Source organism: Myripristis murdjan, chromosome 4 (genome assembly GCF_902150065.1).
Source record: "Myripristis murdjan chromosome 4, fMyrMur1.1, whole genome shotgun sequence".
Lineage (NCBI taxonomy): Eukaryota > Metazoa > Chordata > Actinopteri > Holocentriformes > Holocentridae > Myripristis > Myripristis murdjan.
In genome coordinates this window covers 14,693,413-14,834,218 of record NC_043983.1, presented here as the reverse complement: position 1 = coordinate 14,834,218, position 140,806 = coordinate 14,693,413, and the positions used below count along the sequence as shown (strand labels likewise).

Genomic DNA, 140,806 nt, shown 5'->3' with positions numbered 1-140,806 from the left:
CAATCAACACAATTATAACTAAACTACACTTTTTTAAAAAAAACATCATGAAGAACATTTTTTTCTTCCCTTGACCATAGTATATTTGAAAACATAATCATGTAAACTGAATAAAATATGGGACTTTTTACTACCATAAACAAAACAAAAGCCGTGCATGTATTACCGGTGTGGTTAAACATCCCTGCATTAAACAGACCACAGGATATTCAGCTTGATTTGTGACATAAAGGGTTCCTTCCATGTATTTTTATGTTTGTGTGTTGTTTTGTCTCACTCTGGGGTAAGGCAGGCCACTGCTGGTGTTGAAGGCAGGTAGCAGGCGGAGGCCCAGGTCTTTGGCCATATGCAGGAGCTCATCCTGGTACCACAGCATGTGCTGCCCCCCATCCTTCAGCATCATAGCCATGGAGTGCCCTCCCAGCAGACCTCTGGACACACATACATTCAACACCCACACATTAAGATCAACGTATAGCAGAGTCCTCTCACTTCTTCTCACTACTGCCTTATTTTTAATTTGGTTAAAATCCAAACGAATTAACAGGATTAACTATTTGCACACTGTCAGAGAACAGAGTCGCCATAAGATTTGTAGGATTACTGCTGTGTTTTGTTTTTGTTTTTAAATCATTGTGATAATCCAGTCCAATGTCAAATCTCACCCCAGGACACGAATGTTTGTTTCAAAGACAGACACCACGATGTCATTGTCCAGCCTCACGTCCGACAGGACTCTTCTCACCGCAGCCTCAAACTCTGTTGTCTTGTTCAACAGCTACGAGTAAAGAATAGCAAAAATAGCATAAAAATTTGACTGAATTAACAAGATCTTTACAGAATTTAAATGAGGAATAAAACATACTGCATACCGTTGAGAAAAAGGCTCTAAGAAATTCTTAAATAATGCTATCAAGAATATTGAACTCATAACTCTGACACTTCTTTCTACATTCTAATGAGGGTCCACAGAGTCTAAATGTCAATGTTATGCATAAATGTTTCCTGGGGCGCTTTTCCTAAACAGTGTGCATGCAACACTGCTTCAAGTTTATCAACTTATGCCGTGCATTCATATCAAGTTTTTACTGCATATGTATACAGCTGAAATAAAAAAGTGAAGCAACCACAAAGATTATGGCAATTAAAAAAATATATATAAATACTTACCACAAGAGTATCCAGAGTGTCTATTAGGGTCAGAGAGAACCTAACACATAGAGAGACAATAAATCATTGTTTATCAAGCCTCTCATTTCCCATTGAGGAAAATGTCAAAATGTTATACAACATTATCTTGGCTAATCATCATGTGTAAGTGAATCTTTGCCCCGAGTTCCACCTCCCAAGCATACAAGGAAAGAGCTAGGCATGGCGTGACATTAATCCATGTCATCACTGTCCTGTAAATATAGGCTGTGCTCAGTTTGGTGCCCAGTTTGATGTAGGCGGGTGTGAGAATGGCAAACCACCAAATTAGAGTATAAACTGTCAGCCAGTTTATAAACCACATCATAGCGAGTGCCACATGAAAACAACAATGGCATAGTCACATAAACTATATTTTTACCCACTATACTCTAAATCACTTGCTATGTTTACCTGGAATATTCCAATTATAATCGGTTTAAAAGCCCAAACAGAATAAAAATCAGAATAAACAGGCCCAAGCCAACTGAAATTTCAATGAGTTACAGAGGGGCGGTTTAAAACTTTGCATGAACCAATCAAAGGAAAAACTGTATCATGCAAATGATTTAACTTTCTGATAACTAACTGATTACTTTCTGGCTGTATACTTTCTGCACACGATGCCCTCCGTCCAGACATAAGTGTGTGGTGGCATATGTTCCTCCACCTCTAAAAACAAACAAAAAAACAAAACAAACAAACAAACAAAAAAACAACAGGGGCTTCCAAGATACATTGGATGTCTGCAGAGATTTTGTTTTTAATACAAGCACTAAAAGAACAAAACAATTTTGAAGACCGAAATGTAAGAAAAAAAAAAATAAATAACTAAATAAAGATTTAGACAAGTCAACATAAAATGAGCAATGCTGGGATAGGCCAAAGCGTTGAACAAATTACATTCAAATATTGCTGAATGGACTGATGAGTCAGCGCATGTCGAACCAGACCATATTTAATCACATCCCATGTAAACAGTTGACCTGAAATCTTCAATCAGAATGAAAAAAGTGTGCATGCAACTGCAGCTTGTGTGTGTTTTCTCAACTTTTCTGACTGAAATTCAAAGTTGGAGAGGTAAAATGCATTTCATGTATTGTTTTCAATTAATCTCTTGTCCCTTGTTGCTGCCAGCCTTGTGCATTGAGGGCGTTTTTTTATGATCTTTGTGTGATGTATATGTCAGTCTCACCGCCTTGTCCTAGCAGGGTAAATGGTACATGATCCAAGGGATATCTGGTGTTTAAGTAGAGCACTAAGCCTGCCTATTATGCATGCCACCAATGCATTTGGCATACAAATAATGCAGCAATAGTGATCTCAGGAGAAGAAGGTAGTGGGCTACTCACTTGCCCAATGCGTCGTCCACATCACCTCGGCTGGGTTCAAGCCCACGTACTCTTCCTCTGCATGTCAGAGGCATCAGCTCATCTGCTGGGTACGCATGGTCCTGGATAATAAAACACACACGCAACAAAGTTTTTACACTATGTAGCTGTGACCTCCAGTTTCCTCTCTGCCCAAAGAGGACAGCTCCGTCTGTTAAGACTCCACTCATCCCAAGGACACAAGACATCAGTTAATCCACATGGAAAGAAGCAGCACAATGCCACTTGGGCATTTGTAAAAGCAAGCAGCTCTCATTGGCATGTTTTTTGCTGAATTGAACACTAGCATTGAAAACATGCCAGAGATACAAAGCATCACAAAAAAAGAATGTTAATGTTTGGAAACCCGTTTTATCAATGTAAAGCAACAAAAATAGCTCAGCTTCAGGACGATATTCTCAATTTTCTACAAGCAATTTGCGCTGGGAGGAAAAAAGGCATTTCAAAGATAGGCCTCGCAACCTAATAAGCTGCTCAATGTTCCTGAAACTTATTCAGTTATCAAGACGGCGGCACAGAGGCTGATTTATTAAATCCATTCAACTATAAATCCCCATTTCTATGAAAGGAGCTGGCGGGGGAACAGGACTTACCATGTAATTCTGATAAGCATGGTCAAACATCTCAACCACTTGGTTCCTTTGGGAGGGGTGGAACACAAACAAGTCAGTGTGTTAAGAAAAGCTTTTACAGCAAAGAGATTGTCTCACATTATGCTTCAAGGATGTTGAGCAACTGCCTCAACTCACCTCAATCTGTGCCTCTCCTCCCGGGACATGGCCTGTCCTAGACTGCATAATGCTCCAAGCAGCAGCGACAAAAACAAAACAGGCGGCATTGTGGCAGGTGGGCAAGATCACAGCGACACACATACAACTAAAGTTTAGCTCTCAGTCAGCCCACTGGCATACATTCAGTCTTTCCACTACACTCAACAAACACCGGCGAAACACAAGCCCACACTGCAGGTGTTGTGTTTATACCTCTGAGATCATGTTAAAACACCTTTATGGCTTCAGTGAGGAGTACTGGCTATTCTTGACTGGTTACAAATAACACCACGAAACGATCCTGTCACTTAGTTGGCCACAATAATAAAACCACAAAGTACATCTCGGTCAAAATTCCCATTCAGTAGTTTGCAGGAATGTTATTTCAAGTAAAGCCGGATGTCTAAGCATAACGGATAAAGGCGTACCCAGGGTTATGAGCCGTGCAGCACGCATACGTGCCCGTGCAAAGCTAGTGCAGGTGCCGGCCTGTCACACCTGTTTACTTAACAAACTGTCACCCGGACCGAACATAATGTAACCGAGACATGTGACACGTTGGCACACGGAGACGACAAAGGACTCCCTCAAAACCAGAACACACATTGAAGAGAGTCCAGTGGTCTAATAATAAAGCTTACAATATTATTTCCCACATGTTTTCACACAAAGTCCTCACTTAACAGCAGCAACCACACTAGTCATACTCTTATCGAGTTACTCCTGGTCCCTTGAGGGTACAAGAAACACCGGCGGAGGAAAAACAGCCGGGAAACCAAAGCCAGCAGCGCCGACTGGACCAAGTCTGCCCCGGCTCACCTGTAAATATCTACCCAGGCGGTGTAGCCCCACTCCTCAAACTGTCTCCCTTTTCCACATGACCAACAAATTCACTTAAAACCAGCAGCCCCGCCAAGCCAGCCGTTCCTGGTATCACTTAGATACTTTTTTTTAACGATATAATCATTTCCTCCTTTGACAGTTCTCTTTTCGTCAGCAGTCTGTCAGACAAGCACTTGTCAAGGTTTAGCCAGTTAGCCCGCCGTGCTAGCCAGCTGAACCGGTGAAAACATAAAGAACTGGAAAACAAGAGAAAAACCAGCACTTAGTTCGTCCATCGTAAAGCACCGCACCGCAGCCAGACTGTCTTGTGTTTCAGACGGTGAGGCGGATAATTTCGGCCCCCATGTTGTCTGACTTCATCAGGGTCTTCAAGATATATTGCTACTTCAGCTAGCTAGCCCGAAGCGGATGCTGTTGCGAATAAAACGTCAACAACATCCGCTTCCGGAACACCTGGTAAGCCCCGCCCCTTACGCTGCCCATCTGTTGTGCTGCCTTCAAGTGCTGCTCGTAAGTGGTAGTGCTGCATTCAAGTGCCTTTGTCTGGAAATCTATAGTTTAGTTTAGTTTAGTTTAGTTTAGCTATAATATATTTAATAGGTACAGCGCTTTTCTTAGTACTCAGCGACAATTTAGATTTAAAAGAGATTTAAAAAATTCACATTTAAAAATCATACAATGAAAATAAAGTAGGTAAATTAAAAAAGTAGAGTGGCAATCAGAGGCACAGAGGCAGTCAGGTGTTGTAAGATATTAGTGGGATTTTAGTTTAGTTAAGAAGCCTTTTAAGAGCGAAAGACAAAACAGCGCAAAATTAAAAAAAAAAAAAAAAAAAAAAAAAAAAAAAAAAAAAATTCACCCAATAATCCAAATGGGTTCCCTTTAATTTCGATGTAGATAACTGTTTTCTATTTTAAGATGTTTCATTTTCAGATTCTCTAATCTGGGTTATACCTGCATAAACCAGCTGAACAGGAAATATCCTGAGTTGCAGCTGAATAAGGCACAGTTAGTATAGATAATCCACCTGTCAGTTCAGTTTTTGCACACAGTGCCGGAGAAGAGTAATTCAGAGCTATGAATGCACATAATAGTTATTCTGAATGAGGTCAGAGTCTAAAATTGCGAGATTGTGGAGCCCCGCCGTGCACATGTGACCAGATGATGGCGCGATGAACTTCCCAGGATATTGACAAGTAGAGGTGGGAATCTTAAAAATAATTAGTGTCTGGTGTTTGGGAATTTTTCAGGTTCATACATGTTACATGAGCAATTTGTGTTGATGGTACACTTTTAAATACCAAAGCGCGCTCGTTGCTGTAAAGTTGCTGTATAGTTTGACTAACTTCAAAAAGAGGCAGAGGGAAGAGCAAAATAACCGAGTGGACCCTGTAACCAAAGCAGTTTTCATTGGATCGAATGATAAAGCAAAATATAACGCCTCAGAAAGCTATTTGCACGATGTCTAATTCCCGCTGTCCAAGTGTATTTGATAACATTCAGCTTCAGGACTTGTTTGTATGCGCTCCTGCATAGTTTGGATATTACAAGTGCATTTGAAGGCATCTGCAAGCTTATTATTGTTTGCAATCTGAAAGTGTAAAAGTCCCGAATATTTCATAATTCATAACCTTTCAAAACTCCCTTGTATCGTCCTATATCTTTTTTGTTATTATTTTCACTACATTTCCCATGAATCTTTGCTTCGTCAGCTGACTCTCGTGTGGGCTCACATGACTGCCCACAAAACAAATCCGTGATTGTCCCTGTGCAACACGAATTTCAGGGATCAGTGAGCTAATGTGCGCTTAGACAGGAGACGAGGTCTGCCAGGTACAGCTGCATTTCATTTGATTTCACCTTTTACACCGGAATACTGTGTGTGGATCTACGCTCTGTGTTGCCTTTTATATACAAATAAGCCTTGATGTAGTCTCCAGTATTTTTTTTTTAAATATGCAGAGCAGCACTCATTAGGTTCTAAATTTGTTTCCAATGCATATTTGTAATAGATACGGTAGGCCTATATTTCAATAGATAAGTCATTTTTATTTAATTGTATGACATTAAAGAATGCCTTTTTTCATTGAATTTAGAATGCTCTCTCTCTCTCTCTCTCTCTCTCTCTCTCTCTCTCTCTCTCTCTCTCTCAGTCATGGATCCTGCTGTTGATAGAAAGGTGTCAGGTATTGTTGCAGCTACCTTTACCCCATTCAACCCAGATGGGTAAGTAGCAGAGGATCCAGTTCCTGTTTCCCTCTGTTTGTTCAGCATTTCTCCAGAACTAAATGAAGTTTTTGAAGCTTGTGTGCTTGTGCCTACATTGTAAAAATCAGGTGCCCATGGTGCACATGTCAGGTGTACATGTGCAGGAATGATTTTTCAGATGCACCTCTTACTCAGCGTAGCATGTTTTTTAGCTGTGTTGTATTCTTGGTTGTTGAGTTTGCTGTCAGTGAGGAAACCGGCAGCTCTTCCTTTTCAAGATGATTTTCTTTCTGCATAATCGTTGAATGTTTATGCAGAAAAAACAGTGGACCTTGAAAAAAGAAGCTGCTCTTTGATTATGATGGACTGACCGCAGAAAGTGGAGTTTTTGACTGATGTTGTAGAGAGCTGAAAACTGTCCTGCTCTCAAACTCACCTGGAGCTGCACCGGAAATACCCTGACCTTGTGTCTTATTATTCATGTTTGGCCCGGAAATAGTAACAGTGTGTAAGGCTTGATATAGGGTGGATTTTTCGTTTAACAAAGCTGAACAGCACTTTGACTCCTCTAAACTCCAAAATCCCAAAGTGTAATTTAAATCCGTTCAGCTCAAATAATCCAATAGTATTTAACCCTCCTGTTATGTTAAAATTTACTAACATCTTTTATGTTTGGGGTCAGTTTGACCCCAGCAGTTTAAACCTCCACAAAATTATTATAACTAAAATTGTTATCAAAGTTTATGTGTCAAGTACTTTATGTTTCTTTGTTGACTACCTAAATAGCCCTTTAAATAAAACATAACCTCCTCACCCCCACTTATACATCCAGTATTCTACTATTACATGACTATGGAAAAATATGCAAATCATCATAAAATCTCACTGATTGACCTAAAATTGGAAATTGGAAAGAAATATTTTTGGTGTTTTAATGGCATTATATTATTTCTAAGTACAGATTTTTGTTATTTATAACCGATGCGTTATAAAGTGTGTACAGGACATTGAAAACATATCATCATGTGAGTTTCATGTTTACCCGGTAGTGCCCATTAAATTAGGAAAGCTCATTAAATATGAAGCAAAAAAAAAATGATTTTAATCATTTATTTAGAGACGTTAAATATTGAGTGGGACCTAATTGACCCCAAACATAATAGGAGGGTTGTTATACTTTTTTTTTTTTTTTTTTTTTTTTTTTTAAGCAATGTTGGCGTAGCAAAATAACCGATCAGCATCAAATAACTTTCATTAGAGCTGTATCTATTGTACCTACTGTACCTAAACACTTTCACCATCGCTGTATCTTTTCACATTTTCTCTAAACAGTCACATCAACCCAGCCGTTATTGGACCTTATGTTGACTATTTGACCAAGAAACAAGGCGTTACTAATGTATTTGGTAAGTACACCAGTTGATTCTTGTGATATTTGTCACAGTCTGTGTTCCCCATGCTATAGCACATTTACTTTCCATTGTTTTGTTTTGAAAGACATTTTGTACTTGTAGTTTATGTGTTACTGACTTGCTAGTTTAAAAAAAAAAAAAAAAAAACAGTTTGGTGGGAAAAAAGGTGGTTGTCTGGCTGCAGTTGGAAACTTTTCATAAAAAAAATCCCCAGAACAGAGAGACAGTTACAATAGACATTTGTAAACTTTGTCTTTCCTCTTGTTGCTGATCTTAAAAAAGCTGACTCATTTTTTTCTGCTCCAGATGTCACAATCCACAGTGTCACAAGCTGAAAAATGCGCCTGATCACTTCCCTTAAATTCTCTTCACTAAATATCTATATATTATCCCACTTTATGGTCTGCTGTCGCCTGTTTAGTCTGTAACTCAGTGTCCTCTGCTGTCTCTCCTCTCAACAGTGAATGGCACCACTGGAGAGAGCGTGTCTCTCAGCATGGAGGAGAGGAAGGTGCTGGCAGAGGTGTGGTGTCGAGAAGGCAAGGGCAAGTAAGTCATCTGACAGGGTCTTTTCATGGAAATGTGTGTGTATGGTCAGCCGGTGGTAATCAGTGGTTGTTTTCTTGCATGTGTCCACAGACTGGACCAGTTGATTGTGCATGTTGGCTGCATGAGTCTGAAAGATACTCAAGAGCTGGTGAGTTATCGCGTCGACTTCTTCTTTATGATTGTTGCATTCATTGTTGCATGTAATCTTGCAGAGGTTCCACTCAGCCTACTTAGCTAGCACCACAGCATTTGATTTTGCTCATGAGATTTGTTATCTCCATTGTTTTCCTCAATAATGTGCTCGTATCGTCACGTATTGAGCAAAAACGTGACTCACTACGTTATCTTAACTGCAGCTTATTCAACTGCAGCTTAAATAAATCTCAAACCACTTTTCAGTCTTTCAGTAAATATGAAAGCTCTTGTTATTTTGTGTGTTTGTTGCGATCGCTTTTATTGTCATGTCATTAGGAGGACAGTCTAATTTGCATTTCCATGGGAATGCACTGGCTCCTGCTTTAATAGAAAATGCCGCCCTCTTTCGTCTCCATTTAGTCATTTACATTTCTTTGAATCACTTTCGACAACTTCCAGAAAATGGGCAGAAACTCAACACCCCTGCATAAAACTCAATACATGTAGGTGGGGTGAGAAATGATGAGACTGCTGCTAACTGGATTGCACAACTGAAAAGCGAGGATTTCCTGTTGAGAAAAAAGCCAAATTCAGACCTCTTATTCAGAATGCAACTTGTCTTGTAGCTTTATTGTATTCTGATCTATCGAAACTACTGTCAGTGAAGAAACTGGCGGCTTTTTCTTTTCTGAGATGAATCTCTCTCTGCATAATTGCTGAATGTTGGGAGAAAATGGTGCACCTCAATAGAAGCCGTTGATATTTGATTGTGACCGCTGATGTGGTCGATAGCTGAAAACTGCTCTGCTCTCAAACTCAGTCAGAGCCTTCCTGGAAATATCCTGACGTCATGTCACGTTTTGTTATCCAGGGGAATAAGAGAATAAATAAACTACTAAATCAACTACCTTTCATTTACACAAGTGAAACTGATCATTCGTACACAATACCACGCATGACTCATAAAAACTCCAAAATCCAAAACTTAATTTAAACCCTTTCCAGTCAAGCGATTCAATATGATACTAAAAGTTTCACGAGACAGTGGTGCTGTAGCAAATTAACCCCTCGGTGTCAGATGTGTTTCAGTATACCTATCCCGCTTTAAGCTGACTGGCGGTCGCTGCTCATTTCCTAATAAATCTGTGTTCTTCCTTTATCATGTACGCTTCTCCACCCCTAAGGCTCGCCATGCAGAAGAAATAGGGGCTGATGGGATAGCAGTCATTTCCCCATCCTTCTTCAAACCCAGCACTGCAGGTATGCTTTGTTATCCTCAGTTTGTTTTGTACGTTAAGGAGAAGAAAGAAAAACACTACCATTTCTAATGTTCTCTGTATTTTGTCTTATTTGCAAAGTAACTTTTTTTATTATGAGATTTGGGATAAGAACATGAAATCAACCAATGTTCTTTCAAATATTCATCAGAGTATCTCGGATGAAAGACTGGGCGGGTCTGAAACTTTTGCTTTTCAACACATTTTGTTCACTCTGTCAGCACTGTTTAATGTGGACAAGGCCAAGAAAAAAAAAAAAAACAACACCCAAACATTTTGCTTTCTCATTTCTGTCCTTTCTCCCAAACTCAGATGCTTTGAGGGAGTACCTTAAGCAAGTGGCTAAAGTTGCTCCAACTTTGCCCTTCTACTATTATCACATTCCAGCCATGACCGGCATTAATGGTTAGTGCCATTGATTTGATACATTTCATTATTGTAAGTATTTTGCATGCTTTGATCATTTCCATTTTAAGATCTTCTGAATCTCTCCATGGTGGCATTTTGTTTTTTATCGATCAGTTCTAACCCAGGTGAGTGGCATTGTCCAGTTACTGAATTTCAGATGGTATTTCTTTCTCTCCAGTGAATGCCAGAGATGTGGTGGAAGGTATTGAGCAGCTCATCCCTTCCTTCAGGGGTCTGAAGTTCTCTGGGACTGACTTGATGGACTTTGGACAATGTGTCCGGCTCAGTCAGCCCAACTGGTCGCTCCTCTACGGCGTTGACGAGGTCGGCTTTTTGCCCTTGCTCTCCATCTGTTATCATTTCATTTCTTTCTCTTTTCACTCGATAAACCGTGTATCCCGAAAGTTATCCTAAAATATTTGCTCTCATCTTGCCATAGCAATTGCTTGCAGGTCTGGCTATGGGAGCCGAAGGAGCAGTCGGCAGGTCAGTGTTTCTCTGTACACTGCATTTTCACCTTCCACTCTCTCGGGCAAATTTCCAGCTTAGTATTAAAATTCTCATTATTCATTTCTCTGCCCTCAGCACATTCAACTACATGGGATGCCACACCAAGCAGCTTATAACAGCATTTAAGGCAGGGGACCTTTCCCAAGCCAGGGCCATTGAGGTACTGCACATTTCCCTCTGCTGTAACTTGTATTTTATTGACATTTTACATCCATGTTGTGTATTGACATCTTTATCTAATTTCCATGAACAGTTCAAGGTGCAAGAGCTTCTCTGTTTTGCCATTAAGAAAGGTGAGTGATTGTTTCATGATGTGTTCCACCAAACTAGATCTGACTTAGTAGTTGTCTCTAGTGATCACCCAGCTGAAATGGAGGTATAGTATCAGAGATTTTACATACAAGTCTGGTAGGATCTGATACCCAAAGCCCTGAGTAACATGTCAGAATGTTTTTTGCACACAGTAGACTGTATTTGTTAAATGGTTCAGTGACTCCACACTGATGGCTCAGGCCTACACTGTCCAGTTAAAGTAATATAGTATATCAGGCTGGTGTTCAGTAACCATATCAGCACTGAAAAAATGGTATTGGTGTACCCGTAGTTGTATTCCTCCAGCTTACCAGCTCTTTGGATGTGGCAGACTGTGGTGATTTTGAAGTGTCGGTCTACTGTAATTTGTTGTGTTTTGCTTTTATTCACAGGGTTCAATCTGGGAGTAAACAAGCAGCTGATGATTGAAGTGTCAGGACTGAGTCTGGGCCCCCCTCGACTCCCTCTGCTGCAGTGCCCTGCTGATAACAGTCAAGCCATTGCTAAGAAATACCACAGCCTTTTCCCTGACCCTTGATACCATATTTACTCTAGATTACTGACCTCTGCCTGTTCTTTTATAGCCTATCAATCTCTTTGTTGTTCATGCTTCAGATTCACTGTAACTACAGGATGGGTCCAGTTTTGTTCAATAAAGTGAAAGCCTTACGTTGGTTTGTTGTGTGGGAAGACAAAGAAAACGCACAAATTAAGCAGTTTTGCACCAGCCATTTACCTTTTACGCAAAATTTTACCATTAGAAAAGAAGGGAACTAAACACACTAAGTGTCTTTTTTTAAACTGAATGACCAGTCTTGTGCAAACTGTTCCAGACACTTCACTTTTAAACATGCATTTCTGTTTTTGTTATGGTCAACTAGTTCAGCACAATTTAAAGTAAAACACACACATTACTGTATAGAATACATTTACTGAAATTTCTCACCTACGTGCCATTTCAGTCTGGTGGGACACTCTGGTATGAGCCACATTGAGGCCTGCATGTAGCACGGGGCAAAATGCAATTACTTGAGTCAGTACAGTTCTTATTTCAGTGGGCTTTCTCCACCGACGAGATTATTTCCAGACTACAGATTTAATCTCCCACTATTATTTGCTAACTAACATTTTGAGCTGATAATGTTACTATATTTTCATAAAATGCACAGAATCACTAACTTCTGTATTGCCCAGGGACATATTTGTATTTTTTGTTGCAAAGGGTCTCTTAAGATCAACAGTGTTCTCTTGATGTCATTTTGTACTGTATGGTTTGTGTAAGAATCCTTAAATTGTTATGTAGAGTATACTTTTCTAATCACAGAAATACAGAGAATGCATTATGAACTATCTTTGTACTAGTAACAACAAATTTGTGATTGGTTTTGAATAAATGATATGCTGATCTATTTACTGATTAATTTGTGAAATGATGTCTCTCTTTCACACGCTCTGGTTCTGAAGTGCTCGCAAAAATCACAAGTCCAAATGATGAATGATGAATCAAATATGTTGTGTTGTGTGTGTATGTGTGTCACTCATTTGGCTCCTCAGTATTTGCCTTACCTCTTCTTCACCTCCTCTCTTCTGCTCTATACCTACTATCCTTCCTTTAATGCACATTCATCAATAGTTTATTCCTCATTTTGGGACGTTCATTTTCCAGGTTAGTGAGACTACACCACTGTATATTACAGTTAGTTGCCAAACATATATAATGTTTTGGTTTTGCCCATAACATTAAGCTTTTATGAATGTACACAGTTAAATGGTTTCTAACTATAATATAATGATATGGAAATTATTATTTATATAATGTAAGTATATAAATAGAACTTGAATTGAGATAAATTGTGAATTCACAGTATCTGGAAAGCATCTGTGATGTACTTATATGTGCTTACTACTACTATACTGTTTTAGAGAGCATTTCTGTTACAAAACCAGTTTTTCTGGCCAAGGAATACACATAGAGAAGAGCAGTGATGGGCTGGAGTGGCACAAACCTGTATGTTTGTTTTTTAGACAGAATAATGAGACAGATAATTCTTAAGCTGTGTGACAAAAGAAAAATCTGCTGGTCTCATTTGCAGTAATTGTGTTTGTGAATTGATGCTCAGCTCCTTCACATCATGTTCCCACATGAGCAGGTGTATATTTCTCTGTTAGTTAACGCTGCAGTGTGAGGGTGTCTTACATCAGCCCTGCCTCAGGCTGTGTCCCTTGTTCTGAGCTGCAGTGACCCAGGGCAGGAGTCCGATGTGACTCCCGGGGGACTCCTGATGGAGCTGGGAGGCTGTAGTGACTCTGTCCACTGAGGGCACGAGGAAAGTCAGTAGCTGAATGTTCACTTGCAATTTGCTGCTCCCTCAGTCAAAATCTCAAGTTGGAGGTGGATGTGCACTTTAAGCAGAATAGACTTGATTGGATGAATCAACTGTAGGCAGTTACATGACAACAAATACAAATATGCAGTCTGGATCTAATTTAAGCAATTTTTCAAATGCATTTGGCCCATTTAGCAATTACATTCACTTTTAGCACTACAGTTGTTGATACTTGGGAAACTGTAAGATAGATACATAAGATCACCCTGAGTTATAGCCTGTTGTGCCTTCAACTGAAGAAACACACCAGTGCAGACAAAACATACTTTATCCTGTCTGTATAGAACTAGATTACTTTTATATATATACAGTACAGGCCAAAAGTTTGGTCACACCCTCTCATTCAGTGCGTTTTCTTTATTTTCATGACTATTTACATTATAGATTCTAACTGAAGGAATCAAAACTATGAATGAAAATGTGGAGTTATGTACTTAACAAAAAAAGGTGAAATAACTGAAAACATGTTTTATATTCTAGTTTCTTCAAAATAGCCACCCTTTGCTCTGATTACTGCTTTGCACACTCTTGGCATTCTCTCGATGAGCTTCAAGAGGTAGTCACCTGAAATGGTTTTCCAACAGTCTTGAAGGAGTTCCCAGAGGTGTTTAGCACTTGTTGGCCCCTTTGCCTTCACTCTGCGGTCCAGCTCACCCCAAACCATCTCGATTGGGTTCAGGTCCGGTGACTGTGGAGGCCAGGTCATCTGCCGCAGCACTCCATCACTCTCCTTCTTGGTCAAATAGCCCTTACACATCCTGGAGGTGTGTTTGGGGTCATTGTCCTGTTGAAAAATAAATGATCGTCCAACTAAACGCAAACCGGATGGGATGGCATGTCGCTGCAGGATGCTGTGGTAACCATGCTGGTTCAGTGTGCCTTCAATTTTGAATAAATCCCCAACAGTGTCACCAGCAAAACACCCCCACACCATCACACCTCCTCCTCCATGCTTCACAGTGGGAACCAGGCATGTGGAATCCATCTGTTCACCTTTTCTGCGTCTCACAAAGACACGGTGGTTGGAACCAAAGATCTCAATTTTGGACTCATCAGACCAAAGCACAGATTTCCACTGGTCTAATGTCCATTCCTTGTGTTTCTTGGCCCAAACAAATCTCTTCTGCCTGTTGCCTCTCCTTAGCAGTGGTTTCCTAGCAGCTATTTGACCATGAAGGCCTGATTGGCGCAGTCTCCTCTTAACAGTTGTTCTAGAGATGGGTCTGCTGCTAGAACTCTGTGTGGCATTTATCTGGTCTCTGATCTGAGCTGCTGTTAACTTGCGATTTCTGAGGCTGGTGACTCAGATGAACTTGTCCTCAGAAGCAGAGGTGACTCTTGGTCTTCCTTTCCTGGGTCGGTCCTCATGTGTGCCAGTTTCGTTGTAGCGCTTGATGGTTTTTGCGACTCCACTTGGGGACACATTTAAAGTTTTTGCAATTTTCCAGACTGACTGACCTTCATTTCTTAAAGTAATGATGGCCACTGGTTTTTCTTTAGTTAGCTGATTGGTTCTTGCCATAATATGAATTTTAACAGTTGTCCAATAGGGCTGTCGGCTGTGTAGTAACCTGACTTCTGCACAACACAACTGATGGTCCCAACCCCATTGATAAAGCAAGAAATTCCACTAATTAACCCTGATAAGGCACACCTGTGAAGTGAAAACCATTTCAGGTGACTACCTCTTGAAGCTCATCGAGAGAATGCCAAGAGTGTGCAAAGCAGTAATCAGAGCAAAGGGTGGCTATTTTGGAGAAACTAGAATATAAAACATGTTTTCAGTTATTTCACCTTTTTTTGTTAAGTACATAACTCCACATGTGTTCATTCATAGTTTTGATTCCTTCAGTGAGAATCTACAATGTAAATAGTCATGAAAATAAAGAAAACGCATTGAATGAGAAGGTGTGTCCAAACTTTTGGCCTGTACTGTATACAGCTCTATACAGACACATATATATACATATAGGGGAGGAAATAGACATGCAGCAAATGGCCCTAAGTCAGATTCAAACCCAGGACTCTGTAATCAGGACTCAGCCTAGACAAGTGGTACACGCTCCACCATGTGTTCATGCCACAGAAGAGTGGCATGAACCCCAGGGCGTGTGCAAGTGGCAAAGTAGCAGTAGCTCAGCACTTTGTCACATCAGTATCATTGTTAGTGTTGATGTTAATACAAGTATCAGAATCAACTTTTATTTGTATCAGTATTAGCATCAGTACCAGCATTGGCATTGCTATCAGTATTAGTAGTAGTAGTAGTGGTTGTTGTATTAGTATTGTAGCATTTTCAGTATACTATGCCAGTATTAGAGTTGTACTAGTATTAGTGTCATGTTTGGGTCTTCTCTGTATAAATGAATGTGTTGGATTTGACCTCCCTCAGTTGAGTTTCAGTGGGTCTACTATAACAGAACCGGACATGACATATGCTGATGACTCCACGGTATATTTAGCAGAAGCACCAATTAGTGATTTAAATACCAATCTAAGTTGTGAGATTGGATCAATAGTACTAAATTTATCTTAAATGCGTCTAAAACAACCAGTGCAGTAATTGGAACAAATCATTCTTGATGTTCAAAATGACAATGAAAATAGATCTCTTTTAATGTCTTGCAGAATTTTAAAAAATGGTTTACATTACATTTTTTCTTGCATTTTCTGTGTGTACGTAAGTAGGTGTGTAAATATGTACATAATAATACAATTACATACACTTGATTGCACATATACAGGCTATTGTACAAACTATTTACATTACAAATTTCTTTTTGCTTTCCTTGAGTAGATTTATGCAAGCATACCAGGCTATGAGTATACCCGGACAACAAACACATAATTTGTTTCTTGTTTGATCTTATACAGAATTTTGTTTGCTTATTGTGCTGCAGAAATAAATCAGAAAAATGTTTAAATAAATCCCAGAATGCTCTGAGAACAGGCATGAGCTTGTCACTTTAAAACAAAGGTCAGTGCGCGGGCACAGACACAGCACTAAACTGAGTAGTTAACCAGCTCCTTTGTGGATAACGGTACTGATGATGGTGGCCACTGGTGCATTCTGGTCAACTGAGGCTGCTGCTGGAGAAACTGGTTACACAAAAACCTGACGTCTGATGTTTCAGACTGTAAAAACATCCTCTGCTACCTCACTTTCACATCATCTGCATTTGACCAGTTATCCACAAGAATAAGAACAAACAGTACAGTAAAGTGCATCACCAATTTTTTTTTTTTTTTAACAGAGTAGATTTTACCTTTAAATTTTATGCTACATTCCCACCTATCAGCTTAATCCAAACTCTGAATGAAAGTGCATTGACAAAAAAAGGCAAAGCAGCCAACATTTGATCATTATTTTGAATTTTAGAATCAAAATATCTCACCATTTTTTTGTAATTAAAATGTCACACCTCAAGTGTTCCCTGATGTCTTGTCCCTGTTAATGTAACTAATATGCATACATTTTAAAGATCAGACAAAAAACTATTCTCTTCAACTGACTGCCTGTTGGTTTTGTATGACCTCTGAAAACCAGTAGCATTTTCAGTGTTATGGAACTGAGACAAATATAGCAAAAACTAGACATATGTATGCAATAATATAAAACTTCCTTGTATCCTTGTATCCTTGTATCCTTGTAATTTTGTATCTCAAATAGCTAATTTGCATATGTTCCATAGGTGAGACATAACATTCTAGTTTACACTAAACCAAAAAAAATATGGTTTCTAAGTGTCATTTGAATATAATCCAGTCTTTCAGTCTAAAATGTAAAAAGGCTCTTTTTTTTCTGGGATCAAACACGTGTTTCTATCGTCGAAGGGCCGTAGAAACACTGGTCTGTTTCGTCCCTTGAAGCAACAGACTCCTCCCACTGGGTTTGCAACTCACCAAAAGGGTGAGGTTGTCCACCAAAAAGCAACGCCAGAATCACGATCTTTGGTTCAAGAGGGACCTCATTCTCCAGCAAACTGGTGGCCTGCTGTCTCACCTGTGGATCAATACTTGGAGGAGGACGGGGTTTTTGCTCGTCTACAAGCAAGAAATAAAACAGAGTAAAACATAAAACATACGTAAAAATGATCAAAATTCGAATATTTCACTTTACAACAGTTTGGGAAAATACTGAGCACAAGATCATACTCTGGAAATACAAGATGAATATTTCCCAAATACAAAATGTATCTCTCTCCTTTATACCTCATGCGGTTAGGCAGCACAATGAGCACTTTAAACATGCATTTGTAGAACTTTTTTAGCTATATGTGTGTATTTAATGTGAACTTATTATCTTTGTAGTGTGAATTTGATGTTAATTCATTATCTTTGTAGCATGAATTTGATGTTAATTTATTATCTTTGCCTGTAACTATAGGCTTGCATGTATTATTTACTCTTAATTGAGGTCTTTTGTGGGCATGACGGTGGGTACAAGCACTGTAATTTCCATTTTTATGGATGAAATATACTTGACTTGACTTGAAATGTAAAGAAATATCATCTTTACTGAAATACCCATTGACCTTGAAAGAATTTCACAGGTCAGCGTTTAAATATAGTGTGCTATGGTGTTTGGTGGTGCTGATGGTGCTGATAAGTTTTTAAAAATCTGTACTAGAAAATGTGTACTTTGCTGATCCATCTTAAAAACATGAGGGGAAAAAGAATAAATAAAATAATAATAAATTAAAGATTTCAGAAGGTCTTACCCCACATCACAGTGATGTTGTGAATGCTTGTTTGTATTCTGCATCCATATTTGTTCCAGTCTGTCCCCGGGGAGATCTCAGCTGCCAGCCTCATCACTAAACCTCCGTCTCCAGAGGGCAGCTGTCCAGTGACCGTGACCCTGGAGGCGGCACCTCCAATTAGATGCACTGTGCTCACTGACTCCTCATTGCTTGTTACATGGCACCTTAGTGACACCTTGTCCAAACCAGAAACTGCCTTGGCAAAAATGTGCAACTCTGGAGGGAAGGGAAAATAATATCTGCATCAAGACCATGATAAAGTAAATTTCAGCAGTGTCCATCCTGCAGCTGAAAGTATCCCAATTCCACTGTTTAATGTGGTGCAACATGCAGTGCAACAATGTGCCAGTGTAAGCATGAATGACAGTGACGCACAACAATGAACAGAAAACGACATAACCTGGCATTTGGGGAAGTACTTCAGCTCAGTCTTAAAAGTTGATGGTGTGTACTGTAACTACTCAAAGATTGGTGGGACGGCTTTGTTTGCCATGCATTTTCTTCTTCATCACCAGTGTGATAACTACATACTGGAACATATGTGCACCATCACAGGAAAAATCAACAAGTCCATATTTAGAGTGTTGTGCTACTTGGCATGAACAGGCATGACCTGCAGCATGAATGAGTAGGATTTTCCTAAAAAATATATATAGATTCATACAACATGAAACCCTCTCTGTCATCACTTATGACCCACTATAGGTGTGTATCTGCCTGGATTGTCTTGTTTTGCTGAGCTTGGGACTTTTCTGGGCGTCAGCCTTTGGGCAGTGGGTGTGTAGCTCCAAGCAAATAACAGAGCAGCCAAAATATTTCAGGCTACTCCTAGAAACGTCACACACCAGAAAGACTGAGTCTCTGCCACTTCCTCTGTGTATTGTTATGTTTGTTAAGATCTTCAGAGTGTAACAGAGATGGTTCGTATAATTACTGGAATCCTGACAGTCATACCACTACTACTGTCTTGTTCTACCATTCAAAAACTAAAAAAGTGGAACTAGAAACTGAAAATTTCAAAACTGGGAGAACTGGAAAATGTGAGAAACCAAGATTTACTGATTAACTGGCTCTCCTGTCACAACCATCACATGCCCACTTCTCAGAAACAATGAAAGGTTTGATTTGTGAAAACACATATAGTGTCCATCTGAGGTATATCAAATGACATACAGTGAATCCCTTGAACTCAGATTTTCTTGTAAATTTCCCCTTAAGTAACTTAAAAACACTTTATATAGCTATACACACATACATATATTGTTTAGCAAAGTCATATACATATACTGTGTCTGCTGGTTGCAACACTTCATTCAAGCTTATATTGAGTTGCATATTCAAACCCAAGATGCAATTATGTTATATCTGCCCCATTACATTAAACAGATACAATCTTACTGTCTAGTGCATCATTTTATACACAATTCCTTGTAATTAACACAACATATTTGGTTTCTTCAGAAACCTTAGGATCTCCACCAGAATTTAGAAGTTTAGTATTTGTGTGTGTGTCCGCGTGCGTGTGCATGAATACGTGTATGATTTGGTTATTTGGATTCTACCAGTGAGTCTCACCTGTCTTAGGTGTTTGGCTTGGTGTTTTCAGTTTTAATCTCTTGATCAAGAGGGGGCATTCTGTCCTGATGAAGTAACTAAACACAAGATTTGTTCTTTTGTTGTTGTTCCAACTAAGTCTTACTGATGCTGCATCTTGAGACTGGGATATCCATTCCAGGGAGTGAGGGTCAAAGGTCAAGAAGTCCATCCCATTCACTGCCCAGGCTTCAAAAGCAGAGACATTCCCATCACCTGACAAGCTGCAGCCCCTCCTTCTTTGGATGACATCTAGAAAACACAAGCTGTTTAGCAAGACGGCATTCTGTTTCACTTTTACTTACATGCAGAATCCAAGCCCAACTGAGTTGTTGTTTTTGGTGCATATTAATACAAAATCCTTGTCAAGACTTCATCAGCAGGGCAGCCAAAAACAAATGAGAACACTCACAGTAATAAAATTCACATAAATTCATTCACATAAATTTCAGCTGTCAAATATTTGTTACGTAGCACTGTACAGAAAGAAAGTTTTTCATGAAAGAAGAGAAACAGGCTACATAATATTCACAACTTACACAGTGTGCTGTTAATAAATGCTGGAATCACCGAGAGAGCCTCTAAGATGTCATCATGTGCAGCTCCACAGCTTCCAGATAAAATGTTTTTTGACACCAGGATTTGTTTGGGCTCTTCCTTTTTAGTGAAGCTGTCACAATAAGAGACTGGGATTCGATCAAATACAGTTTGCTGCGTAACCCGTGATTGACCTCCAGGCTGTGCAAGACCGACAGACAAGAACTCAAGAGTGTGGGAATCTGAAAGGAAGAGTTGTGTATGTTGTTATAGTTACATTGATTTAGCAGATACTGAAACACATAAAAAGTACAATGTATTGATCATATGCCCCAAAATCTACAGTTGAAGCAATAAAATGTGCTTACCGCATTCACCTGCTGGCACTAGAAAATTTGCAATGAAAAGTATGATCCACTGTATAAGCATTCTCCTAATCCTGTTCTGAATTTTCAAAAAGGATCAAAAAATGCTTCAGAGGTAGCATGAGAGCATTTTCAGAGCAGTGTTCACTCCGAGTCTGTTGATTCACTGAATAAGACATGAGGCAGAACAGGACATACCACATTATCTGGCTGTGTTCTACGGGGACGTCATCAATCAGATATCAGATAATACAAATATGTGGCTACCTGTTTATCTGTGATGCAGCTCCCTGTAATTATTTTGCCTTGCCCTGTTTTTTCTTCTTATTTCATGCACCTTAATTTTTTGCCAGTGCAAAAGTTTATCTGCACTGTACAAATAGCATATTTCAGGCAAATAATTACAGAAAATTACAGATGTTGATGCTTTTTTTCAATGTGGGAAAATGTGTGTGGAGGCAGTGTGTGAAAACCGTATTCACCTTCTCACCAACCAACAACCAAAGAAATGCCTTTGAGCAAGGCACTGAAAGTCCAGTTCCTGCACTGAAGCTGCTCACCGATTCATATTTGTCATGAGCAGTTTAACTTGCATGTGTGGTGTGATCAAACAGGCTATCGGGCTCATGTGGTGTCAAATAACAGCTTTCGGTTTCCCTAAAGGTGCACTTTGGATGTGAATTTAATAGCAAAGGCAACAACTGAAGACTTAAATTGAAACCTAATGTTACCTTATATGCCCTTATATGAACCTTACCTTACATGAATCTGTTCAAATATCAAGGCAATTTACTAAGTAGATTTAGTGATATCTAATGTGCAAAACTGATATTTTAGCCAGATGACAGCGTGAGAGGAAAAGTCACTAGGTCACCAAAATTGGCAAGGTTCATCCTGCAAAGACCATGAATCTACTCACCAAATTTCATGGCAATCTGCCCAACGGATTTTGAGATATGATATGATAGATTAAACAGACAGAATGGTGGACAGGCAAAAACAAAATCATACGATAACAAAGCACAATATTAAAATCACACACTTGACAAAACAGATACAGTGCTCAGCATAGATGAGTACAACCCCTTTGAAAATTATATTTTTATCCATTTCTCAGTGAATATGAGGACAATTTGCTTTTAATTTGCATTTATTTTATTAATATAAGTGTTGTCACCTAACATCATTGTGATAAGAAAATATATTATATTCAAATGAGGTGTTGCAAAAATGATTACACACTACAACAAATTCAACTAAATCTAATATTTTGCATGGACTCCTTGACTTTTAAGAACAGCACCAACTCTTGCAGACATTAAATGGACAATTTGGTGAGTAACTGTTACATCTGTCTTTCTCAATTCCTGGAGGATAAACTCTTTCAGATCCTGGATGCTGGATGGAGACTGACGCTCAGCTTGTCTTTTCATAACTCCCCACACATCTTATGTCGGGTTGAGGTCTGGTGACTCGCTGTTCACCTTGTTTTGGGATGTTGACAGAGTGCCTGGCAACTTCGCCTTCGCCTTTGTCAACATGGGCCATTGGCTTCAGCATGGCTTCCTCTGTGGACAACACCCATACACACCACTCCTCTGCAGTGTATGTCGTGTTATGTCACGGGAAACACTCATTGTGGTGAACTTGCATGCCAATTTTCTTCAACTCTTGTCATCACAAAGCGCTCATGTCAAGGTGATAACCTCTGTGGACGACTGGATGTCTCAGTGAGCTTCCCACAAGTTCACCCTTTTGTGAATTTTTGCATCATTTTTACTACTGTATTTTGACTTATTAGCAATGCTTTACAAAATTTCTTGTAAGTTTGATACTTTTTATGTAAAGAAATTATTTTCTCTCTCAAGTCTTGTGACATTTCTCTTTGTCAGCATTGAAGGGCAGTGGATTCTCTCTCTTAAATACCTCCCCACTCCCTTTCAATTAGAATTTTTTCAGGTTTTACTCCTGAGGCATTCATATGGGTGCACACGTTATTGCACTATGATAATAAATCATTCTGTCAGAAAATTTCCAGTTTTGTTTTTGGTACTTACTAATCTTATTCAAAACCAATAAACCAGATTTGCTGGAATATTTTATTGTATAGGATCCCATAGAGAAAATTTATTCTAACGGGAGCTGACTGTTTTTTTTTTTTTTTTTTTTTTTTTTTTTTGTTTGTTTGTTTGTTTGTTTTTGTTTTGTTTTGTTTTGTTTTTTGTTTGTTTGTTTTTTAAGTTTGCTTAAATAAAAGTAAAATGGAGCAGAATAGAAAGAGAGATAAGATACTGTACATAGTCACAGTGCTTGATTTATCTGCCTTAATTAATTAAACAAATAAATAAGTCAGTGGTCCCTACACCCATCTTGGCCAGTGCTGCCCTCTGCTGTCTACTGCATAGAGCTGCAGGAATAAAAACCACAATAAACTGAAAGAGAAACTATCCCAGGTCTGTTGGTCAAAGGACAAAAGTGGCTTTAATTTGTCCAAACAGCTTTATATTCACAATAATAGCATCATATATATGCTTTAAGCTCTGTTCTTTCTTCCCGAATCATTTTGGTTGAAAAGTCTTGACATTAATCACATTTATTGTGTACAGTGTGTTTAAGGAGTGGATAAAAGTCCTCGCTGTGCTTACTTGTTCGCATTTGTAAATTACACAGTCTATATAAGCGAATGGAGAAACTATTTGCCAAAACAGAAAACCAAAACACACTGAATTTTGGATGATTGAAAAATACAAACTGTCAGTATTATAAATGCATTCTTCAGCAGAAGGTACTAGATGTGTCGGCACTGTTTTGCACAATAACATACTGCTGTGCATTAGCCCATAACTTGAGAAACTAACATACGGTAAACAACAATATAGGCATCCTAATTGAAATTTCTATATAATAAGGACACAGGATATTGTAGAAATATTAGAGGGGATGAAACACGTGCCTGAAAGTGTGATAAGGTCATAGGTAAGGTAATAAAATGTCTGGTGAGCGACACACACACACGCTGAAATATCAACATTGTCGCTGAGGGGAAACCGAGGCGGAACTGTAGCCGTGGCCGTTTGTTTCCCCGAAGAAATGCGCACCATTTAGCCGGGACACGCAAAGCACTAGCGTTTCCGGCCAGCTCAGCGCGTCAGCACTGTGGTGTTGTCAATTTACAGCCCGTCATTTACTCCTCGTTATTACCTGTGGCTCTTCTCCCCTGTGGCAGCGGGTTAACGCAGAGCACGGCTCAGACATGGTGCTGCTGACGATGATCGCCCGGCTGGCAGACGGACTGCCGCTGGCCGCCTCCATGCAAGAGGACGAGCAGGTTATTATGATTATTCCAGCTCATTTTTTTCTTGTCTGATCTTGCACCTTTCCTGTGTTTGCGGTCGGATGTGTTGACTCAGTGACGGCAACACCTTGATAGTGACAGACGTGCTACGTGGCCGCCGTGTGCGCTGCTCCCAGTGCAGGCCTGCCCTCCGTAGCCTCTTATTTATGTGTGGAGATCCTGATGCTAGCTGACCTAGCTGTTAGCTGGCCAGCTGTGACTCCCAAAGTCCCCGAGATGGCTTGCCTCCAGATGTGGCCATCCACTTCATACAACTAGATCACACTTTATTAAGGCTATATTGGATTATAGGTGCATGCATCAACTCTGATCGCCCCTGGCATTAATGCAGCACTTTGAAATGTCTCTTGAATTCAATATTTAGATATCACATGCCCACAAAAGCATAAAAAATGAGTGAACGTCCCTTATATTTGGGGTTATAATGGAGGAAAAGCAGTTGCCAGGAATTGATTGTCATCCATCATGTATTCCCAAAGTGGTCATTTAAGTCATTTTTTTCCTAAATCTGATGGCACTTGGTCCCCCCTGGTGTTGAACATGTGAAGCTGTTGTTGTCATGCTTGAGCCCGAGCTGCCTGACAGGACTCTAACATGTTTCCCTCGCTCTCTTGCTTGCTCTCACGAAGGGAAGCGAAAAGGTTTGTTGATGTTGTGTCTGCACTGCACCCTGCTTTCCGCTTAAACGCCATGCATATGTTTCTGTGATGTACCGCTGATGCTCCATTGTTGCTTTCAAAAGTAGCGCTCAGTCATGTGATAATCTTGAATGATCAGGGCTCAGAAATGCCCAATAGATTTATGCCATCCGCTTGTTAATTGCTAATAGTTAAAAAAAAAAAAAAAAAAAGTGCTTAGGGTAGCCACTCTAATAATTTGTGATGGTATCAACTTGTGTTCAGTGAGTTTTGCTGTCTGTCTGAGATGTGGCATCACATTGCTGAGTCTGTCCTCAGTCATTTATCACACCGAGCATTCCCCCACTACACACTGTGCAGGGCAAGAAATTCACACCATCAAGGCAGTTGCTGTGGGTGCTATATCTGTCTGCCTCTTCGGTCACTGAAGCCGATCACCAAATTTAAATTCTACCATTTATTTCTATTCTGCTCGTGTGGCTCGTGAAGTCTGAGGTCAACATGTCACTGGCAGATGCATGAAGCAACTTTCAGTTTCTTGCCCTGATACGACAATGTGGCCGTACGATTGTGTGAGGTGTGGGTGAGCTGTGTGGTAACCTGTGTCGGTTTTTGTATGTGTGTGTATGTGTGTGTGTGTGTGTGTGTGTGTGTGTGTGTGTGTGTCTGTAGCTGGGCCGGGACCTTCAGCAGTACCAGAGTCAAGCTAAGCAGCTCTTCAGAAAACTCAACGAGCAGAGTCCCACACGCTGCACTTTAGAGGCCGGCTCCATGGCCTTTCAGTGAGTACTTACTCAAAAGACAAAGCGTCTCATTTTGAATTTGGATTGTCCCAAGAAAGAAGTGGTTTAAAAAAAAAATCAGAAATAGTCTGAATTAAGTCGTTTGAGGAATGTTTTCTTGACAATTTTGGTGCATCAATGAAGCCCAGACATTAAAAACAATATAATCTAAAAGTATGCTCAGGGTGCTTAAATCATGTTAACCATAAACTGCCATAGCCACTGTTTTATGTGACACTTCTGTTTTTCTCTCCAGCTATGTTATAGAGAAAGGAGTATGCTACCTTGTGCTGTGTGAAGCAGGCTTTCCTAAGAAGCTGGCCTTCGCTTATCTAGAAGACCTGCAGGCAGAGTTTCACGAGCAGCATGGAAAGAAGGTTCCCACAGTATCCCGGCCTTATTCCTTCATTGAATTTGGTAAGAGAGAAAAATCGCAAGGGAGGGATGTCAAGGGGTTGGAAGCAGAGATGTGGAAGACTAGATCATAGGTTTAAGGAGAGCAACTGTTGTCGCTTTAATTAAATAACTTACAAAAAGAAACACCAAGAAAAATAACTTAAATGTTGGGAAAATGCACTAGCTATGAAAAAAAAAAAAAAAAAAAAAGTGGTCCCAATTTAGGGTTTCATTTGCTTTGTTTTTGCATTTCTCAGATTATACGTGCATGCAGACCATAAGCAGCTCTTTCCAATAGACTATCAAGTCACACATTAAAACCAGCAGGGGTGGAAAATGGTAAAATATGCAGATATAATGCAGCCTAGAGGGACTGTAGAACAAGCATTCCCGCAACTAATTTTACAGGCAAATATTTTAAAAGCGGCACAGATTGCCTTTATCTGCGTATGAGTCTCCTCCTCACCTCTCTCCCTCACCAGACACATACATCCAGAAGACCAAGAAGTCGTACATTGACAGCCGAGCCAGAAGGAACCTGGGCAGCATCAACACGGAGCTGCAGGACGTGCAGAGGATCATGGTGGCAAACATAGAGGAGGTGCTGCAGAGAGGGGAGGCTCTCTCCGGTAAGTTGACGCCGGCTCTGACCCGTTGAGGCGGGGTTCCTGTTCTGCAATGAATAATGCAAGCTGGAGACGCTCCGCTGCACATTGTGACGCTTTCTCTGAGTGCAAAGAGGAGTACATGCCTCACTCACCTAACAAGTTAAACACACACATGCAGTATTTGTCCACGTCTGAAAGATGAATTGACCTTTACTGACAAAAAATACGAAACATTTGCTGGTTGCAAATTAACAATGCTACTAAATAAAGACTCTCTAGTAATGTTTTGATTAATTGGTATTTGTCTCATTTGTCTTTATTTTATAGACTAGTGATTGAAAAAAAAATCCCTACCATATAAATTAATGTGTAGCGTGCCCACTAATAATAATCAGCAATTGGGTTATTTGTTTTCTTCCTATGTATTTATGTGGAAATATAAAGCTTAGAAATGCATAATTCAGTAACCTTAAGTGCCAGTCCAACCACCAAGTAATAACTTTTTTTTTTAGGGAAAACTACATTATTTTTGTCCTTAATTTGCCTCTCTACCTCCTCGTTTAATGAACTTTTCTCTCTCCTTTGGTCCCTGTTTTTCTCACAGCGCTGGACTCCAAGGCCAGCAACTTGTCCAGCCTGTCAAAGAAGTACAGGAACGATGCCAAGTACCTGAACACCCGCTCCACCTATGCCAAGCTGGCAGCTGGTGGTGTGTTTTTCATCATGCTCATTGTCTACGTACGCTTCTGGTGGCTCTGAGGACAGAGAGGGAGAGGGGGGAAAAAAAGGAAGGAGAAATTGAAGTAGAAAACGAGCTGTACAGAGTCTGCAGACACCAAGAAAAGCCGTCACCTTTGACTAAAAACAGGATCCCTGCTCCTAATAAGACTCTTGAATTTAGACACACCACCCATTCTGTTCCCATCTGTCCATGGATATGTGATCTGATGATGATAAATGATGTAACGATAATGAGTTTTATTATTAGCAATTGCACAGTAGTGCCCTTGTAGTTCCCTGGAGTTATGGTGAGATGAAGTGTGTGTGTGTGTGTGTGTGTTTGTGGGTGTGTTTGTGTGTGAGAGAGAGGGAGAGGGAGAGAGAGAGTGTGTGGTGGCTGCTTTGTTTTTGAATGTCTGGTTAGTGCAAGTGTGGGAAAAAAAATGAAGAGAGAAAGAGCTTTCCTGTTTTGTGTGTTATGAGCATTGTATGATAACAGCCCTGCACTTGCTGATTTAATCATACATAATGTCTACCAATACACAGAAGAATAATTTTGTTCACCCTAAAGACATAAAAGGGTTTTGCCTTCATTAACATTACTGTATAATCATGTTGTGGTGGCTTTGCAGACATGGACAAAATATGTAATACGGTTACAAATATTTGAGAAACATGGAAGTGCGCTAGACATTAATTCTTAGGCAGTTAAATTGGCTCAACCACAACATAAGCAAACTAATTTAAGTAGACCCGTTGTTTTTAATATATGGAAACCTTGCAAACAGTCTTGCCTACGTCTGATTTGGTGTGATTTATAAGGTGTTATGGGATGTCTATGACCCTATAATATGACCTCAATAGAGTATATGCTTTATATATACTCTATACGTCTGTCTCCTGCACCGTGACTGTGTGGACCAGCAGCTTTCTGCAGGTATAAACGAGAGTTGATGTCCCGATGTTGATGATGGGATTGTTTTATTTTGTATAAAGTTAACGCAATCGTAGACTCTGTTTAAAAGATTAAGGCTGAAAGTGAGATTCAGAGGTGGCAAAGGTAACCAGCCTCGGATAACTTCTGGAAAGGAGAGTTCTCTTTTTCTGTTATCTCTGCTATCTGTGAATAAAATGATTTGCACAAAAATGTTTCCTTTTGTCAGAGGCTGTTGATTTCAACTGAATCCTGTTCCTTAACTTGCAAGGCATGGTGCTCAGTGTCAGAAAGTTGCGGGCTCAGTTCCCACTGTATGTACTATGTAGACTGCATACACAGTACTGCAAACAGCTTTTTTAGTCTCTTAGGCTACGCTTATTTCAACACAGAAATCGGCCTCTGGCCTTTGCAAGTTTATAAAACAGGTTTAGCCATATTAGTCTTCCTGTTTATTAATGCATATGCAGCTATGTCCATAGGTATTTGGACAGTGACACAATATTTATAATTTTGCCTTTGCACACCACCACAGTGGATTTGAAATGGAGTAATCAAGACGCTACTGAAGTGCAGACTTTCAGCTTTAATTTAAGTTGTTGAACAAAGCCACCATCATTCTGGTGCACATTAATCTTCGTTTCATCTGTCCAAAGAACCTTGTTCCAGAATTGGGTAGGCTTTTTTAGATGGGTTTTTTTTTGTTGTTGTTTTTTTTTTTTTTTTTTTTTTTTTTTTTTTTTTGTAAAGTCTAATCTGGCCTTCCTGTTCTTGAGTGACACCAGTGGTTTGCACCTTGCTGTGAACCCTCTGTAGTTATTTTCTCACAAACATCTCTCAACTGTAGATTTGGACAATGATACGCCTGCCTCCTCCAGAGTGTTTTTGACTTCGATAGACGCTGTGAACGGGTTTTTCTTCATCAGGGAAAGAATTCCTTGGTCATCCACTTTAGATGTCTTCTGTGGTCGTCCAGGCCTTTTGGTGTTGCTGAGCTTACCAGCGCATTCCTTCTTTCTCACAACATACCAAACCGTTAATTTGGCTGCTCCTAAAGTTGTTGCTATCTGTCTGACAGTTTTGCTTTGCTTTTTGAGCTTAATGATGGCCTTCTTCACATGAATAGACACATGGATTCCATGTTAAGGGTTCTGATAAACAGCTACCAAATGCAAATACAAACACTTAGACTTTTTATTTTCTTAATTTAACCCTAACCCTAACCTATTACAAGGGGGAAAAACACACCTGGCCAAGAAACTGCTTTTTAGTCAAGTGTCCAATTACTTTTGAGCTTCTGAAAATGGTGTGAAAAGGTATAAAACTGGCTGTAATTCCTAAACGGTTAGTGCCATATTTTTGTTCAACCCGTTAAACTAAGGCTGAAAGTCTGCTCTCAAATAATGTCTTGATTAATCCATTTCAAATTCACTGTGGCGGTGTACAAGGGCAAAATTATGAATATTGTGTCACTGTCCAAATACTTATGGACCTAACTGTGTGCAAAGGATTTCCAGGAAAGTCCCAGGCTCACTAGGCGACAAAATTTGATGTATATCTTAGCAATTTTCTCAGAACAACAAAAGATTTCTAGGAAATAAGTTATTGTGACTCTACAGGAAACAGGCTGTTGATCTCCCCTCTAATTCTCTACCTTTTATTCAATTGAAATCTCTACAATGTAATACTCAAACATCAACTTGCTTCTCAAACACAACTGACTTAACTGTAATATTAGCTGACGTGTTAAAATATGCCTATACACCTCTTGACCAGCAGGTAGAGTGCTTTACTTAATAATAACACAAGACTGCCTTTGGAAAGTGAGCCTCACAAAACCTCCTGACATGAACGACTGCTGCTGACTGTGGCCTCCTGTTTGCTGAGCTCCAAATCATAGGTTCGTTTTAAAAGATGGAAAAATATAGGCTACAGCCTGTATGGGGTGAAAAAAAAACAGGCCCAGATGTAGGCTGCTGGCACATAACAATGAATGCAGTTGCTGCTAATATAAGCTGACAGAGTGGCAGCCTGATTGTGAGAGCTGAGGTAGAACAGGAAATGGCAGAGCAAAAAATGAGAAGCAGCAGAGGGTAGCGTGCCAAAAACAAACCACAGGGCACAGGCTAACCTTTTCACCTCTCAAGGGAAGTGGGCTTTTTCTGCGTTTGGCCTAAATAGTGATGAACACTGACTTTCTCCGGAACTGTACTGGACTAACCCGACTTTCTTTTGTTGTCTGATCAGGCCGTTATTTCTCTCAGATGTCACGGCAGTATCTGCTGTCTTGTCTGTTCAAAGAGCCACATCGGCAGCGGCACACGTGTAACCAGAACAGTGTCATCTTTCAATCAAGATCCCGCAAGTCTGTCACCTCTCAATGACTCATAATCTGCACCACAGAAAATCAGCTTTACACTTTAACCCACTGGCACCTTAGCAAATTTTTCATTTTCAACTTTGTTAGAAACTGGCACTTGCACTATCTCTTTCACATGGAAAATGTTTCAGGATCATGTAGCAAAGCTAAAACACTGAAAACACGTTGTAATGTTTATTTGCATACGATTGTTTTACTCAGTCTGTTAAAAGCTGACTTTTTGGGAGATACAATGTGTTTGTAGGACACTGGGGCTCTGTATCACTTGAGAGTACTGAAATAGGGAAGTCCTGAATTTCCAGCTGTATGCATTTAATATATACTCATCACTTTTGACTAAAAAATGTCTTATTTCCCCATCTGTTTTCCCACTTCTGTTAGTGTCCTAAGTTAGTCTTTTACTCTGAACCCCAGTTAACAATCACAGTCACTTTTTACACAGCTCACTGTCCTCCTCTGTCTCAGCCTCTTAAGTTAAGTCTGTCAGAGGGCATAAGAGTCGAGTTTCCTCAAAACCAGGTTTTGTATCTTAGTAATATCTCTACCACAGACACATATCTCATACTGTATATGTCTTCGGCTAAAGAAAAGAGGGTGGAGACAGTATAATGCTTAATGTGTAGCTTCTGTGTGTGTGCGTGTGTGAATATCAGCACGACAACAAAAAAAGAGAAACACAAACAAAAAGAAAGACAACATACTATGATCTTACTCTTGTCCCTCTTTCTTTTTCCTCGGCAGGTTGCCATGGCAGCAGGGAGTGCGTGACAGTCATGTGAAAACGTAGCTGATTGGATTAAAATACTTTGTGTGATCAGGGGTCAGGAATACTGCACACGCGCTAAACACACCCTAAACTGATTTAAGCACACACAGAGGGAAGTAGAAAGGATGATGTGCCGTCTCCACATTTTTCTTCCTTTTGAATTAGTATGCTGTATGCATTAACTCATATAAGCCTATGTTGATTAAATTTCCTGTCAAAGACTCAAATGTGCGCAACCGCAAGACCATCCACCCACACTCAATTCCTCCTAAGCCTTGTGCAACCTTAAAGAAACAGGACATTGAGACGACATGACCTTGACCCAGCCTCTGAGTCACACTCGCTGCTTTTGAGGGAAAACCCACTGAAATGTCAAGTCCTTTTTTCCAGTCTTGATGCCAAATCAAACCACTATCGAGCAGCTATAGAGGAATTCTTTGTGGTCAGAAGGAGGTTTTTTAGTCGTCTTTCTGGCAGACCAACATCATAATGACAGCCATCTCTGAAGCAAGCGTGTAGACATGGCATGCTCTGTTGCAAATTTTTCAGTTTCTCCTTCGTCACAGGTATGATATCATTAATGTGAGGCCACATGGCGTTTGCGACAGTTCTGCACCCCTGCACACCCTGACACCTTCTGCCTCCACCCCGCAGGATTCAGTCTTTCATGAAAATGTCACTGTCTATACAGGATGTAATGCAAAAAAACCCAGAAACAATTTCAACAAAGGCTTAAAAAAATCCTTTACTCAAACTGTAAATCTAAACCACACCGCTTGAATTTAGAGGAGGATTGTTCTCAAGCTAACATTGTTTTTACTCATTTTTCCCCTTGACAGCTTTGAAAGAGCAGGACTTTTAAAGAGCTTGTTTTCACTGTTTGACTTATCAGGGGGAGGTTACAGTAATCTGTGTGCCACAACAAGGGAAGTTTATCACCATCTCCTTTTGTCTGCTTTGATAAAAATCTGCCATCCCTAAAAGCCGACCAGCTTCCCTCCTCATCCCAGCTGTCCTCTCGCCGCTTCCCTGTCTCTTCCCGTTTCTGCTCATCTTTCGCACTCCTGTCTGAACCAATCAGAGGGAGGGAAGCTGAGGAGACAGCAGCTGTATGGCAGAAGAGAGGGTCATAAAATGCAGAAGGCCGAAAGAGGAAGTCAGAGGACCAAGTGAGTTATTACCCCCCAACGTACACACCGGGTCCTGGGAACTGAGAACTTCTCACAGGGGGGGTCAGTGTGGAGCGTGGAGCACGGCTTCTCCCTGGGCCTGGACCTGCTCCACATTCTCTGTATTTTTTATCACCTTGTCACAGACCTACGTGGTGATCACTGATGACCACCCGTACCTCGCCGTCATAATGATGCATGAGTCTGCTCAGGAAAAAAAAGCAGACCTTTCACTCTGTAATAAAACCAATGTAATAAATGATCTTTTTCCCAGCACCCCATATTTACCCACATCCTGTGCTAGGTGCTAGAATTTCCCGCAAGGTGTGTGGGGTTTAATATGTCATAAACAACAACAGGAGATAAATGGGGAGAGAGAGAGAGCGAAAGAGAGAGAGAGAGAGAGAGAACAAAAACACTCACATCCGCACACAAATCACAGTCACAGTCAGACTGGCATTATTTTATTTGTCATATGTGCAAGTTAAGTTACATGGACGTTCAAAAGCTTGTGTCAAAGCTCCATAATTAGCTTCAAAAGATAAAAAAAAAAAAAAGTAAAATAGAATAAATATAAAAACCAAATGCTTGATATAAATCTAGACAAAAAATAAAGAGTAGAGAGTAAGGGAAGGGCTAGATAGAGAGTCATCAAAATTTATAATGTGGCTTTATGTGTCAGTGAGGGATGGGACCAAGTGTATGAACTCTAAAAGAACTGAAACCATAGGCTATGAGGAGACATAATTCTCTATGATTAGAAAAAAAAATTATCTACAATCTACAATCAGATGGTGGTGTTGGTTTATTAATAGTGTCCTATCTATCTCACATGCACATACACACAATGGTGTGAGAAAATAGGCGGCGAGATGTGAATGCCAGCCGTTCCTGTCCTCAAGCAACTTGTGAATTTATGATACAATTAACCCCACAATGGAGACATGCCAGGCACACTCACTTTACACTCTCTCGAACTCTCAGCGCTGAAGTTAAACAGACACACATGGACACAAAAGATGGTCCAAACAAACACCATGCATCAAGCAAGTGTGTGTGAGTGCTTGCGTGATGAGTTACATGAGCTGGAAATACCTGATAAATACTTAGACAAGCTGTGGATATTGTGCCAAATGCTTTTTGTACACAAGACAACTTCGACCCAGATATTTTATGCCCCCTTTCACGGTTGTTTCCCCTCTGGTCCCTCTGTCTGGGGTTCTCACCCAGCCTGTATGTTAAACATCATAGACTATGGCAGATTAGTTTGACCTGGTGCACCCTGGGGCCTCAGGGACCAGGGTATGACAGGAAGAATGGCTCTGATGTGCGTGTCAGCGTCTCTGTGTGTATATGTGCATATGTTTTTGAGCCTGTGTGTGCACAAGTGTGCTCATGGATGCATATATCTGTGCTTGAATGCGTGTGTGTGTGTGCGTGAGAGAGAAATTCTGAAGACCCAGGGTGGGTGTTGGCAGTGCCAATTTTATCTTCTCCAAGAAAGACCTTTCACAAACCCACACAATCTCTCTCTCTCTTTCTCTCTCTGCCTATATGTCTATATTTATCCATGGATGTATGTATGTGTGTATATATATGTATGTATGTATGTGTGTGTGTGTGTGTGTGTGTGTGTGTGTGTATAGATAGGTCATAAGGAAAAAATCTGAAAAGTAACACACGGCACCCCCAATCTTTTTCTTTTCTTTTTCACAGCATAGATAATTATGTTGAAGGAGTCAAGTATGGTGTTATGAGGTGTGTGTTTTCAGCCCGGTTGACTTGCACTGGAGAGAGCAAGGGTGTGTGCAGGGCAATACAACCACAGGATCTCAGGCCAGTCGTTGACCAGACTTACATGAACCAGTGTGTCTGGTTACATGACCAATGTCTGGTTGATCTGACCCAGCAGCATGGCCACAGTGACCATAACATGGTCAGTATTTCCCAGTCTTGATGATTCCTGTCTTTTCTGACTTCTTCATTCAATGGGAATTGTGGAAATCTAGCAGCTATGGTGAGAAGTATATTGCCATGCTGACGTACTATCAGTTCAGTTCAGTTCGGTTCGGTTCGGTTCAGTTCAATTCAGTTCAATTCAATTCAATTCAATTCAATTCAATTCAATTCAAAAGCTTTATTGGCCACCAATGTTGCCAAAGCACCAACGTACAATTTGTGCAAATATTTGCACAGTACACAGCACATTAAACATAAAAGAATATTAACACACACAAACACACACATAGATAGATAGATAGATAGACATAGTATATCCTGTGTGTGTGTGTGTGTGTGTGTGTGTGTGTGTGTGTGTGTGTGTGTGTGTAGGGCATTCACTGCCCGTCAGGTTAAGTCATGATGATACATATTGGGCAGAAAGATATGCCCTGTCTCCTTCTCCTTGTATTATTTTAATTTTGAGATGTCACTAAGCTCTCAGAAATCTGAAATTACAGACTTGAACTTGTCCTAGTCATAGTCAATGGAGCAGCTGTCAAGGGGTAACCCCCGATCATATCACAGATTAGTCTTGCCTTGTGTTTGTAGCTTACAAACATATTACAGTACACAAATCTAAATCAAATTGTCCATTATCAGACAAATAACAATACTGCAATAGCTTAACTCTGCTTTTCTGTGGCTTTGGGATAAGTGAGAACATCATTATTGTAATACTTATGCCACTATACAAGGCTACATATGTCTTTAAGTTGCTGGTGACTAAGGGAGTTGGGAAGGGTCGTGGTGTGTGTGTGTGTGTGTGTGTGTGTGTTACAGGGAGGGGTGGGCGGGTGTATAAACCTTACAGGACCCAGATGACACTGCTGGGGCCGTTATTTTCCCACAGTGCAGTATAAATAGCCTGCTAGTGTGGGGTGACGGTAGGCAGGCAGGCGCTCGAGGGAGGATCCCATCCACACACAACAGCACATTCCTGTCCACCTGGCCCTGACAGGACCTTTGGTCACCTTACAGGATATGCATACACACATGCATGTGCATAATTGTGCATACACACACGCAAACACCTCCTCTCCTCAAGAAACCTCACACCCTCCCATCATCACCTGTTGCCTCACCTCTCGGCCAGCTCTCTTTATTTTCCTCCTCAGGGACCCTTTGGCAAAGGCATCTACCCACCTCATGTCCAGTCCAATTGGCTCCTCCAGCTCGCCCACTTTCCACCTTCGACCACTGCGGAGCGCCATGATGCACGCATGCATATATACACTCACGGACAAAATCTCACTCTTTCACACACAGACACAAGTTTAATTCTGGAGCCTATGAGCAACCTGGGAGACCTATTGCATGGTGTCTGCAACATGACACCCCTCGCTAAGTGATGGGGTTTTATGGAGTGATTCATCAGCGTGACCATATTTCAAAAAATTATAACTTCAGAGCTCATGCAGCCTCACCTTAAACTTTGTTTATTGTATAGCCACAGTAAATCAGTTTTGAGCGATTATGTACAATGATTAGACGGCAAAATGACTCTTTATCTGTAACTATCTTTATGAACCACTGTGTAAACAAAAGCTGTTCCACACTGAGATGTCATATAACTCTGCTAAACCAAGGCAGTCTGCTGAGAAATTGTCAAATCCAGTAACCTCACAGGTACACTATGAACTTGCCATAAATTATGCCTTTTATCTTAATATCTTCATGCAGAACTAAGGACAGTGAACAAAATCTTTTTTAGGTATATTGGCACTAACATCTGAAATGATCCCATGTCCAGCCAAGTCTATGCACCCACTAAGTTAAAGTTAATCTCTGAGGTCTTTCTTAATGATGTGTGTATTATATTCCCATTGACATTTGGTGCATGTGACCTTAAGTTCACAGTGGAAAATGATTTACAGTGATCAGAGATTTGGGAACCTTTTGATCAACCACTGTATGACCCTATTACCTTTCATCTTCATGGCCCTGCACTTTTGGATGACTGTTTCCTGCAGATCCTTGATCCAAGAAGTGGGGCATCTTTAGCTTTATCAGAAACTTAAGTTAGTCTTATATCCTGTATGCTATTCACCATCATGGTCACGGCTTGCGTACACCATCTTCCCCAAATTCCCAAAGTGTAAGTCCCCCTGATTTAAGGCAAAACTTTTCTTAACATCTCAGCAGCATATCCAGCAGTCTTCAACCCCATTATGAAGGTGGTATGCATGGCACACATACAAAGCTGGCTATGGTTGCATTTTGTACGGAAGTCTAAACAGGTCAGCGCGACAGGAGGAGGAGATAATCAAGCCTAAATATACCCCCCTCCAGCTTCCTGTCCCCCATATCTACTTACACAGTGGAGAAGGCATTAAATGGGTGATGCTTCCGAAGGGGCGTATGCTAGACTCTCAATCGGGGCACAGGGGGCACCAAAAAGTCACACAAGTGTTCATCTCATGGAAGTCGGCATGAAAATCCTGCAAGTTGACTCTTCTGTTTATTGCATGTGGTCTCAATGTAGCTGTCACGGAAGAGTAATGAAAAGTGAATCACTCTTAGGCACTGCTAATTATAGACAGGCATCGTATATACACTTCATACTGCCTCTGCTGTTTGCCACCCTCGAACGCAAAGACCGGGTAACGTTCTTCTTGAATAACAGGCACTGATTTGGTTTCCCATGGTTATAGCATAAGGGGGAGGATGGTGTGCACATGGTTAGTAGGTGCATGTGCACACACACTCCAAGGTAATCTGTCTGCCCCCTGACCGCCAGTATAAATCTACCGGCTGACAGCTGGAGTCACCCTGACTGATGAGAGCCAAATTAGTGTGAAGAGCCCAAACACTGATGAAAGCAGCTCTCTCACCAGCCTGGCTGACGCCAGCGGCATTGATCCAAGTAGCGGTTTACTTCTACTTTGTGGTATATTCAATGTAAAATAGATAAACACACATAAGTGGATTTTAAATGTCAGTGTTGTCAGGAACATAAGCTGCAGTTTTGATAACACACCTTGTTTTTGTACAATAAACTCCCTCCAAATTTGTGGTTCCTTTTCTTAGTACCAACAACACTGTAAGTACCTAATCTACCTTTTTTGTTTCACCAACCTCTGATAAAGCTGAGCAGTTTTTGTTATCCTCAGATAAGACTCTTGAAGTTGGAGCTGCTGACACACACATAAAGTGGCTCAAAGGTGTGTGTACCATCAGTGAGATTTTCCAGCTGCCCACTGTTGTTTTCAAATCTTTTCTTTTCTTTTTTAACTGTGGCAGGCTTCTGTGGTAGACATCTTTCATCAGTGGAACAGCAGAGGAGGAACTAATCAGAGTTTTCTGCTCATGAGCCAGGCCCACACCCTTTCTCACCCCGTCTCACCCAAACTATAGACGCAAGCTACATCTGGAGTGACATCATTAGGAAAACAGTGCAGTGCAGACAAAGTGACCCTCTGAGGTGATTTATTTCACATTAACATGAGCTCACATGACCGCTGACATCAAGTAAGAAATTCATCAATATTCAAGTGTGGAAAGCAGGAGAGATGAACGGTTTGTCAGCCACTGAATTGTGTTTTTTAACAAAACATAACTGAATTGAATTGAATTGAATTGAATTGAATTAAACTGAATTGAACTGAACTGAACTGAACTGAAATGAACAGAATAGAATTGAATTGAACTAGCACCCTGTGCAAGGGGCTTCCCTCTGTGCGATGCATGCTGGGACAGGGTCTAGACCCCTGCCACCCTGACTAGGAATAAGCATATGTGAGAAATGGATGGAAGCATGGATTGAACTTAACTTTACTGACTTGAGCTGAATTGTGCATCTCCATCTATGACAATGAATTTAAGTATTCTATGTTGCACTGAGAGATAAGAAGAATAAGCAAATAAAAGGACCTTGTTTATCAACAAAAGGCGCATCTGACCAAATGCCTGAATGCCGGCTGTTGTGCCAGCACCTGACACCCAACCTGCATGGAGAGCTAGAGCTTGACATTGGCCACAGCAACAAAAGCATTGTAAGCATGGACCCCTGAGGAGATCAATTTGCTCCCCCTGTTCCGAGGCCTTTCAGCAGGGTTGAATAGAGGACAGAAGGCTGGTCCCAACAGCAGGAGGCTCGGCAGTGTTTCTCTAACAGGGTGTAAAGACAAACAAATCACTGGGATGAGACGTGGCTTTATAACTGTGACGAGCCAGTGATTTACACCTGGATCATTCAGACTGATAAGGGATAATTACTGTGGGCTTACTGTGGTCACTAACATTTTAAAAAGCCAGTGTGTGTGTGTGTGTGAGAGAGAGAGTGTGTGTGTTTGTGTTGGGGGTGTAAGTAAAGGGAAGTGTTGGGATTGATTAATGTGTAATTGATCTATTGTGTCTTAAAGCGCTGACCTTGTTCTTGAACAAACAATCTTTGTATGATGATGTGATTAAAAAGATTATAACAACAAAAACTTTTGCAACATATTCTTGTGCTGTACCGCTTTCTACTCAAACCAACATCAAACCTAACTTTTATGATTTTTTTTTCTTTTTTTAGAATTCTACACACACAGAAACACTATGTCTCAATAGAGAAGTTATGGGAATCATATGAGATTAACACAATATGCAGTAAGGCCAGTGTAAACTCACTGCACTTCACAATTTTACACTGTCTAAGCATACAGTAACGAGGACAGTGGTACCCATACACTTTTCTCCTCTTTGTGTGTGTCAGTCCTTTTAACTATGGCCTAATCTGTGGTCACAAGCTCCCAGTTTGTCCACAGGGATCAGTATGGTCATACTAGGCCTACTGCTACCACTGTGCAGGACAGATAAACTCTCTTTAGGAATATCAAAGTGATTTTGGCTTACAGGATGGTGAACACCTAGCACTGTTAATTTGTAAATTATATAATTTCATAAAAGTACTGTTTTTATTATAAACATTTTTTGTAAACCCCATCCATCATTTCCCCCAGGACAGTCTTAACACATGCCTTAACTCTCAGCTTGTTGACTAGATGAAAACAACTCTTTGCACTTGAGAAATAGGCTGCAAAACTGATCAGGGCTATGGTTTAGTGGATGCGCAACTCAGATATATTATGGATTACCCAATTACTTTGAAATTTTACCCACATTTCAGTCTGTAATAAATCTTAAATTCATAGTACACGTCAGATTAAGTGATATCAAACTAATTTGTTGCTTGGGAAATCACCTAGACTCAAGAAGCGTGTAAAGCGTTTCTTTAAAAAAAAAAAAAAAAAAAAAAAAAAGTAATCATCATCACCATTATCATCGTCATCATCACATGTGTAATCACAGATACAGACAAAATGCTGGACTTCTCTTTTGATGATTACCATGTGGGGACGGATCATATGGTTTCACTACCTTCTTATGTTCCGCCATATCAGTCCCTCTCAAAAATCTGCGCTGAAACAGGTCTGTAACATTACCTGAACACTGAACTTGGTGACGAGGAAAACAACCCTCGACAGACACTGTAGGTCTGATAACAGGTACACAGCCTGGCAATAAACGATGATGGTAATGGGTACAGTAAGAAAAGAGTAGGTGTTAAAAGGCCATAACGGAAAAACATACATTAGGTCTCCAGGGGAGGGAGAGAAAAGTTACATTGAACGGGTTAATTTTTTGAGTCATCCGAGGCTCTGAGAAGTAGAAAAATGAGTGAAAATTCCTCCGCCGCAGCGACGCAGAGAAAGAAAACTTAATCTTCAAATGTGTTTGTGACTGTGTACAACACTGAGTTCACGGATGTCTCGTCTTATAAAAGTTTTTTACTCCAGCGAAAAACCACCATAACATCTCTTTAATCATCGAATAAGCCCGTACCATCTTCGCAGCTGTAAGATAGATCCGCTCTGGCTGACTTATGCGGAAGGATATCCGTATTGCTTTTTCACTCTGAATGACTTCAGTGAACTGCTGAGCGTAGAGGGGCGAAAAATCTTACGGCGCCGTATTTTATAAGAAGAAACAACGTATATCTATTTTTAAGGGGCTTTAACTTAACAGCCAATGGGCCACATTTAAGTTTAGGTGAAATGTTCTAGCTCGGCACCACAAGTCGGTCATTTTTTTTTTCTTAATTGTGTGGGCCACTTCTGAGTACTTTTTGAGAAGAACCAAATATCCCGGAGACAGCTCAGCTTCGGGCTGGCGACCTTATGTGGATTATACAGAAAATATGGGCCAAATACCCGGTTCCTCAACGGGCAAATCTCTGGTTATCGTCTTTTGCTTCATCCAGCTGTCTTTGGGTAAGTTTTGCAACATGTTGAAGCCGCACTGGAAGCTTTTTAAAAAACCTATGTTATGACATTATCACGTTTCGTTGCATCTGCATCTGCGGGCATGGGGCACGAATAGCATCTCTGCACACGCTTCTTGAGGCTAGGTGATTTGGTTTAACTGTGAAGCAGCAAAACGTATAAATAACTAGTAGCCTAACTATAGATAGATAGCTCTGACATTATCTCTGAACTGATGGTGGTTGTTTCGGTTTGTTTTCTGGCGTTTGGAAAGGTTCTATATAACATATACCCAAAACTAAAAGTCACACAAAAGTTACAGTAATAATCCTGAATATCCCTATATACCGTGTCTATCTTACTCGGTATTAAATTAATAGTGATCTTATTTTGGAGTGATTTTTTGTTCGCATACGGTGTTGCTATCACGATCAGTCTTTTACGTTTCCTATAGCCTTTTACGTAAGGGACGACTCAAGGTAAAGAGTTATGACAAGCCACTGCGATGGTGTAGTGTAAAAGTCTGTCATTTTTCAGTTCCAGAGGCTGGTTGAAAACAAAACTAACGTCGGCCTGTATCTTAATCATATGATTAGGGTGTGATTAATACGGACATCAAGATCTGCTACACACTGTTTATTCTGAGTGGAGTCGCACCGCTGCCCAGATGTTGAGCAGCGAGAGCAGCTTCTCCATTTCAAGAGAAAGAATTCAAAATGGACACTAAGCCACATTTAGCCTACCTTAAGTCTTATGCGCTGACAGCTTGTTAGAATGAGTTGTCAATAGTGATGAAATAGTGAATAGAAAGGTCGGTAAATTATGATGTTATGTCGTTGCCCAGTGCGAGTCAAAGGCAGATATTCACCGGTATATACATGGGCACTGAATTTTTCAGGAAAACATTAATTTATATTTTCACCAGCAACACACTATCCTCATGTTACTTAAGCTACGTCAGTTTGACCTTGTAAACTACAATTAATTACATAATACTCTAAGTTAATATAATCATGTAATCAGTCTGAAGGGATGATTAATCTCTTTCCCGCAAATACAAAGCGGGGTACAGAGTTTAAGTGGGTTTACCCTCCGCTGCTTCGAGCTACGCTTGGTAAAATTCTGCCGTATTTTGACTTAATGACTTGAACGTATTTCTTTAACCTGTTTCTTGATTTAGATTTGTGTACTTCTTACATCCTCGCCTCTGTCTGCCATCTTTATTATCTTTATTAATTTGTAAACTATCGTAAAAACTGTCGTGAGAGTTTGCTTCATTTATTTTACAGATCTTTGAGAGTTTTAGGCAAGTATCACTGCTACTTATATGTCCTTTTGCTTCTTGCTGTAGATATTATTTCCAATGTGTAGGTCTGCAGGATCATGAAAAAGCTGTGTCAGTGGCTACTCTAAGAAATGATGGACAATAACAAATATTAGGCCTTAAGGCCTCCCAAGCCTTGTTGCTTTGCCAAAGGGTGCCAAGGGATGAAACTGACATCATTTCACATCCTTTTTTTTTTTTTTTTTTTTAAACTCAGACGATACATGTGGTCAGGCTACCCTGTCTCGTGTTTCTACATGGACTAGGTGACTTGTGAACAGAGAAGCCACACAAAAGAAGAGAAGTCCATGTAAAAATGCTGCAGGCAGTGCAAGGAGAAGCGGGTGGAATGTTGCTGTTGGTGTTTCACATTCCTCCCTCCCTTTCTCTTCATGCTCTCTCTCCCCCTCTGTCTCTCTTTCTATAACACACACACTCTCTCACTCGGTGCCATGCTTTCTTTTCTCCATCCATCTCATGCTTTCTCTCCATTCTCATTACCTCGCCTCTCCCTCTATCACACTCCCTGTGCTACACTCAGCTATAGGTTCACTATTGTTGCTAACAGATACTGTCCCTTTATCAAATATTAGTTAGGTCTGACTGCAAATTGTGGCTGGTCTAAAGCTATTCCTGCCTAACAACATGCCAGGTGGTGCCTTATCCCAACCATGCACCATTTATGCAATAAATGCCCAGGGTGTTTGCTTAGTCAATTGAGCTAACATTAGTATTAATTATAGTATTGTATGACTGTTGCCAAACAAAATAAATGCATAGCTCCTAAGCAGTTAAACCGCTGTTTTCCATACTATTTCTAAAGGAATGTGTAGTCCTGCTAGGTTGACTTAGTTTTTTAACAGTAAAGGTTATTTTCCCCCTGAGGAGGTATAGCTGCCATTCCTGTGGCACACGACATAGTGTTGCCCCCAGAGTGTGGACATGTGGATGGTTGCATATATTTGCCCAGTGCAAACAGCAGACAGCTGACGTGTGTGTGTGTGTGTGTGTGTGTATGTGTGTGTGTGTGTGTGTGTGTGTGTATATTACATTGTGGGTTCAAGCTGACAAGGCCAGCGATTGTGCCGCCCATGGTTTCCTTGCGTCTGCCCCAAACTGGAGCCTGGTGTGAAATGTGATTTATCTGCTCCATCCTTCGCCCTGTGCTCTGAACACAAAGCTGTTTATTGAGCTACCCACAACACTGCATTATTTACTGACCACCAGCTCTACCCACTGCCTTGTGGCAGAGTTATTAATGTGGCGCACTCAGCGCATCCTCTCTACTGTGACACTCTCCCAGTGTCCCCTTGGGTCTCTCTCTTCTCTCTTCCGTGCTGCTCCCTGCTGTCTTGTTTAGATCATTTCTGCGATTGCCTCAGCATGCTCATGTTTCAAGTTATATTCAGTTCTGCCTTCTCCACCCTTTTTGATTAGTAGCACAGTATAAATGCCAGGCCACCACATGTGTTTCAGTCCTGTGCTTGTTGGTTGAAGTGGGAGACAGTAGTAAATAATGTCAAGTAAAGCTAGAGTAGCAACGTGTGGGTAAGTGGATCAGTGGGTAAAGAGCAGTGGGGCTGGGTTCCAGATGTGTGTGTGTGTGTGTGTGTGTGTGTGTGTGTGTGTGTGTGTGTGTGTGTGTGTGTGTGTGCAGGCTTGGTTGCTTAGAATAGGTGTAAACAAAACTACTGTAACAAACAAAACTACTGTAGTGGAGGTCTTGAAGCTGAAATGCTCAGTGGCCTGGTGAGAATTCATTTTGCCACTGCACAGCAACTGCCCATGCCCACTTGACCATTTCACTCTGTCTCTCTCTCTCTCTCTGTCCGTCTGGCTTTAATCCTGATACATTAAGTAAATACCGTCAAAGTGTTAATGAAGCTGGGTACGTGCATTACGTGCACTTCATGGACTGTTACTGCAAGGGGAGTTAGTGGCTGTGAAGGTCGGGGGGATTACAAAGCGTTGTATCTGCACTGTTGAACAGGTTAGCAAATTAACAGGGAATTACCGTGGCCTGCATTCCTTGCCCAACACAGCTCTGTAATCCTGGAGACAGGCAGGCAGGCAGGCAGGGCACATGGTGGGGCAGTGAACCAAACAGGGCACATCAGGTAGGAGCAGGAGGAGAAAGACTACAGAGTTGCCCTCAAAAGTTCTTTGTTAGACTGGACGGTCACAGAAATGTCATTCTGCTCTCATAATCAGCTGTAATATCTGTTGCGGTGTAAAAGGGCTCTGATTTGAATACTTAAGTATGTGGATTAACTAGTTTGTGATCGCTCTGTTCTCAATTATGGTGAGCAAAAGGGATGCATAATCAGTTTTAATAACACTTGTGGGGATTTTAATCAGCATTAGGTCACATCTGCTGAATGAATTTATGGCTAACACAGAATGGGCAGAGGTAGAATTCATGGCTAGACAGTCAAGATGGAGCCAGTGAGACGTTGACTTGTGCCAGTTAATCAGTCAGTGGTCCAGTTAGGCCAGTGCACAAAGAAGTTTCTGCTTTTGCTGTTTGTCACCCAGTTACAAACCTGTTAATGTCGCCTTCTGCATGGCCATTGGCACTCACTGTCGTCTCTGTTGTGCTTTTTCTGACCAGTCAGAGAGCGATGTGGAGCAGAAATGGCATCTGGCAATTCAAATTACAAAGCAAAAGAAAATGTCTGTTTCTTTCATCATGGAAGCAGCTGTTTCCTCAGCTGGAAATTATGTATTTGTGAGCTGACTTTTTTTTTTTTTTTATCACAAACACATATTCACTGACAGTGACAAGCATCAGCCACACCCAACCTGCAAGTTTGCAAAACTAGAAGCTGAGAACTCGTTATCAGGTCTTGTTAATGTGTCATGGCAAGATGCATCATTAATATGTTGGCAAAACAGGTGAATTAAAATTAAGTAAAGTTCTCCTTTAGGCTAATTTATGTAAGATTAAATTACCATCTCAGTTTGTTGGCTATGAAGGCTCCTCTGTGAATACAGTTGCAACATAGGCCAGTAAATATGTTGGAGGCCCTAAAAAAAAATCATGCATTTAGATTTTTTTCCTGATCAAATCAGTTTTTTTTCCCACTCATTTCCTGCTATATATTGTCATACATACAAATCGTCTTCCTACATGTAGTCTACATATAGGAGGAGGTTGTTACTTATGATTTTGCCTGCTGGTTAATGAAAATACACTAGATCTCGGACCTACTCGCCAAATTTGGCAAGTGGAACAAATTCTTAATGTTGATCCCTGAAGTAGGACTATGGGATGGGCAGCAAGGCACACAAACATGGCATAAGATATGGAGGCACAGCGAAACAAGTGACATATTAGACCCTTGGTGGCACATTCAAAGGTACACCTCCCACTCTGAAACGGATGCACAGAAAAAACTGCAAAGGCCCATTTGACAAAACCTCTGGTTATTGTATAGCTTTGACTCAATGTGACAGTGTGTAGGTGCCCCTCTTTCTGTTGCTGTAAATGTAAGTTTGTAAAAAAAATCTCTGTTTGCATCACACTTTACCCACTACCAGAGTTTATATTTGTTAATGAGACACAACTGGAAAAAATTTGCAAGGCAATTCTGAAATGTCTGACTAAGTGTTACTCAGGACAAAGCATGCTAGACAATTCATAGGGGCAGATACTAGCTCGGGATACTGGCTTAAATGTGGGCATGGCTGAGCAGACAGACAGATTATTATTCATAAATACTATAGGTCAAAGTACCTGTAGTTGAACTTTGGCTAGTCTGCATAATAGGCCAAAAATCTTTTGTTTTGGTCACAAGAAAACTGATTTTGAAAGAGAAAAATTTTTGAATACCAGTGGTCTAGGGAAAGGGAAAGTCCCTGAATTAGTCTAGTCTGCTCTCTCTCTCTCTCTCTCTCTCTCTCTCTCTCTCTCTCTCACACACACACACACACACACACACACTCACACACTCACACACTCACACACTCACACACTCACACACACACACACACACACACACACAGCCAGCAGTGCATCCTGCTGTACCAACACAGCACAGCCCTCCTCTGTGTACTCAGCTTTAGATGAAGCCTGTTAACTCCTCCAAGTGATTATAACAGCCGGGCCACCATCTTAGCTTGTTGAAAAGCCAGCTTGGTTATCACCCTTCCTTACGGTTTCTGTGGGCACTGGCCTGTTTCTTACATTAAAACTCCTCCCTCACTCTCAGCTTGACCCCAGAGAATAAGACCCTAAAGCCAAGCTTGGTATATGTCTTCTACTTTGTGCGTCTGCAGTTTGTGTGGGCCAGTAAAGGTACCCTCGGGGTAATGTTGTTTAGTTTGAGCTTCGTTTCTCTCCCTCCACGCTGAGCTAAGGGTATTTTATTGCAAGTTACCATGACGACAGGTTGGCTGCTGGATAGGGGCTTGTACAGCAGTTCCAGGAAATGGGGTTACTTCCTCACTTGGTGCGAACAACTTCCTGCCCTCTCCTGTATGGATGTGTGCCAGGGCCCAGGGACGCCCATTCGTGTGCAGTCTTTGTCAGTAGTTTTGTAATTACTTCCCCATTTCAATCCTCAGCTATTAGCTCAAAGCCCGTCTGTCTCTCTCTCTCTTTCTCTCTCTCTCTCTCTCTCTCTCAGTCTCTCTCTTGTCCTCTCTCCCCCTCCCTTTTTTTCTCCGCTCTCTCAGTCTCTCTCAGTCTCTGTCATTCTCTCTCTCTCACTCCTTTTTTTTCTCCTCATGACATAGCCAGGTCTCCCCAGGGGCTGGCTGTGGTTTCAGTGACAAAGCAGTGGCGAGTGCTGAGGGAGGAACCAGCGTATGCCAGCTGAATGCAGGCAGCCAGACTCCCCCTCCCAATCTCTTCCTTGACAGTCAAGTTCTGTGATTGCTCTCTTCCTTTTTATTAAGGCCTGATTCATATTGTATGAAACTCACATATTGGCACCTATTTTTTTTGCAGAATCCAAAATTAAAAGGTCTATATTGACACAAGGATAAGTTGTTTTTGTCTCTTTGCTGCCACTTATTACTAGCAAAATTGTGTGGAAAGTGATACCCAAATGGGACTTCTGCTATTTGCAGTATTTGTCTGAATAACAGAATCAACTAAATGTCTAAAATGTAATCCTGCTCGTAAGTAACACCACATCTTGCACATTATTTATTTTAAGAAAGAAGCCTTGTCACCACTGGCCCCTGATAGAGTTTATTTTGGAGATATTTCTGGGTGAAATAACCTGCCTGAATGTATTTCACAGACCAATCTGCTACAGGCTCTTAGCTCCACAGTGAAAGACCAACGAAATGGAAACTTCCAGACATATGGTAATAAAAGAAACCTAAGTTAGCACTGTTCTCGGTGGAAACATATAGCATAAACAGATGGTGTCTTAGTTACCAAAATATAATGCAGGAATAATTCTGCCTTTGAGGAGGTGTGTGCATGACAGAGAGAGTGTGTGTGTGTGTGTGAGTGTGTGTGTGTGTGTGTGTGTGAGAGAGAGAGAGAGAGAGAGAGAGAGAGAGAGAGCATCTGTTTGTTTCAGTAGACTTAAATGACCACTTTGCCAATTTCCAACCTTATCGCTATCTGAAAAAAAAAAAAAAAAAAATCCAGTGTACTTTTTGTCGCTGGAGATAAGCTGCAAATTTTGCTTTATTTCTGGCGCCAGCTGCATCATTTGACACCAGTGGTGTAGTTTTACTAAATTGACTACATTTTCCATCAACATTAACTGGACAATCTCAATTTTTTTTCTTTAAGAAAGGCAGCCAGACTCCTTTCTCTGCTTCACATTAGCGTCTTCACACTTTCACGCTCCCATCAGCAGAGATCACAGGTTGCTTTCATCCCAGTTGCGCCACGCCATAGACACTGTAAATCTCCTGCATTTCGTTATGCTTTCTTTCTCCTCATGCACTCCTCTTCTTCAGCCCTTTTGCATCCCCCCAACATGCACACACACACACACACACACACCACCCCCCCACCCATCCACAGTGCAGCTGGAAGATGAAGTGAGGGTGAGAGAGGGAGTGAGGACTTTGGATCAGGGAGGAGAATAATGCCATAATCATTAGGTCAGTTACCTTCAGTGTCGGCCTATTTCTCTTCGGCTCACACCAGCCAGCCGAAGTTTCACTGTTGACATTGTCGATCAGGTCTTATCAAGGCTCCGGTCTCAGGGAATTCCTCATGACCATGGTTCATTGATAGGAAGTGTGAGAACAGCTATTAGGTAGAGAGGATGGAATGCTGGTGCATTGATAGGAGCCTGGATTACAATACACTGGTCAGTCTTTTCCAGGTGTGTGTGTGTGTGTGTGTGTGTGTGTGTGAGTGTGTGTTCGTGTTCGTTTTGTTTGTTTTATGTGTGAGTGAGCAGTCACTTAAGCTCCTTCCACTCATTCAGCCAGTGGATTGTTGGAGTAAAATAAATAAATGGAGTAATAAGAGGCTGGCTGTCCCAGATACTGAAAGATCATCATGTCTGGCATTACGACAGCATGTATGGGAAGCTTGTCAAACCAGTCAGGGGAATGAGAGCAGTTTTTCGCCCTCTGCTTTTGCACTCTCACTCTTTCTTGCTTCCATTCTTTGCTCGTTTAGTCTGTCCTGTTATGCCCTGTATTGTGTCCCCCAGATGCAGAAAAACATGTTTATGTCCCAAATCTCTTTAAAATCACCAAAATCAGATTCACTGCAGTTTTGTATTCAATAGTGGCAATGCAAAAATTGCCAAGGGGCAACTGATCCTTCAGACTCAACTTACTAAAACATGGAGTAAGCATGAAAATCGATGATTGAGTCTGCATGGTTCTCATTGTCAGCCCCACTCACTGATAAATTTTGTGCTTATTCTGCAGTTTTAATTGAGTTTAAACAGTCCTCACTCATGTTGACGTTTCACAGTTTTGCGTAGTGTACCTTTAAAGAGGTTTTCATTGTCGCCCCGACCCATAAATAAATTCTGCTCTCATTACACATTTTTGTCATTTCAGTCCGTTTTGCATCGTGTACCGTTAACAGGACAAAAAACGAAAGTACCACCTGTTCAGCTGCTAACTTGTCTCACAGTCTCTGCTGTGTTACTGTGTACTGTGTGTGCGATTATGTATGTTTTTCCTGTCTCACTGTTAGCAAGTGCATATACCATATGTGTGCTCGGAGGAGAAATAGTCCCAAAATAGCTTTGAATTTTCTGTAGTCAGATACTGTATACGGCAAGACAGCTCACAGTTCTGTGCAGTGGATGTGTGTGTGTGTACATGTGTGCATATTAGTGTGTGTGTGTGTGTGTGTGTGTGTGTGTGTGTGTGTGTGTGTGCGTGTCTTGGGATTATGGATTTCACGCTGGTTTATGTGTGGGTATCTCCATGTCGAATGGCCTCTGCCTGTTGGCCTGAGTCAAGCACTTAGTTTGCCTTCACGCTCTGACTGTCCCTATGTGAATGGACAGGGCTTGAACATGAACAGCTTGTGGACAAATGGATCTTTATTCACTCCAAAAATCTTTTGCGTAAGCCTAATATAGCTGATCTGTTATCTGTGTTGGCGGATCGTCTTCATGAGGACGACTGAACTTAAATGACTTTGTGATTAATCTAGGCGCAGGAAGCAGCATTACTGCCGCGCACACTTCCTGTAGAGCAATGACTATCTTGTGAAGCCAGAGCTGTTTCGAAATCAGCTGACCTGTGCTCACTTTTTGTAGAAAAAGCTCTGTGTGCTACAGAATGGTAGTATATCATGGAACCACAGCTCGGAAACCACAGGTTGAAGATGCAAGAGTAAAAGTGATACAAAAAGTTCATATGCTGGTGTATCCTAAACTGACTAGAATGATTTTGTTCAGTTTAGTTCACCCATACTCAACAGTGGCTCACTTGATTTAGCTACCATATCACACTTATAAATGAAGACTGAGAACACCATGCTTCTGTTTGGCATGTTGTGCCAGCATGGTGTGCGTGAAGACCACTTGAGCCTTGTGTCTCTGCAGGCTTCAAGGCCACACAATGAAGGATGTGTCTGGCCATGAGTATCTCACTGGTGGGGAGATAGACGGGCTTTGTTGTCTCTGTCAAGGCTCACTTCTGTCTGCCTGCCCGTCCGATTGCCCCGTAGCCACTGGCTGACTTCGGGGTGGCTCTGCACACTTATATAGATAGGTGCTTAACTCTGTGGATTGTTGCCCTGCGGAGATGAAGGGAGAGAGGCTATAGTTTTTGAGAGCAAAGCCAAATTTGAAATTCAGGAGCATAGAAAAATACTACAAGCAACACTAAGCCACTCAGTTGTGAATAGGCTTTTTCTCTGATGATACTTCTAAATAGCTGATTTATTTTTATCTTTATATTCATAGTACACATTTCAGGACATGTGATCATAGTGGGGTCTGTTTATAACTCTGTCTGTAGACACATTGTTGTGAACATAGTAACTCAAGTACACTATATGATTTAAACTTCATGTTTACACTGCAGGTATCTCCTATAGAAGTGGTGATCTCATTAGATTTTGGAGCAGCTGCATACATCTATACATTAATGAGGAAAAACATTTTTGTTGAAACTCAGTGAAACTGCTCCTTTATGCTTTGAGAGTCAACGTTTGCATTAATATTGCCAATGCATATGAAATAATTACTATTGAAAGTATAAATTATATGAAATATTTCATTTTTTGCCTTTGCTTTGGGATTTTTTTCTTAAGTAAGATAAAACATTAATGATTGGGACAAAGAGAGGACACCATGTGACAAAAGTCAACAACGTAAAAACTGTCATGTGTTCTTGAGTTTATGTTGTAAGTAATTTGTGTTCCTGGCTATAGTGTGTGACTGCTGTTGTTTTACTGTTGTTGTATTTATTGTTGTAACATTGTTTATGCTGCCCTTGTGGCCAGGTCGCTCTTGAAAAAGAGATTTTAATCTCAATGAGTCTTTTTACCTGGTTAAGTAAAGGATATTGATTGATTGAACATGTCATAGAGTCCTGAGCCACCAGGATCGCCCACAGTTCCCATATTCTAACCTGTCTCTTGTCTCTTGCAGCTCTACAGTGTGTGGATAATGTGACACCATGTGTTAACAATGCTACGTGTCTGAACTTCAGCAATGGCACTGGATACTGCAGGTGAGTGTGTGACCAGATTGGTACACAAAACACAGGTTTTCTGAACTGAACCAACACAGTCATAGAGCAGATTAACACCATGAAAATAAAACTGCAGAAGGGGGTTGTTTCATCCAAAGCCAGTGCAGCAAGAGGGGTTTAGATCAATCTCAGCTTGTCCACGGGACCACTAGGTTCTGCTCAGGCACGGAAGGGGGAATAAAAGACTCCACTGTTTGACAAAGTACACCAGCACTGGGAACAATACCAATACACACATTTCCACCTCCAAGATGTTTTCTTGGGACATCTCAAGGGTTTTGTTACTTATTCTCTTGTTGCTGTAGAGGCATTGCCAACATTTTTTACTGTCTACTGCCTGCTGTGTTGTTGGTATTTTTACAGTATATTTTTTATGTGAGAAAATAACTTATTCAATATAATAATTTAAAAAGCATAATCAGCTGAAACTTGATTGGCTGAATCAAAACCATACAGTCAGTATGGCCAGTGATTGTTACCATATGTACTACTGTAGCCTTTGTTCCCTGGCAAAAGCCAGTTTAGTACTGACTGCCAACTTGAAGTGACCTGCAAGGTAAGTCTCTCCATCTACATCCAGCTGGAGAATCAGACCGTTACGGAAAAGTGTAAGGGACTGCACTGACCTCTGTGATCTATGCCTTCCACTTTCTGACAGCTCAGCCTAGTTAGTAATTAGGTCTGAGCTATCTTTGTAATTGCATTGCCACTCCCAAGCGAAATCCCCAATGAAAACACACCATAGCCAGTTCATGAACCTATCATATTTCATTAAATGTGATGTGAATCACACTATGTGTCTGTTCCCAGAGCTTTTGGAATTTCAACACTCGCTACTTCTGTAATAAGGGAAGGCAAAGTAACATTCCTTAATCAGTGTTTGACATTCCCTCTGTCTAATTGAAGGTCAGATAGACCACTGTTCTGCAGGTGCAAGGACGCTCATTTTGTGTGTGTGTGTGTGTGTGTGTGTGTGTGTGTGTGTGTGCGTGTGCGTGTCTATTAGCAGGTTTCTGTCATGAATTCTAATGCACTGCCAACACTTGATTCAGAGATATTCAGGCAGAGACTAAGAGGGGGTCAAAGACATAATCCCAAGTCAAATTTGCTCAAACCCTCGCTCATTCAAACACTCTCTGATATGTAAAAATGCCAACATTGTTTCCACACTAACAGAGTTTCTTCATTGTTGAAGATATTCACATTGCTAAATCAGGCTTTTTTAATTGATATCAGTATTTCTTTAGTTAGAAAATCATCCACGGGTGATCACAGAGTAATTTAGTATTTTATAGTTTCACAGTTTCGCTAATTTGTTTTGAAAAAGATAGTTGTGTAAGTAAATCTGAACATACTTAATTTTCACAGATGGAAGGGAATGTAACAGCCCGCTCATGATGCGAAGAGTTTTCAAAACCAAACCCAAATACTTGAGTAGGACAAGAAGTGTTTTCATATTGTGAATGTGTGTAGATACCAGCCAGCGGCCAGTGGAAAGGAGTCATTTATTACTGTTGTTTTCTCCCCCGGTCTTGCAATGCTGTCCTCCATTCTTGAAAGCAGTCAGTATTTTTTCTCTGAAATGAAAGATGATATTTTTGATAGCAAGGAAAACAGTAGACAGCCCTCTAGCCCTGAAGACACAGAGAGTGGAGTCTCTTAGTCTTGCAGTTTCGAAAAGTCAGCTGACAGAGCGCAGGCTTACTGTTACGTTGATTAACTTGTCCATTTATTTTGTGCCATCCACATGCAAACACACACACACACACACACACACACACACATACAAATGTGTACTCATGCCTCCGGCCTGTCTGCTCTTGTCTGCACATGCCACTGGTCAAAAGGCTCATTGTGTGAAAATCCAATTATGTGTTTATTAGTCTTCCCAGCATATTAAAGACGGCTGGTTGTAAGTAAACAGTTACTGTGGCCTCTTGGCTGAGACTGGCCTAATTATGTCCCTTGGATCACTCCATGGGTCAAACTGGGAGTGACATTATAATGACAACTGTTGTGATGACTGGCTATTATCAGTTAGGGATGACACCAGTCACCACTGGTGAACTACTGCATTCATTTTTTCAACACATTTAAGAAAATTAATAGTTGATAATTACACAGCATATTTCATGCTGTAAGACTAGGAGGCAAGGATAAGTGTATAAATGATTTATAATGTGGACAGGGTCTGAATCTAGCACCCGACAACCTGCCAAAGGCAGGTAGATTATGTCACACCGATTAGCTAAAGACTTGGCTTTTCATAAAAACGCAGGTAACGTTCAAACAGATAAAGGAAGCACTTATTAACTTTTCACACTGATTAGCCAAAGGAGTGTGTGGTGGTAGATGTGTTTAACTTTTGGTGAATATCCAACATATGGTACTCCTTTTCTTGACAGTTGCATAGTGCTGGTGGAGGTGCGAGCTCTAATAAATGCTTTTTAGTTTTATTGATTATTATTTAAACTTTGTAATGTATTTGCTGCAGGCGAGGGCAACATTGACTACAAACTCTGATGTCAGCAGTGAAGCTCTGAAACAGCTTCACAATGGTGATATGACTTTGCTGAATTGAAGTGAATGATGAGAATAAATTTGCCCTTACAATGTGTTCATGGCATTGTTCTTCAGTTTCACCTCGCTGCTAGTCCCTTTTTTGGCATTGCAAAACTCCACTGTGTGATTATGGGACATAAGAAATGTATTTTAGAACGAGTGTATGGGAGAGGTCGACTAGGTGCCTTGCAGGGCAGGGTGCAGAGAAGCTGTCTAACCGGCCAGACTGCAAGCCATCATCATGAGGTGTGAGAAAGGTGTGTGTCACCTGTGAGCGAGCATGTGCGATTTTGTGTCCGCCACTCTTTTTGCTCAGTGGTGTGGTTGCTTGGAGCCACAGACATAATAGCATATGTCAACACCAGGAGGGTATGTGAATATTTTGTGATGGAGGATGTTTTCTTGTTCTTGTCTTGTTTGTCTACCAAGGTGATTTTCTGTTACTAAGACAGTCTGACTCATTGAGTTTGTACCTGAGCAGTCACAGCCAGGCGGAGACTACACACATGCTGTCGTCCAAATCCTGTTTTCTTCCTGAACAAGATCTCTTTGTCTGCTGTTGGGCCATGGTGCAAACTGATTAACTCACTCTCTCTTTCTTTCTCTCTCCCTTTCTGGCTATGATCCTGACTTTGCCTACCTGTCTCTTTATTTCTCTCTCTTGAAGTCACCCTTTGTCTTTGTATAAAAAACAAAAAACTTTTTTCCAAAGAGAGAGGAGGGGAGAGTTACAGAGAGTTGTGTAGGCCTGCTACCTGTTTGATCTGACAAGTAGAATTTGCCTACAGGGCAGACCGAGGAAGAGAAAGGAATAAAGAAAGGAGGATGCCTCCTCTCAGGTAATCTGAGGAGGAGTATCTTGCAGCACAACTCCTTACTAATGATGAGAGAGGAGCGAAGTGGGGGGAAGGGAGACAAGGCAGAAGAAGCCAAGCGGACAGGAGTGTAATTTCCCTGTCACTACCCCCCCTTCATCAAACTGTCACTCATCCATCCCTCCCTCCCTCCCTCTGCTGCAAGGACTTAGATGCCTGTGGACACAGCTCACCTGGCCTCTTAATCCCTCTCCCACTCCCACTGACTTACTCCACTTTTCACTATCATCTCCATTATCTCTTAACATTTCTTTGTAACCTCTAGTACCTTTGCCTATGGTTTCATTGTCTTACAGTTAGCTTCCTTTTTCTTCACTCTTTTGTCTTTATCATCGCCGTGCCTGCTTAACTGCCTGCCTGTCTGTCTGTCTGTGTCTCTTCCTGTCACAGATTTTATGTCTGTATATCTGTTTTTAAGTAGAGCAGGGGAAAAATATGTATTTTCTTATTAATCTTCATTGGAACAATATGATATTGATCCCTAAATCTTTTAATCTCTCCCTTTCTTCAGTGGATGTGTGAAGATTTGTGCCAAATGTTATTTGCGGTGAGCTTTTCAATGGATGTGTGAAGATTTGTGGTAAAAGCTATACATAGTGAGCCTCCCATCCTCAAGATGCTGTGTGCTGAACTGCCAGCTTACCGAAACTCAGTCGACCAAATTACGTGTTTTGAACAAAGGAATAAATAATGGTGGCAGCACTACTGCTGAAGTTAGCATCATCAAGCATAAAGGCAGATGTCTTAATGCATTTTGGATTTAAAAATCATGATGATAAGGAACAGCGAGACAAAAGGAGAGCATTATGCCAGTTGCAAATATAACAAATGTATTATAACAAATATCCCTAACTGAACTGATGTGGAATCAAATTGAAATCAGTATTGAACTGAATTGGTCCTTCCTGTGAATCATCAAATCAAGAAATCAGTACTAATAGCCAGAGTCTTTCTCTTTTTTCTCCCAGCCGCCTGTTCTCTTTGGCCTTTTCTCTGTTTTGTTCAGCAGTCTGTGTTCAGTCTCCTTATTACCTTGCACTAACCCATGGTGTGATTTCCCGTCCACATCTCCTGTCCAAGTCTCATGTACCCAGGTTGAAAGAAAGGTGAAGCAGAGAGAGAGAGGCAGCAGTAGAGAGTCAGGAAGAGGGAGGAGGGAGCACACTAAGAGTAAAGGGAGGGAAAAACACGAGGGAGGAGAGCTGAGCCGCACTTTAGGCCAGTCACTTTTTCTCTCTGCTCCACACCTCTCCTCCTCCACAGCACCCACACTCAGGCACACATTGTTTTCAAGCATGCCCTCTCCCTCTCTTTCTCACCCTCTCTCTCTCTCTCTCTCTCTCTCTCTCTCACACACACACACACACACACAAACACACACACACACGGTCACATAGATAATAACTGGGCAAAGCACATGACCAAAACCAAAATCAACAGACTCTAGAGTTGGAGACTGGAACGTAAGGCAGTGATTTCTCTTTCCTGCCCTCTAGAAGAGTTATCAGCCTCCCACAACCCAGCTAGATGTGGCTGAGACTATGGAACCACAGTGATAAGAGGCTCTGTGTGAGTGTGTGTGTGTGTGTGTGTGTGTGTGTGTGTGTGTGTGTATGTGTGTGTATGTGTGTGTGTGTGTGTTTAGTCAGGCAAGGGTCACCTTGAGCCCTGAACAAGTTCCCAGGCTGGCATAGAGAGAGCTAAATTGCAGCTAGCCTAGATAGATGAAGTGTGTGTGTGTGTGTGTGTGTGTGTGTGTGTGTGTGTGTGTGTGTGTGTGTGTTTGCGTGCATGTATTTATGTATTTGTGTGTATGTATGTGTGTGTGTGTGTGTGGGTATAAGAGATGAAATGACCAAATTGTTCATCACTGCCACCTCACCAAATAGGGACAGCATGGTCTACTGTTGGTGGCCAATAGGTACTTATTGTTTCTTTTAGGCTGGGCATAATAGACAGAGAGACACAAACAAACAAACAAACAAACAAACAAACAAACACACACCAACATGCAGATGCATACCAGGGTTTGGACACATAGTGGATTCAGTCTCACCATCAGAAGGAGGAAGACTTACAGAGCGGTGGGGAATGTAGCGACCAGACCTTAAACCCACAGGACAGAGAAGTGAAGTGACAAGTGACTCCCACTCACACACACTCACACACACACACACACACACACACACACACACACACACACACACACACACACACACACACACACACACACATACCAAGCTGTGCTTTTTACACTCTGGGGCCTAAAATGATCCAGTGTTGTAACAGTCAAATTATCTCTTGTTAGATGCACCACAAATTTGTTTTCAGTATTGTTCTGTGTCAAAACTTGAATCAACCACACATCAAACTTTTTTTTTCTGTTTTCTGCCAGTTTTTTGTTCCATTTTTGTTCCAAGTTCCATTTCCAGTGATGATGATTTGCCTCTTTTGAGTTTATTACGTCAAATCACTTTGAGTGCAATTTGGAGTCCGAGTCCCGGTCTCAAACTCTTTAGTGCTGCTTCGACTGTAGCCGTCCACCGTCATCCACATATTTGACGATCAACTCAGCGTCCCAGGGGGCTGGAGCCTATCCCAGCCTGTAATAGACAGAAGGCAAGGAGCCCCTGGAGAAGTTACCAGTCAATCACAGGGCTCACACATTGCTATTTGTCAAAATAATTAAAATAGGATTTATTTTACATATTGTTCAGCAGTAACTTAGCTTCTTCAGATCTTGGAAGCATCTACCCAGCACTTCAATGTAGTTTATTGCTTCAGCTATCATCAAGTGATTCTTGTGTAGCCCAGATACTACAGGGCGACCTGTTTTGAGTTTTTTAATCAGTCCAAACAGCCCTCTATGCATGACCTAGACCTAGATGTGGATATTTTATTGGCCTGCAGGCTTATTGTTGATTATTCTGCTTCAAAGGACCACAGACAGAGGATAATGAAAGAACATAGAGAGACAAGCAAAGGGAGCTTTCGGAGACAAAATAGGTTCTGTGTTGTGTACCACAGCCTTTCCGACGGGTCTTTTTGAACATGTTCCTAAACACAGTCTGAGATTTTACCACATGGCCCTACTTTGGACTCCACCCTCCTCCGCACTCCTTTATTCTCTCCATGCTGCCGCTTTTCATTCCCTCAGCTGCGCTCCCTCTCCCTGTACGTCTGTTCTCTCTCTGTCTCTCCCCTCTTTCTCTCACTTCTCTCATTACCTCTCTGGCTTCTACCTCCCCCTCAATCTCTGCCCTCTCTTCGTCCACAGTCCACCCTTTTTTCTCTCTATTAATTTCACATCAGCCCTCTCCTCCTCCCCCTGCTCCCTCTCATCTCTCATGTTATTTTGGCTGCCTCTTTTCCCATATGAAATCGAGCAAAAACTGAGCACTCAGAAGAGAGCGAGCATGCCAAAAATACAGTTCTGACACAATAATCATATAAACTTATAGTCCCATGGGCTGCTTGCCATTACCATATGTGCTGCTCCTTAAACAGAGCTGCATAATTATTTCTTAACTAAATCCTTACCTAGGCAAAAGTTTTGATTTTATTTTAGAAAAACAAAAACACGTCCATACAAATAAGGTTATGAAACACAATGGGGGACAAAAAAAGAAATTACTATTTTAACCCAGCCATAAAGAATTAGAAATCTGAACATAACTTTTCTTTTCATAAAGTGCACAACCTGGTAGGTGGTGCAGGAGACTTGGCTGTACTCTGCACTCGACTTGTGACATCTGTGCATGCGTACACAGCACCAAAGTACCTTGAGTAGACCTATGCTGTAGCCAAGCTAGGAATGGATTCAGGGTTTGAAATGTGAGCCTGCGTATGCTTTCTCCCTCTGTACGTGTCTGTGTGTGTGCGTGCGTGCGTGTGTGTGTGTGTGATGGCCTCAGGGAGAGAGAGCATGATGGAGTTATTAAGCATCGCTGAGACTAGAATGGTGGATGGAGGTGGTGGTGGGGGAAGCGAAGTGTGGAGAGGTAGGAGGAGGAGGAGGTTAAGAGTAGCAAAGAATGAAGAATTGCAAAGGGGAGGAGAGAAAGAGGGGAGGGGAGACAGAGGAGGTGGAGGAGGTGGAAGACATTACATGAGTGAGTGAAAAGTAACTCACCCCCCTCTGCCCACTCCCGCCCCCGTGGCCAGCCAGGACAGGCAGAGGTCAGCATGAGGTAGAGCAGGAGGAGGGGGGGAGCAGGACAGAGGGATAGGGAAGGGGTGCAGAAGAGAGAGGGAGAGGGGTGCATGAGACGGGGGCGCTAATGTGAACCAGCTGTAGAAACCTGACACCTCGGCAGAGGAGGAGAAAAAAGAGGTAGAAGAGAGAAAGAAAGGGAGAGAAGGGCTGCAGGAAACTGCACAGAGAGTAATAGAGGGAGGGAGGAAAAAATCCCACATGGAGCAAAACAAAGAATCCTATAGATGAGTTTGGCTGCAGAAACACACTCCGCTGAGTTCTTCCTGAAAGTAGAGCTGGCTGTATGTGTGTGTGTGTGTGTGTGTAGGTGTATTCACATGCTGCAGTGTGTATGAAAAATTGATCGCACTGCTCCCTGTGCTATATTCAGTCATAGTTTAGTGTGTCACAGTGCATTGAATTATTTGTCTTTCTCAGGGAGACGCCACTCCCTGACAATAATGCGAATCATGCACAGCCTTGTCTGTTCGCCTCAGGCTGTTGTGATGCAGCCGGAGGCCAGTAATGAGCAGCCTATCTCACACTGAAACCTGAAGGACAGGGCGGTATCCTCGCCTGATGACATGGCATTTGGCTCTGTCAGCACTGGTTTGATAACACTGATTGAATTTAATAGAGTTTACCTGGCATCTTTTCTGTCAGCACTTTTAAATTTTCACGACATACTCAAAGCAGCAAGTATTATGCCAGTATATTTTTTTTTTCTTAGGAACTCTGATGTTTACCTGAGATGCCATTTGTTGCTCAAGTCTTATTTTATTTGAAATTTTGGAGTGAGGCTGAACATTTCACCAAAGCATGTGTCTCAAATTACCTCTCTCTCACTGAAGTGGCTCTACCTGACTTTGAAAATGTGTCTCATGTTTCCCATAGTTCTTAACAGTGAAAATGTGTGAAATGTTCCCAGTGAAACGTAAACCTTGCATTAACCTGGACACGGTGGTCTTTGTGTGACAGCTTGCTAATGTGATGTATGTCACAGGGCAGAGGACCATGTCGTTACTCTGGGATCGGGGTGGAGAGGCTGTCAGGGTGAAAAAAGAGCAGTCCTAATTCCCAGGACAGCCGTCTTGTTGTGATATCATGACCAAGCTGTGTTTGTGTTCAGAGTGGAAAGTCAGAGTGGGGAGGGAGGGATATCTTGGTGTGTGTGTGTGTGTGTGTGTGTGTGTGTGTGTGTGTGTGTGTGTGTGTGTGTGTGTGTGTGTGTGTGTGGTGGGTTGCAGTGCAGACATGCTGATAGAGGCACGGAGACAGAGGAGATGAGGTGACCCGTGTCTGTACTGTGACTAAGAGGCCTGAAGTTTGTCTCTTCTTTGAAGTCACTGTTTATCTGTTTACCAGCACCCTGAGTACTTGTGAGTGATCGTAGGGGTTGAAATTATATATTTAAATGGATTGTAAACCCATTTGAAAACAGGGATTTTCTTGTGCAGTATTATTCTTAATCATCCACCAAGATTAGAGAATTCCTAAAAGTCAGTAATTATAATAAAATGGAGTTTCAGGGCCTGCATTTTCTACACTAATACATTCTAGCAGGGCTGTTCCCACTGTAGGGTGACAGTACTGTCTGGAAACTGGTAAAACCAATCAACTTTACAGCAAAGTGAAATTATCCCGCTTGGTGGAGCTGAGAGAGCAACGGCTTTTACAAGCACTACCTGGAACAAAATGTTAGGGATTTTTTTTTTTTTTCAGAGCTAACATTGCTGCAGAGCTCATTTGCAAATTAAACGTCCACTTTGGGGCCTTGCAGTAGTACAGTTGATTATGTTAAGTTATCCTTCATTGTTCCCTGTGTGGAAATCGTCTTCTGCATTTAACCCTTCATACCCATTAGGAACAATGGACACTGTGCGGTGCCGGGAACAAACTCCAGTTCTAATTAACCTAACCTACTTGCTCTTGATGGTGGGGAAAAGTAGAGCACCTAGTAAATAGCGGTAAAATGGCTTGTGTGTTTCCAGGAACAGCACAAATTCGGCATGCCAAGTTACTGCTGCTATTAGCTCTAGCATCACAGGAGCAATTAAAGAGTCAATCAAATGGGCAGCAGGAGGAATAAAAGTTCTGACTCACTTATGCCGCTCTCGTGTGTGAATTTAAGTTTTAATTCTTGCAGTTTTGTGATGTTTTCTACACCCAGTGATGACACTTGCACACAAGATTGAAAGACATTCCCTTGTGAGCCCTAAATGTAGGCTTAATTTCCAAGCAGCTTTTAATTCAGCGCCACAAGAGAGAGAGAGACAAGTCATACAGCACTAGAAAGATCCATACTGCAGGTTTAAATTTTGGTATAGAGACATAGCTTATTACCCACACCCAGAATCTCAAGTGAACATAACAGTCTTAACATAAAAACCAAGGAGAATGACCACTAGCTGTTTTGCTGTTTATATATCGAAACGCATTTAAGAAACACATTTTGGTCACATTAACATTCATTTCCTTTTTATGTTAATTTGTTTATTGTCCGATGCGTGGCTTGAACATATGTGCATCAGACTACGGTGTTTGTGTGGGAGTGTTTATGTTCTTTCAAGAAACACTGGGTGACGATGAGAGACAAACACACACACACACACACACATAGATGTGATTGATCTGCAAGACTTCTCCCTGGCATGATTCACGACTCCCCAAGTTTCCCATGCGCTCACAACCTAATATCTTCAAGCTGCTTTCGGGTGGAGTGGCCAATAATAAATATAACTCAGTATGTGTGAGACTGAATTTCAAATGATTCCCATCTCCATTTCACATAGCGCATAACATTGATCTGAGCATCTAATGATTTACTTTTCCCACTGTGTACATGCTCCTGGTCTACTCATTAGTGAAAAAGCATGAATTGTACATTTGGGAACAGTTTGGAAGAGGGTACTTGTTTGTCTGTCTGTCCCTCTCACTCCCTCTCTCTGTGTGTGTAAGTGTGTGTGTGTGTGTGTGTGTGTGTGTGTGTGTGTATGTGTGTGGTGTTTCTTTGCTCTATTATGTTACCTGAGCCCCTCCAGGGAGGTAGGTGTGGAGGCCTGTGTCTCAGAGGCAGCAGCTAGCTCTATAGCCCACGGTCCCTAGACAGTGTGTCTGCCGTGTGCCACACACACACACACACACACACACACACAAAATGTGACAGCCTGTTGAATATAGTAGCTTACAAATATAACATTCACTGACTGATACTCACCTTTCTTCTTGGTAACCAAATAACTTTACAGGACAAATGTGAATGCCGGCCGTAGAGAAGCAGCAAGTGAAAGTGTAAGACTTGTCTGAGAGGCCCAGAAAGAGAGGAATAGAAAGTGATGAAGGGAGCATTGTTCTGATCCCTAGTGGTCGTATTGTGTAATGTTGTAATTTCCTTTCTGCTGCTCGTAATGTGGCTGAATCACTCAACAGAAAAAAAGAACTAGAGAGAGAAATAGAGTGGTGAGCGAGCAGAAACAAAGGAAATGATAGATAGCATGTTTCTTGTCATCCGATGTGCGCTCGCAGAAACACACACCCACAGTCAAATATTTTTTTTTAGATCTGTTGGGTAGAGGTGATAACATAATTGTGGTAGTTAGATACCACACTACAGAAAATCTCCACCAGTCATTTAGTCTAATATTCAGTCCTAAAATCTTGTTTTTCTTCAAACAAAAAAATAAGTCTGTTAGTGGGAGGAGATAATTGTATTTGTTTCCAGTGCTAATAAACCTGTTTCCAAAATTTTCTTGATGCAAGTCGGCTGGTGTGCTGTTTTCTGCCTGTTTTTTTTTTTTTTTTTTTGAAAATAAAACACTCAAGTGACCAGCGGCGCTAGCACTAATGATATGGAAAGCATCTTGACAGGATTGGCTCTTGAATTTGTGACATACCAAATCTCGCTGGCTTGGGTTAGGCTTGAATATCAGATTCTAGGGAAGTGCACAGACGCCTCTCCTTACAGTAATAAAATATGAAAACGCCTCTCCAGTGAAAAACTTTGCACAAATACCAGTCAGTTTTGTCTCAGTCACACATTTTAAGGGGGCTGACACAAGAAAAACACATTTTTTGAATGGAGGGTGTCTTTAACAGTGAATTTTATACAAAGTAACTTGTTCAGAGATTTTCTTTGCAATGCAGTACTAGTGAAATTCCACGAGTCTCAATCCCTGATTTGATACCATGGCAAAAACAGATTTAGCACGGACTCCTTTATTTAAAAAAAAAAAAAAAAAAAAAATGTTTATACAGTAGCACTTAATCAGAAACTTAATGTGATTCGACTATTAAAACATTTAGGCTACATTCGAATAACAAGATCATCAACTAGAAAACAAAGCAGCCCAACAAAATACTGATTTCACATTAGAGGGATTGTATGAGATCTACTGTAACAACAAATATAATGATAAGATTATTTACTCATTTTGATTCATAGCACTGTAAGCATGACTTCAACTTAAAGTATTTTGAGTATTTAAATTATACAGGCTATGCCTACATTAGAATAACTACACTGAATTACAGAGTGAGGGATCAAACTTAAGCACTAAAAACACTACTATGTATGGTATTGATTTGGTACCTAAGTATTGATTCTTGTGACACATACCTGCTGTTTGTTAATTTGTAGAGTTAGTCTGTTTGTTGAGTTTAGGTCGAGTGGTTTTGTTTGTGATCTTATTCAGTCATGCACAATACATCTTTTTGGGCAAGACTAGTGGGCAGCTGCCCAGGGAGTCTCTTGTTAATGATACTAAGTGGTTTGGAGAGATTTGTATCGATTTTGGCCCTGTGTCTTACTTTGTTGCTTGTTGCTGGGACTCCTGCCCATCTTTGCTGCCCCCAAAACGGCCACTCACCACCCTTGAAGTGTTTTCCGCTACTTGGTTTTAGTCTCTGCCAGGCTTCAGTCAACAACTTCCAGATGACTCCACCTCACATCCTTCTGCTTTTGGACTTCTTCTTTGCAGTCAATGCCCCTGGTTTAACCCTTCCACAAAGCTTACCTCAGCTGTCCTCTCTTCTCGAACTAGGGTTAATGGTGTGATGTTCAGACTTGTTGAACAAGTAAATTCCCTTTATACACACAAACACACACATACTCTCTCTCTTAGTATTCCTACATAGGTTTGTGGTTGTGAAAAGACTGTGTTAGACACTACCATTCACCCATGCTAGTTCATTTGGTTCTTTGATGTGCTGTCTGTATACTACAGGACTCCTGTGCTGATGTTGTTTTCAGCAAAAGCTCTCTGATGTGGTAGATTACGTGCTCCTGACTGAAACTGGCTCTGTTGTTCTATTTGTTTGCGTCTCTGTCAGGCACACACATACACATTTGTCTTTGTGCTCATCCTTCTGTCTCTTTTCTATGCTCATGCTTTATCATTGATTTCTGTGTTTTTGTGTGTGTGTGTGTTCAGGTGTGCTCCAGGTTTCCTGGGCGAGTACTGCCACCATAAGGATCCTTGTCATCCCGGCTTCTGCCGCAACGGTGGAAACTGCTCGGTGACGGTCTCAGCTGGTGTGCCAGTACCAGGCAGCCCCACCTGCACCTGCCCGCTTGGTTACACTGGACAGTTTTGTGATGAACCCCAGAACTCCACCTGCTACCCCAACAACCCCTGTGCCAACCAAGGTGTCTGCACCCTCCTGCCCAACGACAAGTACAAGTGCCAGTGTGCCAGAGGATGGACTGGTAAGATATAGGCTGCTCCAAGAGTGGGGCTACAGGTCTAACTCTTTCATGAGGTATTACATACCATCACCAGAAAAAAAATTGTCTATTTTTCATGCTCAGAAAATGGATTTATCTTGAACGAGGCTAAATACAAATTCAGTTTGTTACAGGGCTGGGCAATAAGGACAAAGTCAAATATTATAATATTTTTAGCTGAATACCTCAATGTTGTGGCAGTATTGTTGGGATGACTGTGCCATTACTAATATGTCCAGGTAGGTAAAGGGAAATAGAACAGCTAGAACTGTAAATTTAAGAAATTGCATCCTTTTGTTTTTATGCAGCCTTTCTAAACCAGGAAAAGACAACACCTCTGCCATATCACAATATTACGATATCTGAAATCCCAGATATCTAGTCTCATATCATGATAATGATATGATATCCTGATATAATTATTGCCCAGTCCTAGTGACAGCGTTGTATTTTAAAGACAGCTATACTCTTAAATGTGAACCTAACTGTGTGTGTCTTGTCAGTGTAATCTAAGTGTGCTGTAAATGACGACAGGTCTTAGGATAATTTAATGAAACATAATGGCGCTGTCTTCTAGATAATCTCAATTACGCACTCGCCCTTATGCATTGCCTTTTCCATCTGAGCCAAACTCCGTCATAGGTGCTCACCCTAGTTAATCAGGACAAGGAATAGTTACATCACATCCTGTGCACTGTTAAATGAACTGATGTCCTCCTTCTCTCCCTCCCCAGGTCCACGGTGTGAGCGTGAGGACAGCTGTCTGTCCAGTCCCTGTGCTAATGGAGGTACTTGCAGCTCCCTGCCCGGTGGTCGCTATACTTGTTCCTGCCCCTCTGGCTACACAGGTCAAAACTGCCTCAATGACACAGATGAGTGTGCCACCGCACCCTCTTTGTGCCAGAATGAAGGAGTTTGTGTCAACACCCCCGGCTCGTACAAGTGAGTTTATGCACCCGATTTGAAATATTAAAATGTTAGGAGAACAGAAAGAGCGAAAAATAGTAAAACAATATCAGACGACTTTTTTTTGAAAGGGTTTGAATCAAGGTTTAATCATTATTGAATGTTAACTGCTTGTACCGAATGAAATGACATTATGTGAACTCTTCCATTGCTACAGGTGCAACTGTGCCTCGGGGTATACAGGTCGCCACTGTGAAACCCCCTACGTCCCCTGCTCACCGTCACCATGCCTGAATGGAGGCACTTGTCGCCCAACGTCTGAGACCAGCTACTTGTGCCACTGCCTTCCAGGTATGGAAATTCAAAATCAGAAATGCCTTAATTGTTACCCTCCACAAATCCCTAATCCAAAACCATACATGAATGAGACAAAACAAGCTCACAGCCTATTGTCCAGGACACATCTACTGTCTATCACACAACAGCAGAAGTGTTGAAGTGTTTGCTGAAGAGATAATAAAAAGAATAAAAACTGTGAAAATTTAAGGTGTTAAAGAGAAATGGAAATTGAGGATGAGTGAAATGAATGAATGCAGGGAGAGAAAAAGAGAGTGACAGTGTTAATTATCTATCAGTGTTGCCATATTGTAACATTGAGTTGTTTGAGATGCAAACAGTGCGATCCTGCTGGCTATGTTACATTAGACACACCATATTGTCAGCCTGCCTCAGTCAAAGTAGCGTGTTGCTGTAGACACAGTCAACACACACACACACACACACACACACACACACATAGCTGCTGTGTATACACAACCCAGACATGTAATGTTATGTGTTTACAGTAAAGGCTATTGTACGATCGCTTATATATTTGCTTGTACGTGTCCCTGCTAGACAAAATAATAATAAACAAGAAACAGTGAACGCTTAGTAACTGATGAATTTAATATCGGTGGGTTACATGTCTATTTTGGGAAACATGAGTCATGTCATGATATCCCTGTCCTTCCTGTCTTCCAGGTTTCAATGGAACTAACTGTGAGAACAACATTGATGACTGTCCAGGACATCAGTGTGCCAACGGAGGAACCTGCATGGACGGAGTGAACACCTACAACTGCCAGTGCCCTCCGGAGTGGACTGGTAAGGACGTGTGTGTGTGTGTGTGTGTGTGTGTGTGTGTGTGTGTGTGTGTTTGTGTATGTGAGTGTTTCTTTGAAAGTTTATGTACACAGTATTCATTCACCCTTGTTTGCTGTGGTTTACTACAGACTTAGTTCTTTCAAAGCAAACAAAAGGATATCAAAATCTATATGGCTATTTCAAACCGAATAAGTACAAAGACTTTGCAAGCAAGCATGTAAATATATAATGTATTTCATATCTTTATTTTATATTTTCATTTTGGCTACTTGAGAAAACACCTGGCTACACGTGAATGTGTCCATTTGAGACATGCTGTATCAAGTATATTTTAACTGTTTTTGACCAGAGTTAGTTGTAATAGGCATTTGGCATGCATATTGTGTTTTATGTTGTGTTGAGCAACTTGTGGCTCAGTATTCCTTCGGCTCTCAGTGAGTCAGATATCCAGAATTTTTGTTAATTAGACCCTTTTGTAAAATGTTTGTTTTTATTTTTGCAGTTTCTGTCTGTTCTAGTTCCACTATTATGGGGCTAGAACTGTCTGTGCTTTCATGCCTCTGTGTGTGTGTTTGTGTGTGCATGCATGTGTCTGTGTGTTGTAATGGCACGAACTAAATGTTTTTGCCTGTGAACAGGGATAATAGAGCATTTATTCATACTGTTTATTCTTTTTTTTAAACTGTCTTTGTTCTTTTTTTTAACAACATAATTAAAAGAAAAGACAAGACATACTTTACACAAAAGTAATAACAAAAGTATAAGTAACAGAGACATAGAAAAGACAAGACGACAGATGAGGATGATAATGACTGAAATGAATAAAAACTGAAAACTGAGAAAAGTGAACAAACAAACAATAAATACATAAATACAAAAAAGAAAAAATAATAATAAAATTTAAAAGATAAAATTCGGCAGGCACAACAATATCACAGACAGTACATGTACAGGTGCTTTAAAGTGGCCCACAGATAATCACTGTCAAAGTGCCTTTTGTTCTTTTTATTCATTTTTAAATTTAACTACTTATTATTCATTATTTATTAAAAATGAGACATAGACATACACCATATCTGGTAAAGAGCAAGGGGAAATAAAAGTCAGTGAACATGTTTAGTGCCCCAGAACTGTTAACAAGATCTGTCATGCATTTCCATTGTCATCACTTTGCAACATACCTGACATATTAACATCGCCCAGCAGTAAGCATCCTAGCAATAGCATACCATTTATTCTGATAATATTCATCCTTCTAACAGTCTTTTCATCTCCCTCATCCCTCTGTTACTCTGTCGCTCTGTGTCCCTGTTCCTCACATTGTTTTTTCTCCTCTTTCCCCTCCTACCGTCTTGGCTCTCTGCCTCGCCACAGGTCAGCACTGCACAGAGGATGTGGACGAGTGTCGCCTGCAGCCCAACACCTGCCAGAATGGAGGTACTTGCAGCAACCTGATCGGCAGCTACGTCTGTGTGTGCGTCAACGGCTGGAGTGGACCCGACTGTTCAGAAAATATTGATGACTGCGCCACAGCTGCATGCAGTGCAGGCTCCACCTGCATCGACCGCGTCGCCTCTTTTGTCTGTTTCTGCCCATATGGGAAAACAGGTGAGCCAGGAGGTTGAAATCAAACAGACAGCTCCTAAAATCAACATCCACAACAAATCAAGGGATAATGGGAGCTTTAGGAAGCTACACTACAGACCGTAGTGTAGATCAGGTTCATATTTTTATATAGTTGTCCTCCATTAAGAAACAGCTAGGAAGAAAAAAGCCAAGATATGTACATTCATAGATCTGTATGTCTCTCACTACCACTGCATTTTTCTCTGCTTTCAAATGCTCTTTTGAGAGAGTATTTAATAGTAGCAGTCTGTAATCTGTGGATCAACAACTAACCAGAATTAATGTTTCCCTGATTTCACTATTTTCATTAAAGCTCTGCTTTAGGATAACAATAAGGCAGTGACGTACATATGATTCAAATAGGTTAAGCAATTAAATATGATTATTACATTACATATTGTTAGAAATTTGTACTTCCTATATACTGATACTGACACACATTTTTTATATTCAGATCAAACTTTGCCTGTGAACAAAAATCTCTCCATTGACTTTATTTTTCCCTCAACTAAGCTAAATCTATGTGTTGAGAACAGGAATAAAAAGTCTTTTTACCAGAGGACAAAAAATAGATTTTCTGTCTCAGCACAGAACTATTTTTTTGTTTTAGATTTTGAACCTGGATTTGTGAAAGCATCTTCTACACTGTTCCTTTACAGGGTTGCTATGCCATATAGACGACGCCTGCATCAGTAACCCCTGCAGAGAAGGCTCTCAGTGTGACACCAACCCCATCAATGGCATGTTCAACTGTAACTGCCCCGCTGGCTACGTAGGCAGCACCTGCAACATCGACAGAGACGAATGTAGCATCGGTGAGAATGAGTGCTACCTCTCTTTAGCTCTGCTTTTTGCTGATCTGCACACCTTTTTTTTCAGCTGGTGATTCCATTCTGTTTTGTTCTGCTGTGTTTTCTTATTTTTTCTTCTGTTGTACGTTGCTGTATTTTGAAACCATCTGCCTTTCCTCATCTTTCTCAGGAACCAACCCTTGTGAGCACGGTGGCCAGTGTGTGAACACAGATGGCTCCTTCACCTGTAACTGTGTTAGAGGCTATGCTGGGCCACGCTGTGAACAAGATGTCAACGAGTGTGCCTCTAACCCATGCCAGAACGACGGCACCTGTCTGGATCGCATCGGAGACTACTCCTGCATCTGCATGCCCGGTACACATCAAAAAAATCACAAGAAATTACAGCTTACATTTTTGCCCTTTTGGAGGCATTCCTGTGTATATGATCATATAACAAAGGCAACATTTGAAGTTATCACCATTTGTAATCTTGAGGAGCTGAAATCAAAAAGGCGCTATGGACAACCATAGTCAATACCAAGAACTGTAAAGAACAGAAGTGTCTCTAATAGATAACATCCTGTGTATTTCCATGCCTCCAGGATTTGAAGGGACTCATTGTGAGATCGAAGTAGATGAGTGTCTCAGCTCACCCTGCCTGAACCAGGGTAAATGCGTCGACCAAGTCCACACATTCGTCTGCGAGTGCCCGGCAGGTTGGTACAAATAGTTATGTGTATGTTTGTCTTATATTTTTTTTCTCACTTTTCTCACATTTCAGTGGTTAAATAAAAGTAGTCAGTTGAGACTGTGGTGAAACCGTTTTATGAGTATCTCTTTTGGTTATTGAATCCAGCATACACACTGACAAATCTTTGGTTCTGTGTACTCTTTTCAGGCTTCAGTGGCAAGATGTGCCACATAGACATTGATGAGTGTTCCAGCACACCCTGTTTGAATGGGGCCAAGTGTATCGACCGTCCCAATGGATACGAGTGTGACTGTGCTGAAGGTACCGGGGCTAAATGTTACTCTTCCACATGAATTTAAGATAGCAGTGAGCCAGCACTGCTACAATACAAAACAGGGAAAATTGTAGACCGTGTACTCTAGCATTTTCTAACCCATGACATGTGTGATCCAGAAAATAGAAAATGTGAAACAGATATATTTCAGATTATGCTAAGTAGAGACATAATTGTCATCATCACTATCGCACCTGGTCCTTCTCCCAGGCTTCACTGGACTACTTTGCGAAAAAAACATCGACGACTGCGTGCCAGAGCCTTGCCATCATGGTGTGTGCAAGGATGGCATCGCCACCTTCTCCTGTGAGTGCCATCCAGGATACACAGGCAGCATCTGTAATATCCAGGTCCAGGAGTGCCACAGCAACCCCTGCCAGAACCGAGGACGCTGCATTGACCTGGTCAATGCCTACCAGTGCAACTGTCTGCCAGGAACTGCTGGTTAGTAGCTAATTTCTCCTCTTTAGGCAGAATAAAGAAACTGACCCGAAAATGACCTGTATAGCAAGAGGAGTCACAGAATATGTTGCAAAATATTCAGTGAATCATTCTAGTCCATCTGTTTGCCAGGCACAAGTTGTAGCCAAAGTCCCATTCGCGTGCTCTTGAGAATTTTAGTGTAATGTGTAGCTCTTGAAAGTTTTGCGTTGGAGGGAACATCTTGAATGGAATGGAAAGACCCCCACCCCCACGACTAAGGCTTCCTGTATAGCTGTCAGCTTAATGTGTAGAGCATGCAGCATGCTGTGTGTGTGTGTGTGTGTGTGTGTGTGTGTGTGTGTGTGTGTGTGTGTAGCAGTCATAAGGCTGGGTCGGCTGGTGCTACCCCGCACATTGCTCTGAGGATTAGTACCTCAGTACCTTAGTACTGCCCTGACACTTGGTACTGGAGTCTGGGCGGCAGTGGAGTCAGCTTAGGTCACTCAGTCGGGTCTCACTCTCAGGTCTCGCACAACCACTTCCCCCCCTGAGGTCTCTTGTTCTCTTTCTGTCTCAGTCTGTTTCTCTCTTTGTGTCTGTCTGTCTGTCTGTCTGTCTGTCTGTCCGCCTGTCCCCCTCTCTGTCTCTCTCTCTCTCTCTCTCTCCCCATTCTTTCTGTCTCTCAAATGTCTAATACCTCTGATTTTAAAATTAGCTCCTAAGTTTTCCATCTTGTCTTCCCCATCCTCTTCCTGACTCTGTATCTAGTTATATTCATAGCAGGCGTGTGCTGCAGTTTCAGTTTTCTTTGTATATTTTCTCACTTCTGCTCCTCTTTTGAACTCTCATGGTGTCTTACTCCCCCTGGTGGTATGTAGGGTCAACTTTTTGTAACAGAACTGTGGCCACCTCCTTATTCCTTAGTGTACTCTGTATTTACCCCCTTTACAGTTTTTTTTTCAATCGCTTCTTCCAGTATAATGCAACTGGAATCCACTTTGTCATCATCTTCACCTCCAAACCACAGCAGAAGTTTTCTTTAGCAAATGTGTTCACACCTTTTCATTGTTTCACACATTTTTCACTCTCTTTTACACAACACTTCTCATATGTGTCATTTACATGGCCCTGACTCCACTGACTTCACTATGGTTGTCAAAAGCAAAACATCTGCTCACAGCTGAAAGAAATGACCTGCACCTACAAAAAAGGGGCCTATAAATTGTATTCTGCATTTTTTTTCAACTCCTTTGAGTTTTTCAGTGTAATACTGTATGTGAATTATGGTATTTCAGTTTTTGCCATCAATGCAGTCAAATTTCACCTCAAAGTCTTTCTGAGTTTGGATGCAGTTCTTTACTGTAAGTTCACATTTGAATGTGTAGCTCACAGGAGAACCTTGTTCAAAGTGATAGCTGTATTCTGTATTCTGGCCTATGTATTTACTGTTTTGATACCATGGTTTCTGAGTTGACAGAGGAGTTAAAGCGATTGAAAAAAACTGTAATTCAAACCAAAGGGACATGACGAGTTGCCCTAACATTAAATCAGAGCACAAAAAAAGAGATTTTGTCCCTCCCGACTGGTAGGTACTGTGTGTGAATTTGTTTTTGTGTTTCTCTTCCCAGGTGTGAACTGTGAGATCAATGAGGATGACTGTGCTAGCAACCCCTGTCAGTACGGAGAGTGTCAGGACGGCATCAATGAGTATAAATGTGTATGCGCCCCAGGATACACAGGTATGCTTTGCCGTAGACCTGAGCAGATACAGAATAGAATTCAACCATTTTAAGATATTAGTGATAGAACAGTATATTTTACTTACGGAAATAAATGTGTGTAAGCCCACACCTGTAAAGATTTGGATGCTGTGACTAAAACCCACATAGTAAACTAAACTTGTGTGTTTGATACAATTGTGTGTGTTCACTCTGACCTAGGGGCTAAATGCGATGTGGAAATAGATGAATGCAACTCCAACCCATGCATGAGTGGAGGAACATGTGTGGACAAAGTCAACAGTTTCTTGTGCCACTGCCCCCCAGGCACCCACGGCCCTCTTTGTCACTCTGGGACTGACCACTGTGCTCCACAGCCTTGTGTGCATGGCGAGTGTGTCGAACAGCAAAATGGGTACACTTTCTTCTGCATCATTTCTCTTATGTCTCAAATTCTGACACCAGTTTCTGATACCAGTTTGTCATCCAGCCATTTCATTTGGGCTAACACCCTTTACATAGTTGAAGATAAAGGTTGTTTCTCCCAGCCAGACTTACTAGGAAAATTAAACTTTTCATTTATAGCACAACTGATATATATCATGAAACTCCTCTCTCCTAATAATTGCCATTCTTATCAACACCCTCTAGAGCCGATCCTAGAATTGGCACAGAAACAACTCGACTTTCAGTGGCAAAATTATCTGCTCATTCCACATCACCAAAAAATTCTTCTTGAAATTGTTTCAACAAATTGAATGTATAAATATGTATGATTTTTGTTGAGCTTTTTGTAACCCTTCCTTGCTGTCTCCCTGCACAGGTACACCTGTAAGTGTGACCCAGGTTGGGTTGGGCAGCTCTGTGAACAGGAAAAGGATGAGTGCCAGTCCAGTCCATGCCAAAATGGTGGCAGCTGTGTGGACCGTCACAACGGCTACACCTGCCAGTGCCGTCCTGGATTCACAGGTATTTTAATTTTTAGTACTGAGCATGTCCTTTTTCACAATCCTGTCACAAGCTACTTGACAAACACCTGCTCTGTCCTCAGGTGTGAACTGTGAGAGGAACATCGATGAGTGCGCCTCGGGGCCGTGTCAGAACCAAGCTGCCTGTATTGATGGAGTCAACAGTTACACCTGCCAGTGCAGTCCACCGTTCACAGGCAAGCACATCAGAGCTACACCCACTTACCAGCATGCATCAGCAGTCTCCGTAACATTCACCATATTATTCCAAAGTTGCATTCAGTCGTATTGATTATTGACCATGTTTACGATGTGTACAATGTGTGAGTAGGTAAACACTGTGAGGAGGAGCTGGTTCCCTGTGCCTCTCAGCCATGTGAGAGGGGAGTGTGTCACCCAACTCCAGACTACACATCCTATACCTGTAGATGTCCCAGCGGCTGGCAAGGTGTGTGTTTTTGTGTGTGTGTGTGTGTGTGTGTGTGTGTGTGTGTGTGTGTGTGTGTGTGTCTGTTGGGCATCTGCATCTCTGCATTAGATTTTCTAGAAAGGAGAGGGAGGGAGAGAGAGGGAAAGGGAGGGGGAGAGAGAGAGAGAGAACTTGCTCAATTCCAAGGAAGTGTTTTTCCCTCTGCTCGGGTAAATGTTACGTAATGACTTGTGACTATTCTTGTTTATTCAGCATGTTCATTAGAGAAAATGACCTGGTACATGATATATATATTTTTGTTGTTTGTTTGTTTTGTTTTGTTTTGTTTATAGGTCCACGCTGCAGTGACGATGTGGATGAATGCAGAAAAAACCCTTGCAAAAACAGAGGTCGCTGCACCAACAGCCAGGGCAGCTACATGTGCAAATGCCAGCCTGGATACAGCGGACACAACTGTCAGACAGACATTGACGACTGCTCGCCCAGTGAGTTACACATACAACTGCAGCACTCTTCACGTGTAGTAACATCACAGGTTCACAAGTACGGAAACACTGCAGCTGCTTATTTGGGCTCATCAAGCCCGTCTGTCATTGTCTGGCATTTCATTGGAAAGTGGACACATTTAGAGCAGCACTGATATACAGATACAGAATTATTCAAGGGTGCATGACCATACATGCATACAGATAACAGTTTTTTTCCTTGTTTACTTTGAATTTCAGCCAGTCTGTAGTGCCTTAAATACCTGCCAGTCAAAGACAAATTTTTGTTATATGGTAAAAATACTTTCCACTGACTCTGTACAGTAGCTGTCCCAGATTGAAAACCTTCCCCTTCACTCTCTTCTCTCCCCTCCACAGACCCGTGCCTGAACGGCGGCTCTTGTGTGGACGATGTTGGCGGTTTCTCCTGTGACTGCCGCCCAGGTTTTGAGGGGGAGCGCTGTGAGACCGAGGTGGACGAGTGTGCCAGCCAACCCTGTCGCAACGGGGCCATCTGCCGAGATTACGTCAATAGCTTTGTGTGCGAATGCAAAGCAGGCTTTGATGGAATCCTCTGTGAACACAATATCCCAGAATGCACTGAGAGGTGAGCTGTTAATTTAAGGCACAATCTATTAAACGCACTTTTGCTTAATTGGTCCGTCCTTCAGCAGTAAATCCCTCCTGGTTCTTTTTAGAATCTTGTTCTGACCAATATGAATGCATGACAAGTATACATACATACAGGTATCTTTGCAAAAATGTATACATACATTCATATTGTTGCCTCAGTCTCACATATATACATCTGTTATCTACTCTCAAACACACAAACCCATGGGCAACATGAGCGCATGCAAGGTGTAACAAAAACAGATTTAGTTCATTAGGCATCTAAAATCGTCTGGTTTGGAAAGCTACAAGCCGTGTTTGAGACTGTGTACATCGTGTATCCCATTAGGCCTTTTTTTGTTGTTTGTGTTTTTCTTCTTGTTTTGCCTTTTCACATATATGTGTATCTTAGCAGTTTGAACAGACATTTTTCTTACTAATCCTCACCGTTACTCCTTCTCATTGCCTTTCCAGCACCTGTCTGAATAACGGGACATGTATTGATGACATCAACAACTTCTCGTGCCGGTGTCGTCCCGGTTTTCATGGGAGGTTCTGTGAGTTTGAACAGAATGAGTGTGACTCCAAGCCCTGTAAGAATGGAGGCACCTGTACTGATGGCTTTGGCACCTACCACTGCACATGTCCCATGGGATACAACGGACAGAACTGCCAGGTAGTGTGTCTGTGAGCCTCTGTTTGTGTGTGTGTGTGTGTCTGCAGGTACTGTATATGTGTGTGTTTTGTTCTATGTATTCTCAGCATTTAGAGGTAAAAGGCTGTATATTTGCTACCATTCGCATACCCAGCCTTACCTCTCCCTTTCCTGTTATGTCTGCAGAACTTTGTGAACCTGTGCAGTCAGGTGCGTTGCCTCAATGGGGGCTCCTGCTCTCAGACAGAGACGTCCTGGACCTGCCACTGTCCTGTGGGATGGACAGGGCTCTACTGTGACGTCCCCAACATGTCCTGCCAGGACTTCGCTGCCAGGAATGGTGAGGACCTGCTGCCTGCTGAGTGGCTGCCTCAACAGCCAAGAACATATATTATTGCAAAGCCGGCCAAGGGCAGATGACATCATCGTATTCATCAATAATCAAGATTTGTAACTGAGAGCGAAAGTCAGCCAGTGTTGAAGCTGAACTTGAAGTGTGTCATTCACTGCAGCGTGACATTTGTCACTTTTCTGTGTACAGTGTACAGTGCAAGGATAGACAGTCAGTGTGTGCAATTGATGGTCTTTAATCAATGTGTGTCTCCTTTCCCTAATCAGATGTGGATGTTGACAAGGTGTGCAAGAATGCAGGGAGGTGTGTGAATGTGGGTAATTCCCACCAGTGCCTGTGCCAGCCAGGATACATGGGCAGCTACTGCGAGGAGATGGTCGATGAATGCCAGTCAAATCCCTGCCGCAACGGAGCCTCGTGCGTGGACTATCAGGGCACCTATGAGTGCATAGTAAGTAAACTACCCATTGTGCTTTTAGGGGCCTTTTTTTGTAGGCTTTATTTTAAGTGCCTGTTTTAGTTTTGTGTTTTGTCATGTTTGCTCCCTCCAGTTTTGCAAGTATTTAATATATTTAATACAAAATTGTGCTAAGAGTTGACAGGATTCTAGCAGCAGTGTGCCTGCAGGCTATAGTAAACTAACCTCTGTCCTTCATGTCATCCCTCCAGTGTAAGCCAGGTTACCAGGGGGTGAACTGTGAGTACGATGTTGACGAATGCCACTCCAACCCCTGCCTCTACGGAGGAACCTGTATCAACCTCATTAACCGCTTCACCTGTGCCTGCCCACCTGGGACTCATGGTAAGATTGAATAATTGCATGGACACACAGAACACAAAACATGCTCCCCAGGTCATAATTTAATGGGGGCTTGTGGGAAAAATCCCCTTAAATATTTATAAAATGCCAGTGAACTTACAAATGAAGTGGCAGACAGCTGTTGATAATTAAGAGTACAATTACATACTTTGTGGGAGCCTTTGTCTGGGGGATTCAGAATATTCTGGATGGGAAAATTTAGTGGTTATTGATCAGAAAATAACTGAGCATGCAGTTAAAAATATGGCACCACACAGCCAGCAGTAGGAGAAAACGCTGATCCCACAAAAAACATTGCATCAACAAAAAGTAAAATGAGCAACATGGAGAATAAAAGCTACAAACAAAGGATGTAAGATTTGACAGGTTGGTAGGGGTGGGAGAAATGATCACAGCATTGCTACATAGCAATTAAACATTGATGCTGAATGTTCAGGGTTTTTTTTTTTTCACTTAAAATACTAATTTTCTTTCAACATCGACTGAATGGTTCATTTGTATAAAGATTCTCACTCCTGCTAGTTTGGGACAGTGTGGGGAAATAGTACCATCCTCTTCTATTAGGCCTGTTGTGTGTTTTCCAGCAGTGGGAAAGAAATGAGGGACAGGTGGTTTATAATGATGAATAACAAAAACATGAAGGATATATGTGTATTATGTCTCCCCCAAAAGGACCAGAATGCTTCAGAAAATCAGGTCAAGGGGGCAAAAGTGCCTGTTTACTCTGATGCACAGATACACTCTGATATTCCTCGCCTCTCCTCTCGCAGGGCTCCTGTGTGAGGTGAATGTGGATGACTGTGCCCCCAAGCCTGGCTCCTGGGGCACTCGCTGCCTGAATGGGGGTCAGTGTGTGGACGGGGTGGGCCGCTATACCTGTTCCTGCCCTCCAGGCTTCGCTGGAGAACACTGTGAGGGGGACGTCAACGAGTGTCTGTCTGGGCCCTGCCATGCCCCGGGCAGCCTGGACTGCGTACAGCTGGCCAATGACTACCAGTGCCGCTGTCGCCTAGGATACACCGGTACAGCTGCACCTGTGCCCTTAGGAAAATCACAGCACCTTAGATATACTAAACAGCAGAAAACTCCATGGCTTTAGTGTTTTTGTATACAGGTTCAATGCTAATCATTTCAGTTCTTAATTATTTCTCTTTCTCTGTTGCTCCCTTTCTCCACCTACCTTGTTTCTGGCAGGTCGTCATTGTGAGTCCATGGTGGATCTGTGCCTGTCTAAACCATGCCACAATGGTGGCTCCTGCTCCATGAACATGAGCTCGATACATGGCTACACATGCGCCTGTCCTCTTGTAAGTTTCTTTTATACTGTGTGTTATTTCCTCTCTGCTGTCATAGCTTCCTCTTTCCTTACAGTCTATTGTGCAGTCCTCTTTTTGCCAGCTTGCTGAACTACACTTTATTCTATGAAACATACCACTTCAGAAAAAATGGTTGAGCAGCAGCTGAAGTTACTTCTAAATAACTGCTTGTGTTTGTCTTGCTTTTCTTTTTGCTGTTAAACTAAAAATGGACTGGCACTAGAAAAATATGACCACATCTTGTCATTCTAAGTGCTTATTTTTCACACCACTAACCCCTTTGCTCCTTCTCTTATTCTCATGCTTGCTTCAGAGGGCCACACCATAGCCCAGGTATGGTAGACATGCAGCAGAAATATAGGAGAACCTAGATTTAATCCAGTTTCAGTAGGTGGTTTACTGAAAAGATTAACCTGTCTGTACTATACTGTCTTAGGAGTCTTCTACAAATGTGTAGCTAAGTATGCCCCACTTGTAAAATTCTCTCTATGTGCCTGTTTAACATGAAATGTATCCCTAGGGTTATACTGGCTTCAACTGCGGCGAAATGGAGGGCTACAACTGTGCCAACCTACGTTGTCAGAATGGAGGGCGTTGCATCGAGTCACCGGTTGGCCACCTCCACTGCCAGTGCCTGCTGGGCTTCAGTGGGCCTCGCTGTGAGATTGTGCAAGTCGGATGCAAGAGCCGGCCTTGCCAAAATGCAGGAAAATGCATCAAAGACCCTTCCAGTCCACTCCAGTACAGCTGCCTGTGTCCCACTCATTTCTCTGGGCAACACTGTGAGAAATCTATCATTGCTCCACCGCCTCCAGTCTGCCCTTACCTTGAGTGTGAGCGGCGATCGGGGGATAAAGTGTGTGACCCTCAGTGTAACAACCATGAATGCCAATGGGATGGAGGAGACTGCTCGCTCCACTGGCCGCGGCCTTGGATTAACTGCACTGCCAGCGTACCCTGCTGGGAGCTCTTCAGAAACGGCCGCTGTGACAAGGAGTGTGACAACTCTGGATGCCTCTTTGATAGCTTTGAGTGCCAGGAGACACCACAGGCCAGCTGCAAGTGAGTAAACTTTCCCTCCTAGTTGCTATTGTCATTGTAGCTGCAGTGAATTAGAGTGCAAATACTTTGGAAGCCATGGACCCTTTCTCACACAGTGAAAAACATCTTTCTGTGTGTTCTCAGATATGACAAATACTGTGAAGACCACTACGGTAATGATATCTGTGATCAGAGCTGCTACACCGAGGCCTGTGGCTGGGATGGTCTGGACTGCTCTGGAGACACAGCGCCCAAGGTGGCAGATGGCACTCTGGTGATTGTGGTGCAGCTGCAACCTAGGGAGCTGCTTGGGGACTTAAGAGGTTTCCTGCGTTCCCTAGGAACCCTGCTTCACACCAACCTGAAAGTGAAGCTGGATGAAAATAAGAAATATATGGTGTACCCTTACTATGGGATGGAGGATGAGGAGGGAGTACAGGCACACAAGCGTAGAACCAAGAGAGAACTAGAGAAGGAGATTATTGGGTAAGGACAGTTTGTGATCACATTTCTTACATGTAGTTAAGATGACTATTTTTGTTTTCACAATATTAATAGTGTATAGTTTAAATTATTCAGTTTTCTATTCATAAGAAATGACTCATACTGTTTCTATGTCATCAACCGTCTTTGTCTTGGTCTGTTCCTGTACAGGTCCAAGGTGTATCTGGAGATTGATAACCGTGAATGTGCCCAGAGCTCAGACGACTGTTTCTCCAGCGCAGATCAGGCTGCATCCTTCATTGCAGCAGCTCACCTCAGGGCTGAGCTCCCTTACCCTGTAGTGTCTGTCTCCAGTGAGTAGACCTGTTGCTGATACTATCATATTTTAATTTGTAAATGATATACACATTTACACATTTTGGCGTTCGGTAAAAACCTGAATCAAATGAAGGTAAAATGACCCATTATGACTCTGCTCTTGTTCACTGCCCTACTTATCCTCTGTGCCCCCAAGGTGAACTAGGAGGGCATGTTGGCCCATCGTATTTGATGTACCTGGTCGGTGTGGCAGTGGTGATCATCTTGCTCATCCTGGCACTGGGGATGCTGGCAGCCAAGAGGAAACATAAACACGGCACCCTCTGGCTGCCTGATGGTTTCCTTCCTAAAAAGGATGACAAGAGGAGGGAGCCTGTCGGACAAGATGACTTTGGCATGAAGTGAGTGGATCGAGGGATGAAGGGCTCTTGTTAAGAATCACTAATAAACAATAGTAAAAATGCCCATCAAAGTACAAGCCAGCCTAGAAGGTGGAGAAGCATACTTGTGATCGAAAGGTTGTTAGTTCAAATTCTCAGATTTGCTGGGAAAATGTAGGCGGAAAGTGCATAAGGAACGTGTTACACTGATTTAGCACCTGCTGTCAGTGGCCAACAGTAGAAGACTCTTGTCATACTGGAGTCCAAGTGTGGAACAGCACATTGCATGAAAACAGCAAGCATCCTCCATCAGGATAGATCTTTTTTTTAAAAAAAAAAAAAAAAAGCTCCAAAAGATACAAAAGAATTACCGCACTTTAATATTACTGTACTTGAGCTGCTGTGTTATTTTTTATTTCTCACAACAGGAATTTCAAGACACAGGATGGAGCCATGATTGATGGAAGCCAGGGTCAGAGATGGTTAGAGGATGAGGTACCACCCAAGAAACCAAGGGTAAGAATGTAGAGAAAGAGGAATGACAGTAGATTGTAGTATTTCAGTACGTGTTGATCACGGTACATGTTAAAGGTTTGGGAAGTCGTGAGGAGTAGTGTTGGCTAGCTGTGTGTCGATAGATAGATAGATAGATATACTTTATTGATCCCAACCAGGGAAATTCTGGAAAATACAAAAAACTAAGACGCACACGGGAGCTGCTGCAACAGGCTGCCACCTCGCGCGGCGCCACACTGATACTGCTCAACTGTGTTGAACATTCTGTTGTCTTCTCCCAGACTGAAGATAAGCCCCTGCTGCCCATGGCTGTGGATGGAGGAGTGGACCGGAGGGAGTGGACCGTGCAGCACCACAAGGCTGCTGACATCACCCTCACTCCACCACAGGCTGACCTGGATGCTGATTGCCTGGATGTTAATGTCAAAGGACCAGGTGTGGAGACCATTGCTTTGTTGGTTGTGAATCATGTTTTATATTGGCCAGCATTTTTTTTTTTTTTAGATTCACATCCAGCGGACAGAGCTGCTCCCAGAGCTGCTTTAACTTAAATACATTACAGTGTACATTCGATTACTCTTTATGGCTGGGTACATAAGCCATAGTACTCATGACACAACAAATTATGCTGTGAATGATCTCCTTTGCCAAAATTAACAGTGGCTGAACTGTTTTTCTCTGTCTCTTGTCTCAGATGGCTTCACCCCACTGATGCTGGCATCACTGCGTAATGGAGGAGGATCAGACTGCGGCCTGCACGGAGAGGAGGAGGATGAGAGTGGAGGAGATGAACCAGGGCCTAGTGTTATCTCAGACCTGATTGCCCAGGGTGCTACACTAATGGCCCAGACTGACCGCACAGGAGAAACAGCACTTCATCTGGCTGCTCGCTATGCCAGGGCGGATGCTGCTAAAAGACTGTTGGATGCTGGAGCTGATGCCAATGCACATGACAACATGGGCAGAACTCCGCTGCATGCTGCTGTAGCAGCTGACGCGCAGGGGGTTTTTCAGGTGAGAGAAGTCACTGATCAGAAGCAAATAAGGTGCCCAGCGAAAACAACCCATGTTATAACAAGTTTTATGTCTGCACCCGTTCAGTCATCGTACTAACTGTAACTGTGCCACTGAAGAAAGATAAAGATAAATCCTGCAAACATATTGGTCACTCAGGATTTCCATTATTGTGGCCTTTTATATTATTAAACTGTGACCCTCATTTCACGGGTGCATGTTTTCCATCTCTCTGTGTCTTCTCTCAGATCCTGATCCGAAACCGTGCGACAGAGTTAGATGCAAGAATGAACGATGGAACCACTCCTCTCATCTTGGCAGCCAGGCTCGCTGTGGAGGGCATGGTCGAAGAGCTGGTCCACTGCCATGCCGACATAAATGCCGTAGATGACCATGGTCAGGGAACCACACTCTCATTGCATTTTTCTTTCTTTGTTCTTCTCCACTTATTTGATTGAATATCATATTTATATATTTACTTATATATTATATACAGTGTATTGATCAATCATATTGCCGTTATTTGGTTTACAGTATACACATTGCTAGTGCAGAAACAACAGTAACAGATAATTATAAGGCTTGGTAGTTGGCATTGTTAGGTCGTATGCTTCCCAGCAGGGTAAACATCCAAATCAGCATTGCTCCAGTTAAGTGACTAGGTTTTACGAGGTTTTTATCTGGAGTTTTATTAGGCTCCTTGTTGAGCTTGTTTTTGTCTGAAATGGTAATAACTTTTTATAAGCCAGCCAAGAGTCCTGTGCGATAGCCCTGTGCAGACTAAATGGTTATAGCCATTCCTCACAGCCTTGCCAACGTGCAAAACTTGACTCATCAAATCCAACAGCATGAAATCAATCAGCATGTTTTGTCCCAACTTAATGTCACCACTCTCAAAGTCTCTCAGATTTTAAAGATGTTGTCTGTATTCACGACATTGATAGAAATATAGGTTATGTGTCAAAGTGCTTAAAGATGGCAGTCATGTGAACACTATTGGGCTAGTTTTCACCCCAACATAACACAGACTGCAACTATGAGTGGTCCGTTTGGCTGCTTTGTAATTGGCATGTGCTCCTGTTGATTTCCACTTACAGCGAAGACAACATGAAGCCAGTCCAACAGAAATGAATTTTTTATGACATTTGATTGACAAGTTATATAAAAAAAATGTCTGCCCTCTGATTTCATGTTGAGAATTTTCCCAAAACATGAGGTTGGACAGCCTGATAGTGGAAGACCAAATATAAACACAGTCAGCAAGTTTTTATCCTTGCTTTGAAGTTTGTTAAGTGATAAAAATGTAACACTGCCATCTAGTGTCTACGCTCGGACTCAATAACGCGGCACTATAAGTGCTTGCACTGCCATTGACATCTATTGCAGCATTTCAATGCAGAAACAAACCAGGCTTGGCCATAACTGTAACAGGAAACCTTGTAGTTGAATTGTAATTATACTGCTGTAGCTAACATGGATGTGTTGTTTTGTCTTTCTTCCTTTCATCCTCTTATCCATCCCAACATCTTAGGCAAATCTGCTCTTCACTGGGCAGCCGCAGTGAACAATGTGGAGGCCACTCTGGTGCTTTTGAAGAATGGAGCTAACCGTGACATGCAAGACAATAAGGTTTGTTCTTGTGTTTGTTCATTTTTGCAATACCCACCCCACCCCCATGTTTTTTCAATTGTTTGCTAACCATGAACTATATATGGATGAAGATAATACTTGATATTTGGATTTTATACTTTTTCTGTGTCATGAAAAGTCTCAGAGACAAATTTATCTATCTTTGGTTTTGTTCTCTACAGGAGGAGACCCCACTGTTTCTCGCTGCTAGAGAAGGCAGCTTCGAAGCAGCTCAGGTTCTCCTTGACCACTACTCCAACCGTGACATCACTGATCACCTGGATCGGCTGCCCCGTGACACCGCCCAAGAACGCATGCACCACGATATAGTCCGCCTTCTCGACCAGTACAACCTGGTCCACAGCCCTCACAATGGGCCCAACCACATGAGTGGGAATGGAGGGCACTCCTCCCTTGTGTGTGGGGCCAATGGAGTGGGCTTCATTGGCATGCGCCCTGGACCTCAAGGCAAAAAGAGCCGGAGGGCTGGAGGTGGTGCAAAGGTGGGAGGTGTTGGTGGGGGAGCAAAGGAGCTAAAGGACATGAAGGCCAAGCGGAGGAAGAAGCCTGCTGGAGGAGAGGGGCCAGGTGTGGGAGCTGGTGTGGGAGGAGGAAGCGGAGGAGGTACAGCAGGAGCGAGCACTAATGGCACCAAGGCTGCAGGAGGCCTGACGGAGAGCTCTGTCACCATGTCACCCGTTGACTCCCTGGAGTCTCCACATTCATACACAGGTGACACCTCCGGTGGCGTGTCCACCACAGCCAATTCCCCTCCCCTCCTGGGCAGCCCCAGCTCCAGACCCCTGCTGCCCCCAGTTAGTCACATGCTGGGCCAGCAGCAGGGCTGGGTGGGCATGACCAAGCACAGCTATGGCGGCCATATGTTTGGCCTGGTGCCACACCAGATGGGAGCATCCCACCCTGGCATGGGCCAACACCACAGCCAGGGCCCAATGCTTACACCCATGAATGTTACCATGAGCCGGGAGCAGCTGCCTCCCATTGTCACCTTCCAGATGATGGCCCCGGGGCCGGGAGGGGGACAGGCCATGCTGAAGCAGCCCCAGCCTGGGCCGGTGCAGGTCCAACCGTCCCAGGGGCAGAACCAGAACCAGAATCACTCCCAGCAGGGGCCGGGTCACATCCACTGCACCCAGAGCATGATGTACCAGATGCCTGACCAGATGGGCATGGGGCACGGGCTCTCCCACACCCTCCAGCACCCCCACACTCACACCCTCAGCCACGGAGGCCACGGGATCGCGGAGGGCCAGTCTCGGCAGCTGCCCCCCTATCAGGCGATGCAGAGTCCTGTGGATAAGTATCCCACACCCCCCTCCCAGCACAGCTACACCACTGCTGGCTCAGAGGGCACCACCCCCGGCCACCCTGCCCACCCACCCAGCGAGCACCCATACCTCACTCCCTCACCAGAATCCCCTGATCCTTGGTCGTCCTCTTCACCACACTCCAACTCAGACTGGTCTGATGTCACCACCAGCCCCACCCCCCTGGGCAACCCCCACCACGCACTGCCCTCGTCACGCCACACACACATTCCAGAGCAAGTGCAGCTGCAGCCTCAGTCGCAACAGACGCAGCAGGGCTCCCAGCAGCCTCAGCGTGGAAACATGCAGGTGTTTGCATAGGCCGGTCAGGGGAAAACAGAAAAGGACTGACTTTGGGGTTCTCATATTCTGTAGTTAAAACTACAACACTTAACTCTTACCTTGTTCGTCTTGCTCTGTTTTCATTAATTTCCCTGTTTCTTCTTTGTTATTTTAATCAATCACCTCCCCTTTTGTGTTTTCTTTTTCTCTTTGCACTTAAGAATACTGTTTATAGTTTCTAATCAAAACATCACTGACTGTTGTCAGATAGAAATCAAAAGCTCTGAATACCAAAAGGTGTGATGTCAGTTGTCACAAGCTAAAAGTGTTTTCCTCTGTTGGCCCATTGATCACAGCCAAGAGACCTCCGCTCTGTTGGCTGCATCAGGACTTTTCTTCGGGGTCTTTAGCACCCAAGACAAAACTGCTTATTGAGGAATCAACGAGGAACAGCCTATCAGATGGTTGGTATTACATGAGGAAAATGGACTGTTGAGATGGACGTTGAGACGGGACTTTAGATATTCTGCTGCGCTCATTCTCACGAGCGGCACAGAGCTGAGCCTTACTTTTGGCTATTTGTTTGACATTTTAATATTGTAACATGCTATATGCTATCCTTCAATATTTTTTTTAATGTGATAAGCCTGCCAATACTAACTCTCCGTTTGAAACATAAACTCTACTTTTTTATTTGTTGGGTCACATTCAATCAATGTTAACGCTTTTATTGTCAAAGCAAAACTGCCAAGTTGTTGTCTTATTGTTTTTTCGTTCATGTATTATTTCTGGTTTTTGATAGGGCTCAAGGGGGAATGTCATAAATGGCTTTTGCATGGTTAAAAAAAACATACAAATACACACACAAATGCATCTAGTCACTATGTGGTTCTAAGCTTGTGGTGTAAATAGCTCTTCATCAGTTTCATTACAGTAGATACATAACTAGTGTTCACCCCCAGGCCTTGTCTGTAAGAAGTTAATTTGAAAACCAAATCAAAGTCTGTCTGAATGCAATCTTATGTCTCTCTCATGGTTTCTCAGCACAGAGGGAGTAACTGTCACTTTAGATGACAGTTACTCCTTCATGTGATGGTGAGAAATTAAATGAGGGGGCTTGAGAACCTTTATGCAAAACACACACACACACAAGTGTTGTCACACATTAGTATTGTTACTGTTGTGTTGTGGGGCAAGTATGTTGAAATGTACATAAATTAACAGGAGGTTCTACCCCATATTTACTGAGCTTGATTTGACTATGACATGTATATGTTAAGATGGCTGTTACTGTTCTATACTATACAAATATTGTTCACACCTCTTAAGTGATTCAAATGGTTCCTGAAGGTGTACTTTTTTTTTGCTTTGAAATGGCTGCTTCTGTATGTTTTCTCCTCCAAGATTATGTAATCATTTCTTGCTTAACTACAATCAGTGTATCTTTGCACATTTAATTGTTACACAATTCATAAAACAAGTCTGGAAATGTGTAAGATAGGTTGTACTGTCAAAATAGGAGTCGTTTTTCTCTTGCTGATGCTTCTTCAGAGTCGATGTTGAGCATAGCTTCGTGTGACTGCTCTGTAACCACAGACAATCATTCATCTTTTCAGTTTTGCAACTTTAAAAAGAACATCGGTGTCTCTAGACCAAATTTATTTGTCAGCCAAATATATAAATCATTTCCAAATTTCAATCAGTTGTTGTTTTTGTTTGGATTACTGTTACATTGTGTGATCTATGAAAGACTAAAATTTAAATACAATACAATACAAACAAGTTTATTAATCCCATTAGGGGCAATTTGTTTGGAGCAGCTTGTTGTACACAAAACACAGAAACATACAATCAAATAAAGAATGCAATATACAGCAAAAAAGGAAAAAAATGCCAGGGAAGCTTGATCCGCTGTGCACGTACACACATACACGTGCACACACTCACACACACACACACACACACACACACACACGAATATTCCCAGCATCTGGCACTTAAATAATGTGATGACCTTATGATGTCCCTCCAGGTTTACAAACTATTTGTACATTGGATTGTCAGTCAGCTTATAACTTGTTTTTTTTAGTAAGAGCCTATGGAGCATGCCATTTCCCATACAAATCTGAGGCCATTTCTGTGTGCTGTATATAAAACATTTTTGTATTTTCATTGTACTTTTCTTTCTGTTAACCGTAAATAGCCTATAATATACATGTCATATGAAGTAGTTGCCCTCACGTTTGTATAAGGTAGAAGATACTTCTTATAATAAAGAACAAACGTCTGTTGGAAATAAACCAAATGATCAACCAAATGTGCTTACTGAAATAAAGCTCAGATCTTGTAAGATCACTGACGTTCATTTACTTCTCTTTCTTAAAATCTAGGAAGTTGATCGTGACAAGTTCAGATGTTTTAGATGCTGAATGGATGAGTTGCCAAATAAAGACAACTTGAGACAGAGAGGTAGGTGGAAGTTTAGAGGTTAAGATGTTGAGGAAATTTCACCCAGAGATATTCATTCATTTTCCTTCAACCTTTATTTATACTCAAGAGATCATTAAGTGGTGGCGTCCAATAGCAATTACATCGAGTTGATTACAAAAACATAAAAGAGAAAAAGCATGACCACAATTAGATAAAAACAGACCAAATAATATGGAAAAATTCAAGATAAAAATAGATGGTGTAAAACAAATGCAACTATATGTAAACAGTCTTTATCTATCGTAAATATTGACCGTTCGGCAATATTCCTGCAGGCATGCTGCAGGAATAGCCTATTGAGGGTGTCGTGCCGTGCCAGGCCAGCGGGTGGCGCTAAGTCAAAGAGGAAGTCAGAGAGGGTGTAAGCGAGGAAGAGGTTTGTACACGGAAGTCATTCGAGGTTTTCTCCTTCTCTCTTTCTCGGTAATTTACTCTGTTCGCCTGACAGGTCCCTCAGCCGGAATGGCAGTCCACCCTGCGGTACTTTGTGCGGGAAGATGAGCCGTCAGCGTGCGGTGGTTAGCGGACAGTGAACGTGGCGCCGGTGCGGGTCAATGGACGCGAGAACTTGAGCCGCCGCTGTTTTGACAGCTGGGTTTCGCCTCCAGTACCTGGCTGCTGCGAGCTGGAAGGAAACCACACGCACTGTGCCCAGAGAGGGACCCTCTTGATTGCAAAGTAAACTCTCTACGCCCCTGAAGTTGCTTTTAGAGGGTTTTTCTAAAGCACCAGTCAAAGAAAGGTAAGACTTGTCTCTGTCAGTGACCTTATTTTCTGCTGCAAGTTTCCCTGCAGGTTTATTTAACTTCCTGCACGGCTTTGTAATCACATTCACGGTTGTGTGTATTGTGTAACCCCTGCTTTTTGTTCCGTTGCCGTCACTTCACAGTGTGGTGACCAGCTCCTCTTCCCGGCCGGTGCTCATGGCTTCCTCCCGGCTGAAGTACCTCTCCCTGGGCGTGCTGGTCTTCCAGACCACCTCCCTGGTGCTCACCATGCGCTACTCCCGCACCCTGCAGGGCGACGGGCCGCGCTACCTGGCCTCCTCCGCCGTGGTGGTGGCCGAGGTCCTGAAGATCTTCACCTGCGTGCTGCTGGTCTTCAAGGAGCACAGTGAGTGGGCCTGGCTTTCTGTATTACATCAATATCGCGCTGTTGACTGGCTTTTTGGATATCTTAATGGCAGAGGAGTTGGCTCTTCCTGGTTTCAAATGTGTCACAGTTAAGGGCCTGCAATTTCCTGAACTGTTTTAGCTGTTGGATGATGTGCCTCCATCTGGTTGGTGATCATATCCATATTACTTATCTGTAAATATTATGTGAAAGCAGAATTTCATCATAACATGTCATCACATTATTGATATCAAGGTGTTTAGTCGAAGATCTATGTGAATTTGCCCATATTGCTCAGCCTTACATGGTAATATATAACCTAATTAAAACTCAAATTTGCAAAAAAGCATTCCCTAGTTTGATTTAGCTGTTTTCATTATTAATTTAGATGAGTATCAACTTGATATCCCCGCTTCATCACGTTCTGCTTCTATTTAGAGACGGTGAATGATATTGAATTGTTGCCCGGCCATATTTGAGTCAAACTGGGATGTTGCATGACACTAACTCACTTTAATAGCTGGTCATTAACCTCAGAAAAATGACTCCTAGTCCGTTAAAAGCTCATATAAATTTTATAACTAATGCACGGCTTTACGATAATAAGTTCTGCCAACGCTGATGGGTTTAATCATGATTCTGATTTAATGATACATTTTGTCTTGTAGTCTAACATCCTCCTCCCTGTCCTCAGATTACAGCGTGCGGGCTCTGAACAGTGTCCTTCGCCAGGAAATAGTGCACAAACCCATAGAAACGCTGAAGCTGGCAATTCCCTCGGGGATCTACACGCTGCAGAATAACCTGCTCTACGTGGCGCTGTCCAACCTGGATGCTGCCACCTACCAGGTACAGGGCAGGAGGGTGTCTGCATGACCCCCCCAGTCCCATTGGTATACCGCAGTCACAGAGCTGGTGTGCCTTTGTGGGGCATTTAGGAATCAGCACAGCCCATGTTTGTGTTTACAGTGCTCACTTCATGCTCTCCTCCTGTCTCTGTCAGGTAACATACCAGCTCAAGATTTTGACCACGGCTCTGTTCTCGGTGTCCATGCTGGGTCGCAGGCTGGGCGTCTACCAGTGGCTCTCTCTGCTCATTCTCATGGCCGGAGTGGCTCTAGTACAGGTCTGGTACACCTTCATGTCTTTCTTATGTGCCCTTGTGCTCGCAGAAATAAAAATGAAGCTGATGTTGAATGAAGAGATGAGAGGATGAAATGAAGGGATGTTGAATGTTGAACATTGTGTTTGTTACCCCAACAGTATTTGGAAGTAAAAAAAAAAAAAGAAAGAAAGAAAAAAGCTTCCAATAACAATATATTGGCCAATATTTATATATTTTTAAATAAATAAAAACACACAGCTATAGCAAGAAGGGCTGTGTGATATGACCTAAATCTTATATCTTGATATACTGTGATTTCATATTCCGGTAACAATACATATCATTTTCTATAAGTTACATGAATAAATAGTTTATATAAAATGTCCACATGGGAAGACCTAATCATAAATAAAACATTTTATTAAAATAAATGCATATGTAAAGTATGACTGTGTAAAATAGAGGTGTAATGATAAAAGGAATCTATTTGCGATTTACTCATGCTTCTCGATGTTGGCATAACGCCGTGTCAAAATGCCGCCCCAGCTTCGCCATATGTGTGTGTGGCTCCTGCAGCGGCTTACTGCACCTCTCCAAAAATGTAACCGGACTGCCGAGGGCCGTTACACTCCTTTGTGCTACCTCTGTTTTGTGCCGGTTGGTTGCCACCGAATGAAAACATCGTGACGCTGGTTTTCATGTCTTGTCAATTGACTGGAACCGAGGAAGTTTGCATATCTGTTGTGATGTTGTCTGCTCGACCCCAAATCAAATCAGACACTAATCAAATCGTTGAGCCAGAAATATGTGCTGGTGGCTTGATGTCTTCTAGTTCAACAACTATAACAACTTAACACAATCTACGACCATCAGCTCAGTGGTGATACGCTGCCCTACCAGTAGTGTAAACAATGGAGTCAGCTGGAGAAAGGATTTTGTGATAACACCGGTATCACAAAATAGTTCCTATCAAAAGTGTGTTTTTTGTTGCAATATGTGTTTTATTTGTATTATTTTGCATATCATCCAACATCTATCTGTGATGAGCCACTACCTGCATATAATATCAGCCAGCTCATATGTGGGTCGATGTCTAACTGATATATTATCACCTCCTCCTCCTTGACAAACAAAGACAATCCCAGTTAGTTGCCGTCCTTTATGCCATAATCCAAGGTGAGCATTCACACAGAAGTCAAGGTCCGATGTCAACAACGCATTGGATTAACCCACTAACAGTGACGATACAGGATATGAGGTTATTCTGTCATAAATCTGACAAATCACCAGTCACCTAGCGTAAATGGATATGCTCCCAGTCAGGATGTCAAGATTCTTCACGTACTGTTGGAACTGAATGTTTACACTGCACTATATTCAGTTGTATGGATGAAGTTGTTGTGTGTGAGTTCAACAACAGCCACAGTGTTATTTGACAGTTTGACAAGAAGAGCTCATTTCAATTTTACTCCTCATGTTAAACCTAGTTTACACTCAAGTGTCAATTGAAAGCTTATTCCCATCAGTGTCCACCAAAATGTGCTTTTTTTTTTACCCCTACAAGTATTGCTCCCATTTGACTCTTAAGTATTGATTGTCAGTTATTTCCTATCACTGTTAACCAAAATGTAGTTGTCTGCTTGAAACAGACAGCTCTGCATTTCAGAAACTGAATTATATCAGCAAACAAGTGAAATACCAACAGATGGAAGCAACTTACCTCTGCTACCAAATCTATGCTATCATATGATATATGATTCCATGATATATGATAGATATTTATATGTTTACCAGCAGTGTGATTCACTTGAATTCACACCGTTTGGGGATTCAAGGTAGGAACGATTTTTCATTTTTGGAAAGATTTGATTTGAAGATGTGAAGGTATTTTTTTAACTGAATGATTTGAGAGCGATGTTGCAAAGAGCGATTGCTTCTATTTGTTGTGGAGCCATTCTGCTCTCAGACCCTAATACACACAGTCAGCCAGCACGCTGCAAAGAAAAGTTAGCTGGTGGACCTAACAACATGTCGATATCCCATCAGACATGATGTTGACAAACAGCCACAGCAGCCATGCAATTATCACCCCGGCCTGTTGTTGTGGAGAAATGAGATATTTAACATAATAATGTGCTGCAGTTAAGAGGCACAGACTTGGAGAGTCTAAGTATAATCAATGATGTGCAGAGGAGAGGAGCAGTTTCAGCAGACAAGAGCTGCTGCTGAAAGGTGAGAGAGTGCAGGCAGCTTGTGTGTGTGTGTGCTGACACCTTTAAACTCAGGATAGGATATCTCACATACAAATGTTCTGACGCTGTCACCTCAGTTTTTATTTCCAGAAGATAAAACACAAGACTTCTAATAGAGTCACATAGGAGAGCCACCCTTCTCAGCACAGTCATAGAAGGAAAGCAACGTGCCACACTAACAAAGAGCAGCAGCCGGCCTGTCAAACAGGGGGAACTTGTACTGCAGCAGGCTGTTCATATTACACTTCAAAACAGGAGTAAATGAAGGAGGTAGAAGTGGCAACATTGCAGTTGTTCCCTTTGTTACCCAGCCACTGGTGAGCACATTCTGTGAACTTCATTGTATCTGAATGGCTCTTAAGTTTCACTCTGGTGCAGTTTGTCCTCTTTCCTCACAATGCAACAATGTGTATTGCTGTTGCCAACTTAGACACTTAATAGTTTTTTTCAGTTTTTCGTCATTTCCCTGCTCAACAGGAAATTCAGGTTTGTTTGCCGACAATTATAGCTAATTCAACAAAAGCTTGAATATGCTGAAATTGCATCACCCCTGTGTTCATGGCATGAAAATACACACTAAAGCACATGATATCTAAATGTCACGGGTGTGCTTTGATCCCCCTGGCAGCCGGAACCAGATATGTGACTAGATGCCAAAAGTGCCTTTGAATATTTATGTTTCATCCTGATTTGCATGTCTTTATATTGTTTATTTAAGGCTTCACGGTCGCTGTGCCTGATTTACAGCACATCCTGTGTGTTTGTCAGTGTTTATGTTTGTGGTCATGTTTGTGCGAGAGGAAGGGGGAGTAGGAGTTGAATGCTGCTTTGATAAAAATGTAACGATCCAAAGGTTGCACAAAACAGAAGTGGTTTAAGATTATTAATCGTGTTTAAAGCCAAATCTGAGTTTAACCTCAATTCCAAAGGTGACTGTGCTTTTTACCATTCTGATCCCAAGACTTTGGAACACCCTGCATGAGGAACTTAGACCAGCTTATTCAGTATTTTTTTTTTTTTTTAAATTACCTTTTCAAACACACTTTTATAGTCTTGCTTTTCCATTCTTTTTTTTTTGCCCACTCTTTAATCTTGTACCGTTCCCAGTGGGTGATTTTTGTTAATCAGTTCTTTTTAATGTTTCTCTCAAGTCCACAACTTTCCAGCACTTTGTAGCACGATATTAAAAAAAAAGTTAATTATTATCTATGTTCTCTGTACTTTTGTGTTTCTCTCCAGTGGCCCTCTGAGTCACCTGGAGCTCCAGAGAAAGAGACCCTGTCCGCAGGCTCCCAGTTTGTTGGTGTGATGGCGGTGCTGGTGGCCTGCTGCTCCAGTGGCTTCGCCGGCGTTTACTTTGAGAAGATCCTCAAGGAAAGCAAACAGAGCGTCTGGGTCCGCAACATCCAGCTAGGTCTCTATCAGTCGATCAGTTGAATCAGACTCTTCTGCTAATCTGTACCATCTAGAAAATGTAAATCAGTACACCGAACAGTGACAACAACAATAATAACGGGAAATACAAAATACTCCAAAGCCTTTTGATGACAGGTCCTGCCGTCAACAAGAGGAATTATGTTGTCAAATATTACTGTAGTTGTTGTAGTTGTTCAACACCGATAAGGCAGAGAAGGCACCGCTCCTCTGTTGTTGCAGCAAACTCTTGCAGACAGTACACTCCCCTCTCTATGCACACAGAGCCAGCTGGGCTTTTTACCTCAGATCGGCTTCAGCTAAGATGAATGTTCCTGTCTAGTTTATTTTTACCTCAGAACGTGTGAGGCGTGTGTTAATTCTCTTGCGATTCATTTCCTGGTGTGAGCTAGGAACTTTTTGTTTTCTGTTTTGTTTTTTGTTTTTTTTGTTTTTTGTACCCCTGCAAATGTTTGAGCCAGTGCCTGGATCTGTAGCAGCAACAACAACAACAATAATGCAGTTTATTTAAAGCATATTTTTTTTGTTAAAGCAATTCTCAAAGCGCTATAAGAAAAAAAAAAAAAAAAAGAACACAGTTAAGTAAATCACAACTGGAAGAAAAAAAGTGGTGAAAAATAGCAGAGCAGCTGAGGTAAAAAGCAGTGGTGAGATGTTTAGCGCTTAACAGAGATTTTGCTTCTCGAGTTCAACCTTTTGAATTTCTGTTTTTTTACAGAAGGTATGATGTACTCGCTGTCCAAAAATGGTCAACCAATAAAAAAATAAATAAATAAAAAAAACACTCCACATCTGTAATATTATATGGGATATGAATGCAAGACACTGGAGATGCACCTTACAGTTGGTTCAAGTCAGATCTTTTGATCAGACTTGAGAGTGAAATCTTTGTTTCAGATCTTAGAGTGAGATCTTTTCTGTACTTTGATCTGTGTGTGTGTGTGTGTGTGTGTGTGTCCAGGGCTGTTTGGCTTTGTGTTTGGCCTCATCGGGATGCTGGCGTACGATGGAGAGAGGGTGAAGCAGTCCGGCATGTTCCAGGGATACAACACAATCACCTGGACTGTCGTGGCTCTGCAGGTACCTCTCACTCTCCTGACAGTCTCTGTTCGGATTGGAACAAATATGCATCTTGTCAAACCTCTGGGGTAATAAACGAGTTATTCTGTGGATTAGATTCCCTGTAGGGCCTTTTGGGTCGTGCCTTTGTCCATCTGTGTCTGTGTGTTTGTTGTTTCTCCAGGCGCTGGGTGGTCTGGTCATAGCGGCGGTCATCAAGTATGCAGACAACATTCTCAAGGGCTTTGCCACATCACTCTCCATCATCCTGTCAACTCTTATATCCTACTTCTGGCTCCAGGACTTTGACCCCACCGGGTAGACACTCACACACACACACACACACAGACTCACAAAAAGACACCTGCAGTCACTTATTCACCTCTATTTACAGGATGTACAAATTGCTTCAGGATGTCCAAACTTTTGTGTTTTATGACAGTTCACTCAAAACACAAAAAATATAGATGTTTTTTCTGCCAAGTGCAGTCTGTCCATCCAGGTTGTTTCTGTGTGATTTGATGAGGTTTCCAGTCTCCTACCACCCCGGTGCCATGGAGTCAGACTGGTATTCCTTTGTGGAGCTCAAACCATCAAAAACGTGCATATGAAAAACTCAACAACATCATCTCTTTCCAGAAACAATGACACAGATACCTGACGTCATCCCCAGTTTCAGTGGGAACTATTTTCTGCTAAAGAACACCAGCAAACTGGGTCTCTCTGAGTGAGCTCATACTGCTGTGATGTTGTTGCTGGTTTTCACACGTACATTTTTACACGAGCTCCAGCACAAATTCCTATGATCCATTGTAATGAGGTAAAGGCAGACAGTGGTGATGGTAGCAGACTGGAAACTTCACCGAATCACACAAACTGTCTGGATAGGCAGACTGCACCAGGGGAAAGTGGGAATATACAGTGTTTTTTGTGTGTGTTCTGGGTGAAAGCACACCCAAACACACTACCTCAGTCCCTAAATCTCTCAGTGTCCGTGCATTTCTGTCTCTCTCACCACTTTCCTCTCTGACAGTGCTGTTTCTTGTCATCTGCAGTGTGTTCTTCCTGGGGGCCATCCTGGTCATTGCAGCCACTTTCCTTTATGGCTATGAAGGCAAGCCCTCCCCCAACCCCAGCAGGGCTTAGGACCACTCTCTGCCCCTACGGAGGCACACAGGACGTCCTGTGAGAGGGTCAAGAAGGAAGAGGAGGACAGACAGGAGAGGAGAATCGAGGGTCGGAGGAGACGAGCAGGAGAAAGAGGGGGAAAGGACTTTGTCATAGCGTTGTATTATGATCACAAACAGCAGGAGAGGCTTCAGGGCGGAGAGCAGAGGACTGGGAGAAGAGAGAAGCAGGATGTGGACGGAGAAAAAAACTGCAGAAAGGCCTGAAGAACAGCAGCACGCACAGCGCTGTGATGGATCTCAACACCACAAGTGCCTCAGCTGGGAAGGGTAGCCAAGATGAACTGGAAACTGTGGCTGAGTAAGGAAGGAAGGATTTTTTTTTTCTACATTGTTACCACTGTACAGAAAACCTCCACAGTTGTGGGAGATTTTCTCAGCAGGACTGATTGTATAGGCGAAGAATCTGTTTGACTGCCAGTCACCATTACTGCCACATCAATCTTAACTCTACAGTAAACAAATAAAACATGAGGACAGACAGGCAGGAGTTGCCAGAAGGGCACGTTGATAAATAGTGTGGCTGCTGTGCAAACTGTTGGCTTGTTGACGCAAGAGTCGCTGGATTTAAGACAGTAACAGTGACATTTCACTATGTGGCCCTGGTGTAGCATTGTATAGACTGGTATTAGCATGGTCTCGGGAGTAAATAACAGTATTACAGTCATCTGACTGTATAAAGTACAATGTTACAGGAATACAGAAATCTGGCACTTGAAAAATACTATTAAGACCTGTAACACAGTTTACAGATAGACTACTTATAAAGGTGATTATTTGTTTAGATATTTTTGAAGGGAAAAGGTCGTTTTGAATATGTTGCAAAGATCATTTTATAAAACTAGACACAACGGGTGTAAATAATAGCACCATTTAAATTATAGTCAATGAATTTAAGTAAGTTGTTTAATTTATATTCTGTAGATTTGGGGGCAAAGTAATCAAAATGTGACTGACAGCAGCCCAGCTACTGTAAGTTACTGAGTCAGGAGGGAGTTTATCATGATACTAATTCCATGCGAAATCTATAAGGTTTTGTGTAGAAAGTAACTTTCCAAACCCTGACTGTACGGTTCTGAGTGGGTTTTTATCCCTTTACAACCACTGCATCAGTATGTTTTTTTGTTTGTTTGATTGTTTGTTTTTTGTTTTTTGTTTTTTTTTTTCTTTGGTTAAAGCGGGTACAGTTAATTACTTTACTGTTGTATTTACCAATTCTGATCTCTTATAAAGGAAAATATTTCCTTCAGCCTCACTGTTTTATTGTGTTGGGATCAGTGTTTAGCTCCTTGATCTTTTTCACACATTGACAACACACTCACACTTCGTACTTGGGCTACAATGCTGCACATATGTAGTGGCACAATATTATTTTTAAAAATCCGCTCTTGTTTGGCTGTCATTATTTCCATCTCCAGATTTTCCCCCAGCTTTCTGTGGGTGCAGATAAACTCTAGCACAGTTAGTCGGGAGCTTTTGACGGTAAAGAAATTGCCTTGCAGAACTTTATAGCAGGGATGGCACTACCAATAACACTGTAGACTAAATAAAATCAATAAGTAGACACAGTTAATGTTTGACATTTGTTTTAATGAGTTAAAAACACTGCATGCAAAGGCCAGACAGACTTAGAGAAAGGACTCTAACACTACAATGTTCCAAGTCCTTTCACATATAATATTAGTATGTACTGCACCAGTCCCCCAGTCATTTTAAACCAATCACTGCATCAAACTCCAGTTAATCAGAAGAACAACAAGAATTAAGGAGTCAAGTTTATCATCAAGGACTGCGTAGCGCTCTACCCTCAAGTCCTCAGGCACATCTGTTACTGTAAGAGACACTTGAGGCCCTGACACACACACAGGCAGTGTGTACAAGGTAGACTGTGTGACCTCGTGGCCAAATATGAATGTACTTTCGCAAACACGTCATCCATCGTGAAACGGGCAACATGTCAGAAAAGGGTTTACCCATTTTTCCTCATCATATAAAAGCCTTGACTTTCAAGTTTCCTGTATCAAATCACTGACTTACAAAGATCACCGTCTTTGGCAGTTTCCCCCCCTGGATAAATCTATTCAAGGTGCTGCACTAGATGTTTCCCTTGACTGTCAACACTGGCTGTCAGCTGTGTTTTGCCTCACAAACTGCTCCTGTATCCATGCCACCATGGTGAGGGTGTGTAGCAGGGCTCGCTGTACACAGGCAAACAGTCCTCCCAGTGATCATGGCTCTGGTTTGGTTGTAGATGAGGTGCATGTGTGTGAAGGCTTGTACGGTTTGCACCAAAGTAATGAGCAGCATGGGAGGATAACATGGTTACATCCTCAGTCTCCTCTGGGCCGCTCTGATCCTGGGAATCTTTTAGAAATACAGTGTGCAGACCCTCCTGGAAAATGATACACTCCATTTTATTTTACCTGGATTCAACTCAGCTGTACGATGGTTATAGTCTGTGTAAGCTGCACTCCAGTTTTCATTTGAAAAGTCAGAAAATTTTATAAAAGGCCCTTTTAAAGTAAATATCATAATGGCACAAGTGAGTATTTTTGTCTAAGCCAAAATACTGTACCCATTTGTGGGTCTTTTAGAGTAAATGCAGTTTCACTACAATCTTTGTCCTTCGACTGCACGCACTGACTTGAAAAGATTCGCAGCTCTGTTCATCTCCCTCTCGCAGCCGCTGCGGGCAGACCCATTTTATCTCTCATAAAATGTAACCTTGCCTCCTCACCTACAAATGAGATTAGATGGGGCAACGGGATGGGAGGAATCATGTTTTCTCCTAGAATGCTGTCATCAATTCAAGCATCACTGGCTGTCAAAGGACAGGCAGGAGGAAGGTCTGTGTCTCTGGTCAACTGGTCTTTCATGATTTGAAAAAAAAAATCTGTCAGGCTTCATTAATGAGTGGTTTCAATACACAAACTGTGTGCATGAGACCGTATCCAAGCTGTGACATCTATATTTCATATGATATGTTAAAAGCAAAAACAAACAACAAAAAAAGACATATTTCCACTTACACCAAGGATGTGTGGATGTTAAAGGTCTTAATTTCTTTTCAATCATTATTCTTTACATTGACCAGACAATGGGATCAGGATCGTTTTCACAAATGAGGCTCCTGGTGTCTGTGTGAGGCAGTATGGTGTGACAGAGCAGCAAGCCTGGACCCTCCCCTGGGGCTCCAATACAGGTCCTGATGGGCCTTGAAAACACACATACACACATGCCTGCGCACTCACACTCGTGTCAACTCTGAAAGCATATAATCAAATAACGTTACTGTTAATATTACAGTTGTCTTTGTCCATAATGCATAACCACACAGCAGCGCCAGCCTCCTTGGAACCTGTATCACACATACACACTAATGCCTTTAGTCTTCTGCAGGTGCACGCTCACACAGCACTTTACTGTACAGAGCAGGCCAATATTATATCATCATTAAGGCTGAAGAACCTTTTTAAAGAGGGTCTGTGTTTAGGCTTGATCATTTCCTTCTGGGCCTGAGTAGCTACAGGTTTGCATTACATCCCAGCACTTTTGTTGTCTTTCAAAGACAGAAACCAAAACTTGACTCGGTTGTTGCACTGGGCTGGAACAAAGGCCTGCACACCCAATAGCTCGACAGCACCAGAAGCAGAGACCAGTGTCCTTTCTGGATAGTCAAAGGCAGCGGTGGGGAATTAAGGCAGTTGTCCCCTCAACATTTAACCCCAGCGTCACATGAAAGACTGTACCTCTAATTTCATGCCATCAACAGTTCATGCAAGCCTCATACATCTGCTTGTCTGTGTTTGTCTTTTTAACTATCTACTGCTTGTTTGACTGTCAATATGGGCCACCATGTTTTTAATCTTATAAATGGCCAACCCTACACTGTCCTGTACTGTCAACCCACTACTTGGGCGGTATGACGACAAGTGCAGGGCCTCTCCTAGGCCTCCACATTAGGACCTGGGCATCATTGGCGTTGGGCCTCCCCATGGCGTTAGGAGGGATGGGCTCCATGCGAGTCAACACTCGTGGCTGTTCCTGGTGAACCCGGCCCACCAGTCTGGCTCTGGAGCCCAGAGGCATGGATGGATCCACTGCGATATCCACCCTCATCCTCCACTTGATGGTGTGAAGCAGGATCTTTTCCCTGGACGTGGTGTTGAGCGCCACCAGCCAGGTGGTGAAGCTCTGGTCCCTCTTGATGCTAGTCAGTAAAGGTGTGTTGGATTCGCTCACTGGCACAGCCCAGGTGACACTGGGATAAAAATTGTCGTTCATACTGACGATGAAGCGCGATGGCTTGGAGGTGGGGCCCACTATGGTGACAGTCTCAGTTGTGTTACCGTACCAGGGGTAGCTCACACCATCGGAGTCGCTGATGGCCCTAACCAGGCCTTCTCGTAGCTCCGGAAGCTCCCAGCTCGACCTGGAAGAGTACAGATAAGTAGAGGACTGTTTACCATCTCATCACGATAGCTTTATCATGAGGGGAAACATTACTTTGGTTAAAGTGGTTGGAATGTGACATAGACTTTTAGGAGGATAAAGAAGGAAAAGATGATGATGGGAAGAAACATTTGAAGAATGATATGCTTCTTAATTAAATGAATGAAATGCTTATTCCATGGTTTATGGTAGATCATCTTAACAGTTTATCAGTAGATTATCATCATCCCTTTGTGTGCCAGACAGTTTTGTGTCCTCTAGAGCCCCCCTCCCGTCTGTCCTGGGTGTTTTTGTGGCTGTTCTGACACCTCTCAACCCCATCTGCCCCTCCCCACCCTGAACAGACAAGGATTAAACACCCCCTGACATATGCATTTGCCTCCACAAACTGTGTGTGTGTGTGTGTGTGTGTGCGCGCGCGCGCGCGCGTGCGTGCGTGCGTGCGTGTGTGTGCGTGGAGAAGGGTGGGCATGCCTCCGTGGGAATAATTTGAGTGTTGGAGCAGCAACTGTTGTTTAGCTCCTCTAATAGCAGCCTTTCTATTTAGGTGCCAAAGTCACAGGAACAGAATCTGTCGGTGGGCGTTTGAATGAAGGAGGCTGACAGCATAGTTAACCTGCTGGGTGCACAAATGCTCTGCGATGCAACACACTGTGTCATGCACAAACATGAGCGCACATCGCACATGCATGCATGCGACCTGCACAGACCCATACAAGCGCACAGGCTACAAACTGCTGTTCAGCGTCACGGGGGTGCGCCGGGGCAGAGGTGGTCGGTAGGGGTGTAAACTCACATGCCAGCGTCTCCGTAGGTGTTGTAAAATTCCATCTGTGTGCACGCCTGGATCCAGCCCACCACCCATGTCTCGTTACGCGGAACCGGCGGCATAACAACCCGCGCTGAAGCTTTGAAGTAGGGCGTCTTGTACCGAAGTACTATGGGCGAGTTCTCCTCTATGATTGTCGGGCAGTGGTCTATGGTGGCGGACAGGTCATACACCACAATGTTTTCCCGTTTGATGCGTGACTTACAGGCTATGCTCTGAATGCAGCCCATGGCTGTGCAGGTGAAGGTGATGGTCAGGAGTAGCCAGGTGAGCCTAACAGGCCGGGGGCAGAACACTACTGACTTGGACTTGACTAATATCAACACTGCGAGGCCGTGCATCAGATGGACCTAAGGCAAAGGTGTGTGCTACCACGGGGTAGGCCCCAGCCGCTCACAGTCACCAGAGAAAAATTCAACTAGTCAGTAAGAGTTAGGTTCCAGTCTAGTGGCTGAAGAGACTGGATAATCAGGGTCCAAGACCCCGTGTTGGCAAGCATCCGCCCTGCTGAAGTGTTCAATGAGCAAGACAGTGAATCCCCACCAGCTCCAGGGGCGCTGTTCTATGGCTGACCCGGCGCTCCGACATCTCTGGAGGGGTCCGGGCGAGAAAAGAAATGCCTTACAATGATAAGTAAGGTATCACATTAATTCTTAATCAGGATGGGGTATCCTCTGAACTCAAACAGTGGAGCCTGTCCGTCGCTGAGTGCCACTCTCCTCTTTCCAAGCCCGGGTTGCTAGAGGATCCAGCCCGTCCAGCTGATGGCTCCTGCCCGCGCCTCTGTTTGAATCCACGTGTCTGTGTGTTGCTGGTCCGTAACCTTTGACCCTCTTCTTTCTGCCCCGAGCTGTCATGTCACAAGCCGCAAGAGACCGGCGGACACCGGGGCGCCGAGAGGGAGACCCGGTGGTCGGGTGGTGGTGCTTGTTGATGCGGCACTAAACATGGGATGCACCTGCTTCCTGTACCTGAGCGACGGTATCACAGCATGTGTGCCTTATGTTCATGCCGCTCGACGGGAGATAAACACGGCGAAACACACCAACCTGGGAGTCCGTGCATTTGTGTAGGGGAGAGGGGGGGGAAACAGCTTCCTCTTGCAGAGTTAGACGACACAGGCGGCTTCTTCGCGATCAAAACGAGGCACAGAAGGGTGCTGCAAATAACGCCGACAACATCCCTCTGTAATGTGCCCAGAAACAACAGCGGCACGACCTAAACATCACAGAAAATACTGGCATAGTGACCTAATAGGGTAGCGTACAGTGCGCGGCATCCTCTCTTAATAATAGCTGCACGGCTGTGTGTCGCTGTTCAGTGTCCGTGGTGCTGAAGATGCTGAATGGACCAATGAACGGCAGAGGGAGACGGAGCGCGTAGGAGTGCCAGCGTCGGTACAGTAGCCTGGTTGCTTTGCGACCCATTTCCTCCATGTTATCATAATGCTTTCTTATCGCTTGAAGACTAAAGAGACGAGATAAAAGACGGATAAGCCCCAAGCTCATGGGATACAATTCCCCCTGGTAGGGCTCTAACCTCTGAGATGCAACAGGTAGCCTTCTCTACATCTCAGCAGGGCCCCGTGAGGATATTTATCCCAGATAGTGTGCCTATAAAATACTATCGGCTGCACTCTGTTATTACTACCGTGTAATAATACACCTCCCTGTAATTAAATAGTACTGGATGGAGAGGTCCTAATTATGTGGAGTACCGTTTGATTGGTTAGAGGCGGCGTGAGCAGCAAGAGGCGTCTTTCAAACTAAAAGTGGTATACACTCCAGATGACGTGTTTCTTATACTGTGTGAACTCAAGTAACTCTCCACGCTGAGGACAAGTGGGAGGCCGAGATGCAGCTAGAAATATCGCAGGGGCACGTGGGAGGAAATATGTTTCGAGGCATACCTGGTCACATGTTCCAGCATGGAGGGAGCTCAGTTGACTACATGGTGGACCTGTTAGCCGACTAATGGACGGCAGGTGCTGGAGAAACTGCAGAGCACAAGGTGGAGGAGCAGCTGCGCCCAGGTGGTGCTGGTGGTGTCCGGAGCTGGCAGAGATTTGGGAGCGAGAATACAGAGCTAAACAGGAGGTGTTTCAGTCAGAAACCCACTAGACCATGAAAATAGCTTTAAAAGGAATGATTTGTGAGTGCACAGAGGGAAGAGGTAAAACAAACAAACAAACAAACAAACAACAGTGTGATAGAGCTCTTGATTACAGCGGCCATGAGATGTATCACTGGTAAGAAATAAAAAAAATAAATAAAAAATAATGGAAATTTAAATAATCTAAATTACATTATTATTATTATTATTAGTAGTAGTAGTAGTAGTAGTAGTAGTATTGTTGTTGTTGCAATAATAATTATTTTAGGCTATGTGTCACTTACCAATCACTTCGTCTAGCTGCTGTTATTATTATTATAGGTGGTAGTAGTAGTAGTAGTAGTAGTAGTAGTAGTAGTAGTAGTATTGGTGGTGGTGGTACTACTACTACTATTACAGCTTATTGATTGGAAATTGAAGTCCTTAACTTCTTAAATTCATTATAGGCCCTATAGTCGCTAATTTTTTGAGCCTAGCCACGGAACACTTTCAATGTGAATACGTGCCAAAACTGAAGAATGTATTATGTAACATGTAAGTATGTAGTTGGCCAAATCCATCCTTTTTTGTACTTTTCGTGACAATAAATGTATATATCATTATTGCAGAGTCCTTTTTATTTTGAAAATCCATTACTGGTTCTGATCATTGCGTCATTTCCGGGTGGGAGGAGCTAGACAGGTAGCTGAATCAGGCACAGGAAGAAAACAACAAGCCGTAGCCGGGTCTTGTTGTTAAAATATGCTGCTGTCATAATTTAGCTTCTCTTTCGAAACTTTGCGGCAACAGCTCCCGGGAGACTACCATGGTAAGTGTATGACATTTTAATCTGTAGCTAACTCGAGTCCAAAAAGAGGTGTAATCTGACTAATATCCCACGTGTGCTAAGCTAACGTTAGCTGCTGTAGGTGAAGTTGCATCAGGGTTAGCTAACGTCATGACATGGTAACTAATGTAGTGTAAAATCATCACAAGAGTGTGAGCACGACCCTATGGTATACACTGTACTGTTACTTAAAGTTTATTTACTTTTTATGAATTCAGATTACAAGTTACAACCAGTCAAGTTTAGTACTTTGTACAAATGTTACTCTGGGTAACTGAACAAAAAAGTATTGCTTTGTGTTTTCAGTCAGTTAAAAATACAATCAAAAGACTGAGGCTGATCAGTTTTAGAGAGCTAGTCTGGTCAGCCCCTTCATAACTTAGGCCTGTCAGTGTTTGTATTATTATTATTTTTTATTATTGTTGTTGTCGTTATGTTGGTTTTCTGTAATATAATTTATCTTTCCAGGTGCCTACAGACTTTAAAGCCTTGATCCAGCGCTTTTATGTGCTTCAGTCAGAGCGAGTAGAGACTTACAGGCTCTTTGAGGAGTGAGTATAAAGTTTTAACCTGTAAAACCTCTGTCACAACTCACCAGACACCTGCGGTTCTTCATACCTCCAGGCACATAAACACACCAAACTGATTTGTAGGTCTTCAGATGTCTGTCCTGCTTTTGTTTTCCTCGTTGTGATTGTTTTGTTTTGGTTGCTGCCTTCCCTCCAGAGGACACGAGGCCTACTTGAGGACAGGGCCCCAGTATGACTTTGAGCACTACAGGCAGCTGGTCCATGAGATAACACAGGCCTTCTGCGGCATCTCCAAAGAGGTGCTGGAGATCAAGGAGCGGCTGCACCAGGACTTCGACAGGCCAGACCTCTCTGAGCACATCGAAAAGCTGCAGAGCAAGGAGAAGCAGAAGCTCGAACTGGTAGGAGGCATCCTGTGTATTTTGTTTTTAATTTATATTATATTTACAACACATGCCTAGAGGCTGAGCAACAGACTAATGAATAAGAAAAGTAACATTTACACATTTTTATTACATACTATGCAATATCACCATTTGTTTAATAAGGTCTTTGACTTGTCACGTATACAGCCCATGTTAAAACTGTTTGTTTGGTGTAAATATCACTTTGGCACCTGTTTCACATTCACTGTTAGCAGTGGTTGTCCTAACTATAAATATAAATGTATTCAGGTAATTATGAGACAGCCTAAAGGTAGTTATCTGCTGACATCTTAGATGTTAAACCTCGTAATTGTTGTTGATGCATATGACAGGACTGTGTGTTAACCTCTGGTGTAGTTACACTGTTACACCACAGAGGGGCAGAGTTCCCGTAGAGAGCATGCATTTCACAACTGGGCACTGGTTTCAAGTAGTGCCAGTGCCACTGAAGAAATTATTGCCATGGCATTTTTCACTGCCATGTTTAGAGTACAGCAAATACTGTTATGCTTGCAAATTTGAATTATACATCTTTTATTTATTATCTGCTTAATGTGAGAAGTGTGCATTATGCCTTTATATATATGTGTGTGTGTGTGTGTGTGTGTGTGTGTGTGTGTTTGTTTGTGTGTGCATGTATGAAGGGGGGCAGGTAGGAAAAAACTCAGATCATTTGTGCTGTAATGTTTTCAAATGCTTGCCTTTAAAGTCAGCAGTTCGTAAACAGCAGCCTCTACGAGCGTCTCTCCTCATGCTCAGACAGACTGAGTCAGTCAGACTGGTGCTAAAATGTTATTGCTTTGGCGCGCCCGACATGCTTGGATGGTCCACATACCGTATATCTGCTGGGAAACGGTGGCGTGTCCAACAGCATACTTTTCGCTGCTACACTTTTGAATGAAATCCTAACAAAAACTTATTTTTGATGTTAACTCAACCGTATCCCTGCGTTCGTTTCCGGTAACACTGATGCAGAGCTGCCACCGTCTCAGTGTCCATCCCTCCCCTCCTCTCGCTCCCAGGCAGTGATGAATGGTTTGCATAGTATATCTTATCTGATGTGCCTTTTCAACAGACAGCCAAGCTGCAGCTGGCCAGGCAGCGGGCCCAGGATCACCCGGAGGACGAAGGCTGTCAAGAGAAGATTCAGGAGATCAGGCAGGAGTAAGAGCAGCTTTTACCACCCTTCAGTTTACTGCTTTAGCTCCCCGGTGACCCCTTCACTCACTGGGTCAACCTGCTGCTGTGTGTTCCCACTGCTGGCTGTCAAACTCCAAAACTGCCCAGAGATCACGCACTGCCCCCGAATGCACCACACTATCATGTCTTACCATGGTAGTAACATGTGGCTCGTATTCACAAGGAAGTCTCTTGCTTCCTTAATTTGATGTATTTCTTGTTGAAAAAGGTTGTTGGGGCTTAACACAGACAGGCATATTTCAGTAGTGTAGCCTGATGGGAGATGAGGAGAAAAAAGCAGTTTTTTTAATGGCAGGGGAGTGACTGTTGAAAAATGTGATGCTTTTATTGGTTAAAATATTTATGTCAGTGTATTGCTACTGAAGATAGAGTTTTCAGGGATGGAAAAGTAATGAGATTTTGATGTGAAAGAACAGAAAAGCTTTTTTGCTTTGGTTGTTAAATAGGTGAATATACTGGCATGGGAATGTAGCTAACAGGCTGAGCAGTGATTTGTCATTTCATGGTGACTTGACGCTGTGCAGAGAGATAAAAGGAGGGGGATGAGGTAAAGGCATGTTGTCTCTAATGCATACTTGTTCACAGCACAGTGGGTTTGTCTAACTAAATTCAAGCTTGTGTTTTCTTTGGTCTGTCTCTCTTCCCTGTCCAGCATCATCAAGAACAAAGAGGCTCTGAGTGAGATCATGCAGGACTTTAAGTATGACTCCGAGGAGTGTGATTGACGTGTGAATCCCAGGAGGTGAGCCGCCGCCCGCTCACATCGTCAGATAGGCACTGATAGATTGACTTCCTTCTGCTGCAACTTCCATCCAGGACTCATCAGCTGCACTTATCGATCCTCCTCTGGCTCCGCCCTGCTCGCTGCTGCAGTCTCTTGTTACCCAGGGGGCTTTTCAGATGCAGGCTGCGTGTGTGTGTGTGTGTGTGTGCGCGCGCACGTACCTGTTTGTGTATTTATGTCTGTGTCCCTGTGTGTGTATAAATGCATCCCTCAGCAAAAAGGAGACAGAAAAAAAAGATAAAAGGGTGAGAAAATCTGTAAAGTATTTCTGTAAATAATGTATCCAAAAAGGCTTGCTCGGGTCTTTTGTATACTGAATAAGTGCTGTGTATTTATTTTGTTTTATTTTTAAATAATAAAGGCACATTCCAAGACAAGTTTGGTTCCTTTCCTGCTCTACACATTATACACAATATTTTTCAGAACCATTACTGATAAAAGAATATAACTTAAGAGAAAATCAAGATTCCTTAAATATAGTGTTATAAAAATATAAGCGATATAAAATTGTCTTCCAACAAATAGTCAGTTCAGATACAGTACAGTATATACATTTTAAAGATTGTGAGGCCTTATTCCACTGGGAGTCGATTACTGATCCAACCAACATGGTCACTGCTGTACTTTAGACATAACTGAATCTAAATGCCATGATAGCACATGCTACACACTTGCAAAGTAAACACTCAATCTAAAATGCCTGATTTACCGCCCGCAATCAATACACTGGCAATGCCACAAATTCATTTAGCCCTGACTGCACTGTGGTACATCCCGCTCGCTTACAGTAAGGATCTCCACTCTTATTATTTCCCACAACAATAAATGTAGACAGACTGATAAATGAATCCCCGGTGGTTCCACCCTTCATAACATTACAACTCTTGCACTGATTTGTTTTGGCTGCTTTAGTGTTTACAAGGCAAGTGTGGACATTTTTATCAAAGCACTTAAACTTGTGATAGAGAAGATTATTAGAAACAGCGGAGAGCCTTATGAAAATATTACAATTTCCATACAAGGAGGCCAAACTGGGAATGCATTATAGTAATGTTATGGCTGACTGCAGGTGCTCTGCCAACGCACTTCAGTTTGTTTTTCTCATGGCGATGCCTTTGCAGGGTTTGACATCAAAGCGGCCAGACTTGCTTATATTACTGGAGTTCCCAAGAAGTTGTTGTGTACTTTCTTTACAGAGCAGAAGTGCAGTTACAGAGGGGTTGAATCTTTGTGTGTGCGTGTGTGTGTGTGTGTGTGTGTCTGTGTGTAATACAGCTCTAACGGAGAGATATGGCTATCAGATCAAAGAAGGCTTCCACTTAATTCTAATCCTGGTTGGCCAGCGGAGTCACAGAAAAACACTGCGTCGTCTCACTTCAGTTATCTTCTCTGTTCCACATGGGTTCCTGTAAACTTAAGTTAAGCCTGTATAACCAAACTCTGCAATATCCCACATCCAAGGGGGCTGGACCTCTCACACAACTGGGACCCTCGGGGCCCGTATCTGTCAGTGTTTCTTGATGCTGTTCCTGAATTAAATACCTCAGTGGCGCTCGGTGGGTGCTATGAATTATCTTCTTGTAGAATCTGAAAGGCAAAAACAGATGGTTGACGCTGGGAGTCAACGGGAAAAAAACTGTGTAATGCATAATCATTACCATGATGACACTAACTGCTCTTTGTCTGGCTGCTGTTTCACCCCTTCGCGTTTTTCTCTCTCTCATCCTTTGCATCGTCCCTTTCTGATTCTCTGTGTGTTTTGCTCTCCTCCCCCGCTACCTTTCTCTCAGGCTAATCGATGGCAACCTGTCAGGGTGGCTGAACAAAGACATTATTCAAGCAACATCTTAAGCATATGCCCCTCGAAAGAAAAGCCTGGAGATTGCTGAGCTAACTGAGTCAGGTAGAGTAAAAGTCTCCGTAGGTTCAAGGACTGAGCAGAGGATGTGGCTACAGGATTTGAACTCTACACACAATCACATAAATACAAACACACACACACACACACACAAGACCTAGTGGCTCTGCATGCCATTTGGCCTGAGTTATGTTGTGAAAGGGGCTCCTCACGCCAAGAGAAAACAAAACACAAAAGGAACACATTACAGTGGGCTGTTAATTGCGTTTACATGTTCATTTCGCTTTGTTGTGGCCATCAGCTGAAGATCATAAGCCTGCATCGTTAAAATATGTAATAAAATAAGAGTGCATGACTCTGAAGAGAAAATGAGAGGAGATCAACTTCTATGCTCGTACTTCTGGGCCCGTAAAGTCAAAACCACACATTTACCTGATCATAAAATATGAACTGAAGCTTCACAGAGACCAGTTCAAGAAAAATCAGTCCTCTTTGTTTTTCTAAAAATGTTGACCACATTGTGGCATAACATAAAAGCATCGCAGGACAAAGGCAGGGTCAGAAATTCACAATGTATATGCACAGCAGTGGCTGTTGTGACAGGCTGTGTTGTTTGTGTGACAGAGAGTGTGTGTGTGTGTGTGTGTGTATGTGAGGCCTTAAGGTTAAAGGGGGGAATTTTCGACAAAGCAGACTCAGAGAGCCGAGATAATGAAAAGAGAGAGATTCTGCTTACCTACCTGGTTGCGCGTTTTGTGCGATTTCTGCAGCCACACCCTCCACTGGTCGTACAGTTTGATTGACATGCCGCTGCAGCCGTAGGCGTGTTTGCGGACCCAGCCGAAGAACTGCTTGAGTTCCCGCCGCAGGGTGGAGTTCTGCTCTCCGGACTTTGGATCACACGAGCCGCTCTGCAGCCGCTCTGAGCGCAGGAGGAGAGGGGAGGGGTGGGCAAGGGGGAGAAAAAAGAAGAGTGGAGGAGGAGGAGGGGAGAGGTAAGAAAGATGAGAGAGAGAGAGAGAGAGAGAGAGAGAGAGAGAGAGAGAGAGAGAGAAGAGCGTCAAGGTTACAGTCAGGACATGTTGCTATAGGTTATGTGCGGGCTGCTGTGTGTCCGCTCAGCATATCTGAAAGGCTAGGCTTGGTTTTACACACAGCGTAAATGGCACTAAGTACATTTTATAATGCACTTTCAAAAGTTCACACACGTTCATACTGTACACATGGAACGACTCACAAAGGACTTCAAAGCTTAATCATCCCGTAGGGTGAATTTAAAATTGAATTACTGGTCTATCTATTAAAGTCTGTGATTGTTTCTCATGCTCTTATGTATTTGTGTGTATATGTTCTTGTGATCAATTTATGTTGAACTGTAATAATCATTTGCCCCTGCCTCTGATCTCATGTAACCACTGTGAGCAGGGCTCTCGAAAAAGAAAAAGAGAGCTTGTGTTCAGTGCATATTCTCTGTCTAAACAAAGGTTGGAATTGAACTGAATCAAATTGCTGAGAGTAAATTTTGTACATCAAAATCTATCTTTAAAAATGAGAAATACTTCAGTTAACGTACCAAGCCTAATAATATAATATTAATGACAAATATTAAGATACGTGGTTTTTAATGAAATTATGTCAGCCGAGCGATTCCAAACAATCAAAATCCTTGTGAAGCTAAGTTTCCTTTTTTCTCCGAGAATCAGTCTCCCTTGATAAAACCAGGAAGCCGAGTGAAAAATGTGCATTTAAATGTAATTTTGTTTCATGGTTCCAAATGGTCTTTTCAAGGTTTTGATATCTGTCGTTCATCATTTCAAAGCACGCCGCTGATTTGATGATATGATTGGCTGGAAAGTGAATCTCCCTTCACCAGGACATCCGGCCATTTGCCCTTAAAATCAATCAAACTGACATCATTGTCCCAATGAAGAAAAAAGGTTTCTAGCCAGGGTTAAAAACTGTCACAGCACATTACAAAAGACAAATTGTATAAAGTGCTTGAGGAGAGTACGGACACCGGGCTGAAAAACTGACTTTACCGACTGCCCTTCATATTCTGTTGCACTCCTGCTACTTTGTGTAAATGTGAAACAGATTTATATTTAATAAATTGAGCTCCTGCTCTCTTTCTTTCAAAGGCAGGAACTCAAACAGTGAGACAAAAGTAGTTAGCAGCTCAAGCTCCTTTCTTACACGATGTGTATCGCAGCTCTGTATTGAATATAAATGTCATTGCTTCATAACTAAGCTTGTGTTTTTGTAACACTGTGGGAAAAGATGCACAATGTACTGGCACAATTTCCTTCCTTTCTTTCTTTGATAAATTGATGTGGACATTAATATCTCACATAATCACAGCTCTGGGTTATTCAACTAGTCGCACAAAGAGCTTTTGGAAATGGAAATGTAATGCTTTTCTGATTGCAAAGTATCTACTGAAAATCTGCTGAAAAGTGGACCCATCTCAAAAGCTTAGTTTCCACCACTGGGCCAGGTGCAACTGTTCAGGATGTACTTGGGATGTGGATTTCCCAAACACCATTTCAATCAACAGATACTGTGTTTAAAGCAGGTATAGTTTCATATGAGTAGTGTTTTTCAGCTCCGTTTGCTAAAAGGTAGAGCTGACAAGCCACACTCGGGCTGTCTGGGGAGCAAAAGCTACTGAAAGCCAACAGCCTGCCACAGTCAATCCTTTATGGCAAACAACAGAGCCTGATAACGACTTCCTCCCTCTGGGGAGTAAATACCACACAACCTATGTAACTCATTATCTGCTCCTCATGCTCCCAAACCTGCTTCCACTCAAACTTTATAGGCCCTGTGTGTACCACTGACAGACAACCAGCATTTTAGCCGGACCAATCTTTGAAGGCTAACGACAAAAATCTATCAAATGTCCCTCCAGCTCTTTGCCATTTCTTTTAATCCTCTGTTGTGAGATCTCTATCAGGGCAGCTAGCCCATTGATGTTTGGTTTCTCTGGGGTTACATGCGGTTTGGATCTTTTTTGCTCAGGATGTTGCATCTGGGATAAGGCCATTGTTTTCCTGGCTTTAATTGGCTAAGAAAGGTTGGTTATTAGAGGAGAAAGAATGTTCAACACTCCACGTCACAGAAGTTTAGGGAGGATTTAAAAGTCACATGTGATCCTCTATGAAGGGAAATGTATCTGCTCGGTTACAATCGACAAAATGCAATGTCTTATATTAAAAAAAACGTATATTTTACACAAACTATGCATCAAATCCTATGTGTTGCATCTCGTCACTCATGCAAAAGTCTTTGAGAGAATTTCTAATGGTTTCTAGGCCATGTCCACTCACCACTGATGGGTGTTGAGGCTGCGGTCGGGTGGCTCCAGTCGCTCCAGATGCCAGCCTTTCTGGACCCATAGATGCCCACTGGGTTACACCTCACCTGCACAAAATAGACCGTCCCGGCCCGAAGGCCTGCCAGACGACAAGATGTCTGGTTCCCAACGTCATCCACCACCTGGGAGAGGAGGAGAACAATGACAGAAAGGACGGGTGAAAATGATACTCGATCTGTATGGAGGAGACACATAAAATAATACAAAATGGCTCAACTGGAATGACCTTGATATTCTTCATTTAGTATTTTTTCATTTTTCATATGTGTCTAGCACAGAAAGTGTTTTCTAACTCCACTTGGTTTTCATTTTGTCAGTGGTCTGGATAACAGTGGCTTGTTTTGAAGGTTTTGAATTGAATTATGTTTTGAATAATATTTGCCCAGGCTCCTCATTCAGAAATGATTCAGTATTTAAGCAAATACGCATACAAACACAACACAATAAATAAATAAGAACTAAAACTGGATAAACAGCAGAAAAAGACAAACTCATGTTCAGCTGTGGTCAGAAGACATCAGTTGAGCCATATGAAAACGATACCGTATGAAGCTCTGCTACTGGGTTTTGGACGAAAGCCAGGTTTCAAAATATAGCAGAGCACTAGCGGCCATGGTTTCAACACAAGTAAGATTTACTTTACAGTTGCAACATGAGCAAGAAGCCGGAGATGCATGAGAAGTAGCTGGTAATATATATATAATCTGTTAATAATACTCTGTTAATCCTTAAGCATCTCCAGTATTTACACCCAATGTACCACAGAGGTAACACATGTATGTGAGGTCGCCTGTATGTCTTGTGTGTGGGTGTAAGTGTTTGAATGTGTGTCTGTATCTGCTCTGTCTACCTTCCACTCGCTGCTGTCCTCCAGTCTGTAGCGTATCTGATATTTGGCCTGAAACAGGAAGTCTTTGAGTGCTGGAGGACTGGCCCAGCGCACGGTCAGCTGGTCCTCCAGCTCCCCGACTCGACTCACCAGCACGTTGTCAGGCGGGTCGGTGGTCACTGCAGGTACAGACACAAAACAACATCAAGATGTTAACTTACTTTTACTGCATGTGTGCAAAGTAGGTCTGCTTTCTTATGGTTAAGGCATCAGGACTGACTTAAGTATGTTTGCATCCTCTGAATGACCCCTGGACAGAGAGAGAGGGGAGTCCTCAGAGGAATATTGTACAATAATGCTAACGGCAGACAAGGACTACAATCCAGACTCTTTCGTCATTCTCCTTGAATAAAACATGCGGAGGACGATGAATGCTTGGCCACTGCTGTCCAGACATCATCTGCACACACTGCCTGACTCAAGATTTTTCTTTCTTCTTCATCTTCTTTGTCTTCTTCATTCTTCTTTTCTTCAACCCCCGTCGGTCCTATCAGTGGGTTTGTCAGTGCCACTTAGTCAAACACTGTTGAAACCCACAAAACTTTCATTTAAATTTTAGTTGTGATTCCAAGGTTTCAAAATATACCAGATATGTGATGCTGAACTAAAGGGAAATGTGTATGAAGCACATGATGCACAAAACATGGACATATTTTCTATTTGATGCAATAGTGAAGCCATAAAACAATGGCACCTTGGCTTTGAACGTTTCACTCAATATAAGCCTGATGCAGCTTCAGTCAAGTGTTGCAACCAGCAGCCAGCAGATACAGGAGAAATATGTATGCAACATTGTTGTTTAAGTTAGTGGATAGCATATTGTCTCTGAGGTGAAAACCCTCCTTTTTTGGGGCTCATGAAATCCTTCCAAACCCCATATAATAATGTCAAAATGTGTTTCCATAAGTCTACAAATACGGCTGTTTTGCCTTGTTCCTGAAAAGCTGGACCGCCTTCTAAAACTCTTAAATAAAAATTTCCCCAAGTGCAACAACATTTTCATTTACACAGGATGAACAACTTTTTAAAATTGTCTTTTGTCTAAAAAAAAAAAAAAATGGAGAGAAGAGAGATCTTAATGTGGAAGTTCAATGTTAATCAATAATGTAATATCTTACTTTCTGTAAGGCTTTCCCTGTTGATTTGTCTTTATATATTAAACCTCTGTTCTTCTCACTCATTCTTTCTTATTCCCTCCTTTTCCATAGTGTAGTGGAGACAAAACAAAAGGCCAAGAGAGAGTGAATTACTATCAAATATCAGTTAGAGAAAACCATGAGGCAAACAGCCACCAGTATTACATAAACTTTCAAGAAAATCCACTAGGAAGACAGTTTCTTATAACTTTCATATCAGACCGATGATTTCTGCAGAACAAAGTCAGCAAGAAAAAAGATGACATATTCATTAAACAGATTTAGCTGACTGATGTCATTATTTGTTTGAAAAATCCATTTCAGAAAGAAATATTTGTGGGCAAACTGAGTTTAGGTGGTTTTACCCTCCACTGCATCCCTGGCTCGCTCCTCTCAAATCAACATCTCCCCCCCTCTCTCTCTCTCTCTTTCTCTCTCTCTCTCTCTCTCTCTCTCTCTCTCTCTCTCTCTAGACTGACTGGCTGGCTTTTGTGAAGCTGGGATAATCAGGTCAGTCTCTGTTCTGCTCTCCTCCCTGGTCCAATACTTTCTGTGGAGAGCCTCAGTTGTCCCCACACTCCGCATTAAATAAAACATGTTTTTCCACTGCAATAAAGCTCGCAAAGAATCAAGTGCTTTGATGGAGCTGATGGGGTGAGAGAGAGGGAGAGAGAGAGAGAGAGAGAGAGAGAGGGAGAGAGAGAGAGAGAGAGAGAGAGAGAGTGGGGTGAGGGAGCGAGGGGAGACACCATCATATTAAAACGTCTTGTAAAAGTGTTTCCCATTTGCAACTTTCCGCCTGAGAAACGCTGCACTCTCTTCATTTCCGGTGTGTGTTGTTGTTTGTGTACTGACGTCCTTTATTGGTTCTATCAAGTTCACCCGAGGCTTGGTGGAGGGGAGGGGGGCGGAAAATCAAAACGGAAAAATTCCACAGCTTATTGTTTGTGTTATTGGGGGGGGCTGGTCATGCATCATACATACAGCATCTCCCCTCTCTCTCTCTCTCTCTCTCTCTCTCTCTCTCTCTCTCTCTCTCTCTCTCTCTCTCTCTCTCTCTGTGCCTTCCAGCCCGCTGCCAGCCTGCTCCTCCTCCCACCCAGGCTGCCTGTTAACTGAAGGCAGGGAGAGGATGCTCCGTCTCTCTCTATAAACACGGGTTAACAAAATGTGGCAGAAACAACACTAGACTATTAGAGCAGGCTGGGGCTCTTATATAGTCTAAGAAATATCTCACACATCATCACCTCATTGTGAAACCCGTGAAGCTGTTAGCAAAGCATGTGATGTGCAGTTAAATTTTTACATCACAACAGTTTCTCTTTTAGGGCTGCAGCCAAAGCCCATAAGACAAGTTACGGCAATGGACGGATGGAGAAAATCATAAAAAAGTCCCACGCACCTGGAGAGATTTGTCAGCCATATGCCAGAGAGGAGAGGAGAGGACAGGAGAGGACACAATATGGCAGGACAGGGCAGGATTTGGCAGCACAGGACAGAACAAGACAGGACATAATATCACAAGACAGGACTTTACAAGAGATGGCAGGACAGGAAAGGACAGGACACAATATGGCAGGACAGGAGAGGACAGGACGCAATATGGCAGGACAGGACACACAACACGTTATTGCAGGAAAGAAGAGGAGAAGAGACTGAGAAGAGAGGCAGCAAAACGAGCAAGAGCATCTTATTTTACTGGGTGCCACCGAGTAAACTTACTCACCCACGTCCAGGATGTCCAGGGTGATGATGTCAGAGGTGGCTGAGCCCAGCTGATTGGCTGCCTCCACCCAGATCTCATACGGGGTGAAGAGGGCGAGGTCACGAGGGATGTAGCAGGAGTAGCGCTGCTGGCCCGTGGTGTAGTCTTCACACTCCTTCTCTCTCCCATACCACCTGCACCGAGACACAACAGCAACTCTGTAATCACAGCACACTCACAAAACGCCTTATGTTTGCTTCTAAAACGTAAAATAATTACAGTTAACAGCAGTACAAAAGCAACATGGTGAACAAAATACAGATCCTAGCAGCAATGAGCAGCTTATCACAGCATGACAGAGTTCACTGATTGTCCTGCAAGGCACTGTGGGTATTAGAGTCTTTGTTATTGATGCAACACAAGTTCAACAAGTTCAAATGGTGGTATTTTCTTCAATCTCACACATCAATATGTAGCTTGGTAGATACCTTTAAAATAATGTTTATGACCAACCTGCAGAATTTCAAGTGAACTGATTACTTTGTCATAATTTTGTCATTTTGTGTGAAATATTTAGCAGCCATTTTCGGATCGATCCCTTAGCCTTTCCCAGACTAAGGGCAAACCCAATTAATGCACTTGAAACATTTCTTGTCATTCTGAATTGCAGTTTACCAGAAAAAAATGTCTTGAAAGTTTTTTTCCAAAATTCAAAAATGACATCCAAAAATGTATGACAAGCACTGCAGACCCTATAAGCAAAAATGCTCAGGATGTGTAGATACATATGTGAATCACGTTTTACATGGTGGAAGTGCCAGTCAGCACCATTAAGACTAATTATGACTCAGCGGTTCAGTTTATTACCAAATTAGACAAGAAAAACATTACCAATTCATGCCTGAGTTGTTGGACTAAATCGAATCTGAAACCTTCATAATGAGCTGTCACAGCATCAGCCTGTACATGTGAGTACAATGTAGTCACAGCATGGATGTAGTGTGTGTTTCAGGAGATTTACTGTGTGTGGACATGTGTTTCTAGTGTACCTGAGTGGTGCAGGAGGAGGTGGTGGGTTAGGTGATCACCTGTGAGCTGCAGCAGGTCTGGGGCTCTCACCTCAATTTGTACTTGAGGGTGTATTTGGTTCGGATGAAGGTTTCACCTCGGCCCCCCGGGCTCCACTTGCAGCTCAAGTCCTTGGTGTTTCGGGACCAACAGGTTAAGTTAACCGGCTTCTCTGGAGGCACTGTGCAGCGGAGAAAATGAATGAATAAATAAATAAAATCCACTGAAAAAGTGAGGGGGCCTCTCTGTCAAAGCCTCCTCTATCACGACAGGAAGAAGGACTGAGCCGGTGTCCTTACTTATACCGCATGAATGAGGAATGCGCAATAAAATATCGAACCAACCTAAAAACCTTGAGCCTCCACACTGTCAACTAGACGGGGTCTAAGAAAAGCAGTCTTGTGTTTTTAGCTTGTTGACAATGTATTTTTGAGGTAATCGCTGCAAGTTTCATCAACCCACAGGGTCGGCGGATATTCTCATCCCACAGAGGAACACGTTATCCTTCATTTGAAGTGACAGGAAGAGGACTGCCAAATTGGAGTTATAGAGTTTTCACACAACATGTCAATTGTTGAGAGCAAATATTCTATTCTATTCTATTCTATTCTATTCTATTTGTATCAGCATTGTGTACTTCCATTTTTGCTTGTGTTTAATGTTATTTTTGGGTTATAGAATTGAGCTGGTAATGATTTGATTTTAATTGAGATAGACTTCGGCTGACCTTGATTCTGACATTTAAAACAGAGCACAGCTTAAGGCCAAGTTCTCATCCATTTATGTAAAGCATTCGTTCTATCAGGCCCCGCGTTTTAAGCCAACACCGAGATAAAGCAGATTAGAGTCGTCATATAACAGGCTTTGAAAGCATTACAAACAGACAGATCATAATCAAAAAGGCTTTCATGTAGGGAAAAAAGCTAAATTCTCAGCAAACATTTTCTTTGTGGGTCCTGTGAGGTTCTACTGATGCAAACGAACAAATTAATTTGATCATTTTCTCATTACCCTGTAGTGCTTGGATCTTTAAACAACAGTGTGTCGGCGTGTGTGTGTATGTGTGTGTCCTTACATGGTTAGAAAATCTACCAAAGGGGGAACATTTTGTTCATCTCAACTTTGAAAAGCAGCAGTTTAGAGTTACAGGTCAGGATTATTGGTTAGTATATGCGCTAACCTAAAGTTACGTCACAGGTTCGGGTCATCAGACGGGGTTTGGGACGAGCTGTCCTCACAGATATGGGGTTAAAATGTTAGCATATGTGTGAAATATTACAGTATGTATAAATGATATTTCAATCCACAAATATTCACAAAATAATCCTAATAGTCGGTTTCATGAAGTTGTGACGCTGGAATTACAAGGATCTATATGACGTTGTGATCCAAAATTCAAAATCAATTCATCTACATATTCATAACATTTGGATGTTATTTTAAACTTATTTGATGGTTGGTAGAATAGATGGAGAATAGGTTTTCAAACTTTTTTTAAGTTAACAAGCTGACTAATTATTTTGCCCTAAGGACCCTGATGTAGAAAGCTTAGTATAAGGTGTCATACTTGAGAAATTCAAAGTGGTGAGATTATACCATGACGTTAACATAATCATTCATACATTTTTACTTATGATTTCCAGAGAATTAAATTATTTATTGTGAAATTAAACCATTCCTCATTTTGCTGAGGATCCCCTGGAAGCCCCTCAATGACCCCGGTATGTCCCTGGACCCTACTTTGAAAACCACTGGAATAAAAAGTCCATAGCAGTTTTGCCAGGTGGTATGTCAAATCATAGACATTCAGTATCTGACTATATTGGTATGTGGATGGAATATATTCACTATATTCCATCCACATACCAATTTATAAATTTCAAGTTCACAAAATATCAATATATATTTTGTTATGTATTTGGAAAAGCACAAACCAGCCTGATCCTGGTCTGCTCACGCTACAGGCCTGTGACAGCCAAAGAGCTAGACCCAGTATAGTCTTCCTCACTGTGTGAAAACAGGATGTGGGCATCCAGTTAAGATGCATATTACACACTACACAGAGTTACACACACACAGGGAGGCAGTATCAGCACTTACTGCCCACATAGAGGCAGGAGCCGGCCAGGACGTGTCCGTCTCGCCCATGGCAGACCAAGTTGTCTCCAGACTGCTGCTGGGAGCCGTTGAGGCGGTGAAGGGTGACGCTCAGGGCGCTGGCGCTCACCACCTCATAGGTGCTGCTGGCCAAACGCTTCCCATTCAGAGTCCAGTACAGCGTGCTGGCATGCAGGCCCGTCTCAGAGCTCAGCGTGCACGTGGCCGTCAGACTGGAGCCGATACGCAGGACAGGATCCTGAGGGAAGATCTCTGCTACCTCTGGGTGGTGGAAACACAAACACACAACACAGAAAGTCAAGCTCGTGTTCACAGACCTGTTAAGATCACCAGAGCTTGTCCAGACTTTTGAAGATTCCTAGCAAGACATAACTAGATTTTCCTTTACATTTTAGGGATTTGGCTCACACTCTTGTCCAGTGATTTCCAGAGAAGTAGATTCTCTTCAACAGTGTACTAGGATCTGCGGCGCTGGGGCTGATCTGTCTCAGTGCTGCTTGATTTGTTTCAGCGCTGAGAACAACACATTTCCGGTGGAGCATGAGAGATAAAACTGCCATGTTTCCACAAAGAAATCATTTCAGTCCGGATTTCTCGCCAACTCGAGAAAACTTTGTGTTTTGTTTTTGAGGAGAAGTCGAGCAACGCTGCACCACAATACAGAGCAGGAGTGCAGCACATATTTATGACCCAGTAATGACCTGGATTTATGGTGCCTCAAGAGGACCACTTAGAAAGGTCACCCTGGGTTGTTGGTGAAATATCTGAATGCTTTTCCATACACCGCTACCCTTCTTCAGCTCCTTTTAAAGTTTCTCTTATGACTGATGCCTGTGAGTAGCGCTCGGCTGTGTGTCTCTGAATGGGCTCCTCCGCTTGCCTCCTTCACGGAGACACAAGGGTTAATGTGTAGAGGCTTATTAACTGTGCTCTAGGTGGGCGGTGGACAAGCTTTCTAACATATGTGCCAATATGCTGCTTCCAGCTCCACTGGACTTAGGAGGATTTGATGTGAAGGAAGTTGTGCTTAAATAAATATGCACTGCTATTTCTCTGTAAGAACAGAGGGCCTCAGTGACCGAGTTTCACCATCTTGTACTGCACTGCCAAGTGTAAAATACTCATAAAAATGACCAACAAACACCTTGAATTTATAGCACTGTTTCTCACCATGCACAAAAATGTCTAAGTGCTGATCATGAGACAGCATTGCCCTGTTTAGTGTCTCCACGGTGATGTGTGAAACACTAGCATGTTTTATGCATTTCACTCATGCAACAGTGATAATGAACACGGTTTATTTCAATTTATCTCATCAGCCGCCTCACCCCCATGACTAATTGGCCTTGTTGTGAGTGTAATCCATCATTGGGCAGACAATAACACCTGTGTCTTTGCTCGCTTTGGGTTTGTTCCAATTAAAATTACATTCAACTACAATCTGAGAATTTGCTCATCTCATTAGCATGCACCACTGTCCAGATCTGGCAACCTAATCAAGGTTCCCAAAACTTTATTCAGAAGACTCCAAAACAGAAATGCTTTAAACCTCCAACACCAGAAGATATCCATAGATGATCTAGTACAGAGTTACATAACACTTATTATCACTAGTGTGCTGATTGCAGGTGAGTGAGTGAAACCTATAACAAACTGTGATCCCAAGACTTTCCCTGGCATTACTGCTGGCTTCAGAGCGTGAAATTACTGGATGTTATCTATTTATTATCTGTTTAGACTCGCCTAATCCTCATTTTGCTACGGGAGCCACGGGCCCACTTTAGGAAGCAGTGACCTAATCCAGTCTACATGGGTAGGACTACACTGCAAGCAGAGATGACACATTGTTGACTAATGGGGCAGAGCGCACCTCCCATCTAGTGCCGTCCTCACCCGAGAGAAGCGTGCTAAACCTGGCGCTGTCTGTCTGCCTGTCTGTCTGTCTGTCGGCTTCTCCCACAACAAACAAGCTCTCAAGTTGGGTACTTACGTGTCGAGGAGAACAACACATGTGGAACGAGGAGGATGAGAAACACCAAGGAAAACATTGTTCACGGTCTCCCTCTCTCTCTGTCTGTCTCTTTGGGTTCTTTTCTCTGCCCTTTCCCCTCCTCTGTCCTGTTCTCCTGCTCGACTTGGACGTGAGGAAGACAAGAGGGGCAAAAGTATGGGGGAGGAATCGCGCAGCTTCCACCCTCCAACGACTGCTTTCAGATCAAATTTTGGATCGCCTAGTGGAAGTCAGAAGACCAAGTTGACTGCGGTGGCTTGGAGGCAGCACAAGGTTTGCTTTTAACTCTAGTGTGGCTTTGCTTGGTGCACGCCTCGACAGCTAAAACATTCAACTTGATACTGTATGCTCCTCCCTTGTTTTCCCACACAGTCATAAGTCATTATTACTACCCAATCCGCCCCCCTACGCACACACGACAAATAATAATAATTATAATAATTACAATAATAATAATAATAATGAAAACAAACATAAATAGCCTCAGTGGGCCAAAACATTACCACCTGTACAATCTAATGCAGTTCAATGCAACAGCTCTGAATGACTGTTGGCGGCTAAATTCATCAGCTGAAAAAAGCCTGGCGGCTGTAGAAAGTTTATAATGTTCAGTATTTGTTGACATTGTGGCGAATGTGTAAATTTAATTCTGTGTTAAATATCTGAGGTTGTGGTTTGAGGTCTTGTACTGGACTACATTATATTGAGGTGTTTCTGTTTTTTTGTCCTCCCTACTTATATACATGAGGGGGACAGAATAGTGGAAACGCCTCTCAATAAAATCCAGTCCAGTAGAACAGCAGCCCTAACTATGAGCTCAATGCCAAACACTGAACTGAATGAACAGCTCTATTACTGTGACAAAAAGAAAACCTGAGCATTATAGGCAGCAGAAAAGTAAACCTTATGGCAGAACAGTTGTATTTGATTGTATTAGATTGTGCAGGTGTACCTAATAAAGTGGCCACTGAGTGTACACACACACACACACACACACACACACACACACACACACACACACACACACACACACACACACACACACACGTATATATTCATGATGTTCATTGATTGATCATTGTTACCCACCCTTTATGTGCCACTTCTGGCTTAGGTCACTCTATGAGTCCCCATTTTAATCCAGACGCTCTTTCTCATTATTTCCCATAATAGGCTCCAGTGATTTGTGGCCCGCCTTTGATCCAACAGGATCTTTAAATTCAGCTAACAATTGTCGCACTGACTCTTTATGTATTAACAATCAATAGTGCAATAAAGTGTTAAAACAAATCGCCCATCTGCCTGCACCACGCTGGACCTCTGCCACCAGCAGCTTGGCCCACATAAACTATCTTTGCTACATTTTAAAGAATGTCATCATTGCCATATCCACTGCAGTGAGAGCTGCGCTGCAGGTTGGGATGGGGGAGGAGGAGGGGGGGCAGCGTGTGCGTGGTGATGATGATGTGCGTGACGACACGACGAGCAGAAGCAGATCAGAGCAGATAGGACCCGGGTTGAGGCAGCAGCATCTCGACTAGCAGCAGCACCATAAAGGGAGCTTGCCGAGGCTGAAGCTGATCTGATATCGAGGCTGACTTGGAGATGCTCCGGCTCGGCGGCAGGATGTGCGGCTTCTCCGCCCTGGTCTCGGTGCTCCTAGCGGGGCTGGCGGCGGCATCCTCAGATCTGTTTGACAACCAACTGGGCGACATCAATTACTGCAAAAAGCAATGCCAGCTCACCATCAAAAACAAAAGCCCTGCTAAAGTAAGTTACCCTGCTCTAGGCTTCTGCTGTAGCCGAGCTGTGTCTGCAGAGCTGCAAATCCTGTAATCAGCACCAAGCTGGCAGCGACTAGTCGCCGCCATCCGACATTTCAGCGTCTGCAACCAAATGTAATGCAAGATCCGCTATCAACAAACAAGACGCAACTGTTTTTATGTGAAATTGATGCGCTAAACGTGTTTGGATGTGCGCAGCCTGCTGACGGGCCATGCATGCACCAGGAGGCTGGCTCCCGATTTTTCGCTGCATCTTGATTGACATTACGGTGCACAATTAGGCCGAAAATATTGACGCTGCAGCTCGTCATCTTGCACACCAGTCCTCGTCCGATATATGACTTGAATTGGATCGTCTTAATCTTGAGATGTATTGTAATCAGCTGGGTTAATAATGTCTTAATCCTCAATTATGAACCGCCAGGCCACGCGTAGTACAAGCAATGGGGAGCCAGTGAGAGCGTTGCGATGGTAAAACACGCAGAATAAGTAAAGAGTAATCTCTATTGACAATTTATATAATGTCCTGTAGTGCATATATCATAAACGGCAGATTAGACTAGAGCAGCCAAGCGCATTGCCGTGCATTTGATGATTGATTGTTTTTGTGCCCAAGAGCTTTGCCTAGATTTCTTCAGTCGGATGTTTTTCTCCCACCTCCTCCTCCTCCTCCTCCTCCTTGTCCTCATCCTCCGCTGGCTTCAGGTGTGGTTCAGACATCACGCAGGGCAGCATGAGCAGAGCAGAGCTGCAAAATGGATCACAGCCGCGAAACTCTGCACACTCACCTGCCGCACCAAGTGTCAGCTTTTGCGATTAGGATTGCAAAATTTCATAATTTCACATTTGTCTGCACAGATGTTGCTTTAATGATGCTTCTGGGCAGTAACTGTAGTTGTTGAATGAGTATGCATGTTTACATAAGAAGGACTCTGTGTCATGGGTTTGGATAAAGGGCCCCCTTGACTCTGGTGAGTAAGTAATAGGGACAGTCACAAGCATAAAGCCTTAATATGTAATATTCCTGTGAATCGTTCATGGTGGCGGTCAGAGCATCTCTTTGTCTCTCTTGTTCCCAGAGAAGGCACAAGTGGGCGCTATTTCATTATTTTGCAACAGGAGAAAGTCTTCCTTTCTCATTACAACACACAGAAGTTTGCACAAGTGGCTCATTATCGCTGAATTTGAAATCTGAAAACACTGTGGACCTATCAACTCAGAGGCTGCAGTTTATGACACGATATAATAACATGTCATTGAAAGATATCACAGTCTTACTGTGTGACAAAGTTATCATAGGTGTGCAAGACACATTTAATTTTCTCTTCTCTTCTCTCCCTCTTTCTCTCCCTCCTTCCTTCCTTCCTGGCTGGTAGGACTCCATAATGAACGCCTGTCACCGTGGCTGTCGTCTCTACTCCATCTGCCAGTTTGTCAATGGCAACGCTGGCTTCAATACCAGCAGGGAGGAGTGTCAGGGAGGCAAGTCAGTCTGTTGGTCTGTCTGTTTGCTGGCCTGTTTGTTTGACTGGCTGCTGTACACATCACTTCAATAGCATGGATTTTCTCCCTTTCTGTCCTTTAACACAAAATGCCCCATGTGCAGAAAGTGGCTGAGGGGTCGAGTTCTAAGTTTAGGCCTGCGCGATGCAGTTTCAACTGCAGCCCAAATGAGCATAACATTTTCACTATATGACATTATGGGACGGTACAAAATCTGAGAGGGCTCCAGGTTCAAACCGCACAAAAAAACAAGGCTGTTGGCAGAACTTTCATTTTGAAACTATTTTGACAAAAGTTTCAATGCTGGTGCAGGCCATCATATCAACATTGACTTAACGTCAAAAAGAATGATGAGACTTCCAAATGCTGCATAGTTCTCCTTTTTTTTCAGTGAAAGCCAGCAAACTCAGTGGGCAGCGTCTGGGTGAATGAGGCCGTTCACCGAGTTTGGATTGCCGTATTGGAAATCAATGATGTGATTTGCTGTCCAGACATCAGATGCCCCAGTGCCCCCCATTCTAATGATGGTTACATGGAGTGAATCGTCTCTGTGGGGCCCGACAAACACAATGCCCCCCTCTTGCGTCTTCATCTGTCTCTCCCACATAAAGACCCTCCATTTAAGTCTTGCTTGTGTTTTCTCTTTTCACCCCTCCATTTGCCATCTCAACTCCCTCTCCCTCCTTCTTTTCTTTAATGCTTCACAATTCCCTCTCATTCTCCCCCTAACACCCCCCTCTCTATCTCTCTCTCCCTCTCTCTAGCCTGCCAGGAGGCATATATTAAGCTGTTGGAACAGGAGGCCTGCAGCACTGGTTGTGCCAGCCAACCTTCTGAACCTGAGATCAAGAGGAGGAAGGTGAGAATGGCCACTCAGCAGTCTGTGGCTGCACACATAAATGAATATAAGCATCAGAGTTAGAGTAACTTCGGATTTTTGGATACCAGTATCAACATTTGGAAACAGATGCGTATATGCATGCACACACACACATCACCATGTTGCTACCCTCATGATGTGCTGATGACACAGTGTCCTGCCCTCTCCTGTGCAGCTCAAGGCCCTGACCCACCGCCCCAAGCCCCCCTCGGTCATGGAGGCCGTGTCCAGCTGGTGCAATGACATCGTCAGCTCCGCCCAGAGCTTCATCTCCTCCACTTGGACCTTCTACCTGCAGGCCGATGATGGCAAGGTGGTGGTCTTCCAGGTAAGAACAACTATCAGTAAGCTGTGTGTTTTGAGCACCCTGGGCCATTTGAGCCAGCTCTCTTTCACTTGCCTGGCCAAAAGAAGTATTTATGTTCCATTGATCCTGCAGCTGTGTAGCATAAATGCTTAAAGGATTATACTTCTGTGTGATCATATAAATAAATGCCTCTTTGGCTCCATTCTTTTGTTTATATAACAATATATTGATTCAAACTATTCCCAGTTCATGAAAGCTTTTACAAAAACAAGTCCTCTGGTGCACAGAAGTGTCTGGCAGCAACAGCAAGTTTTGATAAAAAAAAAGGAACGAATGTGTGAGACTTACTGTCAAGGAATTTGTTTTAATACATTTTCAAAAAAGGAACTAATTATACTTATAGGCCTGCGTCCAGCATGGCGTCCATTTACACTGTAGCTGAACACGCACAGAGAAGAGCGCCACCTACAGAAATTCGAACTTGACCCACAGAAATTTTGAAGAAAAAGACTTGACAGTGGTGGACACAATGTTTGACTGACAAGTTTTTCTTCTAAAATGAGATGCCTGCCATTTTGGAAAATCTGACACAAGCTCTGGCAAAAGGATTGCTTGCATGAATGAAAATCTCATTACTTAATGTTCTTTATTATTTCTCCACTCTCTTGAGCTGTCTCTTTATATACCAGTAGAAATTAACTAACTAACATTAATAAGCTATAACCGCCAGTTTTTCAATATGAAACAATGGCGACGACAAATGAAATGCGCAGCTCGTAAAGTCTGTTGCTGTGTGGTTGCTTTTACAGCCATAAATATGTGGCATTTTTTGCTCCTCTGATGATTTTGCACCTCTTGACTGACTTATTGTGCACAGCTTTTTCACCCCTTTTTTATACATGCCAAAAGAGTTTGGGCTGCCCTTCAGAAATGCACTTAATGATTTCATCAAGAATATGAGCAGTGGTTTAATTAAGCTTTGAAATCAACACATTTTTGATTTTAGTAATAGAGCTGTAGAGTTTCACAGTGCTACTTTAAGTGTGAACCTACCTACTATGATGTCATGAAGGACAAATGAACATTGAAAACTCCCATAATTTCTTGCGAGCTTGATAGACAGTCACCCACTGAGCCACGGTGACGTAAAATTACGACTTAAAACTTAATACGAATCTCTACAACCTGTTCAGATTTTTCTTTTTTTTTTACGTTTTACGTTTTAAATTGGGGGTTAAAAACCATGTCAATAGAACTCTAATGATTATTACTTGAGCTAACCTCTGTTCTCCGTAAAGGTTTTGAAATATATTCAATGTGATATCGTGCCTTGGAGCTTGGGTAGCTGCCAAAACATCTCACACCCCATTTTAGAGTCAGTGCATCTGTGAAGGTTGAGTGAACAAGGGCACAGCAGGGTGGGGACAAGGTTCCTGAATACACCGCGCCGCAGAACAAGTCCAACAGCACTTTAATTGTTTAAAAGTGTCCTGTTTTATTATGTTACTGCCCCTGGCACCATGCATATTTGATAACCGACAGGGCTTGCTATGGTGAGCTTGCCTCAGGACGAAAACACACTACAAGATTTAAAAGGGATTTAACTTAAAGGAAAAATCGACTGCATTAATGAATAAAGTCCTGGCTGGGGCAAACATAAAATTAGAGGCGAGATCTTTCAAACTTTGGAGTTTCTTAGAATTTGACAAACTGAGTAGACCAGACAGGCTCAGGCATGACTTTACTTGCGTGTTGTTTGTGAATTGCACTGCGGCTCTCAAGCCATTTATTAAAGCTATAATGACAATGGGTGTCTCTAACCACCAGGCTACCCTGCCATCTCCTGCAGAGACTGGGGTGAGAAACCAGCATCTGTCTCCGAGGTTTTCTCATGCCATGGCGATTTTACTTACATAATTAGAGCAGTTTGCAGCAGATCTCATGGTGTTAATGCACTCCAAGCCTTACAGTGAAGGGCTTTTACATAACAGAGGACTCGGTGTGTGCATGCTTCATCAGTTATCAGTTATAAGATTTGCACATGCTGACTGAATCCACGTACAGGGGCGAAGGAGGCCTGTGCAGCCCTACCTGATCTGGAGATACAACCCAAACTTTATTTATAGAATGCATTTCATACAATCAAATGCAATGCAATGTGCTTTACACATGAAATAGTATAAATCATTAAGAAGAGGAAGGAAAATGACAGTAAAACCTCTATAATCTCTTTACTAATGAAAACTGATTGCATTCATAAGCATTGGAACAACCATCTATGTCTGTATGGCCTCTAATACAATATAGGATGACTTGCTACACTTATACTCTGTACCTCCATACCTATATAGTTACTACAGGCTACCACACTCTATACCTGTACAAATCTCAAATAAGTAAATAGACAAAAATAATTTAAAAGAATGATAATGAAAAGGGATAAACTTAAATTAAAAAAGTTAAAAGTGAGTGAAAGAAAAGAAGCTAAGAAGAAAATAAACAAAACTAATAATCAGATGAGATGAATAAAGCTAATAAAATGAGACAGTTATAAGTCCACGTGCGGGGCTGAAGGAGGCCTGTGCAGCCCCACCTCATGTTGAGATTCAACATAACCTGAAATTACCAAACTTTCTTTAGGTCTTGGTGATGGATTCATTTGTTTTATGGCGGTGGCATGCTAGCTGAAGCAGCGAGAGGAAACCAGGCTCCACAGGGCTGTGAGAAGGCTAACAGGCCTGTGTTTAGTGGGCAGCTGGCGTACCGCCACCCACTTGACAGATTGACTTTCTGAGTACAGAAACAACAGAAAAAGTCCAGCGAAGTCGAGAGACAGTGGGGGGGCGGGGGAGGGGGGGGCGTTGCTGCCTGCAATACAAATCATGTTGTGCGGACATCCATAAAGAGCACAGCGTCCACACACACCCATCTGTGCGTCCGTGTTTGGGAATGTCTGTGCATGTGTGTGTGTGTATGCATGTGTGTGTGTGAGGGGTACGACAATAACTAGTTGTGTGCAGCCTCAAGCTTCAGAAATAAACAGGAAAACTGCAAGGAACCAATCGGCTGTAGCATTTAGTTCAGATTATGCAGATGCATTTTGGCAGAGCTCAACCAAAACTGTGGAAAGTTCATGGCAGTTTAAGGAGGAAGATGTCACTGAAGTCATCCTCATTTAAGGGCCAACCGATCAATTGCATTTTCTTCACTACCTTGTAATTTTTGAGGATATCAGTTTAAAAAACAACCTCATAGCTCACTCATTCCCCCTTAAGGACCCCCTTGTTATTTTGACAAATCAGCCTGTGTTACTGCAGCTGCTTGGGAGTGTATTGGACAAAAATTAGCTGATTAAAGACTTCCTCCACCCGAGCTGTGTAGTGTTAGCAGGCTGGCTTGCGGAACAAATTGAACTTGGTCTCTTTGTCCACGAAGTGTACGGCTGAATACAAAGAGAGAAGTCGTCCCTACCCCATTTTTTTCCTGACAATTGCATTAGTCATCCTGCCGGAATGAATTCTAAGGAAACAAACCCTGCAGAGAACAGAGAGTACCAGTGATATAACGGCGTTTGAGGGAAGTGTGAGTTTGACTTGTGATGCTGCACAGAAATGAGTGTTAGTGTACTTCATCAACTTAGTGCGCTCATCCCGTCGCATGAGGCTTAAGTTATTTTAGTACACACACGCACACAGCTGCTTATGCCAAGCACCTTCGTGAGCTGACAGCACACTCACACATGCTTGCGGCATTTATATGGACACACACACACACACACACAAACCTGTATGTGTCTTTGGCCTTGCATGAATAGTACCACATCTTACCTGAGCATATTAGCAATGAATCAGAAATGTTTGTTACCTAAGTTGCTTATTTCCAGGTTTGAATGAGAAGTCAGTTCTGTTCCAGCACAATTGACTGTATAAAAAGTTATTCATGATGGCTGACAGAAATGGAAATAGTGGCAGTATTTTATTTGAATAGTCAAAAGTTGGTAGCCAGATATCAACAAAAGGTCCTGTTTACCGCTGTGTTACTGGCTGTGTTACCCTGAGCCTATTTCAAACCCAAAACCAGACACACTTTAGCATATCAGGAGACCATTTTTCATAGTCATGAGTATTATCACCTGACACTCAGCAGAGTTTTTAGTGACACATAATAGACACTTGAAAATGAGGAAGAGCAAAGCAGTGGACACGTTTCAGAATTTGCACTTATGCTCTTCAGTCGTAAGTCAGTATAGATGTTCCATAGATAGTATCTAGTACTGACTTGCTGAATCCTGCATGGTAATTTTTGAATTTAGCTTTCATGTGCAATTTGATTTAAATACCCTTATCTAAGTGTATAAGAAAGAGGTCTGCATTTGCTCTCTTCAAGCTGCTTGTCTGTCCCTTGGTGTTTGGATAACTTCTGCATCATGCTTTCCGTCCTGTCCTGAGCACGGAGATCATGTGTATATGCTGCAGAAATCATAATGAATAAGACAAAATGAGCTGAGAATGAAGGATCAAGGATAGGTGGTAGTCTCTCCAAACCTTGCCCTTAGGTTTATTCAACACAGACGGGCCAGTGTGACAGGACTATACTGAGGTATAATCAGGGATAATCAGGGCATTTTGCTTTTGATGCAAAGCTTGTAAACACAGACTCCCGAGGAAAAACTCTGCTTAGATTGGTATCTGTGTGTGTGTGTGTCTGCAGCTAATCTCGAAAACTACTGGGCTTATGCACAGCTACGTGTGTTTGATGACAAAATTTTTGTGGTTGCGGTGATTTTAAACCTTTGACAAAACACTTGTTCCCTGTGCTTTCTGGGGGTATTATATTTGAATCAATACATCAAATTGAATCAATAGAGTCATTATTTTGTAATTTGAAAATTGCTTGACAATAACAATTGACTGCTGAGTCTCCCACGTTTTGCTCTGCTGAGTGTACTCTTCTAGTGTGGTGATGAGGAGGAGGAGGAGGAGCAGGGTGTGCGCTTAAAAAGGGGTTGACATTTTGTTTTCGGCGACCTCACTTCACTGCCAGTGAGGTGAGTTGCCAACTATGCGCGGGTTTTTCTACTGATCTCTGCTCATCCAGTGCTCCTCCAAAAGCAGAAAGATTCAAAAAACATCCAAATAAGGGAAATGACGCCTTTCTCTTTCTTGTGTGTCTTTCTGTTTACAGTGGAGAGGTTTGTAAACTCCCAAAACCCCATTTCTCTCTCTGTCTCTCTCTCTCTCTCTCTCTCTCTCACTAAAGCCAGATCACCTTTTGCATTCCCCCTCATAATGCATGACAGATGCAGATCAGACCCCACTCGTTCTGATGGGTCGATCGCTTCAGCCTGCAGCCAATCGGATTCATCCCCCTCAGATGGGCCCTTGTCCCTCAGCCTTCCCACCAGCGCTGCATCTGGTTTCAATGCACTCTTTAAAAAACATTGCTTGCAAGGGGTAATAAAACCGGTTGTGAAATAACTGTCATCAGAAGTTCGAAGGATTGCAGACATTTTGTGCAACAAACCGGCCGGCCGGCTGTGTTTCCACATGGAGCCACAGTGCGCTGCAGTGCCTCACTCTGGGCTTGTTATTCTACACCCGCAATTCAAATCGATCATTAAATTATTCAGAGGCACACAGATCAATCATTTCCTAAATTAAGTAATGCGTTATGCTAACAGCAGAAACAGTATGAAGCCATGAATGAATATAGCTGGTGCATCATTACAATATTAGACACAACAGGACATTTAAAAGTCCATTGATCCGGTGAACTGCTAGAGGTACAGAATACTGGGAGGGTGACAGCACTGCAGTGGGATTTATTGAACAAGTGTGTGTGTGTGTGTGTGTGTGATTGCTGATGCTAGCAATAGTATTGTTGCAACTGGCTAAGGCTACTGTTGTAGTGGAGGGGGGTGGGAGGGGGTCAGCAGCAGGGAACCAAAATCCTCTTTTAATGAGTTCTCCAGGGGAACCAGAAACACAGCGCACATAATGAAACAGAAAACAATGCAAACACTGACAGCAGGCGCTCTCCATGTGTGTGTGTGTGTGTGTGTGTGTGTGTGTGTGTGTGTGTGTGTGTAAGGGTGTGTGCCGTGTGCCTTAATTTTGTCCGATGGGCGTCTCTCACACTGTCGCCACATAACAGTTGATTTAAAAGCCGTCTTTCAGAGATTCTTTCCCAGGTCAAGTGCTTTTCACTAAACTCGGATTCGGGCGGGCAAGAGAAAGACGGAGAGAGAGACAGAGGCCCAGACAGACTGAGCAGGCTGGAAAGCAGGCATGGAAATAACTAGTTTCCAGGCGGTTTGATTCAGTTATACCTCCGTATCCAGTCTTCAGAGTTCGATCAAATCCGTGTTATCGCTCTAATAGTGTGCACAATATGAATCGTGAGAGATTGCTGTTATTTCTCTTTGACTCGACAGAGGAGTCAAACTCAGATACAATTTGTGAAAAGTCTCAGACAAAACCAACACGTTTTTCTGGTTAAACACCGTTATCAGGGCACAGCTGAAATGCGTTGGTTTTAAAACTAAAATCCCCATCGCTGTTATTTTTTTAAAATCCTATTTGGCAACTTTACCGTGACATGACTGGCCTCATGCTTTAGGCGGCACGGTGGGGCTGTGAGTCAGGGCGCTGATGGACCTGGGCTCAATGCCAGATGGTAAAAACAAGTGAAGTGACTCTGGAGAGACACTGGACCTTACCGGCCTCTGGAGTGAGGTTATGTAGCTGATCCTGACCTCTCTGTGGAGGACAAGGGGCAAACAAATACGGAATTTCCTGCAATAATCAATTAAATATCGTGTTACATATTCAATAACACCCAAATGAGCAAAACATCAAACTCCTATTTTGTCTTCTATTTTGCAAACTGTTCAGAAACCCTCTTAAGATGGAAAAAAAATAAACATTAAGCTTTGCCTCTTCTCATTGCTTGGTGCCGAGTCATCTCCTGTGGTGTTTCTCTCTGTCCCGGCGAGTTTCCCATCCAACTATTCTTAGTCGGAGCTCCTCTGCGGTCTGACCACGCTGTTAAACAGACCCTTTTCTGTCAGTGTCTGTCAGTTACTACGGTGTAATTGCTACCATGATGGGCTGAGCGTGTGTGTTGTGTGTGTTGCTGTTGCTCCTCAGAGCCAGCCAGAGATGGAGTACTCTCTGCCCGAGCTGCAGGCGCCTCGATCCAATGTGGCCGACAAACCCTGGCCTCAAGTCCACTCTCACACCCAGAGGCCCCACGGTGAGAGCACACACACACACGCCCACACCTACTGTAGTTACCACCATCACACATGCACATACACACACACACACTGACAAAACACATGATTTACTCCTTTCTGCTGCACAAATAGGATTTAATGTTCTTTACTTTCCCCTGGGACTCTGCATCGCCTGGATTATTGCCTTATCAGGTGACGCAAAGTGAGTGGAATTGGATTGAGATCAGTTCGGTTTAATGAGTTAAAACTGAATTTCGGGGGCAGGTGTGAGGGGACACGGAGACAAGGGAGCATCCAAAGCAGGAGGCAAAGGGAAGCACCCCGTCCAGCATGCAGACGATCCCACGGCTGAGCACGACTTCCTGGGCTGCATGTCGAGGTGAGCTGTGCTGCCACTTAACATCTGCCAGCTGTTTGAACGGGCCGTCTTCACTAAAGTCACTGTGAAAATGGATGACCAAATATGGATGTATTAAAATTTCCTCACCTTTATTTATCCCGGCTAGGCCCATTCACGTCAAGGATTTTTAACAATGACTGAAGTTCTGTTTTTATTTCTGATCCTCCATCCGTTCGCTCGCCCCTGTCTCTTCTCTCTCTCTCTCTCTTCTCTCTCTCTTTCTCTTCTGTTCTCCAGGCGCTCAGGTCTTCCGCGGTGGATTTTAGCAGCCTGTCTCTTCCTTTCCATCATGGTCATGTTGTGGCTGAGCTGTGCCAGCCTCGTCACCGCGCCGGAGCAGCACATCAAGACGCAGGTGCACACACAGCTCAACACAAATTCACACACACACACACACACACATATGCACACGTATGACAGGCAGTTACTTTATGACCTGAGGGCCCTCAAGTTTAGGGGTGTGAATCTTTGACCTCACAGAGAGTCACTTCCATCCATGACGCACTAATCGGTTTAAAAGCGATTTTTCTTTTCTGGAACAATTCAATTTGATTTGAGTTTGCAAAGAACAAGGTGACATGACAATTTATTTGGCGTGTGCAATGGTGTAAAACTGTCCTGAAGTGTGAAAAAAGATCAGACAACAGGGTTATTTCAACATCATTTATTCAAAAGAAATATCTTGTTGACAAAAAAGAGCTGTGATTCATAGTTTTCTGCTAGATCGCCATGTTCGTTTTTTTGTTGTTGTTGTTGTTGTTTTAAGAAAATCATGAAATATTCAATCAAAAGCACTTCATCAGTCAGAGCAACTATTATTTAGTATTTTGAATGAACAAACTTTATAAGCAGGGCATGAATGAATGAATGAATGAATCATTACCAGGACTGGATCACAGGACTGTGGGCCCCCCTGTGGTCCCACTCTGGTCCCTTTTCCTACAATGCATTGAAAAAGACCAACAAAAAAATTCAGAATGGCACACACCTTCACTCTTTTTTGGCTAAAACCTTAAAAATCCTCATAATGGGTATTTTCTATACATTTCATACAAATATTTCCACTCCTTTATTAACCCTGTAAAGCCTGAACTATGAGAGAATTGGCAGAAAATTCTATTTTTTTTTTTAATTGAACCCTTTATTTAGTCCTATAACAAAATATATATATAAAAAAATAAATAAAAAATATAAAGAATATGTTATTACACAACCTTTCTGGTGTATGATATATGATATGTACTTGAAGTGCCAATGGTATGGTCCAGGGTGAACAGGGGAAGTGTTGAAAGGTATACAACAGTATTTTGGTCAAGTATTGATTAAACTGAAAACAAAAAACGGAATTGAAAATGTGTATCATATATGATACGAATGGCTTTATAGGGTTAATTAAATAAGGTCTGGTGCTTCACATAAAAAACAAAGCATGAGCAGCTGTGGAGGTTGTGAGCCTAACTTCATCCAAGTAATTTAGATTTCCCCATCTCAAATGAGACAATTCTTTAATATTGGGCTTTTTTTGTTTTCCCCATTTGGTGTCCCACATCTACGTGTGCCAGTACACCCAGACATGGTCCACATGCTGATAGAATCCCCCAAATTTTAAAGAGATTGACAAGATTATGAGACATCACAAAGAAGAATCATCTAAGTTAAAATACATGCACCTGTGAAAGTGAAAAAGTGAAAATTGTCTAAAAACAAGTTACTTCTGAGGTGATCATGTCTTATTTTAAGTGTAATGAGGTATTTTGACTAGAAATAAGACATTTTGACTTGAAATAAGACAAATATTCTTGGTAAGATTTTGAGTTTTTGCAGTGTGTTAAAGTTAAAATCTAAAGTTAAAATCCCCAAACTGGCAGGGGCACTGAACGCCCCACCTGTAGGTCCCAGCTGCCAAAATTAGATGACTGTAACTGGCCCGGGACGCTTCTACATGTGGAGCTGTGTGTAACTCAATGATTGATGCCTGCAGTTATTTATTAAAGACTGCGAATGCTCTGCAAAGCTTCCATTAGCGGTGGAGATTACAAATAAATGTATGAGTCACATATTCACATTACTGTTAAACGACATCAGTTATGGTATTTTCCTGCCTGGGTGCTCTCTGCCTGCTTTAACCTCCATGTCACTGACTTCTTTGTGTCTTCCCAGCTGAGCATCAATGGAGACAAAGAGTTCCTGGACGATGCCCACAAAGTCAACCCGTACCACCTGACTCCTGTGATTGCTGTCGGCGTGAAACAGTCAGAGGAGAGCCAGGAGGCGGGGCCGCTGCCGGTCAAAGTCGACCTCAACAAAACATGCATTTAGACGAGCCCAACGGGAGAGTAGCTAGCTATCTTGTTTCCCAGGGTAACCATGTTTAAAAATTGCAGGCCCTCAGTGAAAGGGGCGCAACAAACACATCACAAGACTCACACGCTCAGTCACCGGATCTGTTTTTTTTTTTCTTTCTTTCAAACATATGTTTTAACAGCATGGCATCCTCCCATCAATAAAGATTACGCTGTCAAAACATCTGAGTTGATGTGATGGGTTTCGCAGTTAGCTATGCTTGTCACGCGTTTCCTTGTACAGTACAGCTCCCATGACGTCATCCGGATCCATCCTATACTTACAAAAACCTTAGTGATCAAACCGCTCATTGCTTATTGATCGGTCAGTGTAAAGTGACTACTAAATGTAACCACTCAAAATGTCTCCGAGCCATGCTGGAGGCAAGGCGGCAGGATGGATTACAGCTAAAAGCTTTCAAAGAATTTTTTTTTTTTTTTTTATGTCTAGTGCAGCAGAGAGAGGGCACACACTGAGACTCAATTTGGAGATGAATTTGAATTTCCTCTTTCTCACAGACAGTTTAGATTAATTGATGACTCGCCAGGAAGGGAAAAAGGTAGACAGGGAGATGGGAAGAAGAGAAGATGAATGAAAAGAAGAGCAAAACACTTGGAGAGCACTCTCGAGAGCGCTGCGGGAAACAGACACTCTAGTATACGGTCTGTTTGATAATCAGCAATGTGAACTGCAATATTATCTCCTTAAATATTCCACCTGTAAGTGAAAGCTAATAGTCTATAAATTGTAGATCGGTGTTTCTTTTCCCGCTCTGCATCAAATATTTCTCACTTGATCTACCCAATCTCACTGAAATCTGACATTTTGCAAGGGAAAAAAAAAACACATATCTGCTTTGAAAAACTATTGTATGCCTGCTGACACCTTGTTCTTTGTATGTATGTGTGTGTGTGTGTGTGTGTGTGTGTGTGTGTGTGTGTGTGTGAGACTCTGGGTGTGTCTGTATGCATGAGTTTATCTACACACGAGCATGCATTCATGCAGATTTGTGGGGAATGGATTTCACACGACAAAAAGCAGGTAGAAAAACAAAACTGGAATTGGAACCGGATTCAAAACTGCAGGCTCCGTCTGAGACTGAAAAACTCCTAAGGTTTATTTATTTAACTTTTTTTTTTTTCCTGTATTTATTCAGAATCAGCGACATGAGTTACCTGTTAAATAGTGTTATTGAAGTGCCATGTACAGTAAATTCATCATACAAATGTAATTGCTATGTCTGTAAAATACATTCTAACACTTTTTCCAGAGTTGGAAAGCGACACAGAGTTGGGGGGGAATGCGCTTATTACTGTATTATTCTGATCATGTTATTACTCTTATATCACTTAAAGAGTTCTTAGCTCTTACATGTGCCATGTGCTTTCTAATAGTCGACTATTTTCTATGTCATAGAAGCACATACTGAAGGGATAGCCTATGTAACAATGTGTAATGCAAGACTTTTAGCATAGACTTTGTTATTGAACAGAGTTGCACAGTCTTAGAGAAGATTTTTCTGTTTTCCTCTTCAGTGCTTTTGATGTCCCGTAATGCTCTCTTTTAATCCAGGCTATGTAGACGATACACAGTGCATGCTAGTGACGCTTCACCAGTTTATCTTAACTGCCCATATCTGTATGGCAGGACTCTACTGTAGACTTGTGATTTTTTGTGTTGCTATTTACTGTAAACGTTGACTAGAATGTGTAATAATTAATAAGAATGATAATATTCTCATGATTTACATGATTTAAGGGAAGAACTCTAATTTAAAAAGCCATTCAATATCAGTGCTGGTTCGAACAGGAAGGAACATCATGTGAGGCATGATGGGGAAATCAAAGTGTACCCTGTATCAAACTGAACTGTTTCCTTTTTACTGGTCTGTTTATTTTCAATGAAATGATACTTACCACATGACAAATAAAGTGTTTTCATGTTAAATAACATGGTGTATCAACATTGTTTTTGTGTGTGTGTGTGTGTGTGTGTGTGCTTGTTTTTGAGAGAGAGAAAGAGAGAGAGAGAGCAAATACTGATTATGTCCAATAGACAGGTTTAACCTAGATACTGTGGCTACGTTAATAAAACGGTTTATACTCCAATGAATGGGTGTAATCCATTTCTTCTGAAAATCACATTGAAAAATTAAAGACCGGACCTTTACAAAAAAAAAAAAAAGTATTCTGCTGCACAGAAAGCACCAAGGACATCTGGAAGTCATTTGTAGTCCTCCTGCACAGACGTAAAATACACACACACATGCACACACACATGCACACACACGCACACACACAAACATGCATTCCACCTCTCCCGTTTTCTGTCCCACCTAACTGAAAATCTAAGGGTAATAAACACTTATGTCCACACGGTGGCGCCAGAGACTAAGAGTTTCTTCATCAGTACTGCTGTGAGCTATTCTAATCCTAGGCACACACCAGAATAGAATAGAATAGCATAGAATAGAAAGAAAATAGAAATAGAACACTATTTTCAGTGCAAAGGAAAACTCATAATGCTGCAGAAATCTGGGCCAATAGAGGGTTTTTTTGACGTGACTTAGCACTAAGAATTGCTTTTATGCTTCGTAAACAGTCCAGCTGATTAATGGCACTGCATTAGAGGTGAAGGCTTGTTAACATCAGTAAAAGAGAGGGGATCCTAAGGTCTGCTGTTGTGTAGTTGATGAGTGTTTGCTGCTGGTTGCCTGGATTTGAACGATAATTATCAGAGCAGGGCTCCATGCCACCAGCTTGACAGACTACCTACAGAGAGAAGAGACAGAAAGAGAGAGCTTTTATGTGCAGGAGAAAATAGCAAAGAGAGCGAGTGGGTGGCATTTACTTGGGTCAGTCTGTCTGCCCAAATAATATTGGCTGAATATTGGCTTTTTTTTTTTTTAAGAGATGAAAAATGGCCATGTAAAATGGCTGCAGATGAAAATCTGTGGTATCAAGTGAAAGTAAATGTTGCCGTTGTGACAAGTGTGTTTCCCAGTAAAATAAATAAAGTACCTGCCCACCTACCTGAATGACAGCATGTAATGAAGTTCCCAAAGTGAGATGGGGGAATCCAGCTGTTCTATTACTTCAAAGATGATATCCAAAAAGTCATAATCTGAAATTCATCACCGAATACCTCTCACATGCAGAGGCTCCAGTCTGTAAAAGTGTCTGCATTTTTTCAACCACACACACATCTACTAGCCTCGTCCTTAAAAAGAGCCATCATTGATTTCAATTTTAGCTTTTTTTTCATAAGACCACGAGAAAGAGCATGAGTATGTTTTGTTAGACACCCAATGTGTCATTTTTGAATGAAACTTTTCATCTGTTTGCTCAGCTGACCTGTTTTCAGCTTGCGGTCGGCCGCATGAGGACATTTTATCCACTATGCAATGTGCTACGACGGCCAGGAAATTTGTACAAGTCCCAATAAGTTAAAACAGTCATTTCTGTGCTGACCTGTAGTAGATATGAATAAAAATATGGTAGTGCTTAAGAAAGTGCTTAAGATCCACTTGAGGAGCTTTGTCCGAAAAAGGCAGACTGTTAGAATAAAAAAAAAAAAAATGATAACACCTTCAAAATTGCTGGAAGAAAAGTGAAACAAATTGTGCAGGCCCTTTTAAAGGATAATACAACTCATACAGTCCTCTTCACAAAATGATAGAACAGAATAGGAATGTTTTTGTCCAAACAGAGCAGATATAATTACATGCTCTTGTTCTTAGTATTTTAAACTGTTTCTTTTGCAAATGTTTAATCTTTTGTGTTCTGTGTTGAATGACTTGTTGTTTGCAACTCAGTGTTGCTGTGTTTGTCTTGGACAGGTCTCTACTGAGAATGTGACCACATGTCTCAATGAGATTACCTGTATAAATAATGGTAAAATAAAAAAAGAAATGAAATAAATGCAAAATCGAACACCAGAGAGCAGAGCCTCCAGTCCATATATATGATACTGCAACTAGTATAACAGGCTGGTCGGCTGTGTGACAGAGACTTAGAGGGGAAACAATGCTTTACAACACATATCAAAGCATGGCTCCCTTTTGTCAGCTGTGACACAAAATCAAAGAAGAGACATTTTGATGTCACCTTATTATGTTATGGCAAGAAAGATTTAAAGAGCAACAACGGACAACGCTGTCGCTGGTCAGCTGAAGGTCTTTGAAGGCACCACGGACACTCTCCCTTCAAGCCGGGTGTGTGCAGATAGCGTGGCTGGTAGTGCTGCTGGTGGCAGATACAGCATTAATCGGCAAGCCATAGTTTTTCAAAGTTTTTGAAAGGAAATTTTGGTGCACTTGCCTCTGTTCATTTGAAAGGAACCCAAAAGTAAACACCTTTAGGAGGAGCTGGACTGGTTGCCGTCTTTGGTGCACGCTCTGGAGTACAAACTTCTAAAGATTTCATGTTGGTGTCTCGTAGCAGCAAAAATTCTTCAAGCTGGTGTGTGGGTGAAGGGTGCAAACAGTGTCTCTGAATTCATATTCACCTACCACACTGCGGGTGTGGGCTGGATCGCTGCTCTGATTTTCTCCCATACATTTAGACGCTTTAGGCAAAGAGAGGAAAAATTGCCTGCATATTCTACTGTAGTGCCTCTTCAGTAACTTGACCAGGCCGGCCTTCTCTCTGTCTGCTATGAATGAGGCTGGCAGCAGCGGGGCTTCCATTGATAACAATGAGCTGGCTAGGAGGGAGAGAGAGAGAGAGAGAGAGAGAGAGAGAAAGACGGAGAGAGACACACACAGAGGAAGAGAGAAAGAGAAAGAGAGAGGGAGCGAATGGATCACACCAGCGATGCTCTCTTGCAGCTGTCAAACCACATTGTCTCTACCTGATCTTGCTAAAAATAGATTGCGTGTTTTTGTGTCGGAGGAAGAAAAACAAAAGGGTGAAGAACAGTGTGTACGTCATGCACTGAGATGTCGATTCATTTAATGCAAATGGCCTCTGCTGTCTCACCCCCTACCTGTCTCGCTCCCTCAGCCTCTCTGTCTCTGTTGACACGGGGAGAGATAAACTGTCATTTTTATGGCCTTTTACGGCCTCAGGCTCAGGCAACACACACACACACATGTACACACACACATGCACACACACACACACACACGCACACACACGTCACACCGGCTGACAATTACGCCCTGACAAGAGCACAGTCCAGTTTGAACACAGCACCACTCAGCCTTCCTGGCTACTATCAGTGGAGTTTGAATTCGGTCTCCAATGAGTGTGCCATCACACTGGGAGGAATCCCTCATAGGCTGAAGCTGACATTTTATTTTTTCATGTCACAAGAGAGTGAATCCAATTAATCGCCTTTGCCTTCACCCCTGTTTCCTCTCTTCTTCTGCCATTGATGTTTCACATTCCTCCCACTCTCTCTCTCTCTCTCTCGCTCTACCTCTCTCTCTGTCTGTCTTTCTGTGTGTACATTGCAAAGGAAGCGACTTGTTGAGCCTTTCAGCCAGTTAACACTAAACCACTGTCACAAGTGGCTCAATCAACAGTGGGGAGCAGACATACAGACACACCAGTAACAAGGACGCCGGCAGTTTGCCTGCTACTCAGTTAACCATCCACAGGGGGAGCTATGGATCAAGGTTTGAGCGCTGGTGGCCCCAGCATTATAGTTTAATGGTTCATAGGGTGAAGAGGCAATGTTGCCCCCCCCCCCTCCC

General features: G+C 42.4%; 10 protein-coding genes across 14 annotated transcripts in view; 6 read left to right on the top strand and 4 right to left on the bottom strand.

Annotated features, from left to right (window-relative positions):
* The window catches only part of edem3 (ER degradation enhancer, mannosidase alpha-like 3), a 17,621-nt gene extending 12,998 nt beyond the window's left edge, over nucleotides 1-4,623 (bottom strand). The window contains exons 1-6 of one of the 2 annotated variants that reach the window (XM_030049469.1): nucleotides 3,329-4,623; nucleotides 3,173-3,218; nucleotides 2,541-2,641; nucleotides 1,171-1,210; nucleotides 666-778; nucleotides 278-431 (exon numbers count right to left, since the gene is read on the bottom strand). In XM_030049469.1, coding sequence (XP_029905329.1) covers nucleotides 278-431; nucleotides 666-778; nucleotides 1,171-1,210; nucleotides 2,541-2,641; nucleotides 3,173-3,218; nucleotides 3,329-3,417 — 543 coding nt within the window. In that variant the 5' untranslated portion in view covers nucleotides 3,418-4,623. The remainder of the gene's footprint in view (nucleotides 1-277; nucleotides 432-665; nucleotides 779-1,170; nucleotides 1,211-2,540; nucleotides 2,642-3,172; nucleotides 3,219-3,328) is intronic. The other variant, XM_030049470.1, reaches the window with a different exon arrangement.
* Nucleotides 4,624-5,368: 745 nt separating this feature from the next.
* On the top strand, nucleotides 5,369-12,413 carry npl (N-acetylneuraminate pyruvate lyase (dihydrodipicolinate synthase)). Of its 3 annotated transcripts, none has more exons than XM_030050449.1 (12): nucleotides 5,369-5,388; nucleotides 6,346-6,418; nucleotides 7,733-7,806; nucleotides 8,274-8,361; nucleotides 8,452-8,509; nucleotides 9,681-9,756; nucleotides 10,086-10,178; nucleotides 10,360-10,505; nucleotides 10,621-10,667; nucleotides 10,767-10,851; nucleotides 10,945-10,984; nucleotides 11,396-12,413. In XM_030050449.1, the coding sequence occupies exons 2-12, from the start codon at nucleotides 6,348-6,350 to the stop codon at nucleotides 11,539-11,541; spliced, it is 924 nt and encodes a 307-aa protein (XP_029906309.1). In that variant the 5' UTR covers nucleotides 5,369-5,388; nucleotides 6,346-6,347; the 3' UTR covers nucleotides 11,542-12,413. The 3 variants fall into 3 exon arrangements, with proteins under 3 accessions (XP_029906309.1, XP_029906308.1, XP_029906307.1); XM_030050448.1 differs by having other exon boundaries at nucleotides 5,371-5,394; XM_030050447.1 differs by lacking the exon at nucleotides 5,369-5,388 and adding an exon at nucleotides 5,911-6,025.
* A 788-nt stretch (nucleotides 12,414-13,201) lies between these two features.
* Nucleotides 13,202-20,914, bottom strand: LOC115357955 (major histocompatibility complex class I-related gene protein-like). The gene is made up of 6 exons (XM_030049716.1): nucleotides 20,652-20,914; nucleotides 20,286-20,525; nucleotides 19,729-19,998; nucleotides 18,112-18,369; nucleotides 17,294-17,434; nucleotides 13,202-13,317 (listed from the first exon to the last, which is right to left on the bottom strand). The coding sequence occupies exons 1-6, from the start codon at nucleotides 20,710-20,712 to the stop codon at nucleotides 13,202-13,204; spliced, it is 1,086 nt and encodes a 361-aa protein (XP_029905576.1). The 5' UTR covers nucleotides 20,713-20,914.
* Nucleotides 20,915-23,717: 2,803 nt separating this feature from the next.
* sec22bb (SEC22 homolog B, vesicle trafficking protein b) lies at nucleotides 23,718-28,298 on the top strand. 2 transcript variants are annotated; one of them, XM_030049048.1, is made up of 6 exons: nucleotides 23,718-23,976; nucleotides 24,633-24,644; nucleotides 25,314-25,423; nucleotides 25,680-25,840; nucleotides 26,302-26,448; nucleotides 27,032-28,298. In XM_030049048.1, the coding sequence occupies exons 1-6, from the start codon at nucleotides 23,902-23,904 to the stop codon at nucleotides 27,184-27,186; spliced, it is 660 nt and encodes a 219-aa protein (XP_029904908.1). In that variant the 5' UTR covers nucleotides 23,718-23,901; the 3' UTR covers nucleotides 27,187-28,298. The 2 variants fall into 2 exon arrangements, with proteins under 2 accessions (XP_029904908.1, XP_029904909.1); XM_030049049.1 differs by lacking the exon at nucleotides 24,633-24,644 and having other exon boundaries at nucleotides 23,722-23,976.
* A 12,011-nt stretch (nucleotides 28,299-40,309) lies between these two features.
* notch2 (notch receptor 2) lies at nucleotides 40,310-87,048 on the top strand. The gene is made up of 35 exons (XM_030049047.1): nucleotides 40,310-40,651; nucleotides 51,014-51,095; nucleotides 64,178-64,452; nucleotides 65,205-65,412; nucleotides 65,594-65,727; nucleotides 66,400-66,522; nucleotides 67,897-68,130; nucleotides 68,808-68,963; nucleotides 69,130-69,315; nucleotides 69,545-69,658; nucleotides 69,841-69,954; nucleotides 70,178-70,411; nucleotides 72,019-72,129; nucleotides 72,331-72,523; nucleotides 72,932-73,077; nucleotides 73,160-73,273; nucleotides 73,408-73,524; nucleotides 73,839-73,991; nucleotides 74,370-74,598; nucleotides 75,078-75,279; nucleotides 75,445-75,598; nucleotides 75,877-76,061; nucleotides 76,280-76,412; nucleotides 77,201-77,452; nucleotides 77,625-77,737; nucleotides 78,267-78,808; nucleotides 78,932-79,273; nucleotides 79,442-79,584; nucleotides 79,746-79,950; nucleotides 80,358-80,445; nucleotides 80,727-80,880; nucleotides 81,140-81,459; nucleotides 81,708-81,855; nucleotides 82,991-83,088; nucleotides 83,271-87,048. The coding sequence occupies exons 1-35, from the start codon at nucleotides 40,579-40,581 to the stop codon at nucleotides 84,735-84,737; spliced, it is 7,542 nt and encodes a 2,513-aa protein (XP_029904907.1). The 5' UTR covers nucleotides 40,310-40,578; the 3' UTR covers nucleotides 84,738-87,048.
* A 511-nt stretch (nucleotides 87,049-87,559) lies between these two features.
* On the top strand, nucleotides 87,560-96,587 carry slc35a3a (solute carrier family 35 member A3a). Its single transcript, XM_030050256.1, has 8 exons — nucleotides 87,560-87,930; nucleotides 88,078-88,301; nucleotides 88,996-89,150; nucleotides 89,305-89,427; nucleotides 92,898-93,072; nucleotides 94,054-94,172; nucleotides 94,336-94,469; nucleotides 95,207-96,587. The coding sequence occupies exons 2-8, from the start codon at nucleotides 88,112-88,114 to the stop codon at nucleotides 95,295-95,297; spliced, it is 987 nt and encodes a 328-aa protein (XP_029906116.1). The 5' UTR covers nucleotides 87,560-87,930; nucleotides 88,078-88,111; the 3' UTR covers nucleotides 95,298-96,587.
* A 1,859-nt stretch (nucleotides 96,588-98,446) lies between these two features.
* Nucleotides 98,447-100,864, bottom strand: fam78bb (family with sequence similarity 78 member Bb). Its single transcript, XM_030049823.1, has 2 exons — nucleotides 100,587-100,864; nucleotides 98,447-99,770 (listed from the first exon to the last, which is right to left on the bottom strand). Exons 1-2 carry the CDS (start codon nucleotides 100,847-100,849, stop codon nucleotides 99,248-99,250), a joined length of 786 nt encoding a protein of 261 aa, XP_029905683.1. The 5' UTR covers nucleotides 100,850-100,864; the 3' UTR covers nucleotides 98,447-99,247.
* Nucleotides 100,865-103,383: 2,519 nt separating this feature from the next.
* rex1bd (required for excision 1-B domain containing) lies at nucleotides 103,384-106,873 on the top strand. Its single transcript, XM_030050444.1, has 5 exons — nucleotides 103,384-103,539; nucleotides 104,026-104,108; nucleotides 104,284-104,488; nucleotides 105,588-105,676; nucleotides 106,365-106,873. Exons 1-5 carry the CDS (start codon nucleotides 103,537-103,539, stop codon nucleotides 106,435-106,437), a joined length of 453 nt encoding a protein of 150 aa, XP_029906304.1. The 5' UTR covers nucleotides 103,384-103,536; the 3' UTR covers nucleotides 106,438-106,873.
* An 867-nt stretch (nucleotides 106,874-107,740) lies between these two features.
* On the bottom strand, nucleotides 107,741-120,911 carry crlf1b (cytokine receptor-like factor 1b). The gene is made up of 8 exons (XM_030050442.1): nucleotides 120,634-120,911; nucleotides 118,626-118,904; nucleotides 116,577-116,706; nucleotides 115,479-115,651; nucleotides 112,578-112,735; nucleotides 111,681-111,849; nucleotides 109,095-109,276; nucleotides 107,741-108,083 (listed from the first exon to the last, which is right to left on the bottom strand). Exons 1-8 carry the CDS (start codon nucleotides 120,689-120,691, stop codon nucleotides 108,060-108,062), a joined length of 1,173 nt encoding a protein of 390 aa, XP_029906302.1. The 5' UTR covers nucleotides 120,692-120,911; the 3' UTR covers nucleotides 107,741-108,059.
* A 1,240-nt stretch (nucleotides 120,912-122,151) lies between these two features.
* Nucleotides 122,152-137,060, top strand: tmem59l (transmembrane protein 59-like). The gene is made up of 8 exons (XM_030050259.1): nucleotides 122,152-122,424; nucleotides 123,815-123,920; nucleotides 124,706-124,800; nucleotides 124,997-125,149; nucleotides 132,277-132,382; nucleotides 132,630-132,744; nucleotides 133,003-133,120; nucleotides 134,926-137,060. The coding sequence occupies exons 1-8, from the start codon at nucleotides 122,260-122,262 to the stop codon at nucleotides 135,082-135,084; spliced, it is 1,017 nt and encodes a 338-aa protein (XP_029906119.1). The 5' UTR covers nucleotides 122,152-122,259; the 3' UTR covers nucleotides 135,085-137,060.
* Nucleotides 137,061-140,806: the final 3,746 nt, after the last annotated feature.

What these genes read in the sequence shown, in the direction of transcription:
- npl (XM_030050449.1), top strand. Translation starts at nt 6,348, where the DNA reads ATGGATCCTGCTGTTGATAGAAAGGTGTCAGGTATTGTTGCAGCTACC. An exon ending in AGGCGTTACTAATGTATTTG is followed by an intron (nt 7,807 to 8,273) that starts GTAAGTACACCA and finishes TCCTCTCAACAG; the next exon opens with TGAATGGCACCACTGGAGAG. An exon ending in CCCAAGCCAGGGCCATTGAG is followed by an intron (nt 10,852 to 10,944) that starts GTACTGCACATT and finishes TTCCATGAACAG; the next exon opens with TTCAAGGTGCAAGAGCTTCT.
- LOC115357955 (XM_030049716.1), bottom strand. Translation starts at nt 20,712, where the DNA reads ATGCTTATACAGTGGATCATACTTTTCATTGCAAATTTTCTAGTGCCA. An exon ending in ATTTATTAACAGCACACTGT is followed by an intron (nt 19,999 to 20,285) that starts GTAAGTTGTGAA and finishes TGTGTTTTCTAG; the next exon opens with ATGTCATCCAAAGAAGGAGG. An exon ending in AAGCCAAACACCTAAGACAG is followed by an intron (nt 18,370 to 19,728) that starts GTGAGACTCACT and finishes CCTTCCCTCCAG; the next exon opens with AGTTGCACATTTTTGCCAAG.
- sec22bb (XM_030049048.1), top strand. Translation starts at nt 23,902, where the DNA reads ATGGTGCTGCTGACGATGATCGCCCGGCTGGCAGACGGACTGCCGCTG. An exon ending in GCCGGCTCCATGGCCTTTCA is followed by an intron (nt 25,424 to 25,679) that starts GTGAGTACTTAC and finishes TTTTCTCTCCAG; the next exon opens with CTATGTTATAGAGAAAGGAG. An exon ending in TTATTCCTTCATTGAATTTG is followed by an intron (nt 25,841 to 26,301) that starts GTAAGAGAGAAA and finishes CTCCCTCACCAG; the next exon opens with ACACATACATCCAGAAGACC.
- notch2 (XM_030049047.1), top strand. Translation starts at nt 40,579, where the DNA reads ATGGGCCAAATACCCGGTTCCTCAACGGGCAAATCTCTGGTTATCGTC. An exon ending in CGTCTGCGAGTGCCCGGCAG is followed by an intron (nt 69,659 to 69,840) that starts GTTGGTACAAAT and finishes TACTCTTTTCAG; the next exon opens with GCTTCAGTGGCAAGATGTGC. An exon ending in GTGCCGTCCTGGATTCACAG is followed by an intron (nt 73,078 to 73,159) that starts GTATTTTAATTT and finishes CTCTGTCCTCAG; the next exon opens with GTGTGAACTGTGAGAGGAAC.
- slc35a3a (XM_030050256.1), top strand. Translation starts at nt 88,112, where the DNA reads ATGGCTTCCTCCCGGCTGAAGTACCTCTCCCTGGGCGTGCTGGTCTTC. An exon ending in CCGGAGTGGCTCTAGTACAG is followed by an intron (nt 89,428 to 92,897) that starts GTCTGGTACACC and finishes GTTTCTCTCCAG; the next exon opens with TGGCCCTCTGAGTCACCTGG. An exon ending in GGTCCGCAACATCCAGCTAG is followed by an intron (nt 93,073 to 94,053) that starts GTCTCTATCAGT and finishes GTGTGTGTCCAG; the next exon opens with GGCTGTTTGGCTTTGTGTTT.
- fam78bb (XM_030049823.1), bottom strand. Translation starts at nt 100,849, where the DNA reads ATGGGCTGCATTCAGAGCATAGCCTGTAAGTCACGCATCAAACGGGAA. An exon ending in ACCTACGGAGACGCTGGCAT is followed by an intron (nt 99,771 to 100,586) that starts GTGAGTTTACAC and finishes GTACTCTTCCAG; the next exon opens with GTCGAGCTGGGAGCTTCCGG.
- rex1bd (XM_030050444.1), top strand. An exon ending in ACTTACAGGCTCTTTGAGGA is followed by an intron (nt 104,109 to 104,283) that starts GTGAGTATAAAG and finishes CCTTCCCTCCAG; the next exon opens with AGGACACGAGGCCTACTTGA. An exon ending in AGAAGCAGAAGCTCGAACTG is followed by an intron (nt 104,489 to 105,587) that starts GTAGGAGGCATC and finishes CCTTTTCAACAG; the next exon opens with ACAGCCAAGCTGCAGCTGGC.
- crlf1b (XM_030050442.1), bottom strand. Translation starts at nt 120,691, where the DNA reads ATGTTTTCCTTGGTGTTTCTCATCCTCCTCGTTCCACATGTGTTGTTC. An exon ending in CCTGGACATCCTGGACGTGG is followed by an intron (nt 112,736 to 115,478) that starts GTGAGTAAGTTT and finishes CTGTACCTGCAG; the next exon opens with TGACCACCGACCCGCCTGAC. An exon ending in AGGACAGCAGCGAGTGGAAG is followed by an intron (nt 111,850 to 112,577) that starts GTAGACAGAGCA and finishes CTCCTCTCCCAG; the next exon opens with GTGGTGGATGACGTTGGGAA.
- tmem59l (XM_030050259.1), top strand. Translation starts at nt 122,260, where the DNA reads ATGCTCCGGCTCGGCGGCAGGATGTGCGGCTTCTCCGCCCTGGTCTCG. An exon ending in CTGAGATCAAGAGGAGGAAG is followed by an intron (nt 124,801 to 124,996) that starts GTGAGAATGGCC and finishes TCTCCTGTGCAG; the next exon opens with CTCAAGGCCCTGACCCACCG. An exon ending in GCAAGGTGGTGGTCTTCCAG is followed by an intron (nt 125,150 to 132,276) that starts GTAAGAACAACT and finishes GTTGCTCCTCAG; the next exon opens with AGCCAGCCAGAGATGGAGTA.